General features: G+C 44.9%; 2 protein-coding genes across 5 annotated transcripts in view; both read left to right on the top strand.

Moving 5' to 3' along the window:
• The window catches only part of BNIP3L (BCL2 interacting protein 3 like), a 13,686-nt gene extending 7,608 nt beyond the window's left edge, over window positions 1–6,078 (top strand). Inside the window, exons 4-6 of the mRNA XM_056860354.1 lie at window positions 2,994–3,097; window positions 3,808–3,957; window positions 5,621–6,078. Of these exons, the coding sequence (XP_056716332.1) occupies window positions 2,994–3,097; window positions 3,808–3,957; window positions 5,621–5,669 (303 nt within the window). The 3' untranslated portion in view covers window positions 5,670–6,078. The remainder of the gene's footprint in view (window positions 1–2,993; window positions 3,098–3,807; window positions 3,958–5,620) is intronic.
• A 38,338-nt stretch (window positions 6,079–44,416) lies between these two features.
• DPYSL2 (dihydropyrimidinase like 2) lies at window positions 44,417–131,604 on the top strand. 4 transcript variants are annotated; one of them, XM_056861003.1, is made up of 14 exons: window positions 44,417–44,795; window positions 74,605–74,693; window positions 81,143–81,327; window positions 103,974–104,138; window positions 105,153–105,214; window positions 107,631–107,711; window positions 109,727–109,795; window positions 114,362–114,482; window positions 119,061–119,217; window positions 120,076–120,217; window positions 122,541–122,711; window positions 125,097–125,276; window positions 129,269–129,434; window positions 131,150–131,604. In XM_056861003.1, the coding sequence occupies exons 1-14, from the start codon at window positions 44,439–44,441 to the stop codon at window positions 131,239–131,241; spliced, it is 2,037 nt and encodes a 678-aa protein (XP_056716981.1). In that variant the 5' UTR covers window positions 44,417–44,438; the 3' UTR covers window positions 131,242–131,604. The 4 variants fall into 4 exon arrangements, with proteins under 4 accessions (XP_056716981.1, XP_056716980.1, XP_056716983.1 ...); XM_056861002.1 differs by having other exon boundaries at window positions 129,269–129,446; XM_056861005.1 differs by lacking the exon at window positions 44,417–44,795 and adding an exon at window positions 66,022–66,060.
• Window positions 131,605–144,179: the final 12,575 nt, after the last annotated feature.

Raw genomic sequence — 144,179 nt, 5'->3', positions numbered from 1 at the left:
CAGAGTGGTAAGCTGCAGTACTGCAGTCAAAGCTTTGCTCATGACCTGAGTTAGATCCCAACAGAAGTTGGTTTCAGGTAGCCAGCTCAAGATTGACTAAGCTTTCCGTCCTTCAGCAGTTGGTAAAATGAGTTCCCAGCTTGCTGGGGGTAACGTATAGACGACTGAGGAAAGCAATGGCAAACCACCCTGAAAACATACGTTGTGCTGTGACATCACCCTATGGGTCAGTAATGACCCGGTGCTTGCATAGGGGACTACCTTTACCTTTTTAATGCAAGGCCATTTTGTTTGCTGGGGCTTTTAAGGAGTTACAGGCTTCAGTCATTAGGTACGTAGGGTTTTATTGTATTCTCTATGTTTTAAAATTTGGAATTGTAAGTCACCTGGTGGCACAAAGTTGTCAAAATATTTTAATTAATAAACCTTGATTGTGGTGCCAGAAGATAAATTTTAAAAGCAACTTTTGATCACACCTGAGTCCCAGATATTCCTGTTTTCCTGGGGAGAATGCTGTGACAGTTTGCAATTGAACATGTAAGAGTTTTTTAGCATACATGTAAGATACATACAGTGCCATCCTGAGCAGAGTTACATCCTTGAAAGTCAGTGGATTTAGAATAATGTATCTGTGCTTAGGATGGCACTGTAAGAGAGCAATTCTTAAACAGATCTATTCAGATGCAAGTCCCATTTTATTTACTGGAGCTCACCCACAGGAAAGTATTCGTGGGGTTGCAGCTTTAATTATTCACACTATATTAACTGCTATCTGGGGTTTTATGGTATATTGCCGTAAAAAGCTGCCTCACAGTTTTGAGTATTGTCAGAAGTTTCAAGTAGAATAAATAACTAGGCAAAAGGTTCAGCATTAAAGCAGTTTACTGTTTTTAGCAGTAACCTATGTTTTGCACAAGTTGCAGCTTTCTTTTAATCTCTTCAGAGCTATGTAGCAAGGATTGCAGCCTTAGTTCCACTTGTGCAAACTTCAGTATTATCATTTTCTATATAATTTATAAAAGTTGGCAGTTCCCAGTTTAGTTGAATGTACTTAATTTTTCTGACCTGATCCCTTCTCTGACTGGCTGCACATTAGCTAGTGAAAATTGCTGCATTTAAGTAACCCCCGCTCAGACTGGTGGAGGCTGTGTTCTGGTGTTTGCTGCCATTGCTGTGAGGGTGAATTGTGTATTTTGGTGATTTGTCTTTCCCAATAGAGGCATCCAAGCTTCTATTTCAACTTGGCATTGGATCTGGAATATCATGGACTGTTTAATTGGGGCTGAATAAGATTGTAGGAGAAAAAATCTTGAGAAATGTTGCTAATTTGTGTATACACTTGCATTGTCTATATTTGTTAACCTTATTACATTAAGCTATATAATAGTTACAGGTTCTACCATTTTCAGTGGCTTTCAACCTGTTCAGCAGAAGGTACTGGTTTTGACCTTTAACGCCCAAAAGGCACAGGCCCACAATATTAGGAGGACCACCTACATTCCTATCCACCAATCCAAGACTTGAGGGCCTATGATGCCTTCCTTCAGGAACCAGCCTCAGCAAAGGCTTGGCTGGTGGTAACCTGGGGGAGGGCCTGTTTGTTCTGTTGCTCTCTGATTTTGAATTTCCTACCCTCAGGAGTTGAGAATCGCTACTTCTCTTAAGGCCTTCTGGTAAAATTTCAAAACCTGTCTTTCCTCAATGACCTTTGATTTAGGCCAATAAGAAAATGGTGTGGCAGGTGGAGTGTTTCTATTGGAAAACTTTGAGATTTACTATATTTTTATTCTGTTTCACTGGCTTATTATATATTATTAGAGAGCCAGCATGGTGTAGTGGTTAAGGTGTCCGACTAGGACTTGGGAAACCCAGGTTCGAATCCCCACTCGCCCATGGAAGCTTGCTGGGTGACCTTGGGTCAGTCACACACTCTCAGCCTTGACCCTGGCTAGTATTTGGATAGGAGACCTCCAAGGAATACCAGGTTTGTGATGCAGAGACAGGCAATGGCAAACCACCTCCTACAGTTTCTTGCCTTGAAAACCCTACAGGGTTGCCATAAGTCAGCTGTGACTTGACAGCAAAAAAAAATTGTATATTGTTGTGTTATAAATAATCTTGGGAAATTTATAGTTGAGGCAGTCTAAATAAATTAACTAAACTAATATTACACTGTAATATTTACACTTGTATTTATATTTATATTTGCCTGTTGGTGTTTTATTCAACCAATAAACTCTTTTAGTCTTGTAAATATTACTTTGGGCATGACTTGGTAGCAGTTTCTGCAGAAAAAATTTGGTGTACGTTTGTGGGGAGGTACCTTCTTCCCATTTCTTCAATTCCGGGCTATAGGAGTATTTGTTGTACATATTCATTACAATTTTTATATGCTGTTTTTTCATCACCAAAGTAGCTGACAAAATCCATGGGCACTAAGCAAAACCATGATAAGTTAACTAACAGTAAATACAAAATCTGCAATAGGCTAGGTAAAAACAAATATTTGAAACTGGAATATAAGTGTTCATGTTAATAATGTAAGGTTGCTCTAAAAATTAGTGTTAAGCATTTTTAAAAAATACTTTCAGTTGGATGGATTTGGGGTGTTTTGTGTGTGTTGTTGGTTTTTGTTTTTTTTGCAATTTTTAGAGGTTACACCAGTTCAATTTCATTAAAGTTTTCAGTTTGAAAAAGTGTTCATGCCTCCTTATAAATATTTCAGCGTGTTTAAGTGATGCTTCTGTTAATCCTTGACATTTAGATATGGGTTGACCTCAGTAAGCCCTGTGAATACACACTCATCCCTTCCAAATAGATGATAAAAACTATTGATGCCAGTGGAGTATATTCATTTTGATGCCCTTTCCTGTCCTTGACTTTTTTCTGATGAGTGTCAGAACCATCATCATGCTTTGCTTATCTGCCTGTCAACAAAACCACAAGGAGGGATAGAGCAAATGTTACAAATTGTGTCCCATGTATATTTTCAGTCTGAAGAGGAAGCTGTAGAAGGAGAAAAGGAGGTGGAGGTCTTGAAGAAAAGTGCTGACTGGGTATCAGACTGGTCAAGTCGTCCTGAAAACGTTCCTCCCAAGTGAGTTGAAACTTGTACTAATCAACGGGCCTTCTCTTATAAGGATTTATATCAGATGATCATAGCATGGACTGGGTCACAGCAGGCTGCACCTGGGAAGGAGAAAATAAGATCTGCCTCCCTGCACAAAGAGAAGCTCATGCCAGGCGCTCTCTGGATCCTATCAATGGGTGAAGCATCACTTACTAGGAGCACTGTTGTTGGAGAAGTGGGCTGAGAGGAAAGGCTTCTTCTGAAAACAAACTGCCTTGCTACACTGGAGTGTTTCAGGCACGGCAGTGGCTCTGCTGCAGGCAGCATAGAGAGGAAGGGTCGGTTCTGCTTGACTCAGTAGGAGTCTTTCTGCAGGGCAGTACTTGGGACCTTTGGGTAGCGTGTTTTAGCCAGACATACAGGATTGATTGTGGTTTGCTTACATAACATTGAACAAATGTATATAATCTTATCTCTAAGAGTGGTTTCGTACTTAGGGAGCTTAGCGTCCTAAAATGCCATCTGTTTGCTGATAGGAGCCATGTGAGTATTTTTGTTTTGAAAAAGAAGTGTTCTCTTCTCAGACCTGCCTGTCTTATCAGCTACAGCTCCGTTGACATCTGAATGAATGGTCTTTCCTTAATGCTTCACTTGCTCCCTAACCCTTAGATTTTGGGGTGATTTTAATTACCTGGATTCAGTACCTTTTAAGTTGCCATCCATTCTGTTTCCTTTAGGGAGTTTCACTTCAGACATCCTAAACGAGCAGTATCTTTAAGTATGCGCAAGAGTGGAGCCATGAAGAAAGGTGGCATTTTCTCAGCTGAGTTTTTAAAGGTTTTCATACCATCTCTGTTCATATCTCATGTTTTGGCTTTGGGACTAGGGTAAGTACCAGTACAAATATCAGTGGCTGTGGGTGAGTGGGAATATTTTCAGCAGCTGTTAGCAAATTAGGGACTACAAACCCCTTTTAACAGTTTCATGAAGAATCCAGTCCACTGTGCTGGAGGTTTGATGAAACAGTGTCACAGTGTACAAATTCCAGAGTGATCACCTGGAATGATGATACCACCAGAATGCTATAGGAAGGGTGAGATAAAAATGACAAAATTAGTGAAGTAGAAGAAGAAGAGTTAGTTTTTATATGCCGACTTTCTCTACCACTTAAAGCAGAATCAAACCGGCTTACAATCACCTTCCCTTCCCTGTAGGTGGGGCTGAAAGAGCAGGACTCGCCCAAGGTCACCCAGCTGGCTTCGTGTGTAGGAGGGGGGAAACAAATCCAGTTCACCAGATTAACCTTCGCCGCTCATGGGGAGGAGTGGGGAATCAAACCCGATTCTCCAGATCAGAGTCCACTTCTCCAAACCACCGCTCTTAACCACTACACCAAGCATTATGAAATCAAAGCAGAATAAAGGGAGGGGGGAAACCTGTTGCAGATAATGTTTTCAAAATATGCTGTTGTACGACAGTATTATTCATAAAACGTGTAAAGATAATCTCAAATATCCATTGCTGGTAACTGGGCAACTTGTGCACAGAATCCTGTGTGCAATTGGCTATCACTGTACATTTGGATATAATTTGGCTCCTTTGAGTTGCTTTGAAAATCAGTGGTGGTTTTATACATTTTTGTCTTCCTAATAAAATTCTCCACCTGATTCCCTTAAATACATATAGTAAATGGTGCTAACAAGGGCTTTGCATACTATATCAATCCTGAGAAACCACGAACTGCAGAAGTTAATGAGGCTTGGTTCAGACAGTAGCATACTATCGTTCGGCCCTGTGCACATGAACTATGACCAGCTTGCATAATCTCCCACACCCTTGCACACAAGACTTGTAATTAGCTGAACAGCCCATCACAGTTAGCTGTTATAACTGGCAGACTGTGGTTTGCACTTGCCCAGTGTACCAGGACTTAAAATTAAGAACTATCTGTGTTGGAAATGCTGGTTTCTGGGGCAAGGATAAACTAGTTTGGTGGATTGAATGTAATGATAAATTATAGTTTGCTGCAGATGACTAATTATACTGCAGTATGTGAGGAGAGATCCAGTGTGGTGTAGGGGTTAAAAGTGGCAGACTCTAATCTGGAGAACTGGGTTTGATTCCCCACTCTTCCACATGAAGCCGGCTGGGTAACCTTGGGCCAGTCACAGTTCTCTCAGAACTCTCTCAGCCTACGCAGAGGCAGGCAACGGCAAACCCACCTCTGAACATCTCGTGCCTTAAAAACACTACGGGGTCACCATAAGTCAGCTGTGACTTGACACGCACACGTGAGGAGAGATCGGATTGTGCGAGTGAGCATTGGGCTTGTTCTCATAATGCCAAGTCATGGTTTGGCATTGTGTCCGAACCATGCCCTAAGACATTATTTCTCAGTATCTGCTCTGTGTTAGAGATGGGTTTCATGTACTTAATACTACATTTACTAATGAATCAGATTGCTGATTGAAAAAGTAAACTAAGGATGAAAAGTTCTTGTGAACAAGGAAGCATTTCCAAGATACTGATATGCTTTGTGTTTCTTTTCAGCATCTACATTGGAAAACGACTGACCGCACCTTCAGCTAGCACATATTGAAAGAAGCTATGCACAAACCCTGGAAATCCTTGTGAGGTGTGAAGGTGTTGATGTCACACTAGTACATTTGAACGTGACAATTTTGAGCATGACCCTTCCCAGCCTCCACCTTGTCTTTACATATCCAGGTTCCAGTAACTCTTGGAATTCAGTATTGTATTGGAACTCTGTGGGGATATTTTCACTAGTTTCCGCTCTCCCTTTTCCCAGCCCATCCCCACACCCTGCAAGACACATCAGAATTGCCTAACAGAGTTTACAATTGCCTATACGTTGCAAGGGCTTCTTTCAGTGCAAAATGCCACCAGCAAATTATAATTTTATCAGTGAAGCTGTTGCCTCCTCTTTACTGCAGCAAGAAATAATCTGCACAGTGTATGAGTGAACTGTTTATAACAATCTCCTCTTAAAAAAACAAACAAACCTGAGAATTAAGAAGTTGGTTGTAAAACAAAGTCATTGGCAGTTTTTTAAAAAACGTAGCTTATTCTACTATTTTCGGCTAAATGTTTTCAGTCTTCAGGAGGCAAAAACTGCATAAAAATTAAAGCAAGATAAACATGGATTCATCAGCAACTTTTAATACTGAATAATTGTCACTATCTTGTCTTTTCTATGAAGTAGTGAGTTTCTTTCTGGTTTAAAAAAAAAACCCTTTCCAACATCTAGAAATCCTTTTTTAAAAGGACCGCATTCTTTGCATGTGAAGAAGCTTTTTAGTATTCCTTAGAATTTTATTTAATGAATGTTTTCCTTTTAAAAGTAGTTTGACTTGAAGTATTTCTTGAAGTATTTAGGCTCCATGTAAAAGGAGATTCTTCTTACTATGGAACCACTTAACATTTATGAAGAGATGGTTGTTACAGCAGCCACTGGAGGGATCATTCCGCGAAATAGTCTTAATAGTCGTGTAAAACAATTGTACAAAGATCTGAAATGTCTTCTGTGGTTGAGATTCATTATTGCCATTTTTCATGGTTCACTGTTGAATCTCCCTTGGAGATAACCTGAAACCCTAAGGTTCTTAGAGACATCTCGTGTTGCTAGATAGAAATTTCACTAATGGGAACACTCAGCTTTGCCCCACCCTTCAGAGACTTTTTTTCTTCAGAATGTGACGCTTTTTGTTCCAAAGTGTTTCAAAGCTACTGGAGGTTCCTGAGTAGATGTTACTGGATTTTGAAACATGTAGCGTGACTCTGAAGGATTAGAATGATGTTTTATATATAAATAATATACTTTAATACTGCATATTTAGAGATCCATTATTAATATTAGCAAAATGCCATTTAACTAAAACACATTAGACTTGCAGCAAAAAGTTGGCAATCTGGGGGAAACAGATAAACTAATGTTTCTGTTTTCATCAGATTTCTGAAAGCTGAAGGGGCCTGGTAGTATAAGAATAATGGCTAATGGCTAGTTGAAAAGGGTAAAGTTGGTGAAGCAGAAGTGATAAACAGGAAATCCATTTTTAATGTGTGTGTGTGCTTAATCTTTGATTACGGCAACACTTAAAGACTTTTTAGCTGAGTCTGGTAACATCTGGGGTTTCCCCCCTTCGGTTTGGAATAGTAGCATTTGTATTGCTTGCAGCTATGTATTTATTTATTTTCAGTGTGGTTATTGGAATGGTTTTGAGGTGATTAAACACAGTAAGGATTTTTTAAAAAAGAAAATCAAAATATAGCAAACCCAAGTGAAGCGAAGAATCTGATTTCTTATTCACTGCTGATTATTGTACTTCCTTTTGCAAATTAAAAAAATTGGAATGTGGAAATGTATATGAAATTGGGAACATGGTGGTTAAAAAAAATAAAGCTTCACGCCTTTCCAAATTACATGATTGACCTGCAAAATGCTGTGTGATACACTATCTACATGCTTACGACTTCACACCTTCACTAATATTTCAGATATTTGCCGGAGAAAAATGTCATTGCCCTTTGAATACCTGATCACTGTTGAACTTGTTGCCATGAAATGGTACAAAACAGAATTTCCTGAGAAATGACCATAAGCTTGGAATGAAAGACCTTGACTTTTTGTAAATGGACCAGGTTGCTGTATAAATTTGAGCAGGGCAATCTACTATAAAGCATTGTTAAGATAAACCTTGTTAAATAGCTTTATACCTGTTTACAGTTTGGGGTGGAAAGGCAAGCCTTGTTTCCTTGGGGGGGTGCAAACTGGCTTGAAATATTTATACATAGGATCAAGCAATGCATAAACTCGCACATTAAGGAAAACAGCAGACTGAATTCCTGGAAGGGGGGGGATCCTTATTTACTTCTAAAAAGTGAAAACAAAAGACTGGGCATCGCTTTTTTCTTTCTTTCAAAAAGACACATTGCTGAAATTATTGGACTTAACTGAGCCAAAGTGATTATGCATTCTTTAGTTAGCACTTTGTAACTTTATATACAGTTTACAGTACATGTATAAGTTGTAGCTATAAACATTTTGTGTCATTAAAGCTGTCACAAAAATTGGTTCTGCTGCTTGCTTCTTGCCATTTCCTTTACGGAGGATTTACAGAAGGACCCCTTCACATGTTAAATTTTTTTGATGTGTCTAAAAATGTAAGACGTTTATGTGACAAATATGTGATTTGGCAATGAATATACAATATAGATACACCTCAGGGAGCAGTCACATGCTGCTCTTTGTCGAGTGTAGCCTTAATGCTAAACCCAGGCTTGCTGCTGCATAACATAAATCCCTGGTGTTCTGGGTTAAAGGAATCTGGAATCGCCACTTTACCTGGATTCAGGTTGCATTAGAATACATTAAAACTAAGTATTTTGCACACGGATTGGGTTACATTTCTTGATACAATTGTAAAGAAAGCATCGCTAAGTAATGTTCTTAAAAATTCAGTCTCAAATAGTTTTGAGAAGACTTTGAATCTAAAATGTAAAGTCTTGCCCAGGCATTGAAAAGCAGGTTGCTTTATCAGTTTGGAGTTCAAAATGTTCATAAATCTTTGAGTTTCACATTAATAAAGTCAAAATGAAAGATTTCTGTGTGCAAAGCAGACAATACTGTGATGTTTCGTTATCCTTCCAAATGACCTAACCTGAGTGTGCCAGCTGCTTTATAAAGAGTTAGATATACGTCTAGTAAGCGCAGTGTTGTCTGCTCTGGTGAGCAGCAATTATCTATCACTTCAGATCTACTACCTGAGATTTTTAACTGGAGAAGAGGAGGAGGAGGAGGAGTTGGTTTTTATACCCCGCTTTTCTCTACCTATAAGGAGTCTCAGAGCGGCTTCAGTCAACTTCCCTTCCTCTCCCCACAACAGACACCTTGTGAGGTAGGTGGGGCTGAGAGAGTTCTGAGAGAACTGACTAGCCCAAGGTCACCCAGCAGGCTTCATGTGTAGGAGTGTGGAAAAGGTTCACCAGGTTATTGTCCTCCACTCAACCACTACACCAGCTGGAGCTGCTGGGCATTAAGCCTGAAATATTCTGTATACAAAGCCATGTGGTGTAGTGGTGAAAATGTTGGACCAGAGTCTGGTAGAGCTTCCTGCTATGTCGTGAAGTTCACTGTGGGATAAGAACATAAGAAAGGCCCTGCTGGATCAGACCAAGGCTCATCAAGTCCAGCAGTCTGTTCACACAGTGGCCAACCAGGTGCCTCTAGGAAGCCACAAACAAGACGACTGCAGCAGCACCATCCTACCTGTGTTCCACCGCACCCAAAATAATAGGCATGCTCCTCTGATACTAGAGAGAATAGGTATGCAGCATGACCAGTATCCATTCTAACTAATAGCCATGAATACCCCTCTTCTCCATGAATATGTCCACTCCCCTCTTAAAGCCCTCCAAGCTGGCAGCCATCACCACATCCTGGGGCAGGGAGTTCCACAATTTAACTATGCGTTGTGTGAAAAAATACTTCCTTTTATCTGTTTTGAATCTCTGACCCTCCAGCTTTAGCAGATGACCCCGTGTTCTAGTATTATGGGAGAGGGAGAAAAACTTCTCCCTGTCCACTCTCTCTAAACCATGCATAATTTTATAGACCTCTATCATGTCTCCCCTTAGCCGCCGCCTTTCCAAGCTAAACAGCCCTAAGCGTCCTAACCACTCCCCATAGGACAGTTGCTCTAGTCCCCTAATCATTTTGGTTGCTCTTTTCTGCACCTTCTCAAGCTCTGTAATATCCTTTTTTAGGTGTGGTGACCAGAACTGTACACAGTATTCCAAGTGTGGTCTCACCATAGATTTGTACAAGGGCAGTATGATATCAGCAGTTTTATTCTCTATTCCTCGTCTAATTATGGCCAGCATGGAATTTGCCTTTTTTACAGCAGCCGCACACTGGGTTGACATCTTCATTGAGCTATCCACTACCACCCCAAGATCCCTTTCTTGGTCTGTCACTGCCAGCACAGATCCCATCAGTGTATATGTGAAGTTGGGATTTTTTGCTCCAATATGCATCACTTTACACTTGCTCACATTGAATCTCATTTGCCATTTTAATGCCCATTCTTCCAGTACGCAGCTCCTTCTGGAGCTCTTCACAGTCCGATTTTGTTTTAACCACCCTAAATAATTTGGTGTCATCTGCAAACTTGGCTACTTCACTGTTTAACCCCAACTCCAGGTCATTGATGAACAGGTTGAAAAGCACCGGTCTTAACACAGATCCCTGAGGGACCCCACTGCTCACATCCCGCCATTGTGAGAACTGACCATTGATTCCTACTCTCTGCTTCCTATTTTTCAGCCAGCTCTCAATCCATAAGAAGATATTGAGCTAGTCTCAGCCTATCATGCTTCACGGGGTGTCTCTGAGAATAAATTAGAGGAGGGGATAGAACCATGTACACTGTTCTTGGAGAAAAGGTGGAACAAAATTATTCTCCATAAAACAGGTGCTCAGCTATTAAGCTGCAAATTCTCCTCACCTTCGCTGTGCAGTTGTGTGGGTTGTTATGAGGAAATTAAGGCTAACATAACGTTTTATTTCTCAATGGTGTTAAATATGGGGGATGACCTGGTCCTTTTGAGAGGAGATGCATATGGAGCTATCTGAGGCAGAAGAGGAAATTTCGTACATGCTGGTGACATGAAGATCTCAATATCAGTACCGTGTTGGGTTTCTCCTCATCTCATTCTGTAGGGCACTTGGCAGAGTGGTTTCCTCTTTGTGGTTGCTTCTGTAAAAAGGGAAGAGGTTGTTGTGAGGAAATTCTTGATGGTGGTGAGCAAACAATTTCGTAAAGCATCAAATAGATCACAGGCTCATTTAATTTTTAATTTAAACCACAGGTTCACCTGAAGAAGAATAGTGGAAGACACTAAAAGGCCACGCTACAAAGAGTTGTTTTCTTGTGTGTCCACAATACTGAATATGTTCAGGGTGGATTTTTTTTTTTTAAACACAGCTATTTTCTGGGCTGTGATTCAGACTTCCATCAGCTTTTTAGTCATGGGAGGAGGGAGGAGGAGAGGACCATTTGAGAAGTAGGCCAAGGCGTCCTTTGGACAGGCAAACTAGGTGCTGAATCAGGTTCTTTGGATCTTCAGTTTACATACTAAGGAGGACAAAGGTCATGGTCACAAATGACAATGTCAACATGGCCTTCAGTTAAAAAATACACCCCTGAAGAAATACCTAATTCTATTCATAGGCACTTAGAAAAGGTTGGGTGTGTTAATTGTTTGGAAGAAAAAGAAGAGGAATGTCTTCATATATGACAATCTGTAAATGCTGAGTAGGGTTGCCAGGAGATTTTCTGCAATCATTGTATCTTTTACCTGCTGCAGTGTAGCAAGGAAGTATCCCTTTCCCCCAGCCAGAGCAGGAATATTGTAAATTACCTAGATCAAGGAATCTAATCTTGTTAACTATGCCACCATATTGTTTCCCTTAGTGTAAGAGCTGGATGAAGGCTGTTTGGAATATTATGAGCAGGATATAAAGATACATCACTTTGTAAATATAATTGAGGACAGTTCAGTTTACATCAGTGACCCAGCTTGGTGTAGTGATTAAGAGCAGCGGACTCTAATCTAGAGAACCGGGTTTGATTCCCCACTCCTCCACATGAGGCCTGCTGGGTGGCCTTGGGCCAGTCACAGTTCTCTTGGAACTCTCTCAGCCCACGTGGAAGAAGGCAATGGCAAACCGCCTCAGAACATCTCTTGCCTTGATAATCCTACAGGGTTGCCATAAATCTGCTGCGACTTGACGGCATGCTCGCGTAGACACAACTTTACATCAGCACAGATGCAGATACATTAAAACTATATTTAAATGTTGTCATTTACCAGTTTACATAAAGAAGTTATACCATACTACTGGGTTTCCGAAATTTGCATATCGAGGGCTTTAAAAAAAAACTTATCTGTATAATCAGATGAGATATATCAAACTGAGAAGCACTGGGTGCTATGAAAGGGGCAAACAACCACAGTGTACATAGCCAGTGATTGATGATGATTCTGTGAATTGACCTCAGACACATTAAGCATATTTTTCTGTAATTGCAGAATAGTCTCCCTAGGAAGAGCCCCGTTGTTCTAATAAGTGAGGAATTTTCTGTTGGGGGGGGAGGCACCTTCCACTAAAGAAAGGTTTCTCAGAAAGCAAAAGGGTACCATCAAGCCCAGTATTTCTTCTGTTGTCTCCTCAGTCACATATGTGATTTGCTTTGAGTGTCGCCCAAGACCAATAACATTGCCAGTCACTGTCAGAGGGCAGGGAGAACAGAGTGAAAGGTGAAAAAGATCAGTGCTGTTAGACATACGGCCCGCGGGCTGGATCTAGCCCCTTTGTGAGCTAGACAAACCAGAGTGGGCGGAGCCAGAGAGCTGACACTCTGAGAAACTGCTGAATACCAGTTGCTATTCAAACTAAAGGCAATGCATTTACCTGGGCTGAATAAAGACCTTGCCTTCATGGCTCATGACCAATGCTGGTTTCTCCACACCCACCTCTCCCCTGGACATCACAGACGCTTCTGCATACCACACCTCATCCCATCACGCCTGCTATTCACATGTACATACTGTTAACATTTACATACCAATGCTTGTCTGAATTCACTCTCCCCTACTTAAAGACAAATGGGTTCACATTCTAGCTGTATCTGAAGAAGTGAGCTGTGGCTCACAAAAGCTCATGCCCTGCCAGAAAATATTTTTGTTAGTCTTTAAGGTGCTACTGGACTCTTGCTCTTTTCTACTCTGAGCTCTGAGAGACAGAAAAGCATTGAGAGCTGGGTGAAGGGACGAAGAAGAAGAGAGATTGTACTCTGGGAACCTGAGGGGGTTCTGTTAAAGCCAAGGCTATTGACACACACAACCTGTGGGAGTGACAGGAGTGAGAATTGGGTTAGAGAGGACCCATTCTCAGGTCACAAAGGGGAACTAGTCCCTGAGGTAGAGCTATTCCGGTAACAGGGAGGTGTGGAGGATTACAGCCACTGAAGTGGGGTAGTCAGAGCTAGGCTGGGGACAGAGACTGAGAGTCTGCATCTGAATAATGATTTCTGAGAGGTAGAACTAAGCTTGAAACTGAGAACTGAAGGAACTTGAGTGAAGAAAACATCTAAGCTATCTCTGAAGTGCCCTGACCTGGATAGCCCAGGCTAGCCTGATCTCATCAGATCTCAGAAGCTAAGCAGGGTCAGCCCTGGTTAGTATTTGAAAGGGAGACCACCAAGGAATACCAGGGTTGCTGTGCAGAGGAAGGCACTGGCAAACCACCTCTGTTAGCCTCTTGCCATGAAAACCCCCAAAAGGGGTCACCATAAGTCGGCTGCAACTTTAAGGCACTTTACACACACACACATCTCTGAAGTAATCTTGCATAAATAAACCTGACTTTGAGTTTTCCCTCCAAATTCTGCCTTTTTCTTGTAAACCAATCTCTGTGATAGTAGAAAAGGGCAAGAGTCCAGTAGCACCTTAAAGACTAACAAAAATATGTTCTGGCAGGGTATGAGCTTTCTGAAGAAGTGAGCTGTGGCTCACGAAAGCTCATACCCTACCAGAAAAATATTCTTGTTAGTCTTTAAGGTGCTACTGGACGCTTGCCCTTTTCTACTACTGCAGACAGACTAACACGGCTACCCACTGGGAACAATCTCTGTGAGTTCTCTTCAATCAACTTCCCTGTTTTGTCTGTTTTAAGTTGAAAAGCCTCTTGTCTGCTATTTCTCACTGCGGTAAATACGGGTGTGGGACTGGAGGAGAAGGAAAATAATCTCCTCACAAATATACTCAGGCCAACACTTTTTCCCTCAGCATATACGGCCGGGCTGAGTGAGTGGGATATTGAAGTGGTTGAGGGGGGGGGTGCGTTATACGGCTCAAGGTTGACTCAGCCTTCCATCCTTCCCAGGTCGGTAAAATGAGTACCCAGCTTGCTGGGGGTAAAGGGAAGATGACTGGGGAAGGCACTGGCAAACCACCCCTAGCAAATGTCGGGATGTGACGTCACCCCATAGGTCAGGAATGACCCGGTGCTTGCACAGGGGACCTTGACCTTTTAATAGTTTTATTACTGATTTCTAATTTTATTAGCAAGTTTTGTTTTTATGCATTTAGTGTTTGTTTATTTTTTAATATATTGAATGGATTTATATCCTATGTTTCTTCCAAGTTCAGGGTGTTTATAAGAAGGTCCCGTTTTGTGGCAGTATAAAATTTGGATTTGGTAAAGTTTTGAAAACTTGGTCATACTTTGTTTTTTCATACTTTCCTGAGGACTAGAACCTTAGTGCTCTCTATATGTATATAAAATTATGTAGCCTACAATTTGGGACAGATTGCATATTTTATCCACTTTTATGGCATTCTTCTAAATTCTTTGCATATGCATCTTCACATCAGTATAGTTTATTCTGTACACTCTTGTATGTATGATCAATACCTTTCAGCTCAGTCCCCTTTCATGTTAAAAATACCGAGACAGATGTAAATTCACGTACACATGAAGCAAATTTATACTGAGTCACATCTTTGGTTAGTCTAGCTCAATAATATGTGTTATGCACAGCTGTGGCACTTCAGGAATTGTTAGAGAACCTCAGGACGCAGAAAAGACCTTTCCCTAACTCCATATATCAGGCATTAAACCTGGGAACCCCTGAATGCAAAGCGTGTGCTCCTCCTCTAAACCACAGGCCCACAGCAGGCAAGGCAGAGCCAACATCTTCTGAGTACTGTATGATTGATTGATTTACATATTCATCCTGCCTGTCTTCCTCCAAGGAATGCACGGCAACATACACGGGGTTCCAGGAAGTCTGGCTCTGACCAGACCCAGGCCTGCTTAGCTTCATCATGACTGTTGTGTCATGCGCCTCTCAATCATACCCTGAAACTTGAGCAAATTATAGTTCATAAATTAAGGCGCTGAGATGGCAATTCAGAGTTTATCACCCAGAGCACATTTCGTAGATTTTTCAGAACTGGCTTTCCCTGTTCCAATGGGTCGGGTGAACAGGAAATGCCTGCCATTCTCTTTCATTAATTTCATACAATCTGGTAGGTTTGGCAAATGCAGAGGTGCTGCATCACTTAAGCACAAAAGTATATATATTTTTACCGGGATGAATTTCCAAAGAGTGTGCCCTGGCATTTACTGAGAAAGGTTGCTCCTCTTGTAGGAAGAACGTACGATAGCTGAGTGGGGAGGGAACCTTTTGGTGCAGTGTTTCTTTCTCTGGTGGGGGTGTCTTAGCCAGGAAGCTGACTCAATTGGCTGGGTTTAGGGTGGTCTGACAAGTGATGTCACCCAGCCCTTGCTTATTCACCAGATTTCCCCCCCCCCAAGCCTTGATGACTTCTTATTGAAAGAGATGAGAAAAGGGCTCTGTGCTGAAAGGCAATCAGCCTCTTTCCCACTGAGCGCCAGAGACGCTTTGCAACTGAGGACAGGACCACTTAAAAGCACCAGCCAGAACACAGCAGGAATAAAATTACAAATGAATGCCTGGGATAGACAACTGGAAATGATGTACTACTGTCTGGTTGTACAGCACAGCTGCTCCTGCAAGCTTTGCTGAATACGGTGGTGATTCGTTCAGACAAAAGTGTGGAGTTCTTCAGTTGTTGTAACAGACTGCAACAGCCTTACCAAACCCAGCATCAGTGGTGGCAAACCTATGGCATGCGTGCCAGCGGGGGGCACTCTGAGCTCTCTCTGTGGGCACGCGCGCCATCTCCCCAGCACAGAGTTCGTCTGAGTTCGTTACTAGAAAGCCAGAGGGAAGCAGGGCCGGGCTGCTCCCCTCTCCCTCTCCACGCACACCTGAGGACATTTCTCACATCACCCACCCCTCTGCCCAGCAGCCCAATGGGAGCGCTTCCTCCCTCCCCTGTCACATGCGGCAGGGCGGCTCACATGCGGTGTGAAGGTGCAGCGCGGATGGCAGCCTGTTGAGTCTGTGGCGAAGGTGATTCCCGTGGTGGGGTTGGAGAGGAGCTAGGTTGGAGGGGAGCATAGCTCACGGCGTGGCATAGCTGGAGGGGAGCAGAGCACTCGGGCCACAGCGCGGGCTTTGCGGCTCCTCCCTCCTTTCAATGAAATCCCCTACTAAAAGAAGAACACCCACTTACCCAGCATGTAATTAACCTGTGGAACTCTGTTATTGTGTTTTTCTTTTAAGACAAAAGATGTTAATGTATGAGTTGTTTTTTCTAAACTAAAACCTCAGTATTCAGGTTAAATTGCCGTTTTGTCACTTTGCGATAAATAAGTGGGTTTTGGGTTGCAGTTTGGGCACTCGGTCTCTAAAAGGTTCGCCATCACTGGTCTATGGGTTAGATCCAGACTAAATTCTCTTTTTAAGGGGAGGTTAACTGCCACCAGTTCCCCCTTCCTGCTGCAGGAATTTGCCCCTCGTGCCATTCCAGAGGAGAGCCAGCGTGGTGTAGTGGTTAAGAGCGGTGGTTTGGAGTGGTGGAGTCTGATCTGGAGAACCGGATTTGATTCCCCACTCCTCCACATGAGCGGCGGAGGCTAATCTGGTGAACTGGATTTGTTTCCCCACTCCTACACATGAAGCCAGCTGGGTGACAATGGGCAAGTTTCAGCTCTCTTATCCCCACCTACTTCACAGGGTTTCTGTTGTGGGGAGGGGGAAGGGAAGGAAATTGTAAGCCGGTTTGAGTCTCCCTTAAGTGGTAGAGAAAGTCGGCATATAAAAACCAACTCTTCTTCTTCAGTCCCCTTTCTCTTCAGGAGCAGGGTATCATGGAGACCATTGGCCTGCCTGCAGCAGGAGAGAGAAGGCACGGAAGTTCTTGTTGCTGATGGAACTGCCTTCTGTTAGTGGAAAATTTAATCTGGATCCAACCCTGTATCTACATTCTACCTGATCCAGGCGGATTGGTAGATACAAGGCTGGATCCAAAACGTGAGATTGGATCAAAAAGTACCCTTTTGCTCATGCAAAGAGTGTTTTTGGATATGGAAGTCCTTCTTCCATGAATGTATGATTCTTTTGGATCCAACTCCATGCTTTGCATCCAGCCCCGTGTTCTTAGAGAAAGTGTATAAAGTACTCTCAATCAAATCAAGCCTGAACTGTCCCTAGAAGCTAAAATGACTAAACTGAAGCTACAGTTCTTTGGTCACATTATGAGAAAACAAGAGTAACTGGAAAAAGACGATAATGCTAGGAAAAGTTAAAGGCAGCAGGAAAAGAGGAAGACCCATCATGAGATGGATTGACTCAATAAAGGAAGCCACAGCCCTCAGTATGCAAGACCCAAGCAAGACTGTTAACAATAGGGTGTTTTGGATGACATTGATTCATAGGGTTGCCATGAGTCAGAAGCGACTTGAAGGCACTTAACACACACACACATAAAATACCATTTTCTAAAAATGCTGTATGTTTATATTGTGCACTTTCTCTGGTGAGCCTTAGGGTAGAATATATGTCTTCCATGCAAGAATCCTGTGCGGTATGTATGGTAGTGAAGGGACAAGTCACTGGCCCAAAGCTACCCAGTGAATTTCATAGCTGGGGCTCTGGGCTCAAGTTTCCACAGCCCAAGTCCAGCGTTTTATCCACTTCATCTCAAATGTCTCCAAAAATAATAAATGTCTAGCTCATAGTCACCCAGAGAGCTTTATGACAGAGTGGGGATTTCGATCCAGGTTTTAGTCCAACTAACCACTATGCCATGTTGGCACTATTTTGGATTAAACAATTTAAGCACCTGTGTGTGTGTGTTTTAAGGAAGCGTTTTTGCTTGCAGTTTCTAAGCAAATGGCAATTCAAGCAGAGAACTTTTTGCAGGCACTCTTGTGGCTCCTTGACCTACCATTATCAGTTTAAGTGAGGTCAAATAAGGAAGGGGAAGTTAACAGGATGGTGCTAGAGAGTAAATGCATGACTTTCCTTAATTTTTCAGTGTGTCATGTCCCCTAATGCTGTTCATTGAAATGGAAACCCAGTGAGGTATGGGGTACACGCGGTGTAGTGGTTAAGAGTGGTGGTTTGGAGCAGTGAAGTCTGATCTGGAGAACCGGGTTTGATTCCCCACTTCTCCACATGAGCGGTGGAGGCTAATCTGTAGGGCTGCCAGGTCCCTCTTCACCACTGGCAGGAGGTTTTTTTGGGCTGAGCCTGCTGAGGGCAGGGTTTGGGGAGGGGAGGGACTTCAATGCCATAGTGTCCAATTGCCAAACCGGCCATTTTATCTAGGTGAACTGATCTCTATCGGCTGGAGATCAGTTGTAATACCTGGAGGTTGGCAACCTTACTAATCTGGCGAACTGGATTTGTTTCCCCACTCCTACACATGAAGCCAGCTGGGTGACCTTGGCACTAGTCACACTCTTTCAGCCCCACCTACCTCACAGAATGTATGTTGTGGGTGGGGAAGGGAAGGTGATAGTAAGCCGGTTTGATTCTTCCTTAAGAGGTAGAGAAAGTCGGCTTATAAACACCAACTCTTCTTCTACACATGAAACGGCTTTTGGCTAAGTCAGATGGTTGGTCTATCAAGGTCTATTTGGCCTGGCAGCAGTAACAGTAAAGGTCCCTTCCCTTACCGGCTACCTGGTCCTTTTATCAGGAGATGCCAGGGACTGATCCTGGAGCCTTCTCCATTCAAAGCAGATGTTCTGTCACGGAGTGCACGGTCCCACCCAAAGCTGTGGAGCTGGTCCAAAAAGCCAGAAATCCTGGGATCACTTCTGGATTTGGCAAATGATCTACACAAGTGTGCTCTGAAAACGTGGCCTGGGTGGAGTGCTGCATTTCCAGGAAGCTCTCTAAACTGAAAAAAAGCCTTTTTGTGATGTAGCAAAGGGTGGGAGTGAAAAAGCCAGAACTGCCAGGGTCATGTATAATCCCATGAATGTATGCCTTGTAATTAACTGGAATGCACACTTCCTCTTTCCTGTCCCCAGTTACTCCTTCCAATTCTTTTCTAGTTAGGTATTTTACTTGATGTAGCTTTAAAGGCTGCTTTCCTAGGGGCACACACTTGAAAATCAGCCTGATTGCATTCAGTGGGACTTTTTTCCTGATAAATATGGATAGGATCAGCCTGTTGGTGATTTAAATGAGTGCCAGTGAGAGGTTATTTTCATATTAGCTTTGGCTTAAAAACCAGCTTTGTACCTAATGTGGAAGGGGAAGGAGTTTTCAGAAAACCAAATCATCTCTCTCCTTGATGGAGAGAGGGGCTATTTCTTTGCTGTTTTTGCAAATGATGCTGTGAAGAACACAATGCAGTTCTGCAGCAAGGGTGGCTACAGTGTTCTTGAGGGAGGGCAATTATCAGCAGCATCCTTTTGACCTCCTGCAGAGAGTGATGAAAACATGGTTGGCAGGTCACACATAACTAATATTGAATGCAGGCAGACAGGGAGCCCCAAACCGTAATGATGGTCCCCAGAGAACCCACTGAGAGATTAGAAGGCTGTACTGACAGAATAATTCATGCTTCCAAAGGGGTCCTCTTTCACAGGCGGTGGGGTTAGTTGTACTGCCCTGCAGTTTGGAGTGAGCCGCATCAGCATCCTGTCCCAGGGATCAAGCCTGCAACCCAGGGAGACACACAGCCCCTGGTCTGCGCAACAAACAGCGACATTCTGGTAGGGTTGCCAACCTCCAGGTGGCGGCTGGAGATCTCCTGCTATTACAACTGCTCTCCAGTTGATAGCAGTTCCCCTGGAGAAAATGGCTGCTTTGGACATTGGACCCAATGGGTTGAAGTCCCTCCCCTCCCCAGGATCCGCCCCTAAAATCACCAGGTATTTCCCAGCCCGGAGCTTGCAACCCTACTCCAAGCTTAGGTACCTGAGCACTGGCAGAGGGGCAGAACCTCAGCTCTGCTTGCTGCTGGCTGGCCCATCAGGAAATTTCCCTCTAATTTCAATGGCCAGTTTGCCCATGGGCAGTGCTTCTGGGTCCAGCTGGGTGGGAGAAGGCAGTGTTTTATGCACATAATCCCTTCTCAGACCTGTGTAGGCACCAACTGAGTCCCAGGCAAGCTGCCAAAGCTTATCTTAGGTGCTGTGGAACACAGGCACGACAATGCTGCTGCAGTTGTCAAGTTTGTGGGCTTCCTAGAGGCACCTGGATGGCCACTGTGGGAACAGACTGCTGGACTTGATGGGCCTTGGTCTGATCCAGCAGGGCTTTTCTTACGTTCTTATGCTGGGGCTAATTGTCACCCTGGTGTCTCTGGCTAAGTTCAGCTGTTACCTCTCCTTCCTCCCCATTGATTATCAGCAACTTCTCACTTTTTTTTCCTGTCAAGTCACAGCTGACTTATGATGACCCTGCATAGTTTTCAAGACAAGAGACATTCAGAGGTGGTTTGCCATTGCCTGCTTCTGCATCATGACCCTGGTATTCCTTGGAGGTCTCTCATCCAAATACTACCCAGGGCCGACCTTGCTTAGCTTCTGAGATCTGGGGAGATCAGGCTAGCCTAGGGCTATCCAAGTCAGGGCTCTTCTCCAGTAGTCATGACCTTTTTTACCCTATACTCTGGCCAAAATGTTTGCCATCTTCTGCTATAACTATAATAAATGGCAGCACGTGGCTTCAAAGGTAATGTGAAATATACCAACTGGAAAAGAAAACAATATTATAGAATATAACAATTCTATTTTTTGGAAATACTGGGTATACTCTTGAGTATACATGAGCCTTTGTTAAGGCCACAGAAATAATTCTTGAATGTATGTTGTTCATGTTTTGTTGTTAAAAGCAATATGTATATATACATTTTTTGTTATTTCAGACCCAGTGAGGTTTCTGTGTGGCTTTCAACACAGTGTTTATGAATATATGTTGTCTTTTGGATTTTCCAAAAAATAGAATTATTATATTCTATAATATTGTTTTCTTTTCCAGTTGGTATATTTCACATATTATCTTTGAAGCCACGTGCTGCCATTTATTATAGTTTCTACTATTTCCAGCATAGATATTTTCTTCTTCCACCAATCTTCTGCTATAAACCTTAGCACGTATCTACACAGCAACTCCCCGTGCTTGATGTATCTCACTTACATAGATGTAAGCTCTATGAGCAGTCTACGCTACTGGTTCTTTCAGAGGAAGGATTTTCTGCAACCTCTGCCTGTGCCTTCCAATTTTTTAGTTATTGTGGGATCGGGACCAAACCAAAGGGTAGAAGCTAGGTCTGTTAGTGTCATGGGGGGCTGGGGGACTATAGGCCAAACCAACCACAGAAGTGACACGATTTGGTACAGACCAGAGTCAACAATCAGAACCTATTTGGAGAACAGAAGCAAGGCAAGCTGGATTTGGCAAGAGAACAGTCCTCCAAAGGTGAGAGGAGGGAAGGCAGAGGTCTATGGTCAGAGCAAGGTAAGTGCAGAAGTGGAAGGAGTTAATAGGTGCTGACAGCAGGCTGAAGATTCAGGCAGTGACTAAGCTACATTTAGGGAGTACACCTAGAATGAAGCATTAGTCAGGCAAAAGGCATCAGATTGCACGAGAAGTATTTATATAGCCAGCAGGGGTCAGCAAGGGCCAATCGTCTCTCTCAAAGGCGGAGCTATGCAATTTGGTAATATTACTATGTCTGAATCTTAGCTTGGAGCTTAGGCTGTTGCCAAGAGACTTCTGGTTCAAGCCCTAGCAGGGGCTAAGTAAACATCATGAAATAGGAGAGCTTTCCTATGTAGGCCTGTAGCCCCGCTGAAGCAAAAAAATAATAATAATACCAGTGAGCTGATATAGTCTGAAACCAAGGAGGATGTTAATTAGTATGAACCAACTCTTCTTCTTCTTCTAGTTGGGCCTTCAGCAGCCTGCTTAAGCAATTAAAAATACAGTTAAAATTATAAAACAATTCATCCCCTTAAGAGCTCTTATCCGGCCTGCAAGCCAGCTGAGGCAGCGACACCCCCCCACTCTTGATCTGGGCTAGCGAGGCATGTCCCAGCCTGACCAAGTGGCATTTATGTCATATCTGGCCCTCGTAACAATTGAGTTTGACATCCCTGCTCTAGTACTTAGCCCAAATAGGATGGCTTTAGGATGAGGATAAAATAGGGTTGCCAACCTCCAGGTGGTGGCAGGCAATCTCCTGCTATTACAACTGGTCTCCATCTGATAGAGATCAGTTCCCCTGGAGAAAATGGCTGCTTTGGCATTTGGACTCTATGGCACTGAAGTCCCTCCCCTACCCAAGCCCCGCCCTCCTCAAGCTCCGCCCCAAAAACCTCCCGCCGGTGGCAAAGAGGGACCTGGCACCAGTAGGATTAAAAAAATTGAACTTGACTCAAAGCAACTGGTGCGTATGACGATGGCAAGCCAGCCCCTCTGGTGGAGGCAATTGATTAATTATTCTCCTTTTATTAATGAGCATATTACATAAGGTTCAGTGCACTAAAACCTCATTAAGCAGGGCAATCAGGGACAACAAACAGTGCTCTAATTCAACCAGTTTTCGTCAGGGATGTCAACATAGGTGCCCCGGAAAGACCGTCTTGAGTCACCTGATCTGGGCGGCATATAGGGCTGCAGGAAGGGGCATCTTGGATGTTCTCTCATTGTGACCTGACCCTGACCCTGCCAGAATTAAAGCCCCATTGTTCTGTTTGTATGCGGTGTAGGGTCTGCCCTGACTTCATTAGTGCATCATTTAGACCATTACTCAATGCCAAGAGGCTGGTTGGTTAGTTCTCCCAATATGCCTTGCTGCCTTATTGGCTCCTGCTGAGCCCACGGCTTCCCAACCTCAGCAGACCTGGGCTCTGTGAGGAGATTTCCCTCCAAATCCTCTTCCTCTTTGGTCCCTTCTTTTTTCATTGTCATCTTTCATCATCATAGACCAGCACAAATCACAGCAGAATTCAAAACAAGTAAAGGAAATAATTAAAATTAACTCCCACACATAAACCGGCTTTATAATTTAAAGGAAATACAAATTAAATAAAATAATAAATACAGTTGTTACCTCGTGTAATATATAGCTAAAATTTTAAACTATCATTGTCTATCCACTAGTGAACCTAAGGGAGTTTGATTCAGAAGAAGAGACAATGAAATTTTTGCTGTGGGAAGGGGACACCTTTAGTCTTTCCCAAGTTGCTAAATTTTGCTCAGAGGCTATTAAGGTCTGTTTGAGAGAGACCACAAATGGTAATGTCAATATTGGTCACAACTAACTTTTAGGTAAATTTTAGTATAATATGTTTATTGCAACTATTTTAGCATTTTAATGTATTTATGTTAAGCTATGGAGATACTTTTGATTTGATACCCACCCTTTTAAAATCCTTTTTAAGATTGTAGTTGTATACTATGTTCTGGCAAAAGCTGTAAATAATAATAAATAAATAAACTATCATTGTCAAATTTGTCAAAATTGTCAAATTTCACAGACTGCCTCTCCAGAACTCATGGATTCAGGTTGCAAGGTCCCCCCCCCCCCACCGGCCACCAGTGGGTATGGGGGGGAGGTAGGGTTGCCAAATCCATGCTGGGAGTGGGAAACTCCTGCAGATTTGGGGATGGAGCCTAGGGAGGACAGGGACCTCAGTGGGCTACAGTGCCATAGAGTCCACCCTCCAAAGCATCCATTTTCTCCAGGGAGACTGATCTCTGTAGTCTGGAGATGAGCGGTAATCCCCAGGTCCCACCTGGAGGCTGGCATCCCGATCGCAGATGGGTGGTGGTGGATCACTACAGGGACATGTGAGTGTTCCTTTTTAGCATCAGGCAGTAAAAATAAATAAATTTGGCAACCAGCAATGTATGACTCTATTTAAACACATTACAAGTCATTATTACTGATGCCACCTTGTGGCCATTGGGTGATGCCAAAAAGAACAAAGTTCTTGTTCTGAACTGCAAGGAATCATGGGGTAGCATGGGGTAGTGGTTAAGAATGGTGGTTTGGAGCTGTGGAGTCTGATCTGGAGAACCGGGTTTGATTCCCCACTCCTCCATATGAGTGGTGGAGGCTAATCTGGTGAACTGGATTTGTTTCCCCACTCCTACACACGAAGCCAGCTGGGTGACTTTGGGCAAGTCATTCTCTCTCAGCCTCACCTACCTCACAGGGTGTCTGTTGTGGGGAGGGGAAGGTAAGGTAAGCCAGTTTGATTCTCCCTTAAGTGGCAGAGAAAGTTGGCATATAAAAACCAACTCTTCTTCTTCCTAGGTGGTGACAGCCCATGCTGGCAGGCACTCTAATGAAGATGCATGTTTGAGCAACGTCAAATAAATGTGTCAACAGCTGCAAATGTGGCTGGAACAACCTGACTGTTATCTGCACATACAGGTACATGTGGCTTGCATGAGGATAATGTCACATCTAGTTAGACCTCTCTATCTCTTTTCCTTCTCCCATGTTGACCCAGTTTCCTCTTCTTCCTCTTCTCTCTTGAAGCTTTCCCCTTTATATCCAGGCTCAGTTCTGTGAGTCCCATTCAAACACACATCCTTCTGGGTTGCCAACAGGCTTGAAGATTAAAAAAAAAAGCCCTGCCCCTTTAAAAGAAGTTCAGTGGGATGTTATTTACCAGGTGATGGTATTTACTTCCATGCTATGAAAAGCTTCAGTGGCAGTTTCCACACATCAACCTATTAAAGGGAAATAACATCCCCCCCGCCCAGGACTCTTAGCAACCCTATCTAAAATGGGTATTTCCCCACACTAAAGCATACATGCAAGCCCTGTTTGGAATGAAGGAAGGGGAAAGGCTGTGGCTCAGTGGATCTGTTTTGCATTCAAAAGGTCCCAGGTTCAGTCCCAGGCATCTCCAGGTAAAAGGATCAGGCAGTAAGTGATGTGAAAGACCTCTACCTGAGACCCTGAAAAGCCAGTCTGAGTAGACAATACTGACATTGATGGTCTGATTCAGTATAAGGCAGCTTCATGTGTGTACCCATTTCCCAAATGGAGCATCAAATACCTGTTAAAAGGAGAGGGACTGATACTCGCTTCTAGTCTTATTCAGCTGGCTCAGAGGTTGTCCTCCCCTTCCTCATTTTCCTCCCCAGGAATGCTTCCCATATCTGTAAAAATTACTGCAAATGGGAGTCTGAGGATGAAAGAGGCTTTCCTAAGGCTCCAGAGTGAATTCACAATAGAGATAAGATTTGAACCCGGGGCAGCCTTGGATCACAGTTCTTTTGCTTAGGTGCATTTGCTCAGGAAGGCTGGAAGGCTTCATTCAGTATCACACAGCAGTAGGAGTGCCCCACCCGAAATGCTTAGATGAAACTTGTAGCTGGGAAGAGTGTTAACAATTGACATTAATTACACATAATTAATTTCAGGAGCTGGGAGCATAATTCATCATGAATTATTTATGGGACAGAGCCTACCTTTTCTATCTGGGAATTCATCCTGAAAAACATATATATGGCCTCCTTTGTTCTAAGTTGTTTTGCTGAATCGTTTTGGGAAGTTTATGAGTTATGTGAAAGGGCATACAGGCTAGAGGGTTTGATTTGTTGCCTAATTAGATTGCAAAATGGGTCTTCTTAAAAAGCAGTGGGATGCAGGCCTGCTGTTTACAAGACCCCAATGCATACTTTTCATCCATTGTGATAGGTAGTGTGATGTAGTTGGTTACAATGTTGGACTAGCTGGGGAGGCCTGGGTTCAAATCCCCACTCAGTCATAATGTTCACTGAGTGGTATTGGGCTAGCCGCTAGTCATTCTCCTGGAGAACAGAGTTTGATTCACCACTCCTCCACACAAGTGGCAGACTCTAATCTGGTGAATCGGGTTGGTTTCTCAACTCCTCCACACAAAGCCTGCTGGGTGACCTTGGGCTAGTCAAAGCTCTCTTAGAGCTCTCTCAGCCCCACCTACCTCACAGGGTGTCTGTTATGGGGGGGAGGGAAGGTAACTGTAAGCTGCTTTGAAACTCCTTAGAGGTAGAGAAAAGTGGGGTATAAAAACCAACTTTTCTTCTTTTATATTACATGGTTGTTGGGAGGATAAAATGATATGAGGGAGAACCTTATATAGTGCTAGGATTACCAATCTCCAGGCAGGGCCTGGAGTTACAAGTGATCTCCAGACTATAGAGATCATTTCCCCTGGAGGGAGAAATGCAAGTTCTTGGAGGAAGGGGGGAGATGAAAACATTGTATGTTCCATCTTGCAAGGACAATTCCAGAGGCCAGTCATCCAAAAGAAATGAAACCGTCCACCACTGCCCTGTAGGGTTGCCAGGTTCCTCTTTGCCACTGGTGGGAGGTTTTTTGGGGAGGAGCCTGAGGAGGGTGGGGTTTGGGGAGGGGAGGGACTTCTGTGCCATAGAGTCCAATTGCCAAAGCAGCCATTTTCTCCAGGTGAACTGATCTCTATCAGCTGGAGATCAGTTGTAATAGCAGGAGATCCTACAATCCATTATGAAACAGTATCTCAGCAGCTGACATCTGTGAATGCCAGGCTTTTCCTTGCATTGTGCCTAAGCCCTCATGCACACATATTTATAAGGATGTCTATTAGAGGCAAGATGCCGCCTCTTTCCACTCCAGTGTTCTAGAGACCCTGGGGAAGGAATTCACTCTTGAAGAATGATGACTTGAGCAACTCAGACTAACAAAAGTGCAACAAGCCATTCCTCTGCAAGCAAAAATAAGAAGAAAATAGAAATGGAGAATTATCTGGGACAGTTTGTGAAAACAGACTGTCCTTGGTAAATAGCAAGAGTTGAATTGGGCGACTGTGGGGCTGGTGCCCTGATTTCCCAATCCTCAGTCCCTTAAGAAATCAACCTGATATTTTGTTTTAACTTGCTAAGATACCAAAAAACAAACAAAAAACACACAAATCAGTGGGTTATAGATCAAATCAAGCCTGAACTGACCCTAGAAGCTAAAATGACTAAACTGAGGCTATCGTATTTTGGTCACATCATGAGACGACAAGAGTCTCATGGAAAAGACAGTCATGCTAGGAAAAGTTGAGGGCAGCAGGAAAAGAGGAAGACCCAACAAGAGATGGATTGACTCTATAAAGGAAGACACAGCCCTCGGTTTGCAAGATCTGAGCAAGGCTGTCAAAGATAGGACATTTTGGAGGACTTTCATTCATAGGGTCGCCATGAGTCGGAAGCGACTTGACGGCACTTAACACACACACACAAGATACCAATCCTACGTTCTGTTTCAGAAGCTGACAAAATGCAGCTTTTGTGCAGCATTGTAACGGCTTTTCGTCAATATTTTCAGATTTTTCATGGAGGATTAGAATGATATACCCCTTCTGGTGCTATTTTAGGAGAGCTTTCCTTCTTTGTCTAAGACCTTGCACTTTCTGTCAGACCTTCCAGAATATGACCCACATCCTAAAGTGCTTATTCATTACTACATCATCTGGCTGCTTGCCTAAGAGCAAGAACCTTTCTCAGATGTGGAGAACAGGACAAAACCAAGTGGACGTCTGATCTTGACGGGCACTATAAAGGCCCTGGGTTGTGCTTGGTAACCAAGGCAACTGGGCCTCCCTTGAAATAATTGCTTGTTTCAGAGAACCGTTCTCTCTGTCCACCCCTCCTTTTTGTGCAGCAAAGTAGCCAGCATTTCACAGTAAGGGGGTGGGAGAGCAAACCAGAACTGCCTGCTCAGCAGCTGGCAAAATTAAGTTAGCTCCACAAATAAACAAGGATATAAGCCTGAGCAAATTGTGAATCAAGCTATTGGATATATGTTAATTCCTGAAGACCTCCAGTTATTCAAAATTGTCCATGGGCCAAGCTAAAATGTAGAAAAGCAGTCAGACGGCAAAAGCGTCTTGAAATTAACTATGGTTGTTTCTTTCATTAATTAATTCTTGTGTATGCATATTTATTTGCTTATTATTTAATAATAATAATTTAATACACACGAGTGGGGAGAAATTCTAGGGATGGAGCTTACCTCACTTGGTTCCCTTTGGAGGTCAGAGCATTGGAGAGTTAGGGTGATTTTGTAGTATTTGATTGGCTTACAAATTTATAGGTGGAACACAGGTGGCAGCAGAGAGGCACACGGAAAGGGCAGTGGATCTGCTGTTCCACATCTGATCCCCAGAGAGAGAGATTGCCCACAAGGTACTTCAGCCAACTCACAGTTTTTTTTCTGTCTCTTCCAGAATCTACATTTCAGAGACACCCATCATGGTGTCTCTCCTACAGCTAGGAGTCAACACATGAAGCTGCCCTATACTGAATCAGACCCTTGGTCCATTAAAGTCTGTATTGTCTACTCAGACCGGCAGTGGCTCTCCAGGGTCTCAGGTAGAAGTCTTTCACATCACCTACCTTCCTAGTCCCTTTAACTGGAGATGCCGGAGATTGAACCAGGGACCTTCTGCATGCCAAGCAGATACTCTACCACTGAGCCACAGCCCTTCCCCACAGCTTACCTCTTCTGAGTCCTGAAGGGCATTTGGCCTTCCTGTTTTCTGACACTTGAGGCCCATTGAGGAAATATCAACCATCATTGAGCTATAGTGCCATTCATAAGTAAGCTTTCCCTTTAACTTATCAGGAAAGTTCCTTGCGGGGGACACTGATAACCAGGAACTAGCTGAGCCAAGGGGCCCCTTTGTTGCTTGGAATATCACAGGAAGTTCTCAGCTCAGATCGGGGTTATGGCAACAAAGTCAATAGGTGTCATCAAATAGGCGAGCCAATCCTCATGGCCACTGCAGCCAGCATGGTGTAGTGGTTAAGAGTGGTGGACTGGGTTGATTTCTCCAGCTGGGTGACCTTGGGCTAGTCACAGTTCTCTTTGAGCTCTCTCAGCCTCACTTACCTCGCAAGGTGTCTGTTGTGGGGAGAAGAAAGGAAAGAGATTGTCAGCCGGTTTGATTCTCCTTAAAAGGTAGAGAAAATTGGCATATAAAAACCCACTCTTCTTCTTCTGTAGCTGCAGAACTGCCAGCTGGGCAGGTTGTGGGGTGTGCTTGGCTCAGCTGGCTCCAGGGCCATTTAAAGATCCCAATCTGCCCTTGTTGTCAAGTGGGATAGGCAAGAGAATCCAAACTCTTAACATCTCCATAACACATTTGCAGAATGAGGGGAGGGCATTCATGTTGATTCTCCTGGATCTCTCAGTGGAATTCCATACTGTGGATCATTGTGACCTTTTGGGCTGTTTGGTGGAGATAGGGATTGGGGGTCTGGCAGTCCTGTGATTCCAATCCTGTTTGGCCATTTAGGATCAGAAGATGGTGGTGGGAAATAACTGCTCAAGCACGGGTCACTTGTGTTGCGGGGTCTTGGTTAAGGTTGCCAACCTCCAGGTAGTGGCTGGAGAGCTGATCTCCAGGCAACAAGTTCTAACTGCACAACCCTACTGTACATATAATATTTCTGTAATGTTTATAACAACCCTGTAAAGCATTATTATTCCAATAAGAACATAAGAGCAACCATTCTGCATCAGGCCAATAATCTATTGAGTCACACAGTAGCCAGGCATAGCCTCAGCTTTTGAGGAAAACTGGGGGTCTCCCAAGTTTGCAGGAAAATCTGTTTAGTATCAGTGAGGCCCTGATCCATGGCTTTAGATATCCACAGATGAGGGCCAGACTTGACTATTAGATTTATAGATGGGAAACTGAATTGATTGGACACTTCTTCTTAGAAGGGGCTCCTTGCTTGTGACCTGCTTATCTTTGGATAAGATACTTTTATGGACTCATGTAATTGCTGTCCTTTAATTATCTACATAGCTGTTAGGGTATAATTTTCTGTTGAATTAGTGTTAAAGATGAAATATAGCTATGCTCCAACAAAGGATTAAAATGGAAACAAAGATTCTCTAACAGTATCACTCGTGTACTAGACCCACAATGAACCTAAAATGTGGTTGAGGTATGCCTTTTGCCAGGAATTACATGATCTGATATTGGAAAGCTAACTAAGATGCTTAGGGCTTCTTAAATTCATGCCAATAACTGAATCAGATTCAGGCCTGACCAGAATTACCCAGAACAGCCTAGACTTCAGTGGAGTCAGCAGGGTCTAATTCTGTTTAGAATTACACTGTTAACGTGCTATGACAGCGGTTCTCAATCTTTTTTGCTCCATTCCCCCCTTTTCCCATTGTTCAGAATATAATTCCTCCCTTCCCAAGATAGTCATAAAATTTATTGAATGTTGCAGATTAAATTAAAAACAAATTACAGTTTTACAGATTGTATATAATCTACAGGACATCACACTTTGCTGAATAGTGGTCCCAATCCCCCCCCCGGAACCCTACAATTCTCCCCCCGGGGGGAATTACCCCTTGTTGAGAACCCATGTGCTTTGGCAAACCCCTCTTGACACTCTAAGTATCTGGGTTTTCACCCGGATTTCATAAGAAAGGCTTTGAATTCAAGGGATCACAAATCTAACCTGCTTCCTTCCTGGTCTTTCCTTCAAATCACATTAGTGTTGCATTTGGGCTTAATGTTTTTCGTGTGCGTTGCTCCACTGGCATTGCTCTGTTGAGGACAAAGTCTTACTTCAGGGCTGGCTCGTCATGTTTTATTCATCTGCTAATATGTTGTTTCCACAGATAACCTCTGACACAAATGTATTTCTGCACGCCTTGCTTTTGTGGGAATCCAGCTTTTGAGAGTCTGAATCTGAAAGCATGCCATTTTTACCCAATTAGTAAAGCAAATAGGAAAATTGCAGAGCATATGTTCAACATTCATCCATCTCATCTGCTTCTGTTTAGCATAGAAACTGGCAAATGATTTAGCAAGCCCTCCTCCCTCTTTACTCACTACCGGCTGCAGTGCTTTGTTAATTGTCAGAGAAAAAGAAATTTGAGGTAACACGCCAAATTCTTTCATCTCTGTCTGAATAAGACGTTTACCTTTGCTGTCCTGCAATATGCTGTTTGTTTATGGGGTAACAATTTATTAAAAAGCATTATGTCTCTCCCTGCCATCCAAAAAATGTATACTCTTCTCAGCAAGAGTTGTCCTGGCAAGAAGATGGAAACAAACGACGATACCGGATGTTGATGACTGGAAAGATAAGACGTAAGAGTACGCAAATATGGCAAAAATGACTTTTATGACTTTTATGTTGATAACGATTCTGTAGACTGTTTCTATGAAAAGTGGCAATCATTCTATACCTATGTACCTAACATGTAGACTAAGCGTACTATCTTTAATTTTCTAGAACTTCAATAAGAAAGTAGAAATTATAATCAGCTATGTACGTATGACTGGAAAGATAAGATGTTAAGAGTACCCGAATATGGCAAAAATGACTTTTGTGAGGAATCTAACAGATAACGATTTTGTAGATTGTCTTTGTGAAGAGTGGCAGCCATTTTATACCTATACATGAGCGGTGGACAGTAATCCGGTGAACCGGGTTGGTTTCCCCACTCCTCCACATGAAGCCAGCTGGGTGACCTTGGGCTAGTCACAGTTCTCTTAGAGCTCTCTCAGCCCCACCTACTTCACAGGGTGTCTGTTGTGGGGAGGGGAAGGGAAGGTGATTGTAAACCAGTTTGATTCTTCCTTAAGTGGTAGAGAAAGTTGGCTTATAAAAACCAACTCCTCTTCTTCTGACAATATTCCCTTTGGTTCTAAATGAAGCATCAGTTATTCTGTGCTGTCATTCCATCAATCCTTCTGAAGTCATTCACTGGCTGGTCATGCTGTGCTGAGCAGATCTCAAAACTTCAGTTTATGATGTAAATGAAGAGTCTGGGGATTACACAGGCTGGAAAGGGTAGCCTGTAATTCAGTGTGTTCCTGAGCGGTGCTGCATGCTTTGTTTCTCCTTAAAAGGTAGAGAAAGTCAGCATATAAAAACCAACCATCCTCCTCCTCCTCCTTTGCTGTAAACTTCGCCTTCCAAAGTGGCCATTTTCTTCAGGTGAACTAATCTTTCAGTGCATTCCTAAAGAGAGTTACTCCAGTCTAAGCCCACTGAAATGAATGCCCCCCCCCCGGAGATTGGCAACCCTAAGTGTAGTATGTCTTTTGTGACCCATCAGCAGCAGGTGAAGCTACTGACTGGCATATATCTACCATAAGGCATGATCTGATAAGTGTAAACACCACACATCCCATTCTTCAGTATGGATTTTTGTTTCCGAGTGCCTGAGTCAAAGTACAGATGTTAATGTGTGTTTTCAGACCAGTGAAATTTTCCCTTCATTCCCATACACAGAATCTGTGCAAATAGTAATGACCGGCAGCCAATTATTTCTCAGTATTATTTACCGTCAATTCAGTCTTCCCTGCAAAATGTATCTAAAATACACATCACTAACACTAAACCTCTAAAATGTAAAAGTAGTATGTGTAATATATTCCAAGGAAATCTTTGTTCACCTTAAAGCCAGTGGAATACTGGAGGGGGTGATACCATCTTCCACCCTCCCCTCTCTTCTGTTCTTGGCTAACAAGATGCACTGCTGTTCTTCCAGAAACACAGCACGATTCTGCTTTTAAATGGGAATGGATGCCATCCAGCTAAGTGCGTTAGGAGATCCTGGAGTTAATCAGATTTGGGGGCTAATAAGGATTTAGAAACTTCTGATAGCTTCTTCCTTGGAGAGAGGGCAAAATTCAGAGCACACATTGTGAATGTGTTAGACAGCACCTTATTTATTATTTAAGTAATTTAGTACCCCACTTTTTCCCCCTAACCAAAAGTGGCTCACAAAAATGCCCAATTTCAATAAACAACCATTTAAACCAGCAAAATGCAATTAACCAATAAAGAACAAAACCCCGTGCAGGGGTTTAAGAGTGGATGGCTCTTTCAGTGGTCACAAGGGGCAAGCCACTGTCCAAGAACCCCTGGGCTTCCGCCAAAATGCTAACGCCTTTTTGCCGCATCCTGCAGACAGGAAGGAAGCAGAAACCCAGCTGAGATGTGCAGCCAGAAAAATGTTCCCCAGCAACTCCCCTCCCTGCGCTGTAAGGGCCTGTGGGTGTTTTCAAGCACATCTGGAGCTGGACAGTTTTGTTTCCATGCAATGAAGATGGCGGGGGAATGTGCCTCTGCTGGTTGAAGGACTCACCCCTAAGAAGCAGCAGCTGCGCCTGTGGAGATCCTGAGGCAGACAAGGCATTCCAAAGTTTGATGGTTTCCTTGACTAAGGATGATTTTCTTGGCTGCCCACAACTGGACAACCCCCCTCTTGCTCTCCACCCTCAGTACAGCAATACCGCTGCGCTTTATTTCTCACAGCCTGCACACAGAGGAGCCGGGTCAACCTTGACTGCCTCAGGGTGCTGAGCAATGTTGCCCCAAATATCCACTGTACTAACTGACTGCTGCCAAGAGGCAGAGCTGGCCTAGTTCTAACTTCTTTCTCTTCTGCTTTTAGGGTTGCCAACAGGCTGGGGGGGGGGAGCCTTGTCCTTTTAACAGAGGCATAAAGGGTGGAAATGGGCCACCAAGGCTTTTCTTGGCATGGAGATAAAGAATACCACCTGGTAGTTATGCCTCTGGTAAAGGGACAGGGTTTTTTTGGTTTTTGTTTTCTCCAGGTAGTTGGCGATGCTATCGACTTGGCTGTGGTCCCTGAGGCATCCAGGTTTGCGCCATTCCAAAAGGGGTAGGGGAAAAGCAGCCCCATTTGGATGGGGAGCAGACTTCAATTCACCATGCCTTAAAGACCTATATATGAAGTCCTTCAAGCTTGCATTTAGAAATTGCAGTGTGAACTGGCCTAATATATCTATTCTTCTCCCTAAGAATTTGGCTGTTGGTTGAAATGTGAAGGAAGTACTAAAGGGCAACTGCTTATAGTGTTCCACGTGAAAAAGCAATACACAAATCAGTATGGTCATTTATGCATAATAAGTTCTCTGAACCAAAGCAGCACATGTAGGGTTGCCAACCTCCAGGTGGCACCTGGAGATCTCCTGCTATTACAGTTGATCTCCAGACAATCACGATCTGTTCCCCTGGAGAAAATGGTTGCTTTGGAGGGTGGACTCTATGACATTATACCCCACTGAGGTCCCTCTCCTCCCCAAACCCCGCCCTCTCCAGGCACCCTCAAAATCTCTAGGTCTTTCCCAACCCAGACCTGGCAACGCTAGGTACATATCTTAAGTATTCATTTTCTCATATGTCACCTTCCAGTCTCTTTGCATCTCCAATGGAGAATTCAGGTTCCGGCTTAATTTTGTTTCACAAGTAGTCTATGAGCACAGAAGAATAAAACGTTATACATATATATTCAGTACTGGAAAACGTAATGATTCTCTGTAATAGTGAAAGTGACAGCATTCGGTAGAAACGGTTGACATCAATTCTGAATAATGTGCCTTAATAACTGAACGCTCTAGGGCAATGTTTATTTTCCAGCTCAAAATCTTTTGCATATAATTAAGTTCCCTAAAAGGTTCTTGGTAAATTAAAACCAATTCAAGGTTCCATTTTAATACTGGGTCAACATAGACCGTTGCTGCAGTGTGGATTCTAGATAATTTTTAAAAACATGTGTCTTTTTTTTTTTTAGGGGAGTCAGAAAAAAAAGATTAATAGTTCTATGCCATGCAGTAGTGATGAGTGAACCCCCATGTGTTTGAAACTGCTTGTGTTTCTATGAAGATCTGTCTTGAATACTTTAAAGGGCTTGATGGCCCTTCCTCCCCTCTCTCATAATACTAGAATGCGGGGTCATCTGCTGAAGCTGGAGGATGAGAGATTCAAAACAGATAAAAGGAAGTATTTCTTCACACAACACATAGTTAAATTGTGGAACTCCCTGCCCCAGGATGTGATGATGGCAAACAAAGAGTTAATCTTTGAGAGAAGCTCAGGAAAAAAAACTGGCAGGGAGTAGGAGGTGCTAAGGAGCTCTCTTTCTCTCTTTTTTAAAAAAGGGAGGGGGTCTCTTTTTTTGGTAACCTGTATGTTCTGTAGCTGTTTTGACTCTGCGAACCTGAGGGTTCAGATTTGCCCCTGAGGTTGTGAAACAACTCCTGTGGAATGACAGGCAGAGATTGGGAGGAAAGGGACCCTTTCTCAGGTCACTGAAAGGGAATGGGCTCTGGGAAGGAGATATTCCAGATTCGGGGTTTTGTTAAGGGATTACTGCCACAAAAGCGGGATAGATCTATAGAAAGAATTGGACGAGAGATTTGAGGAACAATCTCCATGCTTCTTTGTTCTCTGCGGGGAGAGAGATTGTATAATCTCCATACTTCCCTGTTAGCTAGGCAGCAGAGTCTGAATAGGAACATCTATAGGAAGTTCTGTGAACTGAATTTGGGAACTTAATTTAACAACTGTCATTCTGCACTAACTAAGCCATATAAGATCTATGCCTTCTCTGTAGAAAAACTTATAAACTAGCTCTGGTTGTATACTGTCTCTACCTACCGTTTTCCCTCTAGTAGGGCTGTTGATTCGGTTCGGCCCGAACTGAAAATCAGCCGAATTTCCCTTGATTCGGTGGTTTTTAGTTCGGGACGAACCGAACTCAAAAATGGCGGGCAACTGGGGAGCCGAATTCAGCGAGTTCGGGAGTTCACGAATAAATCCGGCCAATTCGGGGCCGTCAGTAAGCAGCATAACCTTCAGTAAGCAGCATTCTCCTCCCCCTGCCAATTGGTGGCCAAGCTGGGTCTTCTTCTAGCCAATCAGTCAGGATTGAGTACTGGAGGAATCAGCTGATGTGCGGCCCCACCGGGGAAAGAGAGAGAGAGGGAAATCCTCGTGTGTGTGTGCGGGGGTGCTTGTGCACATTCGCTCCTTTCTGTGGCTGCAGGGGGCGCATTTTTTTGGGTACAGACCCCAAACATTCAGGGGATATTCAGACAAGCCTTCTTAAGAGACCACCCAAGTTTTGTAAACATTGGGTCAGGGGGTCCCGAGATATGGGCTCCCCCCTTTTTCTTTCCATGGATGCAGGGGGCGCATTTTTGGGTGTGCCGACCCCAAACGTTCAGCGGAGCATCAGACAAGGCTTCTTAAGAGACTCCCCAAGTTTTGTAAACATTGGGTCAGGGGGTCCCGAGATATGGGCTCCACCCCTTTTTCCTCTCCCCCCTTTTCCATTTCCGTGGCTGCAGACGGCGCTTTTTTGGGGGTGCAGCCCCCAAACTTTTATCATAGCTTCAGACAATCCTTCTTAAGAGACCACCCAAGTTTTGTAAAGATGGGTTCAGTGGGGGCAGAAATATCGGCTCCCCCCTTTCTCTTTCCGTGGCTGCAGGGGGCGCATTTTTGGGTGTGCCGACCCCAAACTTTCAGTGGAGCTTCAGACAAGGCTTCTTAAGAGACCACCCAAGTTTTGTAAACATTGGGTCAGGGCCCCCCGAGATATGGGCTTTCCCCTTTTCCCTATTGGGATGAATGGATCACCCTCGAGAGATGCATACATATGGATCTCATATTGGATACAAATGGAATCATATTGGATTACCCAGCCTCCCAGCCCCTCCTGATGGAACAGAAGACAGCCACAGTAGTCAGTCACAGTAAAGACCCCTTTGGGGGCTTTAATCTGTAATTTTTCTTTTCTGTGTGTGTGTGTGGGGGGGAAAGCAGAGTCTGTGTGTGTATGGAGAGGGAGCAGTTTCTGTGGGTGGGTGGGGAAGCCAAAGGGGGCTTTTGCCAGTTCTGCCTGGGATGTGTGTTCCCCCTCCAGTCTCTCTCTCCCTGGTTTGAGGGGGGGGGCTTCATTTTTATGTCTTCAGGTTTTCCCTCATTCATAAGATCAGTTAGGTTATTTTGATGCTTGCTCAAAACTGGTTTTAAAATGGTGACTTAAAGAATGCATCTTTCTGGTCCCAAGTCCAATGCAAAAGAAGAAATTCCACCCCCTCCTGCTCATTATGCATAGCTAGCTGCCTCTGTCCCTTTCCATGGTTTGCAAACTCCCAGGTGTCAGGTGTTGCTTTGCACTGTTGCAAAGGTGTTGCATTGCGTGCTTGTGTTGCTTTGCAGTTGTATTGTTTTGCAAAATTCTTCACACCTGCCCCGCCCTTTGCATGTTTGCAAAGGTGTTGCTTTGCAGTTGTGTTGCTTTGCAGAGTTCTTAGCAGCTGCCCCACCCTTGCTCTCATCAGCTGTTTGTCGGGGCTGGGAGCTTTGTGCGTGGGCGGCAAGCTCTGCTCAGAGATGCACATTAAGGGTGGGGGGACCCCTTTCGGGGCCCATATCTCAGCCCCCCCTGACCCAATCTTTACAAAACTTGGGGGGTCTGGCAAGAAGGGTCCTTTGAAGCTCCTATGAAAGTTTGGGACTTCTACCCCTCAAAATGCCCCCCCAGAGCCGCGGAAAGGTGCGGTTGTGTTTTTAATGGCTTTATTCAGCCGAATTTTTTCCCCGAACTTTGAATTCCCACCGAATTACACAGACCCGAAGTGGGGGAGTTCAGACTTCAGCATATCCCGAATCTAAATGGGCCGAATTCAGCCGAATCCGAACTATACCGAATTTTTTTAAATTCAACAGCCCTACCCTCTTGGTCCATACAGTGTTCAACAAATCTCTGTTACTTGGTTGTAAAGCCTCCGGTGTCTCATTTCTACTGACGTAAATTAATTAAAGGGACTAAGGAGAAAAACTAAAACTCCTATTGAACATTTTGGAAAGCAGTCTCTCTCTCTCTCTCTCAGTATGCACGAATCGTGATGGCTACCAACTTGGAAGGCTTTAAGAGGAGAGTGGACATGTTCATGGAGGGCTATCCATGGCTACTAGTCAAAATGGATACTAATCATGATGCATACCTATTCTCTCCAGGATCAGAGGAGCATGCCTATTAGATTAGGTGCTGTGGAACCCAGGCAGGACAGTGCTGCTGCAGTTGGCTTGTTTGGGGGCTTCCTAGAGGCACCTGGTTGGCCACTGTGTGAACAGACTGCTGGACTTGATGGGCCTTGGTCTGATCCAGCAGGGCTTTTCTTATGTTCTTATGGCTGTTTTTTTTAGTGTTTCTTGAACTGTGCATAACAAATGAGTGCTTAACAAAGTGGCTTTAAACAATTAAGACTACTTTTTGTTTTTAGATGAAACCTACAGATATTGCAGCAGATATCATCTCAGTAGAGTCTCATGATGAGTGGCATTATCCCCATGGCCTCTCTGGGTCTGCTGTAAAAACGTTTGATCAGATGTGGCGGATGTGGGGAGAACAGAAGGATAACGTCATGTACAGTTAGGCCTATCGAAGAGAAGTACCTCTTCTAAGATGTGGGATGTATTTATCTTTAAAAAATTATGTGTTGCCCAACTGAGTGAATGATTAGGGGATGCCTTTTTAGTCAGTCGAAAGGGTTTTAATCCCTTTTAGTTGATTGACCAAACACTAAAGCCCCAGTGCCAACTTTGTAGTCAAAAGCCTCATCTCCTGTGTGATCTTGTATATTATTAGTCATACATCTACATGTTTGTGTCTGATGTAGACAGCAAGCAGCCAAACCCAAGCACTGTAGCCTATTGGTATGTTGACTGGACCAAACTGCTTTGTTCTTTGATCATTATGAAAGCTAGATGTAAAGTATTGAGTACTCAGATGGTGTTCATGCTACACCGGCTATCTTTTTTTCTCCTTCCCTGTCTGCCCTCAAAATAGTGCCAAAGACTATCTTCAGATATTTGCATTTGGAATCAATTGTCAAATCGTTGTTCATACTGTTCGTTTAGTATACCTGTGTGAGCAGTTTTATTAATTAAAATTGGACTTTAATCTGGAGAGCCGGGTTTGATTCCCCACTCCTCCACATGAGCGGCGGAGGCTGATCTGGTGAACTGGATTTGTTTCCCCACTCCTCCACATGAAGCCAGCTGGGTGACCATGGGCAAGTTACAGCTCTGTTAGAGCTCTCTCAGCCCCACCTACCTCACAGGGTGTCTGTGGTGGGGAGGGAAAGGAAAGGTGATTGTAAGCTGGTTTGAGTCTTGCTTAAGAGGTAGAGAAAGTTGGCACATAAAAACCAACTCTTCTTCTTCAATAATGTTTGGACATGGAAAATTCCACATGGCATGTTAATTTTGCTTGAACTGGCAGTCCAGCAGGGTTTTCCCACTGAAACCAATTTTGCTTTACAGCATTTTAATACAACAACACCACCCCTGAAGGTAGTGAGGCTCCTCTACTTTAAGGTGGCCCGGGGGGTTCAGAAAATGCTCTTTATATAGCATCCAAGAGAAATATTTATTCAGATACCTCGGTTATTAAGGAAGGAACATGAAACACTTAGTATTTGCATAGTATTTTACAGGCTCTAAAACACTTCTCAGTATACCTTAGAACATTCCTGTGGTGTGTGTATGTACATGAGTGCTGTTTAAGTCACAATCAACTTATGGCAGTCCCAACAAGGTGGTTTCAAGGCAAATGAAAAGCAGAAGTGATTTGCCATAGCCTTCCTCTGCAGAGTCTTCCTTGGTGGTCTCCCTTCCAAATCCTGACCCCCACTTAGCGAGCACCAGAAAACACTTGGTGAGTACCAGAAAAGGTGCCGTGGGCATAGTGTTGCCAATCTCCAGGTGGTAGTTCAAAGTCAAAAACCTTTAATGACATAAAAAGAGCATATAAAGAGCATATTAAATTAGTACAATACTTCTCAAATTCAATATAATACAATAGTAGAGTTCCACTATAGGCACCAATGAACATAAGTAATTGGCACAGCTATTACTTGTCAGTGTTAAAATCAGTAGCTAAAATTTTTGCCAAATATTCGGCAACTGCTTCTGTAGAGTTGGGAGACTTATCCACTAGTAATAGTTGGGTAGTCCTATTCGCTGGGCCAGGGAGATTCATGATGATTGGATCGATGAAACTATTTCTTAAACCGGAGAAAAAAGGACAAGTAAGTAAGATGTGAGTTATGGAATCGGGTTCGAGGTGGCAAAATTAACATAATCTGTCTCTAAACGGGATATTGTGGAATCTCCCGGAGAGAACTGCTGAGGGAAAGATGTTAAATCTGGTGAGCATGAAAGCCCGCCGATGAAGGGGGTTAGTGAGGTTTTGTATGTAGAGGGCACCTCCGGGCATATAAGTCATTGGTCCGTGGAAACAGGGGGAACATGTCATAGTGGGGCCTGCATTTATGATCTGTTTTTCAATGTCCCTAATTCTTTGCCGGATGGTGAAGAAAATTTGAGACTCACCACAATTATTTAGTGAGTCTAAATTAATTCCTAAGGAATTAATTTTTTGCCAAATGAATTGGTACCATGAGGAGATGTAGGAATCCCTTAGCATATCATGCAGTAATGTGGAAAGATCAAAACGGAAGTGAATACAGAGCCACAGCTTAACTGTGGCAGTCCAGGCTCTTGTAGACAGAAGGTGGAGGCCAAGCTCTTTGCAAAGAGTGTAGAGATTAATCATGTTGGGCAACCCCAATGTTCGTCGTAGGAAAGAAGCCAAACTACGGACGACATCCAAGTTAAGAGCCTAGATCCAAACAGGGATGCCGTATAGTAATTGATTAGAAACTTTCGATGAGTAGATCTGAATAGCTGCAGGGATAAACTGATGTCCTTCTTTGTAGTGGAATTGTGTCACCGCTTGAGATTGGCTTCTTGCTACAATAATAGCTGCTTTCCGGTGGTGCGACCAGTTGAGATTGTGGTGGTAGTTATATGTGTGGTGGTGGCTGGAGATCTCCTGCTGTTACAACTGATCTCCAGGCAATAGAAATCAGTTCCCCTGGAGAAATTAGCTGCTTTAGCAATTGGACTCTATTGCATTGAAGTCCCTCCCCTCTCCAAACCCCACCCTCCTCAGACTCCACCCCCAAAATCTCCAGGTATTTCCCAACCTGGAGCTGGCAACCCTATGAGGGAGCCCTGAACTATGCAATTCTAGATCATGATGTAATGACATAAGAACATAAGAAAAGCCCTGCTGGAACAGACCAAGGTCCATCAAGTCCAGCAGTCTGTTCACACAGGGGCCAACCAGGTGCCTCTAGGAAGCCCCCAAACAAGACGACTGCAGAAGCACCATCCTGCCTGTGTTCCACAGCACCTAATCTAATAGGCATGCTCCTCTGATCCTGGAGAGAATAAGTATGCATCATAACCAGTATTCATTTTAACTAGTAGCCATGAATACCCCTTTCCTCCATGAACATGTCCACTCCCCTCTTAAAGCCTTCCAAGTTGGCAGCCATCACCACATTTTGGGGCAGGGAGTTCCACAATTTAACTATGCGTTGTGTGAAAAAATATTTCCTTTTATCTGTTTTGAATCTCTCACCCTCCAGCTTCAGCAAATGACCCCGCATTCTAGTATTATGGGAGAGGGAGAAAAACTTCTCCCTGTCCACTCTCTCCAAACCATGCATAATTTTATAGACCTCTGTCATGGCTCACCTCAGCCGCCTTCTTTCCAAGCTAAACAACCGTAAGCGTTTTAACCGCTCCTCATAGGGCAGTTGCTCTAGTCCCCTAACCATTTTGGTTGCTCTTTTCTGCACCTTCTCAAGCTCTGTAATATCCTTTTTTAGGTGTGGTGACCAGAACTGTACACAGTATTCCAAGTGTGGTCTCACCATAGATTTGTACAATGGCAGTATGATATCAGCAGTTTTACTCTCAATTCCTCGTCTAATTATGGCCAGCATGGAATTTGCCTTTTTTACAGCACCCGCACACTGGGTTGACATCTTCATTGAGCTATCCACCACCACCCCAAGATCCCTTTCTTGGTCTGTCACTGCCAGCACAGATCCCATCAGTGTATATGTGAAGTTGGGATTTTTTGCCCCAATATGCATCAATTTACACTTGCTCTCATTGAATCTCATTTGCCATTTTAATGCCCATTCTTCCAGTTTGAAGAGATCCTTTTGGAGCTCTTCACAGTCCAATTTTGTTTTAACCACCCTAAATAATTTGGTGTCATCTGCAAACTTGGCTACTTTGCTGTTAAATCCCAACTCCAGGTCATTGATGAACAGGTTGAAAAGCACTGGTCCCAACACAGATCCCTGAGGGACCCCACTGCTCACATCCCTCCATTGGGAGAACTGACCATTGATTCCTACTCTCTGCTTCCTGTTTTTCAGCCAGCTCTCAATCAATAAGAGGACTTGTCCTCTTATCCCATGACAGAGAACTTGAATCTTTTCCAATTGCATGTTCTATTTCGCCCAAGTTTGTTTCAGGCTGTTGGTGAAAATCACATTATAAATCGCAGTCGGTGCTCTCAAAGCCTCTTGAATGCTCTTCTTCCCCTGGCTGCAGCCTGTATTGATGGCCTGTTCATCAGTGATTCTGCCATTAATATTGATAAACTTTAAATAATGCACTATGTAGGGTACTTGACAGACCATATGTTGCCCTGAACCTGAAGCGAGCAGGCCTGTAATTCTGGGCCGTACCTAGGTATGATATTGAGAGGGACGGAGGAAAGGGGGTGGAGCAGAGATTTTTTCTCTCTCTTGAGGACTCACATTTCTTCCCCCTCATTAGTGGCCAGAGCACATCTTTGGTCTTCAGCACAAAGCGCTGGGATTATGCCTTTCCTTTTAAAAGTTGAGAGCTTTTTTAAAAAAAATATCAAACGGTGTTCCTTTATTTTATTTAACCACGATTCCTTTTGCTTGTGACCTTGACCCATTTGGGCTTTTTTTTTTGGGGGGGGGAGTGGACTTATTGGTAACAAGGACAAGAAACAGGGAGAATGCCCATTCTTTTGTGCTTCTTGCTAAGAGAGCTGGTTTTGCTGGGGGGCACAGATGACTGTAAATTAACATTTAATAGTATGCATCTGAATGGATGAATAATGCATAGCAATAAATTGCTTGGGGAAACCAGTTAGGCTGGGAAGACACTGAATATGGATTTTAAAAAATAATAATACTTCTGAGGAACGTTTTGAATCGCATTATTTAGATGGGCGTGGGCAAACCTTTGTGTGGCACCCCAAACCTTTGGGGCTAGAAATATGTCTGTATCAGTTCTCTAGAGTAAACACTCTGTATTTTATGGCAATTGCCCAGTGGGTCTTATTATTAGTGTGTGTGTGTGTAAATATTGGAAGATCTCATTGGAAGATCTCATTCAAAGCCTGTAAAGAAGGAGTGAAAGACTGGTGCAAAGAGGAATTGGGTGGGTGGTCCGGAGGCTATTAATAACATAGGGTTTGGGTTAGTGGTCCGAGATCTCCTCTAAGGTGGTTGTGGGTCATTTTCCCTGGTGCCTACCAAGGGAGCCGGCTCTCTCCCCCAGCACAAAAGAAAGCGGCGGCGGGTCCTGCCCGGCGTGGTGCTGAAGGGACAGCGCCCCGCACTCCCGTTATGGGAAGCCCCATCTGGCTCCACAATGGAAAGGACCCAGGCTGCAGATTGTGGGTTCAGGAGGGGGACTCCCCACAATGGTTGGGGGGGGCATTCTGGGGAGGAGAGCCGAGACAATGCCCGTTCCCTAAATGCCCACTGCAAATGCAAACGGCAACACCTCCTCCCCCACGCCCGCACGCTTTGCTCTGCTCTTTGGCTCTCCCCAGCCCCCACCTCGCTAGGGGGGCGGTTTTGTCAAGGTCAGGCCATTACGACCCCCCCCAAGGCCAGTGGGTTGAATATTTCCACTGATCCTCTCCCCTGCTCGGCTGCCTCCCCATCCCCATTTCGTGGGGTGTGTTCGTGCGCCCCCAATTCTGTGACTCAGCATCCCGACCCCCCTCCCCACGCCAAACAGCTTGAACCCTCTTCCGTGCCAACGCTGGCCTTGGGGAAGGCGGGAGGTGAGGCCGAATCCCCTCCCCTGTATCACCCTTTGATCGGAAGGTGGGTGTGGCCGAAGGGAAAGTTCCCCCCCCCAGCTTCCCTCCCCAGCCTCTCCTTGCAAGGGAGGGGGGTCGTTGCACGTCGATGCCGCCCCCTCCCTCCTGCTTGCCTCCCTACCACTTGTGGCAGCTGCAGTGCCCCCCCCCGGGAGGGGGGTCTCTTTCCCCCAAGCCGATCCAGTCGATTCGCCCACTTCGCTTGTCACATCACTTCCGGATCAATCCCCAATTTCTGCTGCAGAGCGAGTGGGGTTTTTTTCTTTCCCCCCCCCTCTCTTTCTTTCCTTTCCCTCCTCCCCCTCCATCAGCTGGATGCTGGGAAACTTGAACCCACCCCTCCGGGCTGCGCTGGAACTGCCCCCCCTCCTTCCTCCATCGCCTCTCAACTTTGCCTTGCCTCCAGAGCCCCGTTCCCATCCAGCCCCGTCTCATCTATGAAGGCGAGGAGCCATACAAAGACCCTCGAGCCTGCCTGGAGCAGCCCCTGCCCGCCTCTCCGCCTCGCCCCAGGACCGGGGTGGATTCTCTGATCTGCTCTCGTTTCGCCTTTCCAGCAGAGAGACCCTCCCGGGAGACGCCGCCCGCCCGAGCTATGGCTGAGAAAAGGCAGGCGGGCAAGCCCAGCGAGGAAGAGGAGGAAGTCCCCGCCTTCTTCAAAAACCTGGGCTCGGGCAGCCCCAAGCCCCGGCAGAAATTCTGCGGCATGTTCTGCCCGGTGGAAGGCTCCCTGGAGAACAAGACCATCGACTTCGACTCCCTCTCGGTGGGACGCGGCTCCGGTGGCAAGATCGTGGCCAAGCAGAAGGACGTGGCCCACCTGGGCGCCGATGCCCAGACCCTCTACTCCTGGCAGAGCAGGAAGGGAGGGGAGCCATCTGTTGATTTCGGGAGGAAGGTGGAGATCCGGAGGGCCACCGGCAAAGAAGCGCTGCAGAACCTGAACGACAAGGTGAGTGGGGGGCCGCTGGGGGTCTCGACTGGCCTAAGAGTCGGAGCCGGGGGTCCACTGGAGCTGAGGTTCCAGCCTTCCTCTCCGGGGCTGATCAGGGCAGGCAGAAACTGCTCAGAGATCAACCCAATGGCAGATCCTCAAGGAGAGTGCAGAACCAGTCCTCCCCCCAGTGTGCTACTAGCCCCCCCCCCAGGCATTTTCCAAGCAGTGCTATAATAAGAAAGCCCCACCCATATGAGGTGGATTCCCAGACTGGGTGCAATTGCCAGACAAAGATGATGCCCGGCAAAGCCCAAACAAATAAAACAACTACTCTTCCTTTAGCGGCTGAGCCCTGATCCTCCGTCTGCTTGCTCGGGAGCAGTTTTGGGAATGCTGTGGAACTTCTCCAGAACAGGAAGCTTTGCACTCTAAGAACTTGAGTTGCAAGGACAGTCTACTACAAAATCAGATACAGAATCTCTCCCTCCCCTTCCTTTTTTCCCCCTTGAATTCAGCAGACAGCACAGCAGCGCTCCTTCGAGATTGGTCTGAGCACCACACAAAAAGTAGATTCGGAGGAGTCAATGCTGGCTACATCTCCAGTGCCAGAGGAGGGAAAAAAAGGACTCGGTTGCTAGGCAGCCAGATGCAGTCCTTGACCACCTGTGGCCCTGAAAAGGGAGGACAGATGTGAAGCTGGAGAGATGGAGAACATATGGGTTTCCTATTCGTAACATCATTACATAGCTGCCCTTGTGAAGATATTGGGGGGGGGGGATTGGCTTCTTAGATCCCATGGAGGTTTATCAGTGGAGAGCCAGTGTGATGTCATGGTTAAGAGTGTCAGACTAGTATCTGGGAGACCCGGGATCAAATTCCTACTCATGCTATGGAAGCTCGGCTCGCTGGGTGACCTTGGGCCAGTTGTAATCTCTCAACCTAACCTACCTCACAGGGTGGTTGTGAGGAGAAATGGAGTAGAGGAGAACAAAGAAAGTGGTTTTAGGTCCCCATTGGGGAGAAAGGCGGGATACAAATGAAATACATAAATACAATCTTGTGTGGATAGAATTGGCCAGGATTCTAACAAATGGCAGGCTTGAATGAGCCAGTATGGTTTAGTAGTTAGACTGTTGCACTAGGATATGGGAGACCCAGGTTCGAATCCCCACTATGCCATGGATGCTGGCCAGGTGACCTTGGGCCAGTCACACCCTCTCAGACTCAGTGTCATCGTGAGGATAAAGTGAAGGAGAGGAGAGTGATATAAGCCCCTTTGGGTCCACACTGGGGAGAAGGTGGAGCATAAATGAAGTAAATAAATAAATGATGGCTTCAGAAGTGGGGGAAACGGTACCAAGCCAGCCCTTCTGGTACCTTGAACAGAATGTACCCACAACCCCCTCCCCTATACAGCTGCCATTTGCAAAATACTAAACCCAGAAGGCAGATAAGGGGGGGCATGATAGAGGTCTATAAAATTATGCATGGTATGGAAAGAGTGGACAGGGAGAAGCTTTTTGCTCTCTCTCATAATATCAGAATGTGGGATCATCTGCTGAAGCTGGAGGGTGAGAGATTCAAAACAGATAAAAGGAAATATTTCTTTATACGAAGCATAGTTAAATTGTGGAACTCCCTGCCCCAGGATGTGGTAATGGCTGCCAACTTGGAGGGCTTTAAGAGGGGGGTGGACATGTTCATGGAGGAGAGGGCTATCCATGGCTACTAGTCAAGATGGATACTAGTCATGATGCATACCTATTCTCTCCAGGATCAGAGGAGCATGCCTATTAACTCAGGTGCTGTGGAACACGGGCAGGATGGTGCTGCTGCAGTCATCTTGTTTGGGGGCTTCCTAGAGGCACCTGGTTGGCCACTGTGTGAACAGACTGCTGGACTTGATGGACCTTGGTCTGATCCAGCAGGTCCTTTCTTATGTTCTTAAGCATCCTGTTTCTCTTTGCCTTTGGCTTTATTTCCTGTGAAATATCACAAGCTCTGCCTTCCCTACAGCACCATCCTAGGTGGTCTCCTGTAACCATCACCTGCTGAGAACAGAGTCCAACCCAACAGTTGTAGGGGAAAGAGGGCGGAAAGAAGTAAGCCCTTTTTTAACCCTTTAATTTGCGGCTGCACGTGGGGACCTCTGATGGAGTTGCAACTCTGTGTGTGTCCAAAATGATTAGTCACCAGCCTACCAGAAATGCTGGGTGGAACCCACACGGCTTATTTTGAACACAATCTTTAACCTTGTTTTCTTGGACACAGTAATGACTATGTCATGGAGCCTCTCCTTTCCTTCAGCAAATACTTTTTTTTTAATTTAAAAACCCCAGAGTTCTGTCTGACAGTGTGCAGATGCTTTCTAAGAGCAATCTAAGTGGCTTCAAAGAAGCCTGTCTGGGCTAGAAGCCAAGGAATATTGCCAGGCTCTGCACTTTCCTTTGCCATAAAAGAGCTTGTATTCATCACTTTGAAGATCAGAGGTAGCTAAGTCCAACTGACACCTGACAGACTTCAAGCAGCACAGGAGACCGTGCTTTTTAGAAAGTAATTCTGCTTGCTCAGCAGCTCAGTTTTAAAAATCACAGTCACATCCAGAGGTGAAAAGTAAATTTCTTACTAATACAGGCACTCTTGGAAGGTTTGAAGCAGGAGGTACCATTTAGAAGAAGAAGAAAAGCTGGTTTTTATCTGCTGACTTTCTCTACCACTTAAGGAAGAATCAAACTGGCTTTCAATCACCTTCCCTTCCTCTCCCCACAGCAGACACCCTGTGAGGCAGGTGGGGCTGAGAGAGCTCTAAGAGAATTGTCACTAGCCCAAGGTCACCCAGATGGCTTCATGTGGAGCAGTGGGGAAACCAAACCAGTTCACCAGATTAGCGTCCTCCATTCATGTGGAGGAGTGGGGAATCAAACCTGGTTCTCCAGATCAGAGTCCACTGCTCCAAACCACCACTCTTAACTACTACACCACGCTGGCTCTCTTTGTTACTGGAACTCTGCACCAGTCCATAGTAACTTTCACCTGTGGCCACATCTAAGAAAGTTCACCTGATGTGCTTCTGCTGCAATGTCCACCGAGATCTTCTCCAATGTTGAAAGCCACAGTTTCAACCCCAGCCAGTTGTGCTCATCTCTTCTGACCAAGTTTTCTTTCCACTCACTTTTGCAGTCCTGCTCTGTTACTACTGGCAGGCTTTTGCCATTAAAAATTGGTAGTAGTTATAGCTCTATAGTGTTATGATGCTATAGAGATACACCTACTGCTGATTAAAAACACTGGCAAATCCCTGTGAGGCAGAGATGCGGAGCAAAACCTCCATGTGAAAGCAACCCATGTCTCCCACTATTCCACTCCAGATTGATCCTGAACCCATGCCTAGGGTTTATGCATTGTATCCCAGACATTCTCCTGCTGTACTCACCCAAAGCATAGAGACACCCTGGTGTGCCTTAGCTGCCACTCAGGTTGTCATCCTGGCACCAGCATTGCTCAGTATTGCCAATATTGCCATTTGAGATGAATCTGGTCTCCATTCCCTACAGCTTGCGGGCTTCCCTGAAGCACCTGTCTGGTGGATGTTGGAAACAGGATACTGGATTAAATGGACCTTTGGTCTGATCTAGCCAAGTAATTTTTTTTTTTGCAAGTTGGTATTAAGGATCATCCTTACCTGGATGGCCTAGGCTAGCCTGATCTCATCAGATCTCAGAAGCTAAGCAAGGTTGGCAAAGGTTATAACTTGGATGGAGACCACCAAGAAAGTCCAGGATTGCTATGCAGAGACAAGCAATAGCAAACCACATCTGTTTGTCTCTTGCCTTGAAAACCCTACAGGGTCACTATAAGTCAGCTGTGACCTGATGGCACTTTTGAAGGGGAGAGTTATTAGTTATTAGCACAGGCCAGGGTCCGATCTAAGACAGCAAGCAGGATTGAGAATGCCAGTAATACAATGAAACAAGGCAAGTATCCAGTGCAGATAGCAAATAAGTTCCAGAAGCAAATGTCAGGTCCAGGTGGCAGTCAGTTGCAAGCAAGGACTCCAATCAAGAGACAATTTGCTTGGGCCAAGTTCTGAGCCTTGAGCTTTATAGGAGCTGGTAGAAAAGGGATTGTCCCTGGAGATCAGCTAAGTGGCAGACACTACAGTCTTTACAGCACCCTCAAGTCCCATGACTGGGTGACGGTGACACTGAAACCTGGATCTTACCTGCCAAGCTTTCAGTAGCTACAGATGGCCAGGGATGCTGACAGGCATTGGAGAAGCTCAACAGCTGCTGAGATCCATGGCTTGAGATCTTGATGTCTTACAGAAATGTTCTTCTCCATCCTTCTAATGTCACCTCTGGTTTGTTTGAGTAGACTTTGTATCAGACATAGAATGGAGTCCTCATCTCAGCCACGACTCTCAGGTTTGGTTCTTCATCTGTAAAACAGGAATGGAAGGAAGACCATTGTGAGGATGAGTAGGGTAAATATAGGGCAGGTTTCCACTTTTTTTGCTTTTTGCTTTTTTAAGTTAACTTCTGCATTGCACTGGTGAATGATCTCCATTTGCAGATGGATGAGGGGAAACACTTCCCTGTTGATCCTGTCGTCAGCAGCCTTTGACTTTGCCAACCAGTCTATCTTGTGTCATTTGTAGCATCAGGAGGTTATATAAGGACTGCCCCTTCACGGCTTTCAGTCCTTTCTGCATAACCAGATACAGAGAGTGGCGAGAAGCTGTCAGCAGTGTGGGACTTGACATGTGACGTGGCCCAGAATTCTGTTCTCACCCCTGTTTTGTTTCATATCTATGTGCAATCACTTAGTGAGATCACTAAGTGCTCATAAGAGATTAGGAATATACAGCAGGGTTTATGATGGGCATTTTGACTCCAAGGTGAATTGCCTGGTTGGTGTGAAGGTTGTGAACATTATGTTCTATCTAGATAGGCAGATGGCTAGTGCACGGAAGGAGTCAGAAGTCATGGTGCACGTTGGCACCAGTGACACTGGGTGATGTAGTTGTGTGGTCCTGGAAGGAAAAAAAGTATTAGGTTACTAAGCAGAAGGTTAAAGGCCAGGACCTGCAATGTAGCACACTCAGAATTGCCACATGTGACATGTGCAGGACAAACTAGAGAGGAACTCATTAGAGGTCGCAACATATGGCTGAGGAAGAGGTTGTCAGGAGGAAGATTTTAGATACGTTAGGTACTGGTGAACATTCTGGGACAAGCCAAAGTGTACAAAAGAGACCAGCTTCACTTGGATTGATGGGGAACCAAGCTGCTGGAACGTAATATCAAAAAGGTGCTGGAGCAGCTTTTAAAATGGGGGAAAGCCAGCAGTAGCTGGAGAGCCTCAAATTTGTAATGACTCATCCCAAAGTATTGGTGTGGTGTATTGATGAGAGAGTGTGGCGCTGGGGCCTGTTGGACCCAAGTGACTGGAGCAAGATGTGGGTGGTGGTGATCACCAGGAGGGCTTTCAAGCCAGGCAGTGCTGGACTTCCAGGAAGCCATGAGCAACAGACGAGGCAGAATATTCAGGAACACCCTCAGGTTGGGAGGGTTTGGCCCAACACCCATTCTATTGGCTGGGCTTGGCTCATGGTGTTGGCTACGATGGATGAGAAAGGGTTTTGAGGGGCCAATTGGGTGTGACAGCCAGCTGGGCAGAGTTGTCTATTGGGCAACACCTTAAAAGTGGTAGTGAAGCACTCATGGGGTTGGCCAGTGGAGGCCAATTGTGGAACTCCCTGCCCCAGGATGTGGTAATGGCTGCCAACTTGGAAGGCTTTAAGATGGGGGTGGACATGTTTATGGAGGATAGGGCTATCCACAGCTGCTAGTCAAAATTAATAGTAGTCATGATTCATACCTATGCTGTACAGTATCAGAGGAGCATGCCTATTATATTAGGTGCTATGGAACACAGGCAGGATGGTGCTACTGCAGTCGTCTTGTTTGTGGCTTCCTAGAGGCACCTGGTTGGCCACTGTGTGAACAGACTGCTGGACTTGATGGACCTTGGTCTGATCCAGCATGGCTTTTTTTATTTTTATGGGAGCTGAGTGGACACTGTATAATGAGGAGTGGGGTGCAGTTAACCATGGCTACCTTGGACTGTGCAACAATAAAGGAAAAAAAATTGTCACAGGTATATTTCTGGAGGTGATTATTTCTCCTCAGCGAGCTGGAGTACTTAGTGCTAGATGACAATGTAGATGAAGTGAGGATTTCAGAATGCTAGTGGAATAAGGGAAAATCCATGAGACACTGTTATCCCTGGAGTTCCGCAGGGCCTGCCAGCCAGAGCTTTTCCACGAGGCCTACAATTGAGGACAGCCGCAAATACCATCTTTGCTGGGCTCCCCCACCCCTCCCTTTCATACGTATGAAACGGCATAGTGGAGGGGCGGCTGCCTGCAGGAGCTCTTACAGCAAAGGGGAGTTTAGGTGCCATCTTCGATTTGTGGTTGTAAGTTAAATTTTAATGCTGATTTTATTATTATTGTTAGTATTATTTGTTTATATGATTGTTGGATTTTGAATTGATGCTACCTGGCCTGAACCGGCTTGCTAGAGAGGGAGGGCTACAAATGTGAAAATAAATAAATAAACTCTACAGACAGGATGGGGAAGGATGTGTTCAGGGCAGTGTAACTCTGTATATCAAAGAGGGCATACAATCAAATAAGCTGGAAAACATTTTGGGAAGAAATGCTTCCACAGAAATGTGATGGATGGAAACACCAGGCCCTAAGCATTACTTAAAAGTAGGAGTGTGCTATTGCTCCTCTGATCAAAACCGTTAGGTGGATCTCAAGACAGAGAAGGAAACAAGGAGTGATGAAAGTTGAAAATGTTGTAATATTGGGTATTTCAATTACCCTCACATTGATTGGGCCAATGTGTGTTTGTGTCATGCTATAGGAACAAATGTTTCTAGACTTCATAAATTACTGTGCATGGGAGGAGTTGGGGACAAAAGTGGGGACAACCCTGAACTTGGTTATGAGTGGGCAAGATGTAGATGTTGTTGCACTGATTGGGAACAGTGACCACAATACTATTAAGTTCAGCATTCATGTCAACAAAAATTTGCCCCCAAAGTCCATCACTTTTTATTTCAAAGGAGGGAACTTTGCTAAAATGAGGGGACAAGTCAGGAGGAAGTTAAAAGGGAAAATTACAAGTCAGATCCTTTCGGGATGTTTGGAAGCTATTTAAAATTATATTAATTGAGGCCCAGGTAGAATGCATGCCTCAAATTAGGAAAGGTATTGCCATGTCTAAAAGAATGTGACTCTTTTAAAAAGTGGAATGTTTGCCTGATTGGAACAGAAAAGAACACAGGTTCTGGAAAAAACAAACAAATGTGCATTGACAATAAGGTGAGCAAAAAGAGAATTCGAGGCTCAGATGGCCAAAAACATTAAGACCAACAATAAGCATTTCTTTAAATTTAATTGGACAAGGAAACTGTGTAGGAAGGTTGTTAGGCCTTTCGATGGCAAAGGAATAAAGGAGTTGCTAAGGAGATGGCAGAGAAACTGAATGACTTATTTGCTTCCCCCCACTGTGGTAAGTGTGGGGCAGAGGTGATGTTTTTTGAGAAGAGTGCTGTTTTTTTGGGAAGGGTGTCTGAAGAATTAAGTCAAATTGAGATAATGATAGATAAAATTCTAAGACTGCTACACAAACAGAAAATTCATCAGTCTACTGGTCTAGATGCCAATAACTCCAAGAGTTTTTAAAGAACTCAAATGTGAAATTGTTTATCTTCTATGTAACTTTGCCTTATGCCAGATGACTGGAAAGTAGAAAATGTCACACCAGTTTGTATAAAGGGTTCCAAAGGGGATCCAGGGAATTACAGGCAACTTAGTTAATAAAGTGTAGACAACTGGGGAAGGCAATGGCAAAACACCCCTTTAACACTGCCTAGTAAATGTTGGCATGTGATGTCACCCCATGGGTCAGTAATGACCCAGGGCTTGCACAGGGGACTACCTTTACCTTTTAGTTAATAAAGCTTACTGAGGAAAAATCAGCATGGATTCTGCAAAATGAAATCCTGCCTCACCAACCTTTTGGAGCAGGTAAACAAGCATATGAATAAGGGTTAACAAGCATGTGAATAAGGGTAGACATCATATACCTGGACTTCTAAAAGGCTTTTAACATGGCACCTTTCCCAAAGACTCCTGAGTAAGCTTAGCAGTCATAAGATTAAAAATTGGTCACTTGGCAGGAAGCAGAGTGGGAATAAATGAACAGTTCTCACAATGTAGAGAAATGAGCAAGGAGGTCCCACAAGGATCACTATGGGGATTGGTGCTATTTAATTTGTTCATAAATCATTTGGAATTGGGAGTGAGCAGTGTAGTAGCCAAGTTTTTGGATGATACCATAGGGATGTGTATTTGGATGTATCCAAATCCAAATATATATATATATATATATCCAGAAAATACCTTATTGGTATTTTCCAGATATATTTGGGTCTTCAGATGGTATCCAGGATTTTTCAGGATACCAGTGAATGGGTCCTGAAAAATCCCAGCAATTTTTGGAATTGACCAGAAATATTGGGAGCCAGATTTTTAAGGCTCTCAGGACTGTTTTTTATTTTTATTTTCTCCAGTGTATCTGTGTCTTCCCAGGGCTTGGTATCAGCTTGCCATGTTTATTTGGCTTGGTTTTGCAACATTGTATTTGCACCAGGTGTGCTTTTTGCAATGCATTATTGGGTTTGACATTGCCTTTGGTTCTTGAGATGTACATTGCCTCCAGTTCTATGAGTTTACATTTGTAGGGCTTGCAATAGGTTTGGCTTGGACAATTCTCTGGTTTGACATTGGGTTGGATTCTTGGGTTGTACATTTGTTGTGACATTAGGTTTGCCACATTGTCCCAAGGTTCTGCCCAGATTCCCTGCTTCTGCCCTGGTTCTTTGGGCTTGTTGGTTTTGTCTGCTTTGAGAGGCTTTTGGTCAGGAGTTGCTTTGCTTGCTCTTTTGTCTAGTTTTTCTTTGCCTTGGAGAAAGCATGGCATTGCCCCTCCCCCAGCAAACAATGGCGAATAGCTGGGGGCACCTTGTTCTTAGTCCAATTCACTTGAAATTTGGGGAAAGTTCCCCCATAGGGAATAAAGAAGCTGAATAAAAGCAGAATCCTGGGGGGTGGGGGGGAAACAAGGATCCAAATACTAAACCATTATTTGGAACCTGGAAAACTGTGAATGCCAATCCTTTTCAGCTCCTTGATGCCTGAATCAGGAAAAAAAATACTGATTTTTTTTTCAAGTGGCACATCCCTATGATACCAATTTATTTAGGATGATGAAAACCAAGACAACAGGAGGATCTCTCTAAATTGAGTGGGTGGGCAACCATTTGGCAAACGATATTCAGCATGGGTAAGTCTAAGGTGATGTATATTGGGGGGAATCACAATTTTAAATGTATACATTTTAAATGCATACTATGGGGGTCTGAAATGTCTGAGTGGTGGAAAGTGCCATCAAGTTACAGCTGACTTATGGTGACCCCATAGGGTTTTCAAGGCAAGGGAATGTTTGGAGGTGGTTTGCCATTGCCTGCCTCCCTGTGGGCTGAGGGAGTTCTGAGAGAACTGTGACTTACCTAAGGTCGCCCAGCAGGCTTTATGTGGAGGAGTGGGGAATCCGATTCGCCGGATTAGAGTCTACCGCTCTTAACCACTACACCACTCTGGCTCACTGTCTGAGACTGAGATTGAAAGAGATCTTGGGGTTGTAGTGGAAAGCTTGATGAAAATGTCGACCCATTGAGTGGCAGTGATGAAAAAGGCAAACTTCATGCCGGGGGTCATTAGGAAAGGGATTAATAACAAAATGGCCAATAGTGTAGTGTAATTCTTTTGTATAATGCTGTGGTGCTGCCTCATTTGGAATACTGCACGCAGTTCTGGTCACCATATCTAAAAAGGATATTGCAGAGCTGGGAAAAGTACAAAGGAGGGCAACTAAGACGATTAGTTGGTTGGAGCACCTTTCCTATGATAAACGGTTAAAGAGTCTGGGATTTTTTTAGTCTAGAAAGAAGATGGCTAAAGGGAGACATGATAGAAGTTTATACAATTATGCATAGGACAAAGAACATGGATAGAGAAAGATTTTTCTCCCTCTACAATAATACTAGAATTTGGGGGCACCCACTGAAGTTAATGGGAAACAGGTTCAGGACAAACGAAGGATATAGTTCTTCACTTGAGTAAATACTGTGGAGCTCACTACCTGTGGAAGTAGTGATGGCCACAAGCACAGATTGTACAAGGAAGCAGGCAGTATTGGTAAGGACAGATGTAAACATCTGGAAATTCTTCACTATGCTGCAAGTGAATGGACTTGGGATATACAAGCCGCTCTGTTATACTGCCAAACGTTCAGGTAATGATAAAATTTTAATGGCATCTTAATGGCATCTTAATTCATGACTTCCTTTTACAGAAGCCATGCCCAGATAGTATGCAGAACTCTGAAGAGGTGGATTTAAAATGGCATCCTTTCCAGCAATTCACAGATGAAAAGAGAGACAGGCTTTCAATCTTCTAATTCTTATAACAGTTACTTTATTGCCTTCCCCCACCCCCAAATTATATATTGCTGTATGTAGTATTCTGTGTGTCCTGTACCATTTTAGAAAGATGAGATGGCCCTTGTTATCTAGGGGTGGGTCCATTGTTATTTTTTTGCCATCAAGTAACACCTGACCTATGGTGACCCCCATAGGGTTTTCAAGGCAACAGAGGTTTGGAGGTGGTTTGCCATAACCTGCCTCCATGTCACGCCCCTGGTATTCCTTGGAGGTCTCCCATCCAAATATTTAGCAGAGTCGGGGCTGAGAGTGTGTGACTGGCCCAAGGTCACCCAGCAAGCTTCCATGGTATGAGTGGGGATTTAAACCTGGGTTTCCCTGGTCCTAGTTCAACACTGTAACCACTAGACTATGCTGGCTGTCATTAATTGGGTGGGAAGGTGCAAAAGAAATGTTTTAAAGAAAGTTGCACACAGAATTGTCCTACAATCTGTAGTTATCAACATTCAAAAAGAGCATCTATAAAAATGTGATAGTATGTTCATGTACATGTGTTTATATTGCATGTGTATTAAAGCATCAGCGGCTCATGGGGTGGCTCACAGAGAACATCCTGTCTGCCAGCATGGAGCCTTGCTGAAGGGGAAGAAGTGCCCTTACTGAAGAGGCCCAGAAGGTGGCCATGGAGCTTCTGGGTTGCAGCACCAAGCAGGTGTACAGCTACTGAGTGGCTAGTGGGACCCAATCTGGGTGTGGGTTATTGACATCACATGCTAGCATCAGGTTCAGCTAGCCACTTGGTAGCTGGGCAGGTGTGCAGTGTAGCAGTTGTGGTCATGGCACGTGGTCCTCTCTTGCTTCTTCATGCCCAACTCTGGTAAGGTCACTGCCTCCTCCTTCAGTGATGCTCTGTAGAAGGGATATTCCTTGTGACCCACCCCTCAAGCCACTGATGCACGACAGACAAGAAAAGTGGAGGCCAGCAGTGATTGATGGAAGTGGGAGCAATTTGGAAGTCCCATTCCTCTCCTCGAAATCTCCCCATCCAGGATTCTCTAAGGGGCTTGTGCCGGTTGATTTCCCTTCCTTACCCCACGTTTCCCCCTGTAAAGGCTTCTACAGCTTTTGACATTCTAACCCTTCTGGAGCATATTCAGTTTTCTTCGGATGGAGAGAAAATCCAGGTTTGACCCAAATTCAAATCTCCACTCTGTCACGGAATCTCCCTGGGTGACACACTCTCAATCTAACCCACCTCACAGGATTGTTGTGAGGATAAATAGAGGAGATAACAATGTAAACAGCTTTAGATCCTCGTTGGGGATAAAGGTGCAGTATAAATGAATTAAATAAATAATAATGACAAATGTTGGCTCCTACACTCTTGCTGAACTATAGCAACAGTTTGCAATTGGGTTGGCTTATTCACAAAGGAAAATCCAGTTGTGAATGACAGTTATAGTGCAAAGATTGTGTAATATCCCGTGATGTGAAGATGTAGCTCAGGGGTATGTGTTTTGTTGAATTTATTTTCATGCAAGTATATTTATATGAAAGCTAAGTCCCCAAGTATGTAGAAACTCTTCCCTTGTCTCTGGGTAGCCTATTCCATGAGTGGCACAGAGGTCATCCTCTTTACCGTCAGGTGGAATGATACTTGAAACATCTAGAGAACCACAGGAGAGAAGCTAGACTGTGAAAAATCACAGTTCTAGCAGCTCACAATAATTATTTTTTTTGTAAAAGGACTTTCCAGCATTTTCTCAGAAGGAAACAACAACAGCAACAACAACAACAAAGAAAACCAAGCAGGAACAGTGATTTACAGCAGTGATTCCCATGGTGCCCACTGATGTATTTCTTGATGCCTACTTCCTTCTCCTCTATAGTAAAGAGCTAATCATGGCCTTCCTCCACCTTATTGGAGCAGGAGTTACTTCAGGACATACCAGGAGGCATCACCTTTGTGTCTGCAGGGAGCACCCATTCGGAAACAACTGCCTCCAGCGTAGGAGGATGCTTGGCTTGGAACCTCCCCACATATTGCGATTGGCCCCAGTCCCCATGGGAGCCATTTGGTGTCCATTACCCCTTTTCAAAATTCCGGGAGTGCCCATAGATTCAACAAGGTTGGGAAGTTCTGATTTATAGCAGGGACCTCAAAATAGCGACTGACTCTGGCAAAAGAAAAGACAGTTGAAGGGCATGCATGCAATGGCACCTGTGGAATAAGGTTTATGATGCCTACTCTGGGGTGGTCTTACAGAGCAAACACAATGTAGGCATTCATTTCAAGAGGAAATCCTTCATCCATGATTATGAAGGTAAACATGATAAAATGTAAGAAGGCTGGACATCATGGGGACAGGGCAATTTGGGTTGCCGAATGCCGACTCCAGTTTGGGAAATTTCTGGAGATTTGGGGGTGGAGCTTGCAGAGGGCAGAGTTTTTTGGGGGAGGAGGCTCAGTAGGGATTTGATTCCATAGAGTTCACTCTCCAAAGCTGCCATTTTTTTCAGGGGAACGGCATTCTGTAGTCCAGGGATCAGTTGTAGCTGCAGGAGATCTCCAGGCGGGCCACCGGAAGTGCAATGCTCCTCTTCAGGTTTAGCATAGTGAGGAAATAGGATTCATACAGATCTGTTGTAAAACTGTCATTGGACCCTTGCAATTGAAGTTTTATAGCTGGCTGCTAATACTTTTATTCAAAGGCTTTTGGCCATTGGGTTTAAAAAGAAAAACACACCCATCTATTGTACTTGCCTTATATCGGAAAGTTACTGCAGCCCGAATCTAGAGGGAATCCCTTGCTTTAATGGGGATAACATTTGAGCAATGTGAATTTCAGGGCTGCTTCGCACAATCCTTTTAGCATACTGAAATAGCTGCCTGGGGGATCCTTTGGGATGGAAAGGCGAGGTCCAAATGTCTTAAGAAGAACATAAAATGTGGTTTGTAGTTGAATGTAAAACACTGGGGCTGCCACTTGATGGAAAAAAAAAACCTGTCAGCCATTGGGTTGTGTGAATTTTAATGGGTTAATTGATTTCATCTACATAAATCTAAATATTAATAACACAAAATTTCTGGAGGGAGGCAAGCATTTTTTTGTGGTTGTCAGATGATGCAGTGGGTACCATCTCAGAAGAGACATTTCTTCTGCGTTTAGAAGTTCTCTTCTCAAATGACATCTGGCGGTTATGTATTTATAAGTAATTTCGTTAAAAACAATTAACCACCTTTTTAAAATGCTGATTAATATCAGGGACACCTTTTAATCAATAAACATCTTAATTAATCTGATTAATTGTTATACTCCTAGTAAGCACTGCCTCCTGTGAGGGACTCGGCTCTGGAAACTACATGCAGCTGCTCGTGACTTGGGCCTTTATGTGTTCAGGCCTCAGAACCTTTCTTCTTCAGACAGACAGAATAATAGAATTATCCACAGGTTCCTGTGATTGGTTGGCATTATGAAGCTTGTGGATAGGCTAAGCCTGATATAAATAGTAGGAGCCTGGCTCTCTTGGTCAACACAGCAGTCGTTTCTGCTTGCAGCAGCCAAACCAGATACAAAAAAAAAAGAGAATGATGTATTCTCATGATATTGCATTCTTGGATTATTTTATAACTTCATGCAAAAAGGACTGTTTATTTTGTCTTCAAAACACCCCAGTCCATGGTGCAGTTCTGCAGCCTGACTGCGAGAAATGCATTATCTTACGAGGCCTTTATGTAAAAGGAACCGACTGTGCTGAATGAACTGACACCAAATGGAATCCGTGAAAATTCTAATTGTCAAGTAGATTTTCCATACAAATCCACCACTCGAGACTGGAAAATGGAAGAACTCTTTCAGTTAGTTTTATACATGCCAGTATATCCTTCCTTTGAAATTCAATAAGCAGCATCTGTAAAGAACAGTAGCATATGCCTACAAGAATCGTTGCACTAACTGTGCAGTCCTAAGAAGAATTACACCCTTCAAAATCCTTTGACTTAAATGGACTAAGAAGGGCATAACTCCATTTAGGATTGCATTGCAAAGCATTTTGGTAATGTTTGTGCTGGAAGTTCAGTGAGGATTAAACAGCAGCTGACGTTCTCTGCTCCATCCCATACTGAAATGAAAACTATGAGTATAGCCTATTCTTTTTTCACTGCGTGTGGAAGGAGGGAGGCTGGTGCCTTTTAAAAGATATTTTGCCATTTATTTCTGTCCATGAAGACACAAACAACAGTCTGATTCTTTTGCTTGATTGATAATTTCATTGCAAATTCGAGCAGCGCTCTTGAACAATATAAACAAGTTTGAGCACTGTAAATTGTTCTAAACTGTACTACAAATGTTTGGTTCTCACACTGCCTTCCTATGGGCAGCCTTCACCCAGTTAAGCCACACAAGAGTTCTGGGTGCGAAATGTGTGGCTTCCCTGTTATAGTCGCCAAGTTTTGGATCCAGTTTAGAGTACTCGATGACCACATTCTGGCAGCTTTCCCAATTCTGTCTCCCTCTGATTCTTACTCCTTCTCATCCAAGATTACACAGCTTAATAACAACAACGAATTAAAACCCTTCATATTATATATCTAGGAAAATGCAGCTATTTTGCAGTTCTGAAGAGCGAAGCATCTGTGACAGTTTCTTTGTATTCCATCTATTTTCTAAGTAGGCAAGACCTATTTGTCTTTGTTTTGGTTTTCGTTATGTGTTGGAAAATGGTGTATATGTGTGTGTGGAAGGGAGGGGAATGGACTGAAATCTGAATCCTGTGTATGGGGATGAGCACATGTGATCCAGTCATGAGTTGGGGGAACACCTTGTCCAGACTTTCCAAGTCCTTCTTCATTGTCCCACAGCTCTGTGCTGGTGTTTAATTGGTGAATGCATAGAGGGAGGGGATTCAGGATCAAGTCTTCAAGGCTCCCTCCTAACCTCTCCACATTTTTTTTTTGCCGTCAAGTCACAGCTGACTTCTGGCGACCCTGCATGGTTTTCAAGGCAAGAGACGTTCGGAGGTGGTTTGCCATTGCCTGCCTCCGTGACACGACCAGAATATTCCTTGGAGGTCTCCCATCCCAATAATAGCCAGAGTCAGGGCTGAGAATGTATGGCTGGCCCAAGGTCATCTGGCAAGCTTCCACTGCATGAGTGGGGATTCAAAATTGGTTTTCCCAGGTCCTAATCCGATACCTTAACCACTAGATCATGCTGACTGGCTGTCAGCCTTTATACATAATCCATCCCAGTGCTTGTATGGAAAAATGTGACCTCAATACCCATTGAACTATACACACAATCTCTTTTTTTATAGTCAAGATTATGGAGTGTGAGCTTTGTACATATGTGGAGGTCTTTGTGCAGACAGGATCATGAATGTGTGGAAATCAGGGCTGGGTCAGCAAATGTCATTTAGATCCACCTTTCCATGTCTTCACCTGTAAAGAGACGAAATGCTTGCACAAGGCTTGTGACAGCTGGTCAGGTAAACAAGATCTTAGCATTTCTCTCAATGCGCCCTATGTCATCAGAAGACAAACTGAGACAATAGCTAACAGGACACAAACTGACCTTAGTGATAGTTTCAGGTAGTTAACTGCATTGGCCTGCAGTAGAAGAGCAAGATTTTTTAAAATAAATTTTTATTGCATTTTTATAATAAATCGGAAAAAAAGTAAAAAAAGTAAAAAAAGTAAATAAAAGTAATAAAATAAAAAAAGTATACATATAAAAGGAGAAAAAACATATACATATATAGAGCGTAAGATTCTGTTATACATTGTTATTCATATAAAACTGTATTTTTACGCCCTAGATCCAAAACCCTCCCCCCACCAATGTGCCCATCACCAATGGACATCCGATGAGGTGTCATGACAAAAATTAAAAAATCACATTGTTATACATTAATTAGAATCATATTGTACTATAATTCGTTAACTAAATTTTTAAAATCCGTTTTTGCCGATTTATCCCAATATGCAGTGGCCTTTGACCATGTGATTTTAAATTCCTCCTTATCTTTACCATGTAAAGATGCTGTAATTTTGGCCATCTGCATATACATCCATAGTTTCTCTCTCCATTCTTTAATTGAAGGTTTATTTGTTTGCTTCCATTTTTTAGCAATTATAATCCTAGCAGCTGCAAAACTATATTGACAAATGACTCTGTCAGCTTTATCCAATTCTTTTTTTGAAATACCCAATAAGCAAAAGGCGGGATCTCTCTTAATTTTTATTTTAATCAAATCGTTAGTCTCATTCAAAACTAATTGCCAAAATCTCCTAATTTTTTTACAATACCACCAGATAGGCATAAATGTACCTATATCTGTACCGCATTTCCAACAAAAAGCTTTATCATCTTTTTTCATTTTACTTAATAATACTGGGGTTATGTACCATCTGTAAAACATTTTATATAAATTTTCTCTTATTTCATTCGAGATTGTAAACCTAAATTCATTTTTCCATAGCTTTCCCCAAATCTCCAAATCTATATTATACCCTAGATCTCTCATCCATTTCAACATAACTGGTTTAACCCTTTCCTGTTCTAAATTCAGTTCTATAAGTACTTTATAAATCCTTCCTATCAAACCTTTATTACCCTTTGATAATATTATCTCGAATTTAGATTTGGATCGGTTAAATCCCAATCTATTATCCTTAACGAAGATATCTTTTAATTTATGGTACATAAACCAATCTTTTATCTGAAGTTCTTCACGTGTTTTCAATACCCATATCCCGTCTCTGTAATCTATCATTTCTCTATAAATATTACAGTCCAAATTTAAATGTGCACCTCTTCTAATAAATGCTTCTATAGGATTTAACCACCCAGGCGTTTTACTTTCTAAGGCATCTTTATATTTATTCCATATCTGTAATAAATTTTTCCTTATAAATTGAGAATTAAATTCTTTATTCACTTTCTGTTTCTCATACCATAGATAAGCATGCCACCCGAATCGTAACTTGTGACCTTCTAATTCTAATAACTTTGGATTCTCTAAGAGGATCCAATTTTTGATCCAGGTAAAGCAGGCCGCATGATAGCACATTTTTAAATCTGGTAGTCCCAATCCTCCCGTTTCCTTCATTTCTATTAAATTATTATATGCTATCCTATGTTTTTCTTTAAGATCTTAGCATTTCTCTCAATGCGCCCTATGTCATCAGAAGACAAACTGAGACAATAGCTAACAGGACACAAACTGACCTTAGTGATAGTTTCAGGTAGTTAACTGCATTGGCCTGCAGTAGAAGAGCAAGATTTGAATCTAGTAGTACCACAAGAGTTCCAGGGTTTAAGCTTTTGAGAGTCAAAGCTCCCTTTGTCAAATACCTATCTGATGAAGGGAGCCTGGACTCTCAAAAGCTTCTACCCTGGAAATCATCTTGGTCTTTAAGGGGCTTCTGGACTCAGACCTGACTTTAGTGATGACATTTGATTGTTGGTATTCTCCTGCTCTTTTCCCTTGAAAATTAGGTTGTACCAATAGTCAAATATGATAACCCGTGATGCAGACAGCCCCATTGCTATCATCGAAGAGTGATGAGCATGCATGTGCAAGTGACAGTTGGTATACTCTGGTGTTCTCTTCATTTATATCCCACCCAAACAGCTTACATCATTCCCCTCCCTTGAATCCACACAACAACCCTGTGAGGTAGGTTAGGCTTAAGAGTGTGTGATTGGCTCAAGGTCAACTAGTGGGCACCATGTCTCAGTGGGGATTTGAACCTTAGTCTCCCAAATCCTACTCTGAAACTCTAACCACTACACCAAGCTGGCAAAGAGAGAGCCAGGTTGCTACCATCAATGAGTGGTGATTGTGTAAGTGTGTGAACCAGCACTGGTTATAATATGTGTAATACCGGCTTAGAAAGTGGCATACCCACTTTAAAACTGTATTTTAGTTATTTTGACAATGCGTGTGGACAAAAGCATGACTAATAGCACAAACCTAAACACAGTTGGAGTGCAAATGTGGTGTAGGTGGACTCTAATCTGGAGAACCGGGTTCGATTCCCCTCTCCTCCACATGAAGCCTGCTGGGTGACCTTAAGCCAGTCACAGTTCTCTCAGCTCACACGGAGGCAGGCAATGGCAAACCACCTCTGAACGTCTCTTGCCTTAAAAACCCTACCATGGCACTTTCCACCACCGAGCAGAGTTGCACACTTCTAAGTGCATTGACTCCCAATAGGTTTATAAGGGTGTAAGTAGCTTTGCTTAGTATTGCACTGTGAAATGGGCAGTTGAACAGGCATGTGTCCTACTGCTTTGGGAGAAAGGGGAGGTAAAAGAGAGAAAGAAGAGGAAGGAGCCAGTAGCCCTTCCATCCTGCCTGGGTGGAGTTCCAGTTGACTGCCAGCTTCTCCCACTTACCAAGTGCAGCCAGGAAGGCCACTGGGAGCCCAGAAAGCACCCAGACACCTTGGAATCACGCTTAGAGCCAGACCTGGCATACAACTTCCACCAGAGCACCTTTATTATAATGTTTTAAGCAATATTTGCGTTGGTTTCATTTATTTTTTTCTTGCATGTATAGCCCGCCCTCATTCTCAGCAAGCTGGGTTCCGAGCGGGTCGTGTGTGTGTGTGTTAAGTGCCGTCAAGTCGCTTCCAACTCATGGCGACCCTATGAATCAATGTCCTATGTTTCACCTCCTTGCTCATAACTTGCAAATTGAGGACTGTGGCTTCCTTCATTGAGTCAATCCATCTCTTGTTGGGTCCTCCTCTTTTCCTGCTGCCCTCAACTTTTCCTAGCATGATGGTCTTTTCCAGTAACTCTTGACTTCTCAGAATGTGACCAAAATACGACAGCCCAATTTAGTCATTTTAGCTTCTAGGGTCAGTTCAGGCTTGATTTGATCTAGAACCCACTGATTTGTTGTTGTTTTTTGGCGGTCCACGGTATCCGTAACACTCTCCACCAAGATAATTCACAGTGGGTAGCCGCGTTAGTCTGTCTGCAGTAGCAGAAAAGGGCAAGAGACTAGTAGCACCTTAAAGGGCAAGAGTCCAGCAGCACAACTCTCCACCAACACCACTACAACATTAAAATGCATTACAACATTATTATTATTATTATTTTTTAAAAAAACACATCCATTTTTCGATTGCCGCAAGCTCTTTTGGGAGCCAAACAATACAAAAGGCCGGCATCTATACGGAACAAATCAATCCTCAGCCAAGCAGCCGAGCCCCTTTCTTCTGTCCGCGCCGTTCCTGCTGCAAAGGCCACTCTCCCTCCTTTCCTCCGCTCCTGCATCCCGCAGCTGCCAGCCAGCCAGCCAGCCAAGCTCCCGAAGCTGAGCCTTCCCACCCGCACAATTCCCACCTGCAGAGGGGAAAATATATGGAAGTGGCTGACTCCCTTTCTGTCTGGCTGGCAAAAAAGGGCGTGGGCCGGGGCCGGGAAGCAGGCGGCGCGTTCTCTGCAAGACTGCGGGTATTCCCACTCCCCCACCCCAGCGACCGGGGAGCCCATTCAAACCGGTGCTGGTCAACCACCGACGTTGCCGCCCCGCCCGAAGCTGTGCAGAGAGAGGGGACGGGATCGGGGAGAAGGGTGGGAACGGGATGCATTTTTCTATCCGTCCCAAAGCGCAAAGTCCCCGTAGGGGAGAGGCAGGGCAGACATTTTTGCATGCCCCCCCCCACCATTGCTAACCAATTTTTGGAACCCCCCCCCCAAAAAAAAACAGATGTCTTGTAGAAAAAAAATAAAAGCACAAAATGTTTTATAAGACGTTATAATTAATTCTGTTCCATAGCACTGTTGTGGTCCTTATCTTAAAATAAAAAATACATATACATGGTCAGTTGCATTTCACCCCCCAAGAAACTAATTTGTTTAAAAACTGCGCCCCTCTATGGTCTGCGCCCTAGCCGAGCGCGCCTAATGGTAGCACTGGCCCTGGACAGAGGGATGGAGGGAAGCCCCGCCCCCCGGCCGTCCGCCGAGCCACACTGCAGCCTTCCCTCCCCGCATCCCCGACGGCGAATCTCTGCGCTTTCCGTGGACGGCGAAGCCCCGCCCCTCCCAGGGCTGCGGGCCGCGCTGAGTGGCTCCTCCATTGCGCCACTTTGCATGTTACCGCTCCGCTCGCCTCCCATTGCACGGCGGCGGGGCTAGATTTGCATACCACGGCCGGCCTCGCCCAATCGGGCTCGGAGGCGAGGCGGGCCCGGCTCGGGGGGAGGGGGGGGAGGCATGGGCGTGGCGGGGCGCGCATGCGCCGCCGGAGCTTCCTTGTGCCCGGGCTTTGATTGCTGTAGCTGCCTCCTCCCTCCCCGCTCTCGCGCCAGAAGACTGGGTTGGGTTTGGAGCGGAGGGGAGAAAAGGCAACGCACGGGGATTGCGATCTTTCCCCCAGCCCTACTCTTTTTTTTGGGTAGCCAGCACTCTTTGCTCGCTCTTTATTATTTGTGCTTCTTGCAATTAAAAATTCTACCCGCGTTTAATTGCTTAAAAAAAAAAAAAAAAAAAAAACCAACCCGCGCGGTTAGTGGTTTTGCAAACATTTTTTTTTTTTGGAAAGAAAGCCGCCTTTTCTTCATTCGTTGCAAAGAGCAGAGTCCAGCGAGCGGCTCGGGGTTTGCGTGGGAGCCGGTTCCCGAAAGCGTGCAAGAGAGAGGATGTCTTACCAGGGGAAGAAAAACATTCCGCGCATCACGGTGAGTCCCCAGGAATGCCGGCGAATAATGCGGTCGGGGGTGGGGTTGGGGAGCGGCGCATGGGGATCGAGCCCTTTGTGTGCGAAGCGGCTCGGGGTGGGTGGGGGGGGGGGGAGAGGAACGGGGAGGGGGCGAGGCGTGCAAGCTTCGGCGATCCAGAAAACAATCGCGCCAATATCGCTTTCGATAAATAAATAAAAATTAAAAAAATTAAAATTAAAAAAAATTAAAATTAAAAAAAAAGCGTTAGCGGCGTTGGAAGAGGCGGAACAATGGTCGCCTTGAAGCCGCGCCAAGCGGCTGCACGTCTGAAGCCTCCCTCTTTCTCTTTGGGGCCGTGCTGATGCTTCGCTGGCCTGGGGGCTTTATTGTTGAGTTGGGAGAATTCGGATGGGGGAGAAAAAATGTGCATCTGGAGAGCGGCAACTCCAAGGCAAACCCCCCCCCCAATGCATCAATGGCCAAAGAGGCGGCTGGCATCAGAGCCGAGAGAGCCAGCTTGTCCCACGCGGGCGGGATCTGGCGAGGATGGCCGTTGATGCATGGGAAGTCTTGCCTTGGATTTGCCGCTCTCTAGATGCACAATTTTCCTCTCCGGCTTCTCAGATCTAGAGCAGCGAATCCAAGGCAAAACCTCCCATGCATAGTAGAAAAGAGCAAGAGTCCAGTTGCACCTTAAAGACTAACAAAAATATTTTGGTTAGTCTTTCAGGTGCTACTGGACTCTTGCTCTTTTCTACTACTGCAGACAGACTAACACGGCGACCCACTGGGATTTACCTCCCATGCATAAGTGGCTATCCTAAGCCCCGGCGAATGGCTTGCAAGGGCTGCAGGACGGGCACTGCTTGCACAAACCTTCCCCTTACTTTGCAGTCCCTTCTGTTGGGTGGCGGGTGGTGTGTGTGTGTGTGTGTGTGGGGGGGAGCCCTTTGCGTGGGTGCTCTGTGCCAGGGGGGTGGCTTCTTTTGGGGGGTGGAGGGCAGGTGGGCTCGTGGGGGAATGGCCCCACGCCAAAACACCCAGGGAAAGCGGCCACACGCATCACGCGGGTGGGCAGCGTGGCCGAGCGCCCATCTCCCCATCCGTGGGGGTGTGAAGTGGGTGGGGGGAGCGGAGGCTTTGGCTGGGGTGTTGATTCCGCCCCCCCTTTCCTGGTGTGATGGCGGCTCTTTTTTTCCCCCCACCCCCTTTGCCCATACAAAGAAAGCTTTGGGGAGTGGGGCTGCAAGCGACAGGGCTGGCGGGGTGTGTGTGTGTGTTTTCTTCCAGGAGGTAATGGTGCAGACCTGGGCTCCTCCATCTTCCATCTCCTCCCCAGAAAAGCAAAAAGCAGTGATGAGAGGAAGGGCAGAAATTATTCTTTGTTGTTATACAAGAACCCTGCTTAACCCCCCCCCCCCACTTCTTTCTTCCAGCCCTGTTAAGACAAAATAGCATTTATTTCTCTTCTGGAAGGATTTGTCTTGCGATTCAGAATTTCCCCCCTCTTCCCCTGCAGGGACTCCTAAGGGAAGAGAAAGGGAACAGTTACATAAAGTCTGGCATCCATTATTGAGGGATTGGACAGTCATAGGCACATCCTCAGCCGCAGGGTTGCCCCCATTTTCCAGCATGTTGGGGCTGGCATCGTACATCTTCATAGGAAATGCTGCTTGTTGTATTAATGTTGTTTGCCGGTCAGCATCCTTGCATTCATTTTCTTTACCTATATGGCAGCGAGACACGCCCAGGGCACAGCTGTCATTGTGAGTCTCTTGTGGAGTGTTCGAAGTAGGATGCTGCTTATGATTAATAGATTTTTGGGAAGCATCGGAAATGGCTAGCATAGGAGAGCAGTCTTGATACAGCCTGGTTTGTTACATGGATTGGCGTAGTATGTAAAATAAAAGGAGGCCATTGGCACCTTAAAGATTAATGGAAGCTGATCTTTTAAGGTGCTGCTACAGGCTAACCCGACTACCCATCTGGTATCTGTAGTGTGTGGAATCTTTGTAAATCAGAATTTTCTCCTCCGATCCAGATTGGGAGACATTAAAAGATATAGGTGGCAAAGCTTTGCAAAAAGGATGGTCTGTAGCTGGTTGACAGTAATGCTGGCCTTCGGTCATATGATGTGTGGCGTAGTAATTTCTATCCTCCTTTTTAAAAAAAAAAAAAAAAAAACCCAAATACTGCATATATTCGACTAGTAGCATTCTGAGACAAAGGGGGAGGAGAGTGGAATGGACGAGAATGTTGTGGGGTTCAGTTTTGGTGTGTACTAACCGCTACAGGGTTAATGGAGTTACAACAATAGAAAGGAATAAAACACGTGATTTAGCGCCTATGCTAATTTGCCAGCAGCAGCATTACTCAGTTTAACAAATAACAGAATTGGGGGATTGTAAAGCCAGGATGGAGGCTAATGTCAGTCTTGCCCAGTAGCCTTCAGCCTATCTAGACTCACTGCCTGTAACCCAGATTTGCAGCATGTGGGTGTGCTTGTAATTTTGTATACATATTTCCCCTTGACTGTATTTTGTCTAGATCAGTCGTCCTTTCTGTCTGCCTCTCTCTCTCTCTTTTTTTACTTATCCCTTTTCCTGCCTCTTTCTTGGCTGTTTTCCAAAATATCATACTGGCGCTGTAGATGCAACCTGCTTTTTCCAAAGTCGTCATTTAGTTAGAATCATAGAGTTGGAAGGGACAACCAGGGTCATCTAGTCCAACCCCCTGCACAATGCAGGAATTTCACAACTACCTCTCCCCCCCCCCCAGCGACCCCTACTCCATGCCCAGAAGATGGCCTCCCTCTCATGAACTGCCTAAGGTCATAGAATCAGCATTGCTGAGGTTACAACCTAGCAGCTGAAGACCGATAATCTAGACCTGAAACGTGGCAAGTTTCACTGTACCAGCGCCAATTAGCAGAGCAATCCTGCATGGAGTTACATCCTTCTAAACCCATTGACTTGAATTGATTTATAAGGGTGTAACTCTGTTTAGGATTACCCTGTCGCCCTCATAATCCGGATTAGCTGCATGTGTCCAGGACACTGCAGATCTCAGAGGTGTCTGTAGAATAAGCTTCATCTTCAAAGGATTTACTTGGAAGTCAGTTCAAGGGGACTTCTGCAGAAGTATTCTGGAGATGGCAACTTCACTATAGCAGATCTAGGCAGCTCAACTGCATGAGCCGTATTTTACCCTATCTGTTTTAACCCTAACCTGTCATAAATCAAGTCCCAAATATGAGACAGTACCCATACAGACCCAATTTATAAGATAATCTTCGGCAAGCAATTCTGTCGGCCTCTGACAGCTGTGTGGCCTGCTGTACAGGTTTGTTGTGATACCCCATGAAGGGGGTATTCCAGTTTGCCTCTTCAGTACTGTGGTGTGCTGCTCCTTACTCAGTAAATTAGAATTGTGCTGAAGAGGCAGGCAGGAGTGTGGCCTGATCTTCTGGCACGGTCCTGTCCATTTAATCTTCTTGCTCCTGCCCAGGCTTGCCACATTTTTATCATATCTCCACTCTGGTATACTGACTAAGAAAATGAACTGTGATTCAAGAGTTCCCTTGTTCAAATCTCAACTTTGCCATAAACCTGCAAGGTATCCTTAGAACAACCTTATAGGGTTGCTGCAAAAAATTACAAAATAAAATGAAGGAAGCACTTGGAACACGGGCAACACTATATAAATATGAACTATTTATGATGTAATACTGATATCCTAGCTGTGTGGAAATTGCTTTTTTTGTGAGTCACTCTCATGCTGCTGGAGTAATGTTTCAATGACCCACCCATTTGGGTGGGAGCTGATCTTGTGCATCTTGGACAGGTAATCAGCATCTCATTAGGAAACTGGGTACCAGTTCCATGGTGAGGATCTGTGCATGAGTTGGGAGCTCACTTAATTTTAAGACTGTGGAGCAACCATTATATTAGTCATTAGTATTTTATGCAGGGTGGTGGTTGTGGGCTGGAATCTGTGGAGGGGCCATGGCTCAGCGATAGAGCATCGATTTTGCAAGCAGAAGGGCACAGGTTCAGGCCTGAGCATTCCAGTTAAGAGAAACAGGCAGAAGATAGAGAGCTCTGGAGAGTTGGAGACTAACAAGAGCAGAGGAACAAATGGTCTGAATCGGTATAATGCACCTTTCTGTGGAATGCCAGAAAAAAGGGTGGTCCCAGTCCTTTTTTCTGGTGGTTCTGCTACTTTTGGGTCTTCTTTAAAAATGATGACTACTTTGACGCTTTTGTATTGTGTCCAAATATACAGCATTAGATGCAGCGTGCCTTTGTTATTGCCGTTAATACCCCCCTCCCGGGTCTAGCTGCTTATATTATTGGGAGGCTGCTAGAATGCGTTCTTCACTTGCGAGCCTCTTTTAAAATGGTGCTGATATAACTAAGCCTTACAAAATTCTGACATGTTTCTGTCTGCAGCTGAAACCCATAAACGGAAGTAATAATTGCTAACCATATTGCGAGTTGGTTTTCCTGACAGGTAAAGGGAGTATCCTGGCTACCACATGTACTTCTTTCCTTATCCTTAAGGGCCTTTTCATATGTCAGGCTTAGAAAACACCTCTGGGTTTTGAGTAGTGAATGTAAAACCTGTGTTGTCCAGAATGCTAATTTGCATTTCAAATGCCTCTCTTTCGTATTTTCTTCCTTAGTAACAACAAATGTTAACACAGATAGCAGGAGGGAGGCTAGGAGATGTTTCAAGACTTAGATATGACAATATCTAAAGGTCAATACTAACTAAAAAGGGTTGTATTATGCATAAATTCAAACCAGCCACTTCCTGCCTTAGAGGCTAGTCAATAAGCATGGTATGCAATAGAACCTTTTCTGCACCAGTGCCAAGGCCAACACTACCTGTGTTTGTCACTGGTCTTTTATGGCTGTTTCCCTCGCAGTCACCCCTCCAATGACTTGGGTTCTTTGTTTTGATGATGCATGCCGTTTCCAACTGTCAGAGGTCGCCTTGCTCTCCCCCTGCGTTTGCTTGTAATTTGCCTGCGTTTTGAGGGACCTGTTTTATCTCAAATTTGAAAATGTGGGCAAAAAGCTGGGAAACGCAGGGGGAGAGCGAGGCAACCTCTGACTGCCGGAAACGGCATGCATCATCAAAACAAATACCCCAAGTTGTCAGAGGGGTGACCGCGAGGGAAACAGCCATGCATAAAGGGTCATTGACTACCACTGTCTCCGAAGGGACCACTGTCTACCATTAACAGACTGTGTAGTATAGCAGTCAGAACTTTGGAGCATCAGAGTAAGAAAACCTGGGTGAATTGGGGCTTTATTGTTGCTTGGATATTTTTTGATTTTGCATTGCAAGCAGCCTTGAGCCATGGGGAAAGGCAGGGTACAAAATGTTCTAAATGAATGAATACATTTAGCTGTGAAGTTCAGTGGGTGACCCTGGACAAGTCTCGAAGCCTAGCATACTACACAGGGCTTCTATGAGGTCAAATGGAGAAAGGGAGAGCCGTGAGTTCTTGGACCAAAGGTTGGGATAGAAATCGTCTTCAAAGATGGAGCCTAACTGGGACCAGTAACTGGGACCCTGCAGTTACTTAAATATCAAGGCCCACCCTCGTGCTAAAGATGCGAGGACTTCAGGTATATGACTTCCCTACGCTATCTTATAGATAGGGCCAAGGGTTCATCCCTGCAGGCCCCCTCCCCATGGTTTTCCGTGAGGTCTCCAGAATAGCCTCTAATCCTGAGCACACCGCATAAACCAAGCCCTGAGGCCTCTTTGAGCCTCTTCATCTAGGTCTTATTGAGGTGGTAAGCCTGTCTCTAGGCAGTACCATTTCAGGCTGTTTGATGACCTGTGTGTTTGAATGTCCTTCCTGAACCCCCTCCCTCCAAAAAGGACTGTAGCCTATTCTTCTTCCTGACTTATTACTTTTTTAAATAGAGGGATTTTTTAAAAAATGGCCTAGAGGAGCATTCATTCATTGAGTCCTTGCTTGAAGCACGCTTAGCGTCTTCCTGGGAACTAGACGCCAGCTTGAACAGTGAAGAGCCTAGTTCTCAAGGTACTGAAGACCAAACTCTGGCAAACAGGACTGAGATTTTGAGGAAAAACCTGGATGGGGATGGCATCGTGTGGACGAGTGAAAGGTTAGAGTCCTTTGCTTGTGTGGTTGAGGTGTGTAAAAGGGGGGGGGCTTCCCCAAAGCCTTTGTTGCTGCTGAGCCTGGCTGAGAAGTTAGCGTCCTCTGCCTTTGTCTCAGTCATACAGAATCAAGTCAATGGGCACAGCTGACGTTCCTGACCTTACAGGGATCATTTGGTTTGGTAGTAGGCCCCATGCAACAAAAGCAACTTACAGGCATACCTTGTTTTATTGCCCTTTGCTTTATTGCGCTCTGCAGACAAGTCTGTCGGCGCCATTTCCCCAACAGCATGTGCTCACTTTGTGTCTCTGTGTCACATTTTGGTAATACTCGCAATATTTTAAACTTTTTCATTATTATTACAGTACATTGGGTTTTTTTTTAGACATAATGCTATTTCACTCTTAATAGACTACAGTATAGTCTAAACATAACTCTATGCACTGGGTGGGAAGCCAAAAACGTGTGTGACACGCTTTATTGCGATAGTTGCTTTATTGTGGTGGTCTGGAACCAAACCTGCAATATCTCCGAGGAATGCTTGTAGTTGCTAACCAGGGTCCTGCATGTTTGAGATGTGGCGGGGATTTGAGAGCTTGGCATCTTTCATTTTAGGGATTAAAGCATTGCTGAATTTTTGGTCTGTCTCTAGGCTGAAGGTTGTGTTTGACCTGAGATTTCAGTTCTAAGGTGTTTTTTTTTTTTAATCATCCTACTGCCAGCAGCCTTATGAATGTGGATTTTAACCCATTTTGGAAGGATGTGGTCATTGAGGGATGTTCGTCCCTCTTGCACATTACTCTGCAAGAGCCACAGAGGTATAGCAGTTGGTGTGTTGGGCAGATCATGAAGACTGTTGGGTGTCCTTGGGCCAGTCACTTTCTCTCAGCCTAGCCAATGTCATAAGGTGGGTGAGTGTTGGATACATTTTACTGCTGGACCATTGGTCTAGCTAGTCCAATGTCATTTGCTCTGACTGGCAATAACTCTCCCCAGTTCAAAGAAGAGGAAGGTTATGAGTAGTGGCATAGTGGTTAAGTGCGGCAGACTCTAATCTGGAGAACTGGGTTTGATTCCCCGCTCCTCCACATGAGCGGCGGACTCCAATCAGGTGAATTGGGTTGGTTTCCTCATTCCTCCCCATGAAGCCTGCTGGGTGACCTTGGGCCAGTCACCTTTCTCTCCAGACTCACTCAGCCCCACCTACCTCGCAAGGTGTCTGTTGTGGGGAGAGGAAGGGAAGGTGACTGTAAGCCGATTTGAGTCTCCTTAAAGGTAGAGAAAATCAGGGTATAAAAAAACCCAACTCTTCTTATTCTATTGCCCGAAATTTGCGAGCTGGGAATGGACCTGGCGCCTTTTGAATGCAAAGCTTGTTCTCTATCACTGAGCCACAGCCCTTCCCTAGAAGCAGACTCCCCTCTCCCTTTCATAAATTCCTGTTCATAGCAACCTTGAAAATGGTTTAGTATGTGTGTTTTGGGTCTGGTCTGGCTTGGAGTCCTCCTAGAGTTCAGTGATAGAAGGAAAGGGTACTCTCAATGCAATGCATAACTATGCACAATCCCCATCACGAGACAGTTTACAGTAGCTGCTAAAGAAACATGTTTTCCTTTAGCCGTCCCTGTTCCAAGTATTGGCCTTAAGGCAGTTTGGTGGCTGGTTCACTGTAGAAATGTCGGTTTCTTATTCCACCTAAACATTTTCATCTGGGTGAAACATAATAGCCTAAATTTTGGCGCTTCCGCTTAACAAGTGAATGTGGATTTATTTTTGTTGGACGAGCCATAAAATAGGTGGAGGAAGTATCCACCGAATTAAGACTGTGCTAGAATTGGGCAGAAAAGGCCTTGTTTGTGTTGTGGTTCCCATGCAACCGACTTCTGGTCAGTTTCCCCGACTGCTGCAGTCGCCTCCCCATAAGCCAAGTGGTGTCTTTAACCTTCTGTGGGTGTCTTTGAGGAAGTGAGGCCCACAAAGGAGTTTAAAAATAATTCTTTATGGGAAAAGCATTAGCTTGCCTCACTGACGACGGAGTTTGCAGCTTTTCGGCGGCTGATTCTTTGAGCGGTTTTATTTTAATTGGGGACAGATATAGCTTGTTTAAAACCAGGTCAACCAATGACATAAAATTAAAAAAAAAACCCTCCTATTTTAAGAAGCAAAGAATGTGCTTTTGTTTCTACTGTATCGAAAGTTAGGATGATGAAAGGCATCTGTCTGCCTACATTTTCTGAAGTACTATTTCATCTTTTCAGTTGAAAGTACTGTGCTTGACTTGTTTATGTGGAACACCCTTTGAATAATGCAAAGGATTTTTTTTTTGCCTTCCCGCCTCCTCTTTTTAATCTGGAACTGTACACTGTCAGCTTCCTTGCACGATAATCATGTAATGTATGATGTTCTCTTTGTTTCAGAGTGATCGCCTTTTGATCAAGGGTGGTAAAATAGTTAACGATGACCAGTCTTTCTATGCAGACATTTACATGGAAGATGGGCTGATAAAGTAAGTACCCAGTGGCATTCATTTTTGTAGAGGGGTGGGATGTGGGGAATGTAAAAAAAAAATTATCAACTACACTGCAAAAGATATCTCAGCTTACATAGCAAGGATCAGAAAAAAAACCCCCAGCAACCTGGTATCTGGAGCTTATTATTTTAAGCAATGGAGAAATGAGAAAGAAAAGCAGTTTTAAGGTTTGAAATTCTATTCACGCTTATAAATTCCATAGAGTTTAGTGGAGCGGAGTAAACATGGTGTAGAGAGAGCCAGCATGGTGTACTGGTTAAGAGCAGTAGATTCTAATCTGGAGGACCATGTTTGATTCCCCACTCCTCCACATGAGCGGCAGTCTCTAATCTGGTGAACCGGGTTGGTTTCTCTCAGCCCCACCTACCTCACAAGGTGTCTGTTGTGGGGAGAGGAAGGGAAGGAGATTGTAAGCCAGTTTGATTCTCCTTTAAAGGTAAAGAAAGTTGGCATATAAAAACCAACTCTTGTTGAACACATGAAGCTGCCTTATACTGAATCAAACCCGTGGTCCATCAAAGTCAGTATTGTGTACTCAGACTGGCAGAGGCTCTCCAGGGTCTCAGGCAGAGGTCTTTCACATTACCTACTTGCCTGGTCCCTTTAATTGGAGATGCCGAGGATTGAACCTGGAACCTTCTGCATGCCAAGCAGATGTTCTACCACTGAGCCACAGCTCCTCCCCAGCCCCTTCTTCTAAATGTGCATATAATCACGCTGTAAATGCTGATGGAGATATTTAGTATTTTGCTGGAGGATTTGTTACCAGGTCCTTTCTAATGAGGCCATCTCCTTGTTTTGTGAACACTGTCATGATGCTTATTTGTTCTACTCTCAGATTTCTTCCCACAGAATGAGTGGCTGGGAATGATAATAAATGAGGCGGTGTGCTCCTTTTTCTGATTGTCTCCTCTACACTCTTGACTAAGTGCTGTTTGTAAGATATCCCTAGTCAATCAAACTGGCCAGTGAGGCTGGCAGGATGGCATCCTGATCTGCTATTAGGCATGATGAGATCTTCACATTTAAATAGATGGTGCGCTAACCAATGGGAAAACCAGAACATGAGTAAGCATTTTGAGTGAGAGCTGGTCATGATCTAAACACATTCTTTGAGAACTGCAGGCAGAAATTCTTGTAGTTTGGCTACTAATTGGATATTTTTCAGTACCTGGAAAGTCCCACCAGTGGCTGTGCCTTGCAGTGTTTTTTTCATTGTTAAACAGAGGGCTTGGGTCTCTGTCTCTCTCTCTTTTTTTTTTTTTTTAAAAAGAGCTCATCAGAGTTTTCTGCAAAACCAACCACTTGATCTGCACCATCCTGGCCTGCCTTTGTTTGTGGAGAAAAGTATTCATTCGGATACTTTCTGCACATGTTTAAAAACAATCAATTGTCTCTCCTGTTTAAAAATAAATATTGCATACACCAAAGGAAAATAATGAATCTTTATCAGAATTGCACCTGCAGAAAATACACAGAAATGAGAACAAAATATTAATTTCAGAGGAACATGAGAAAGATCTCCAATCTCACTCATAGTGGCCCTTTGCCTGTTTTCTTTTCAAGGGCCAAAGTACACATCATCATAGAGCTCCATGAATTAGAACTCCGGGTGTATGATTTGGCCATTAAAAAAAAAGAAAAAAGAAGCTATCAGGAGATCAGTACGAATTGGAACAGAGAAGGACTTTTAAATTCTTCTCTCCCCTATACTAGTCCCCAATTCAAATGCCTCCCACTGGACTGTGTTAATAAAAAGATGGCCAGTGGCCTTATCTTGATCTGGGTCAGTCTTCCCCTGTGGCTGATTCCTACCTGGCATTCTAATCCTGGAACTACAGGGTCGTGCATCACGTGGCCCCATGACTTTGGAAATTAATGGGTCCAGCTTGCTGACAGAAGAACATTTTCCATGTTGACTGTGTGCAAATATGAAACCTCTGCTCACAACCTGTGCACACATTGAAAAGGAGCAGACACTAGCACACTTGCCCCATCCTCTGCCTACATGCCAACTCATGAACATGGTGCCTATAGTTGGAGACAGTGTACTCATCTGTGCTCCCTCCTCGTGATCAGGAGTGCGATCAGGTCATGCCGGGCTTGTGTTCAGAGGGCCAGAGCCTATATGCATACTTTTCATGCATAGATACCCTGTTCATGATACTGTGATTGCATGTAGGTGGAGATTAGGTCCAGCCATTTGTTCTTGCTGCCCCTCTGTGCACTTTGTTTCAGTGCAAGTATGGGTGGTTTGTAAGAGGGCTGTGGAAATGGCTACTTGAAACATAAACTTAATGCATGGTGCAGCACGGCCTGGATGCTAATGCACTACCAGAGCCCTACTGTACATATTGACCTGAATTGGTGAGGAAATAAAGAAGGTAAAGGTAGTCCCCTATGTAAGCACCGGGCCATTACTGACCCATGGGGTGACGTCACATCCCAAAGTTTACTAGGCAGACTATGCTTACGGGGTGGTTTGCCATTGCCTTCCCCACTTGTCTACACTTTACCCCCAGCAAGCTGGGTACTCATTTTACCGGCCTCTTTACCTGTCTTCTACCTTCATCAGACTCTTTGAGCATATTAAAAATATTCTGATGAAATGAGTCATTGGGGTTCCATCACCCTGCAGCTGGTGTGAACCATCTCTTAGTGAAGCACTTACATTTTAAGATTGAGACTTTGACCCCACACCAAGTCCAGTTGAAGCCAGTTGGACAGCTTCCTCCCCCACCCCCCCACCGGTATGTGTCCACTGGGGTTAAACTTGGGAGTCCATTCCTTGTGGTATATACTTTCTGCCATATTAAAAGATATTCCAGATTTCCTAGGACTGAAATTCTTCAGGAAAGGGAAAGAACAGATGAAAATTCCACCTGGATTGTTGCCTGGCTTGGCTACACATTCAGCACATCTGCACTTTAACTCAGAATTCAAAGTTGGAGGAGCTGGCAGCAGGCTTGTAATTGATTGTAATTTGCTATGGACAGCTTCCATGTTTTAACGATGTCTTAAAATATGAGCTACCTTTGGTCCTCAGCTGTGATTTGGTAGCCAACATGTGCACAGGTTCAGTTTCGTGTAGGCAGTTTGTACAGTTCCATGCGGAACAGATCTAACCTCTAATGTTTGCCAAGCAATTGAGAGGCAATACCAGAATTATACAGAGCTCTAAAGCTTGCCTTAGAAGAAATCATGGCCATGTATGTTTTGGGTTCCTCCTCCTCTTCCTCCTCCTGTTCCAATCCCAATTGATTCCATCATAGTATCTATCAGGCCATTTTTTGGAGAACAAACCAAAGGATTCAGTGAATGATCTCTTCAGTTCAGTCATTTGGGCTTCTAGTCTAGTTCTGCGGTACTGTACCAGAGACATATGGCAAATGATACGTTAAGAAACAATAGATTCTTTCATTGTAAGTTGCCTCGAGCAGGACTCTGGAGAGGCAGCATATATGTCTCCTAAATGATTTAAAGAATCATAGAATTGGAAAGGGCCGTACAGGCCATCTAGTCCAACCCCCTGCTCCATGAAGGATCAGTCTAGAGCCGTGTTGGCGAACCTATGGCACGCGTGCCGACTCTGGCACGCGTAGCCCTCTCTGCCGGCACGCGCCCAGCCGCCTCCACTCCCCCCCCCCCCCGGGGAAGCAGCCTTCCTTCCCCTTCCCTTCCCGGGCTGGAGGCGAGGGGTCGAGGCGCGGCTTTGCCTGGCCCCGCGCCACGGGCGGTCCGCAGCGACTCCGGATTGGCTCCTCACGCCCGAGGTCGGACTGGGAGGCGCTTCAGAACGGGGGCGGGGACAGCGGGCGAGCCGGCAGCGGTCGCCCTCAGGGCCTGCCTGCCCGCCCTCCCGCTGAAAAAGGCCCCCGAAGGCCGGGCCGCCACCTGCGGCACCTCCCCTGCTCGGCCAAGAGGAGCCGCCGCCCCGGTTCTGCCCAGTGCGCAGCCCAGCCGAGCGGCCTGCGAAGCGGCGCCGGAGAGCGGGAGCGGCCCGTGCGGTGGGGGGGGGGGCGTGCTGCGGTGTCGGCCGGCAGGACTTGCGCCCAAGCAGCCCCCGGAGCCTCTGGGAGGAGGAGTAAGAAGGCTCCTGGCCCAGCCTGGGCTCCGCTGCAGCTGCCAGAGAAACGCAGCGGAGCACGGCCCTCTCAAAGCCGCAGCATGCAGGAACGCTGCGGCCCCTTTAAACCCCCTCTCGCCATCGGCAAGAGGAGGCGGGAGGGAGGAAGACGCTTCCCCCAAGCCGGGAAGGCGAAGCGTCCCTGCACGCCGAGCGGCACAGGGGTTGAAACCTCTCTCGGCCGCCGCGGAGGGAGGGAGGGAGGGAGGGGGGAAGAAGAGGAAAAAGCCAATCGCTCCCTCCCGGGGCCGGAGCATCCGGGTGGGAGCCGATCAGGTGGAGGACTTTTGTGGACTTGGGGGTGGGGGTGGGGGAGAGGTGGGAAGGCTGAAGCCTGGTCGCAGGGAGCCGGCTGTGTGTGTGTGTGAAGGCTTTTCTCTCTTTTCTTCCTTTTTCTGTCACTCTCCTATTCTTTCTCTCCTCTTTTTCTGTCTCTTCCCCCCTCTTTTTCTCTCTCCTTTTCTTTCTCTCTCTCTCTCTCTCTCTCTCTCTCTCTCCTTTCCATGCTTCCTTTCTGCCTTCTTTCTGTCCTTCCTTCTCTCCTTACTTCTTTCTGTCCTTCATTCCTTCCTTCCTTCTTTCTGTCCTTCCTTCCTTCCTTCCTTCCTTCCTTCCTTCTTTCTGTCCTTCATTTCTTCCTTCCTTCTTTCCTTGCTTCTTTCCTTCCTTCCTTCTTCCTTTTCTTTCCTTCTTTCTGTCCTTCCTTCCTTCCTTGCTACTTTCTTTCCTTCCTTCCTTTCCTTCTTTCCTTCCTTCTTTCCCTGCTTCCTTCCTTCTTTCTGTCCTTCATTCTTTCCTTCCTTCTTTCTTTCCTTCCTTCTTTCCTTCCCTGCAGATCAACCACAGGCTGCAAGCTGCGCCCCCCTGGCACCTTGGTTGCCTGGGCCCACCGCTGGCTGCCTTCCCACCTGGGAGGAGGGGGAAGACCTGGGGGAGCTGAGGCACCCTCCAAGCCTTCTCTGCATAGCCTCCCCTAAGGTTGCCAACCTCCAGGTGGTGGCTGGAGATCTCCTGCTATTACAACTGATCTCCAGCCAATAGAGATCAGTTCCCCTGGAGAAAATGGCCACTTTGGCCATTGGGCTCTATGGCTGTGCAGTCTTCCTCCCCAAACCCCGCCCTCCTCAGGCTTCACCCCCAAAACCTCCCGCCAGTGGTGAAGAGGACCTGGCAACCCTAGCTTCCCCCCCCACACACACACACACCAGGAGATCTACGCCCGGTATGGCCCCAGAATGATGTTATAAATATGCAAATGGCCCTTGGCAGAAAAAAGGTTCCCCACCCCTGTTCTAAACTAAAACCTCAGTATTCAGGTTAAATTGCCGCATTGGCACTCGGCGATAAATAAGTGGGTTTTGGGTTGCAGTTTGGGCACTCGGTCTCTAAAAGGTTCGCCATCACTGGTCTAGAGCATCCCTGACACGTGTTTGTCCAGTTGCTGCTTAAAGACTGCCAGTGAGGGGGAGTTCACCACCTCTTTAGGTAGCTGATTCCACTGTTGAACAACTCTTACTGTAAATTGTTTTTCTTAATATCCAGCCAGTACCATTCTGCGGGTAATTTAAACCCATTAGTGCAAGTCCTATCCTCTGCTGCCAACAGGAACAGCTCCCTGCCCTCCTCTTAAGTGACAGCCCTTCAAATACTTAAAGAGAGCAATCATGTCCCCCCTCAACCTCCTCTTCTCCAGAATGAACATTCCCAACTCCCTCAGCCTTTCCTCATAGGGTTTAGTCTCCATGTACTTCTAGAACAGTGGTAGGCAGTCTTTTCTGTCTAAGTAGCTGTTGCCTTCTGCTGCAGCAGTGCTGGCAGTGCCTTGGTTGTTTGGACTAAGTTTGGCCACAGGTGCCAAGCAAAATGGTCTGGTGCACCACTGCTGGCATGTGTACTGAGGGTTGCCTATCCCTGGTCTAGAGCATAGGATTCTATAACATTGCATTACATTGTAATTTTCCATAGTTCATAAGCCAGTCAAAGACCTCTCTGTTTGTGTTTATGTCGTCATGGATGCAAGCGTGGCCACTGGGTGTCTCCCATGATGAGAATAACAGTTGGTGAGACAGAGGTGGAAAAGAGTTGATTGCATGCCACTGTTCTGTCCTTTCCAAAGGGCTAAAATTACGGACTGTGTCAGTTACAGCGCATGACCACATGGTCAGCAGTGTTGCTGGAAAGTTCTAGAAATTTGGTGATAGGGAGGACCACATCTCGTGAATGTGGGTTGTGAAGAGGCATCTTTGGATGTGTCTTTGGCTCTCTGTGTTGTAACATTTACTTGACATTTCTTATTCAGGCAAATTGGAGAGAATCTCATTGTACCCGGAGGAGTGAAAACGATTGAAGCTCATGGAAGGATGGTGATCCCTGGAGGCATTGATGTCCACACTCGCTTCCAGATGCCTGACCAGGGGATGAACTCTGCAGATGACTTCTTCCAAGGAACAAAAGCCGCTTTGGCTGGAGGCACCACCATGATCAGTAAGACCTATCTATCTGATCTAAAAGCGTAGACCAAAAATATATAGGCTTGTAAATAGAAGCAGAGAGGTCCTGTGGCTCCTCAGGCTGTTGGCTTGGAGTTGCCTTTTAAAATGCTAAAGGTTCCAAGCTGAAAATGTAAGCCTCAAGGCTTTGAGATTCTGGGCTTCTTTGCACTGAGGCGGTCAGCTTGGGTGGGATGTTCCACTCCAGGTGACAGCTGGGCGCTCACTTTATGAAATGCTTACATATGAAAGATTTAAGAACAGCATTATTTCATACTGAAAGCACACTGTTTTAGAGAAGAACCTGGGCTTAGATGCTGTCCCTTGACATGCAAGTTTTTGGAAGAAGTTTCATATGGAGAAGGAGAATTCGGTTAGTTGGAACTTTATCTCCGTTTGAAGTGGAACAGTCCAGATGTGAGTCAACTACCTCAGAGAGAGTAGTCTGTGATCATTTTAAAGAGTTTCCCCCCCTGTTTCAGATTGCTATAATTTCTAGGGGAAGCCCAATGGTAGAGGAAAAGAGGCGCTCTTTAGTGAACCCGCCGTTTCCCCTCCAAAAGTCCCCTCCCAGTATTTTTTTGCCCAGTAAAAGCAACTTGTAGGTGGCATTATTTGGGGGGGGGGGGAAATGCATGGGAATATGTGGGAGATGGGAATAAGGAAAGTAGAACTGTTTTAAATCTCACTATATTTCACAAGTGTTTCAGGAGGAATGTGAATGTATTTTATTTCAGGTTTATTCGAAGACTGGGGAGGGGTTCGAGTGAGAGAAGGCAACTGAGGAGAAAGGGGAGAGGAAAAATGGGAAGGCGGGGAATGAAATTATGCCGGGTCCTGTTCCTGCTGTGTTGATAGTCCATAGGAAACTTCCCTTACTGTGAATACCTAAGGAGAGTTACTCCAGTCTAAGCCTATTGAAAATATAATACTGACTTTGATGGACCAAGAAGTCTGATTCAGTATAAGGCAGCTTCATGTGTTCATGTGTACTTCAGCTGATGTTCACACTTGTTCCAGAAGGGAAAAAGCAACCTGGTGGTGGGTTTTCAGGGAGGGGAGCAAGGGCGAAGCACCTACCCTTTCACTAATTCTGTCCTACAAATGGAACCCGTTCCCCCCACTTCATAGCTGAGAAATGGCAGCTCAGTTTCCTGACCCATATTTGTTGCTTAATGCTTAGTGGGGGGTCTTCAGACTTCAATCTTGGCTCTTTCATGATGCCTACAAATCATATCATGGGCATGGAAGTGGAGACTGAACCTGATTTCTCAAAACATGTCACTTGGAATCTCTGTTTTGGCATTGGTGCGCCATGCTTCTTTTGAAGTAAGGGCGGTAATGTGTTGTGTCAGTGGAAAGTGCGCACAGGTGCCTCCATTCTGTTTAGAATGTAGGAATGGGAGACATCTGTCCTATTTAAATGGAGCAATAGGGAGAATAAGATGAAACAGATCTGCCTGAGTTCAAAAGTTTGCCTGTGTAAGTCTGGCTGTTTGCTACTTAGCTGAATGATAGCATTCTTATAACATCAGCATCTGCAGTAGAAAACTGCCTCTTCCTTGGTGGGTTACCAGTATTTCCCAAAATAGGTGGAAGATGTTGCAGAACTAAAAAAAATACGTATTTTAAGCATTCAGGTGTTTTTTGTTTTTTTTAAAGAATTGCAGTCTACCATCAAACTCTTAGAGCTGTCAATTTTGTTACAGGCCTTCTTTTCTAAGCAGGTGGTCTAGAAATAACACTCCCCTGTACAGAATTTGTTTTTCTGAACAGTACATAAAGTCATTATAATTTCAGTTCCCTTTAGACGGGTACATTCTAAAATGTGATCATGGAATACGGAGCTGTGAATAAACTGTGTAGAAGTTCTGTGTCCTATTTTGTCTTTTTTGTTCCTGAAATGTGTAAATATTGCTAAAATTATCAGTTATTAAAAGTTGACCATTGCACACTGGCTCAGGGCTGTACATTTTGTTTAATAAAAACAAATTGTTTCAACTATCAAAAATGTTTAAATTATAACATTAGCCTGATCATATCCATCTAGTCCACATACATATTACCAGCTCTGCTATTGATTTTTGTTAAGAAAAAAATAACAAGGGTGCTTTGGTGTTTGTCTTGTACACAAATGATTATCAGTAAGGTCAGCACTGGCAAACACGATCCTGACATGCATGAAAGGGTGTAGCTTCTGACGCAGTAGAATGACAGTAATTTATTTTGTTTATTTGTTTGTTAATTTACTTTGACAGTTCGGCGATCCTGCTAAAGTGTTGTCGGCACAAACCATGGTTTGTGAACTTTCTTTAAACCATAGTTTCTGATTCTGTTTATTAGAGCTGATTGCAAACCACAGCTTGCCAGTTTAGACACCACACCAAGCCATGCTTAAGCCCCCTTTATTTTCCATGGTTTGGTGTGATGCCTGATCTGAACTCCCTCTCTAACCCAAATTATGCAATATCTCTCTAATGTGTCATCCTCTTTCCCCCTGGGTTAATAATATCAGGGGGCCCCAGTCTTTCTTAGCCTGTGGGCAACTTTGGAATTCAGATTCAGGGAACTAAACCCAGCCACAGACAGACTGCTGCAGGAGGTGGAGCCAACCACAAAAAGGCTGCCACAAAAGGTGGAGCATACCACAAAATGTCAGGTAGCGAGGTCAAGCTAACTCTGATAGTAACGTTTGAACGCTTGAGGCTCTGCTTAACAGGAGGCCTTTTAAAATGAACATATTGTTTAAAAATATTTTGTTGCATATGTACAGCTTATCTTGAGTCATGCAGTGAAGAACCTTGTGCTGTGGTGGCAGTTGTTGCCAAAAGCAATGTTTTTTAAAATCTGAAGAAGAAGAGTTGGTTTTTATATGCCGACTTTCTCTACCACTTAAGGAAGAATCAAACCGGCTTACAATCACCTTCCCTTCCCCTCCCCGCAACAGACACCCTGGGAGGTAGGTGGGGCTGAGAGAGTTCAGAGAGAACTGTGACTAGCCCAAGGTCACCCAGCTGGCTTCATGTGTAGGAGTGGAGAAACAAATCCAGTTCACCAGATTAGCGTCCACCACTCATGTGGAGGAGTGGGGAATTAAACCCAGTTCTCCAGATCAGAGTCCACCGCTCCAAACCACCACTCTAAACCACTACACCACGCTGCTGAGCCAATCAGTAGCCCTGCTGAGCAAAAGCCCTACCTGCAGCAGCCCACTTCCTAAAAACTCTCGGCAGGTATCAGGAAAGGTGTTGGTGGGCGCCATGTTGGGGACCCCTGATAATATGGTAACAGTTACCAGTTACTTGTGCTTCTGCAGATCCTGCAGTTGGGGGAAAAATCTAATGTATGAAGTCATGCAAAAAACTTCTACACAGTTGGAATTCTATCATAAAATGAGTTCATAGGTGAGATCTGTATGATAGCACATTGTAATACGCAGATATGCAAATGATTGTACCCAGGTTATTGCCAGAATGTTGCAAGTTGTGTGTGTTTTTGCAGAATGTGGGACTAATTAAGGGCATTGGGTAAACATATACTGATGTACATCACCTTGTATATTCCTCCATTGTCATAGATTTATGGAGACAGCTGCATTTAAATGCATATACAAATAATTAGGATCCTAATTATGTATTTTACTCATGTGTTAAATAAAACGTATCCTGATTTTATTGTTTTTCTGGATGCAGATTTTTGAAATAATTTTTTTAGACAGGTCTTTGAGACTAGTCCCTTGTAACACAATGCTTATAATTCCCTTTGAACTTGAAAATTCAAGCTGGAAATCTGTTCTTTCCACTGTGTCTTGCATCCTCAAGTGAAATAATCGGTTGAAGTGTGTCAAATTTCATGGCCCTCTTCTTTATTAAACTTCACAGCAATTAAAATCACTGCAAATTACAGCTCTTTCTGGTACAGCCGCTGGGGAGTTGGCTGCCTTTTGAACTTGACTGTATTAGCCCAATACCATAGTGAATACATACCAGTAATCTGCATTTTTAAACTACCTTTGTGGTGCTGTAAAATGAAGGGAGAATAATGAAGTATGAAGGAGGGAGAAAATTCTGGTGTAGAAATAGTAACTTAATATATTGTGAAAAGATCTAAACGTGAGAAGATGAATGAAATGAAAATAAACGTGAGAAGATGAATGAAAATAGAATGTGTTTATTTTTTTTGGAGAAAAATACTTCAACATTAGGTCTCATTTGTGTGTGTGTGTGTGTGTGTGTGTGTGTGTGTGTGTGTGTAAAGTGCCGTCAAGTCGCGACCCCTTATGGGGTTTTTGAGGCAAGAGACTAACAGAGGTGGTTTGCCAGTGCCTTCCTCTGCATAGCAACCCTGGTATTCCTTGGTGGTCTCCCATCCAAATACTAACCAGGGCTGACCCTGCTTAGCTTCCGAGATCTGACAAGATTGGGCTGTACCATGCTGCATCTAGCAGTTATTTAATTGGGTATTGGGTATTGTTCATGTAGCTATTCATGTATTTTGGTTACATTATGAGTCACTAGAAAAGACAGTCATGCTAGGAAAAGTTGAGGGCAGCAGAAAAAGAGGAAGTCCCAACAAGAGATGGATTGACTCAATAAAGGAAGCCTCAGCCCTCAGTTTGCAAGACCTGAGCAAGGCTGTCAAAGACAGGACATTTTGGAGGACATTGATTCATAGGGTCGGCCTGAGTTGGAAGCGACTTGACGGCACTTAACACAGACATTGTTCATGTGGACATCAACAAATGGAGCTACATGTCAGGCAAGGTACTGCAGTGGTTACAGTGTCAGATTAGGATCTGGAAGATGCGATTTCAAATTCCCACCCAGTCATGACTCTTACTGGGTGACCTTGAGCTTATAATAGTCCCTCTCAGCCTGATCTACCTCATCAGGTTGTCATGAAGATGTAATGTGAAAGGGAGATCCATGTATACCTCTCTATCTTGGAGGATTGTTAGGGTAAAAATATATTCGCTTGATACATGTTACCCACAGTTCTGTGATTGATTTTTGGGAAGGTGTTATTTTTTCTTTCCCACAATGTTCAGTTTCAAAATGTGTTTTTAAATGGAACACTATGAGGTGTAGTGGTTGGAGTGTTGGGCTAGGAGACCTGGTTTCAAATCCCCGCAATGTCACTGGATGACTTTGGCCCAGCTACATTGTCTAAGCCTAACCTACCGCACAGTGTTGTTGGAAAGCTACAATAAGGACCAGAGGAGGCAATCATGAGCACCTCCTTGAGCTCCGTGGAGGATGGGCTGGGTAGAGCTATAAAAAATGAGAGTGGTGCAGGAGGAAGACGGGTGTATCGTCCCTTTCCCATTGCACTGTTTATTCTGCATGGGTACTTGTGGTCCACGCCCCTGCAAAGGAAACAGAACATAAGAAAGGCCCTGCTGGATCAGACCAAGGCCCATCAAGTTCAGCAGTCTGCTCACACAGTGGCCAACCAGGTGCCTCTAGGAAGCCCACAAACAAGACGACTGCAGCAGCACCATCCTGCCTGTGTTCCACAGCACCTAATATATAATAGGAGCCTTGGGGAAGAGCACAAGGGCTGAAATTGTAAAAAATTGTGTGTGTGGGTAAAACCCCTCTCACTGCGGTCACAATCCAAATTACTTCCCTCCCTCGGTGCTTCTATCTGTAGCTTATAAAGCACTGGACAATTTGATCACCATGATTCTTCCTTCATGGTGTCAAGTGTGACTGTTAGGGGCTAACAGCAGTGAACGTTTGTTCACTGCCATGTTTGTTTCTGTCGTGGTCCCTGCCTTACCCAACTACTTTCGGTGTTGTTTTTTTCTAGCCGGTGTAATTTTTTGTATCGCATTAATACAGGGATTTTGTTGGGGGCTCTTCCTAGATGAGAGCCTGTAGAAGGCTTGCCAGTTAGCACAGAAGGAAGCAGCTGTCCTCTGTGCATTACATCAAGATTGGTTTTTCTTTTTGCATCTGGCTAAGGACGATAAGATATTGCTGTCTTCCTCCTCCATTCCTGGGGAGGAAGCATTAAGAAGAATGCCTTTTGAAGAGGGGAGGACAGTATTTTTTAAAAAAGGTTATAGTGTCATGTCTGGGCAGACAACAGATAGTTTGTCTTATTTTAACGGGTTGTAATAGAGTCTTGTGCTTGTTTGCAGCATATCTTAGCAGGTATATTCTAAGGAACTTATGGTCTGTTGCTAGGATTGCCAACTTCCAGGTGGGGCCAGGAGATCTCCCAGAGTTACAACTGATCTGCAGACTTCTGACATCTCCAGCTCCCCTGGAGAAAATGGCTTCTTTGGAGGGTGGACTCTGGTATTATACTCTACTGAGGTCCCTCCCCAGGCTCCACCCCCAAATCTCCAGGAATTTCCTAATCTGGAGTTGGCAGCAGTATCTGTTGCTGTATCCTGTAACAGCCAGCGTGGACTTGGCGGAAAGCAATTGGGTACCCTTGAGACTTGATTCAAAATTAAAAAGATCTGAGCTTCAAAGCACAGCTCCTTTTGAAATGAGAGCTGTGCAACAACAAGCCAGGACTGGAAAAATCCGTGATTTATGGCACCTAGAAGTTGAAGCATTTCTTTCAGGCCTTACGAGAGGCTCTTTCCTCTGTCTCTGTTATATTCCTTCTGTGTCCCCGCCCTGGTTCCTGGCACTCGCTCTCAAATTCTCAACCTCTCTTTTTACTACCTTTCTCATACCTGGCCCCAAATCTGGGGATTCTGCGCATGGAACCCCCTTACTGGCTTCTCTTAATCCAGTTATCTGGTTGGGAGGGAAGTAACTGAATCTCCCTTAAGCCTGTAGTATTCCTGGTCTTTATCTACACATCATCAGTTGAGCAATCATTTATCTTCCTGGATTGCCTTGTTCACATAGGCCTGCCCATTTGTGCATATTGCTGTAATGCAATGCTGATGCAATATTTATTTATTTTATTTAAAATTTATTATTTTATTACATTTTTACCCCGCCCTCCCTGGCCCAAAGGCAAGGCTCAGGGTGGCCTTTCTATTCTGCTTTCCCACCCAGATAGGGTACCCAAGGCAGCAGACATCAAAACCTTTCAACGTTAAAACATTTGAGACATTAAAACAGCATTTAAAATAATTTGCCTCATGGGTCAGTAATGACCTGGTGCTTGCATTACTGACCCATGAGGTCACATCGCAACATTTACTTGGCAGACTATGTTTATGGGGTGGTTTGCCATAGCCTTCCCTGGTTGTCTACGCTTTACCCCCAGCAAGCTAGGTACTCATTTTACAGACCTCGGAAGGATGGAAGGCTGAGTGGACCTTGAGCCGGCTACCTGAAACTGACTTTCATCGGGATCGAATTCAGGTCGTGAGCAGAGCTTTTGACTGCAGTATTGCAGATTACCATGCACCACAAGCTCCTTAAAATAAACTGTATATTAAATATTTAAACAATTCAAGAAAGCAATTGAGCTGTAAGGAGGTGGAGCTAAAGCAGCCTGGCAACAGATATAGTACCAGTTGTCTTTTCCTACTCCCTGCTGGCTTTCTGTCAACACCAAAATGGCTGCTTCTTCCTGCCCAAGGAGAGCAGGGCTATCTCCTTGCCCCATTCCCAGTCTTCCTGTCATACCCATGGGCTTTATTAATAAACGAGAACACTTACGATCATTGGACATGCTGAGGTGGCTGAGAACAAAGGGGTCACGGGTGAGGAAAACCTCAAGGTGTTAAGTGAAAAGTGGCACAAAGTTATAAATGAAGGGTCCTAATGAGAGTAATGGCCATAAAATCTGGTTTTTGTTTTTTTTATGGCGGGATTTCTGAGCTGGGTGTATTTGTGGATCAGATTCTAAAGGGATGTGGTGAATTCAGCATACATTCTTGAACGTTAATCATTAATACAGGGGAGCGAGTGCGAAGGAAGTCTGCCTTGTGGACAGCAGTGGAATGCTGTGTTTAGCTGAGAAATAATGAGTGTTGAAATGGCATCATTACTATCAGCTTCTTCCCCCCCCCCACCCCAACAGAGGCATCTGGATGGCTGACCTAGATATTTCTCTCCCCCCCCCCCGTTCCTGAATATGACGAGAAGGATTTGGCATCCTTTCAGAAGAAGCAACTGCTGTTACGCGCTTTGCACAATAACATCTAAATCCCCGCATTCCATAAAATGGCCCCGATCATGACGTTTTTGTTCATAGCAGAAGACAAGCAAGGACTGTAGACGTCCTGCGTTTAAGGGGAACTGCTTGAGTCTCTTTGGTGCCATATCTTTGCCATAGACATACTGAGGAATATGGGTCCCCCTGGAAAATGAAGGCACTTCCCTTTTGGCTCATGAACCGTTCCCGACACAATCCCAGTTCTTCCTTTTCAGAATTTCACTTGTTTTTGCTTTATGTCTGCCTTTCTTTTCTTAGTCTTTATATAACACTTTAAGAGTTCCAAGCACTTCACATAGGTCAGCCTTGTAAGGTAGGCCAGCATTTTAATTCCCATGTTGTAGATCAATAGCGGAGGTCAAAAGAAGAAGCAGAGTTGGTTTTTGTATGCTGACTTCCTCTACCACTTAAGAATCAAACTGGCTTACAATCACCTTCCCTTCCCCTCCCCACAACAGGCACCCTGTGAGGTAGGTGGGGCTGAGAGAGTGTGACTAGCTCAGGGTCACCCAGCTGGCTTCATGTGTAGGAGTAGGGAATCAAACCTGTTTCTCCAGATTAGAGTCCACCATTCCAAACCACTACACCTCGCTGGGTTGCCTAAGGTCATCTAATAGGTTTATGGCTGAGATCTGATTTGAACTGGAGACCTCAGGAGTCACAGCTTATTCTCTTAGCCACTATGCTATACTAGTTTATGTGCCTTCATTGGGAGGTTCTTGGTGCCCATTCCCGTTTTCCCTTCCCATCACCTGCCATCATCCTACCTGACCCATCCCATTCCTCCATGAAGCTTGATTTGAAGTGTGTGCTCTTTCCTCTTTTGGGCCGAGGGCCATAGGCTGTTTTGCATTGCACAGGCTCCCTGATGCCTAGCAACCATCTTGAGCCCAGGAGATAATCTGGGAACATATTGCATGGTTGCTAGGTAACAGCCCAGGGCTTCCTTTCTGTTCCCACAGGCCTGGTAATGAGCCCAATAAATCCAAAATCTTGTAATTCTTTTGTTTGATAAGACACCATCCCCACCCCTTCACCTTACACGGGAGGTGCCGGAAGAGTTACGGGAGCTGCAGAGAAAGATCTGTCTTTTGGCATCATGGGGTCATCTTGATCAAATTGGTAAGAATTGCTATTGTACTGCTGGTGTTACCTAGTAACTACAAGATTGAGCTATAAATTGGGAAGCCCCTCCATTTAAATTTTGCCCCTGCCATGGCCTTAGGCAAGCCTTTACATCCCCCCCCCCCCAAGAAGATCTGTAATAATGAAGTTGGCAATATTGACCTTCTCAGAAGATGCTGTACATCAAGCCAGACACTGGTCCATCAAATTTCTGAGTGGTGGTGGTTCTTCAGGGGCTTCGGCAGAGAAGGGTCTTCCCCATCTCCTGAGATCCTAGCATATGCTTTAGTACCGAGCTACAGCCTTTCAGAAAGGGTGCGTCTATAGTTTCAGACAGTGTATTTAAAATGCTTTGAACATTCATGAAGTATGTCTTTATCTGTACGCTACGGACCATCCAGGCTACTAGCTGAGCCCATTGCTGAAGAAGGAAAAGGTGTATCTGCTTGAGACCCTGGAGAGCTCCTGCCAGAAAGACTAATACTGAGCTAGATCGACCAAGTGGTCTGATTCTTGCGTAAGGCAGCTTCATATGTTTCATCGAATCCGAATGTAGGGGAAGTGCTGCGGCTCAGAGGTAGAGTGCTTGGTTTGCACAAAGAGAACCTCAGGTTCAATCCTTGGCGCCTCTACTTAAATGGTTCTGGGTAGCCGATATTGGAAAAGCCCTTTCTCTGTTGGAGGCCCTGAAGAACAACTGCCAGTCAGAGTATTGGGATAGATGGGGCCAGGGCTGCCAAGGTGGGGGGCCTGAGGGGGGGGGACAAAATTCTGGGGAGGGGGCAAGTCAGCTCGAGAGCCCCTGAAGCCAGCCTCATATGGCATCCAGCCAAATGTCTTTCCATTTATTTTTTGTGCAGTTCTGGCTGCAGCCACTAGGGGCGCAGGGAAGTCTGAGCACGGTAAAAGGCACTCTATCAGCTAGACCACTGGTTCCCAACCGGGGGGTCCGTGGACCCCCAGGGGTCCACGAGAACTAAATTAAGGTCCATGAAACAAAGTTATAAACCCATAATAAATTAATATTTTCAATTAAAAGTTCTCTATTATAAAAATATATTCAAATATTCTAAGTTTAATGTTTAACTAACAGTTATGATTAAAGTTTATTTTCAAATTCTCGGAATTTTTATTTTGAACCTTGGGTTCTCTGCACCGAACAAAAAAGTCCTAGTGGTCCCTGGTCAAAAAAAGGTTGGGAACCACTGAGCTAGACTCACCTTTCTGCGAGACTGAAGCATACTTGCCCAACAGATCATGCTAAGCCCAGCAACCAATCCAGCACTGGAGCAAGACAAGACAGCAAGCTGAAGTAATTGGCAGCCTGGTGACAAGGTCATTTTCTCCAATAGTTTAGCCTTTCTCGCTTCCTTTCCTTGCACCCTGCTCAGCCAGATGTTACAAAGTGGTAATTAGTATGCTGCAGCTAAATAAAACAACCTTTCCTTCTATTGTCTTTAATTTCTCTCCCTCTTTTCCCCACTTTTCTCATTCATTTCTCTCTCCCTCCACCTAATATTTTCTGTGCCCCCCCCCCACGTTGATTTTCAAGTCTTGGTCTCAATGCCTATCCTGCTTGGCAATAGAATGTAGTTAATTCCAGTATAGCAGTAAACCTTTGTTAATATTATGAACAGAAGGGGAGGAATAAATATTTCCTCATGATCGAACAAAGTAGTAAAAGGATGCTTCTCCCCTCTTCTACTTACATGCATGGTGATGGAACATTAATCTGTTTTAGTGGATATACACGTGAAACAAAAGTTAGAAATCCCAGTTCAGACACAGGGCTGTTATCATTATTATTGAGTTGGCGGAAGATCTGTTAGACCTTTGTAAATACTACTTTTCTCTATGACAGATGACATAATTTTAATGTCACTAGAATTAGATTTATAACAGATGTCATACCCAGTCTTCCCAATGGGGAACCGAAGCTGCATTGTTCTCCTGTTCTTCATTTTATCCTCACAACAACCGTGTAAGGTAGGTCTGACTGAGAGTGTATCACCCAGTAATGTTCCATGGCAGATTGGAGATCTGAGTGTTGTTAGCGACACATTAAAGGTAAAGGTCCCCTGTGCAAGGACCAGGTCATTCCTGACCCATGAGGTGACGTCACATCCCTACATTTACTAGGTTTGTTTTGTAATTTTATGCTGGCCATTGGCCGTAACAAACAAACATTTACTAGGCAGTCTTTGTTTACTGGGTGGTTTGTCATTGCCTTCCCCAGTCATCTTCCCTTTACCCCCAGCAAGCTGGGTACTCATTTGACTGACCTCGGAAGGATGGAAGGCTGAGTCAACCTTGAGCCGGCTACCTGAAACCGACTTCCGTCGGGATCGAACTCAGGTCGAGAGCAGAGCTTGGACTGCAGTACTGGAGCTTACCACTCTGCACCACGGGGCTCCTCAGTGACACATTACAGGCTGATTAAAAGCTCTCTTATGACTCGTTGCTTATCATGAAGATAGCCTGGTCCAGGATTTTCCGATTCCCTTCATTTTTGGCACTGCAAGTTCCATCATCATTCTAGGATGGGTGGCTGGTTTTCAAACATGTACCTTTATTTTCTGATGTGTCATGCCTGCCACAAATAGAGATCCTTAGCTTCCATTTCGGATAGCACGGAGGGGGGGGGAGGGTTGGTTTAATCTTAACTGAGCCAGGATATTCCCATGCCTTTCAGTTTTGGCCCTAGAACTCCCACAACCATCCTGAGCCGGTGGCCAGTTTTGAGTCTCCTAGCTTTATTCTCTGATTAGTTATGGCTGCCATAAATAGACAAATGGAAAGACAGATGATTCTTTTATTACTAAAGATTCATGGTAGCAGGAAGCAAATGGTTTGTTTTGTTATGATATTTGTTTTGGATCAGGATCATATGGGAGGGAGACCCAGGTGGACTATTTGTCTGGGGGCCCATGGTGGCTCTCGGTAGCCCTAAATGGACCACTTGTCTGGATCTGTTCTACATAAGAACATAAGAAAGGCCCTGCTGGATCAGACCAAGGCCCATCAAGTCCAGCAGTCTGTTCACACAGTGGCCAACCAGGTGCCTCTAGGAAGCCCACAAACAGGACGACTGCAGCAGCATTATCCTGCCTGTGTTCCACAGCACCTTCTCTGATACTAGAGAGAATAGGTATGCATCATGGCTAGTACCCATTTTTACTAGTAGCCATAGCCCTCTTCTCCATGAACATGTCCACTCCCCTCTTAAAGCCTTCCAAGTTGGCAGCCATCACCACATCCTGGGGCAGAGAGTTCCACAATTTAACTCTGCGTTGTATGAAGAGGATGACTGGGAGATAGTTGAGGAGCACATTCTGCAGCTGCTGAGCAGTCTCCCAAAGCATTTTGTTCTAGAACCAGGGAAATAGTAGTTTTGGTCTCTGGCTTGAGCTAAGGCACGGTGATGCTTAGTGCTTTCACTCCTAGCAGCTCCTGTGTACCAAGCACTCTAGCACAGAGGCTGGCCTTTTGCATCTTTCCTTGCATTCAAGCCTGTTAACTCTGCCTGTGAGTTGAATCGCCAGTCCCTTCTCCGAAGCATTCTCTTCTGTTTTTAGATGACTTTTATCTGTTTACAATGCTACATTCTTTAATGGACCTCAACTACTGGGCTGGCCTGAAAAATATTGCGTAACCCCCTTGATAGTTTGTTCTTTCCCCCCTCCATTTGGCTTTATTTTTATCCTAGTAGCACCCTGAGATGTAAAACTTAATTGAAAGCATAGGAAAGAGAATCAATCTGTGCTCTTCTCTGCAGAGTGGCTATTTTTACAACGCTGGCAGTTGTAAAGGGCAACAAAGCATTGTTTTGGAGATACAGTCCCCTTATTGTCTAATGTGTTCGGATCCACTTTTTATTATCTGTTTTGTATTTTGGAACTCATCAGGCAAACAAAATATCAGTGGCTCCCAAAGAGCAGCGTGGGCCCACAAGATCCCTGGGGTACCATGCTCACATTCTCAGACTTGGGATGCATTGTCTGTTTTTCTCCTCCCTTCTGTCTCCTGAATCTCCTCCAGTTTCTTTTTAAAAAGTTGGTGGTGGGGGGGAGACCATGCATTGAATCTAGTGGATAGAAAATGAAATGTAACATTATTTGTCCCATTGTATGCAAGTACAAGGGAGAGGTAAACAACAGCCTGCAAATCGTTTTGCGGCTGTCAGTGTGTGTACTGTTTTCCTAATCTGCTTCTAATTCCAGTCATTATAGATGATTTAAATCAAGAATCAGAAAGAAAACTTTTATGCTTTGTTTGGCAGGAACAGCTGAACTTACAAACAGCTCCGAAGTGGAAAACATACATCCTTGTTTATGTTTCACGGTTGGTAGAGACATAACCCTGGTGCTCTTAATTTAGGTAGGAGGTTGGGATGAGTCACATGTGCACAATGTGACTTCATGCTCCCTGGCCCAGCTTCTTCTCTCCCCTCCCCCACCCCAGCCTTCACCAGGGCCAAGGATGATGTTGGCATCGAGCTACCCTTCTTTCATGTTAACCATGGTTCCCTCTTAACCTGGATTTGAAGTGGATTAGCAAGCCTTAGTTAAAAGAGAAGCTGGTAACACAGGTCACGTTGGTGCTGATGACACACTGAACCATGGTTAATGCTGGTGGAGGAGGGAGTTCTCAGGAATGCAGCTGGCTTCCAATAGTAACCATGGTTAAGGAAGAGCTGGTGTTTTGCCTATGAAGTCCGTATTCGGTTGGCAAGAGGTTACCCAGGTAATAGCATGCCATCCACTTCGATAGATACTTATTGCAATCACTCAGAGGCTTCTGTACACATGAGCCTCATTTACAAGCTTCAGAATGCATCCAGGCCAATATTCTTTTCTCATCCCCCACTGGAAGCTTCCTATTCTAGATTTAAGCATGTGGCGTAGTTTAAAAGATCCCACAAATGTTGGTCCAGCACAGTTAAAAATTTAGCCTCCCCTTATTTAATCCTGAGGTATATAAGTTGTAATAACAACTCCAAAGTTGTAAGCGGGGAGTCAGCCAGCAGCACCCACTGCTGACTGTAATTACATTTTTAAATGAAAGGGTGTGCAAAAAGCAATTCACTTCTGTTGAGTCCCCACAGTTTGTCAGATGCTAGCGGTTCTAAAGGAGTTGAGATCAAGCCACATTAAAACCCAGATGTCTGAGAACATGCAAAAGTTCTTTCATGCTTCTCTGGGGGTGAGGAAGAGAGGTCTGCTTAGAGTTTAGCATGTCCCCGTTACGGATTTCCACACTAATAAATGTGTTTTAACTAGCAGGCCTCTGTAATATTGGCTGGCTCTTTGATCTGGCTCGGTTGATTTGTGTGCCAAAGAGCATGCATTTTACTATGTGCCGAAAGTCTGACACAGCCCCTAAGCAAAAGTTCTAATTAAAACTAATGCCCTTTAACATAAAACAGTTTCCCTGCTGTCAGTGCTGTTTGCTAACTGGAGTAATGAAGGGGATTTCCCATAAGCTTTTAATGATTTTTACTGGGGGGGGGGTGAGTGGGGGGGGGGAATCGGGAAGCCTCCAATGTGCAGATATTTTCTCTGAGGTCTATGAATAGTGTCAGGAAAAGGTAAGGCACAAACGGTTTATATGCACAGCCCGGATGCAATATATTTATTTATTCAATGCAGCATAACAGCAGGAAGCTATAAAATGATTGTTCCTGGCCTGTTCTGTCATCTGCCCATGTTGATTTCCACAGATTGGGAGGAGCCTCCATGCCTCTCAAAAGAAGGTTGAGCTGTTTCATCTAACAAAACTATAGTAGTAACGTCTTTACTACTCCGGAGATAGCTCTTTGGCCTCATGTGAGGATAGAGTCATAATTTAAATATATGGGGACCGTAAGTGATTACATCATCCTTCCTTCTGATTCACACACTGCAGAACAGACAGGTCTGTAGTCCCCACCCTGTGTAGCAGATGTGAGTTGTGTGTTTTCCTCAAGTTTCCATGGATGGGGTACCCAGTTTGGATTGGGACCACAACAGACATAAAAAGTAGGGGTTAAGCCTTCCTCTCCCATGCATTCTGTTTCCCTGACCTGAAACAACTGAGGATGTCACTATTTGGCCTGATGGGGAAATCCACATATATCTCGTGTGTGTTTCCGCAACAGGCCAAATAGCAATCCCCTGGACCATTTCAGTCAGTTTGGGAAATCAGTGGGAGAAAGTCCATGTGTGCTGCGGTCCCAATCCAAATAGGGCATTTTGTGTGTGTGGGAATTGGAGACAGCATGAAACTCGTGTCTGATTGTTACATCAGGTGGGGACTCCAGATGCTACCTGGGTACTTGGTAATGTGTGAATCTGCTTTGAACCCGTTGCCTCTTTAACTTTGATGCTGGGGAGTTCTTTGCACAAGATGTTGGTCCATTTGATAGATAGACTCCCTTTTCATTCCTTCTAGTTCAGCTTGGCAATATCGTTGTCCTTGCATAATGTCCTCGAAAGCCAGTCTCTCCGTCCCCACCAAACAAAGTAAGCTCAGCTTTAACTGTAGACTGTCCAGGTCAATTAGGTCAACGCTGTACCAGGAACAAATTCAACCAGTACTTTGCAGTGAGTACTGCGTACAGTACAGTTTTTTGTCTTAATTTAGGGAACAGTTAAGTCTGTTGAACAAGTGAGTGATTTAACGCTTGGGTACCCTTCTCTTTCAACTGGCTGTCAGAACAGGGCTCATCAGTCCTCAGAGCCTTGGCACACTGGCTCTCTTGGTGCCGATGAACTCTTTTACTCCTTATATATTGATACTTCTGCATTGTGTGTCCTTTGGTCTAAGAGCCTGCTGTTCCTTAAGAATGTACCCATGCTCACTAATGTCGCAAACTAGGTGTGACCTTTCTTCATGCTCTTACTAAAATCGTGCCTTTGGTTTTATTTTCTCCCTTATGAATGGGTGATGCTTTTTGAAAGACTTCTTTCAAATCTGCTATTTTTCCTTGGTACTTACAGCCCATTCCTGAGCCCCGGGTCTGGAAGTCCATAGGAGGGAACGCAAGTGACCGTGCTGGCTTCCATGCCGCTTGTGCCACCAAGACTGGCACGGACGCTGGCGTAGGGGCGCTCATGCTGACTTCTGTAGACTGGCATGGCAGCGCGGCCCTGGGACACCGATTCAGCCTCCCGCCAGCGTCCGAATGGCGCATGTGCTCATGCCGTTGTCCCGGGGGGCGTTACTGGGGTATTTTTTTGGGTGGTGGAGCTGATGGTAGGCAGCTTCCTGACTCTTTCCAGCCTGGGAACACCCACCTCTGCCTCAGCAGTGCTGCGCCAGGTTTTTTGCTGGCGCAGCATTGCTTTAGTCTATGGGGCTGTTCCCCCCAATTTTTATATTTTTTTGCATTAAATAGCCCTTTTTCCTGCTCGCGGCAGCCTCCAAACCCTTTTGGAGACGCTGAGGTGGCGCCCTGGCCACGCCTTCCCCGGCTGCTGCTGGGCTCAGGAATGGGCTTCCCGTCTCTTTTTAAAAAAAAACTAAACACAGCTGAGCATTTTGCTGTTCTATGCCGGATGTATTTTATAATGCTTATCTCCCTGCATGTTTTTTTTTAAGCCATTTGCTCTCTCAAGACACGCAGTGTTTCATTGTGGCTCGGTGCCAGCTCTGGCACATTAAAACTACTCCGATAAGCTAACAGTGGCCTGCTTTGTTGTCTCTCGTTGGCTTATTGTCTTTTTTAATCTTGAGCTGATTAATTTGGCTCAGGGAAGGAGGAAAAAGAGCAGAAGAGACAGCAAGGTGGAAATCGATAGGGGGGCAGGGACAGAGGGAGAAAGGCTAGGATTTGTAATAAGGTATGCTTTGGGAGTGGAGAGTGAAAGAGGCATGGAATGAGGTCAAACGTGGGGGGAAAAAGGTTGCACCGATTTTTATTCTTGAGAAGATCAATAAGGACAGAAATGTTTTTAAATAGAATAAATAATGTTGAGAAAAATCCAAAGGATGTGTTGAACACTGAGAATCATCATGGTGTAATGATTAAGAGCGGTGGTTTGGAACAGTGGGCTCTAATCTGGAGAACCGAGTTTGATTCCCCACTCCTACACATGAAGCCAGCTGGATGACCTTGGGCTAGTCACAGTTCTCTTAGAGCTCTCTCAGCCCCACCTACCTCACAGGGTGTCTGTTGTGGGGAGGGAAAGGGAAAGTGATTGTAAGACTGCTTGATTCTTCCTTAAGTTATGAAGAAAGTTAGCATATAAAAACCAACTCTTCTTCTTCTGCTTCTGCTTCTTCTGTAGTGGGTCAGAGAAGGAGCTGATGGTCACAGATACCTACCCTTGTTCCTCTCCCCCAAACAGTCCCTTCTGATTTTCAGGAAAGTGGATTCCCCGGGGGTCATGGGACCCATGTGGATTAATAGCCATTGGAGGTAGAAGGGGGCAAAATCACCTTCCCTAACAGTTGAATCATCTGAGCTGCTGCTTGTAGAAGAGGGAGGAGGGGGCAGTATTGACCCTTCCTCAGTCTAGGCCCCTGATTTATGTGGATCATTTTTCTTGCAATGCCGGTATTGAGACAAAATAGTACAAAGTTTGGGAATTTGAGCCCATGATGTCAAGTTGTGTTGATTTCCAACACGTTAAGAAGAAGAGTTGGTTTTTATATGCCGACTTCCTCTACCTTTTAAGGAGAATCAAACTGGCTTACAATCTCTTTCCCTTCCCCACAACAGACACCTTGTGAGGTAGGTGGGCTGAGAGAGTTCAGAGAGAACTGTGACTAGGCCAAGGTCACCCAGCTGGCTTCATGTGTAGAAGTGGGGAAACAAATCCAGTTCACCAGATTAGCCTCCGCTGCTCATGTGGAGGAGTGGGGAATCCGCCACTCTTAACCACTACACCATGCTGGCTCTTCAGGTGGCTGTGTTAAGGTGGTTATGTTAAAGTTGGCATACATCTGTCCCTGGAATAAGGATTCCCTGTTGCTGTGTTTTTCAAGCAGTAATCACACTTGTGTGATCACTTAAATGCTGGAAACATTTGATACTCTGGTGGGCCCATGTGTTCCCATCGTAGGTGAGCAGTGTCTATTAATATGGAAGAGAAATCACACTGATTTCTCTTTTAAATTTTAATGGGTTCCCTAAGTAAACCATAAAGCTACTAGAACATGGGATCATCTTGCCATCTTACTAGATCTGAACGGGCTATATACAACTTGTGATACACCCAGCTGTGTGTGGTGGTCCCTCAAGGGCTCTATAAATTGAGCTAGTTTAAACTGTGACCACTTTATGGGTGCTTGTGGTAGGAAAAACCAGCAAACTCAAACCATCTGGGTCATATCTTCGCATCTGGCAAGTCCAGATAGAATTAAGAGGAAGCCAAATGTTTGTAAATTTGCTTTGTGCTTGGAGCTCTGATCTCAGGCGAACAGTTTGCTGCTCCCTGGCCTGAGAAGCAGAAGATTCTCTTGTGGGGAAGAAAAGTAGACAAGAAGTACCTGTGAGTTGACATTTCCCGCGTGCTTGCCGTGGGATGTCTTGGCGTCTGCAGGAAAGAGCTAGGTGCTCTCTGACTTCATTAAGCACCCTCCGTTGTCAGAAGCAGCTCAAAGATTTTTTTTTTTTTTACCAGGTTCTTATGCCATGATGGCTAAATGCAGCCTCCAGATTCAGAGGCGGTATGTAGTTGCCGAGGTTTTTGCTTGCGTGACAGGGGAGGATAGGCTTCAAGCCTTGTTTTTTGGGCTTCAAAGAAACATTTGGCTGGCCACTGTGAGTCACAGGAGGTTAGACTGTGTTGCCCTTTGAGATGATCCAGCTGGGCTGTTCTTGTGCTCTTCTTAGGACTAGGCCTTCTTGGTAGGATTGGATTTCCCCTTCTGAGGAATTCCCAACTTTTTTGAATGCAGATCGGGCTGGAAGATAGATGCTGAGCCGAAAGCTCTGTGGTTCTGTCTCATATCACCTGACTCTTTCAGAGAACAAAAAAATTTTCTCTTGATGCTGGGAAGGTAATAGAGAAGGGACTGGAGATGGAGATTAGGGTTGCATCGCATATTTTCCTTTCTGCTTGGAAAGCCGAGTGACGGTGCATGAATTTCAAGCTTTCTGTTTCCTGGCAGAGCCTTGAATTTTTTCTGTCTGCAATGTGCAGCTGTGAACGGCACTGCAGCCTTGCAAATGTGAACCTTATATATGCATAGACAGAGAGCCAAGATGGCATAACTGCTAGAGTGTTGGGTTAGGATCTAGGAGGGCTGGGTTCAGATCCCCACTGTGACGTGGAAGTTTGATGGTGACCTTGAGCCAATCACTCTCGATGTAATCTAACTCACAGGGTCATTGTAAGGATAAGAGGGAGGAGAACAATGTTGTAAGCTGCTTTGAGTCTCCACTGGGGAGAAAAGCAGGGTATAAATAAGTAAAAAATAATCTTAGAATCAAAAAGTTAGAAGGGGCCATACAGGCCATCTAGTCCAATCCCCTGCTCAATGCAGGATCAGCCTAGAGCAGAGGTTCCCCAACTGTGCTCCAAGGAGCCCTTGGTGCTCCACGAAACATCTAGTGCTCCAGGAAGAGATTGGAACGAAAAATACTACTGTTGTTCGGTTTAGTATATAGGTGCTAGGTGAAAGTTAGTGCTCTGTGACGAATTTATCTCTTGAAAAGTGCTCCATGACGCGAAAAGTTTGGGAAGCTCTGGCCTAGAGCATCCCTGACAAGTGTTCATCCAGCCGCTGCTTGAAGACGGCCAGCGAGGGGGCGCTCACCACCTCCCTAGGCATCTGATTCCACTGTCGAACAACACATACATGTAATATCTTTTGGGATCGGTGGGTGATATGCCCAAATGTGGCCCTGCAGAGATTTCCACAACGCTTGTGGCTTTTCGGCTTCAGATGAGCGGTAAAAAAAAGGCCATGGGGACATCTACACAAGAAGCTAGAATGCTCTCTTTCAAACCAGCTTCAATTACGGTCTGTCTGTAGCCTCAGAGAGAGTCCGTTCTGGGCTAATGAGCAACACACGATCATTTGTTTTAAAAAAGAGCTGGAATTTATTGCACCGGTTCAAGAGGCCCTACCTGTGGGCAGGCTTCTGTTGCCTGGCTGTGCAATGTGGGTCTGCCTACTGAAAACAGAGGCAATGCCATGCAGGAGTGGGGATCATAGGTAGGGCTCATTTCTGGGACTTCGTTTGCTCCTCTGTTGCATTATTATGGAGTAAAAGGCTAGCTTGCAGTCACCGAATGGCTGTTGTCATGTGCAGGCTGTTCACTGAGTATTATTCTGAGCTGCCTTGCAAAGGGAGTATTCTTTATTGTCAAGAGATCTCAGATTTGAGGATCAGAGCTAATAAATGCTTCCAGTCCTGGCTTAAAGTAGCCGTGAACCATATAAAAGCTCAAAGGGAATTGCGGAAGCTGCTGTCGGCAGCCTGGCTTTCATGCATCCCAGTCCTAATCCTGAAACTGACTTTCTTGTACATTTTGGCCACAATCTATCCGCTTTCTTTTCCTACTTGTTTCCCACTGTGGTGTGATAGTGGGAGAACAGAGTGAAACAGTCTCCAGCTACTTCTACAAGTAATGCAAAGAATGTTTTTTCGGGGGTGGGGAGGGGTGTGTGGTTCCTTGATGTGGCTTTTTTGGTTTGGAATCTGGGATCTTGTATTGTAATCTGACATTTTAATTGAAACGAGAGTTTCGGTTGAAAAATGGAGCTGGAATTTATGCATGCGCGCACACACAGATATATACGTGCATTCCTTTCTTCCCAGCAGGAACCCAAAGCAGCTGCATTGTTTCCTCTCCTCCAGCATGGTGTAGTGGTTAAAAGCAGGTGGACTCTAATCTGGAGAACCGGGTTTGATTCCCCACTTCTCCACATGAAGCCTGCTGGGTGAACTTGGGATAGTCACAGTTCTCTCAGAGCTCCCTCAGCCCCACCTACCTCACAAGGCGTCTGTTTTGGGTGGGTGAGAGGAAAGGAATTTGTAAGCCAGTTTGAGACTCCTTAACAAGGTAGAGAAAATCGGATTATAAAAACCAACCCTTCTTCTTCTTCTTTATCTTCACACCAACCCTGTAAGGAAAGTTAGGCTGAGGGTATGTGACTGGCCCAAGGTCACCCTGGAAGCTTCCATGCCAATGTGGGCATTAAAACCCGGGTCTCTTCCCAGATTCTGGTCTCTAACCTCTATACCACATTGGCTCTTTCATGAATGTTGGTATTCTCGTGGCCTTGAATGGTCCTAAAGTATAGTCACCTTTCCTTTTTTTGTTTGTCTAAGCTGTTGGCAAGTGCACAATCCTCATGCTGCTACTGCATGTGGCTTTTGCACATGCCTCTGTATTGATGTACTTACCATGGTATTTTCCCCACAGTGATATCTTTTTGCTGCTGGCCAGTGGGTTGGCCGTCAGCAGAGCTGGTTCCAGATTGTCAGAAGGCCTGGCAAGGTGATACCTATGGCCTCAAATTTAAGCATACCATGAGCCAGCATGGTGTAGTGGTTAAGAGTGGTGGTTTGGAGCGGTGGACTCTGATCTGGAGAACCGGGTTTGATTCCCCACTCCTCCACATGAGCGGCGGAGGCTAATCTGGTGAGCTGGATTTGTTTCCCCACTGCTACACACGAAGCCAGCTGGGTGATCTTGGTCTAGTCATATTCTCTCAGCCCCACCTACTTCACAGGGTGTCTGTTGTGGGCAGGGGAAGGTAAGGTTTGTAAGCCGACTTGAGTCTCCCTTAAGTGGTAGAGAAAGTCGGCATATAAAAACCAACTCTTCTTCTTCTTCATCATCGTCTTCTTTGTCTTCTTTTTCTTCCTAGTCTTCTTCTTCCTCGTTTTCTTCGTTTGTTGTGAGAAGAGGGAGCAGAGCTTGACTCTTTTTGTGCTCCTTAACATGTTGTAGTAATAGGAGTCTCCCAGTTGAGGACATCCAGGTTCAAATCTCTACTCTGTCCAAAACTCTCTGACTGACCTTGGCCAAGTCAGGCTCTTGGCATCCACCTACTTTGCAGGGTTGTTGTGAGGATAAAATAGGGAAGGGAGAATGATACACACTGCCCTGAGCTGCTTAGAAGAAGGGTGGGATAAAAATGCACTATATAAGTAGAAGAACAAGCCGTGTTCTGCTGCTTCCAGGCGGCCCCGGCCACAGGAAACCGGAGATTGTCCCAGAGGCCTGTGCAACATCGTTTTAGATTAGAATGTTGCTTTCCAGCTGCAAGCAATCTCTACAATGAGAAGCGAATCTGTGTTGCTAAAGTTTGTGAAAATGCAATCTGTATGACAAATGTGAGTTTAGAGACCTTGTGGGCATATTTTAAATGCTGCTAATGTACACTTATTATTTATTTATTTATTTATTTGTCTGTTTGTCTGTCTGTTTATTTCTTCAGTTGATCACGTTCTTCCAGAGCCAGGGACCAGCTTGCTCTCTGCATTTGACCAGTGGCGCGAATGGGCTGACAGCAAGTCCTGCTGTGATTACTCTTTGCATTTGGATATCACAGAGTGGCATAAAGGAGTTCAGGAGGAGATGGAAGCCTTGGTTAAAGATCATGGTAAGCTGTTTGGACACTCCATTATTTTTCAGGCTAATCTGAGCTCTAAGGAACATCTACACCCTAGCCATAGTTATGAATTCTGGGTTTTTTTACCTTCTTCTGAAGTGGGCACATGGCCTGGCTGTGCAAACTTCAGATATAGTTCTCCTTACAACCTTCTTAGGGCTCAGGCAGATTGGGTGAAGGTCAGACATCTCTGTCCATCTGTAACATGCAAATGTTAGGCTTGTGCAGCCTCAATTTGCCTTGCAGTCATACAGGAAAAGGGGAGGGTTTAACCCTTCAACCTCCGCTTAGTTTCACCAATCAGGGTCAGGTTCCCAGCATTGTCGTTAACATTTTAAAGAGGGAAAAAAAGATGCGCTTGTAATGGGGATGTCTTTTTCTGCCCCTTAAAAACTCTAATATTAGACTGGAGGGGGCTGTTTGAGTTACTAGAAGTTGAAGGGTTAAACCATCTTTCTTCCCCACACAGCCCTGAGGCAAATGGAAATTGCACACTTTGTAGATGGGTAGAGATGCATGGTCTTAACATCTCATCTGTTAAAGTTCTTCTTGGTGGATGTGGGAGGCATTCATGTGCCTGCATTCATAGATAAAGGTAATTGTGAATTGGCAGTTCAGATCCATGAATTGCTAACAGACATGGTTGCAAGGCAAAATTTTCTTCTGTATTACAGGGGCCAGTGGTTACAAGCGAACAAATGATACCAACAGAATGCCCAGTCTGGAATCCACAAATAAGCCTAGAATAAATATCTGTTGGCACAGATGAATTGTTGTGCGCCTTGCTGAGGGTGCAGTGGGCCTTTTGTGTTCTGGATTAATGCAGCGTCTGGAATTGGCAGATGAAAGACATGATCGTTGTGTGGCCCAGTGGGACTATTCTTACATCCTTGTAGATTTGATGCACCTTAAACATTTCTCTCTCCCTCTCTCTCTTTCTCTCTCTCTCTCTCTCTCTCTCTCTCCCTCTCTCTCTCCCCCCCCTTCCTCCTATGTTTCTGATAGGAGTGAATTCCTTCTTGGTTTATATGGCTTTCAAGGATCACTTTCAGCTAACAGATTCTCAGGTATGGGGCCTTCTTGGTTAGCACATGGGTTTTATAGTGTCCCAGCTTGGTGGAGTGGTTAAGAGTGGTGGACTCTAATCTGGTGAACCAGGTTTGATTCCCTGCTCCTCCACATGAGCGGTGGGCTCTAATCTGGTGAACTGTGTTAGTTTCCCCACTCCTACACATGAGTGGCAGAGTCTAATCTGGTGAACTGCATTGGTTTCCCCACTCCTACACATGAAGCCAGCTGGGTGACCTTGAGGTGGTCACAGTTCTCTGAACTCTCTCAGACCCGCTTACCTCGCAGGGTGTCTTTTGTTGGGTGAGGAGGGGAAGGAGATTGTAAGCTGGTTTGATTCTCCTTAAAAGGTAGAGAAAGTCAGCATATAAAAACCAACTCTTCTTCCTGGTGGGGATCCATGAGCTCCAAAGGTTGGAGCACTTAAAAATAGACTAGATCAGTGAGGCTGCTGCTTCAGTTAATCTGTTTGAATGGGTATGGCAAATTTCTACTGTAGAATGGGCAAGCAGTATTGGGTGGCAGAAACGACCCTTTCTGTATTTGCTTATAAAATGCACCTCCTGGGTCCTTTTGAGCGTCATGAGATTTTTGGATGATGGGGTGGACTTTAGAAGTAGAATGTAAAGTTTTTCTGGGTCCCATTGTTTGGAAGGAGTAAAGGGTACGATTACATAGGTATTGGAACTCATGTCCAACTGTTCATCAAACTACAAATTGCATTTCTCTAGGCCACCAATGTGTGTGTGTGTGTGCAAAGTGCCGTCAAGTTGCAGCTGACTTATGGCGACCCCTTTTGGGGTTTTCATGGCAAGAGACTAACAGAGGTGGTTTGCCAGTGCCTTCCTCTGCATAGCAACCCTGCACTTCCTTGGTGGTCTCTCATCCAAATACTAACCAGGGCTGACCCTGCTTAGCTTCTGCTTAGCTTCTGAGATCTGACGAGATCAGCCACCAATGCTGGCTGGCAATTGTGATTCTCTCTCTTCCTACTCATAGTTGTTAGTTGACAGCCAGTGTGGTATAGCGGACAGAGTGTAGAAGGCCACGGTGTGAACCCTCACTTAGCTGCAACGCTTATTGGGTGATCTTGGGTAGCTTATTTGACTCCCCCCCCCCCCCGCAGAGCTGTCATAAAGATAAAATGGGTTAACTTTCATGTATCTCGTACTGAACTAAAGGCATTGAAATGGATAATCCCCCATGTAAACTTCACTGAGGAACCCCGTGGTGCAGAGTGGTAAGCTGCAGTACTGCAGTCCAAGCTCTGCTTGTGACCTGAGCTCGATCCCGACGGAAGTCGGTTTCAGGTAGCTGGTTCAAGGTTGACTCAGCCTTCCATCCTTCCGAGGTCGGTAAAATGAGTACCCAGCTTAATTGGGGTAAATTGTAGGTGACTGGGGAAGGCAATGGCAAACCACCCCATAAACATGGTCTGCTGTTGTGATATGACGTCCCCTCGTGGGTCAGTATTGACCTGGTGCTTGCACCTTTAAACTTCATTGAGCTGATGGCTGGAATACTTATGAGATAAAGGGCTACTAAGTTTTGACCCAGCGGTTGCAGCTCTCCCCTGAGCAGCTGTTTGACTTGCTGCAGTTATCACGTGATGGTAGCATTGAGCTCCATGCTGTAGAAAAGTTTCACCAGATTTCTGTATAGCAAACCTCTGTTAAAGGAGAAGATTGTAGCAACTCCACCCCCTGCCACCAATTGGTAACCCTGGCTGCTTAAGAGGGGACAAAGTATTGTTCTGTAGCAGACATTGCTCGCCTGCTTTGCATGCAGAAGGTCCCAAATCCAGTTCCTGGCAACTCCAGTTAAAAGGCTCTTAGGAAAGCAGGTGTCAGAAAAACTTTTCTCTGCTTGAGATCCTGGCGATGAACACATGAACGCATGAAGCTGCCTTATACTGAATCAGACCCTTGGTCCATGAAAGTCAGTATTATCTACTCAGACCGGCAGCGGCTCTCCAGGGTCTCAGGCAGAGGTCTTTCACATCACTTTCTTGCCCAGTCCCTTTAACTGGAGATGCCGGGGATTGAACCTGGGACCTTCTGCATGCCAAGCAGATGCTCTACCACTGAGCCATGGCCGCTCCCCAATCTACTGCTCGTCGGAGCAGATGAAACTACGCTAGAGGGACCAGTGTTCCTGTATGGTGTAAGAGAGCTTCCTGTAAATAGTTCTAAGAATTCCAAGACCAAGAGAACCACGGAACGAGTGTTTTGAGCCACAGTGGGCTTGAGACTTGGGATTCATTCTACAAATCCTGAGAAGGCAGGAGCCTGGATGGGAGACCTCCAGAGGGACAGTGGGCAAGCCACCCCCAAGTCCAGAACGACAGAAAGGTGGGGTAGAAATGTAATAATAACAAACTGGGAGCATTAAAATGTCATCCTTTCTGTCTCTTAGATATACGAGGTCTTGAGTGTGATCCGTGACATCGGCGCCATCGCCCAAGTGCACGCTGAGAATGGCGACATTATTGCTGAGGTAGCTTTTGATGCTTGCTGGTATGGGTAGTGATGTGCGGCACAAAAGGGAAAGGATCTCGTCTTTACACCGTGGAGCCTACAATTGAAACATTGGCAACTGGAGGTGACAAAGAGGAAGAGGAGGAATGGAATGGGCAGGGGCAACAACTGAATAAATATTCTACAGATGCAATCCCTGTATGTTCAGGCTTCAGTTGTAGAGGGTCTGAATACCTCTGATACTATTCGTACAGTGTGCTGTACTCAGGCAGGGCGTGGCTAAGCTCACAACGTTGTTGCCTTCTCTGCCTGGCTAGAGAGGTTAGCCCCTAGGCACGTAAAAAGTTCTTCTCGTTGGTTTCCCCCAGCCTTTTCTAATACAGAGATGGTATCATGTAGTGGTCAGAATGTCCGACTAGCACAGGGGAGACCCCGGCTCAGACATTTCTGTTGATTGCTGCTGTTCCCTGGGGAGCTCAGCACATTGTATGCGGTTCCCCCTTCCTCTCTTTTATCCTTGCAACAATCCTGCGGGTTAGACAAAGGATGGCCGATGCAATGTCATCCAGCGAGCTTCATGACAGCGAAGGATTTGAGCCCCACTCTCCCTGGTCAGACGTGTCAATGGCTATCCTTGTCCTCTTTAGCCATGAGGCTCGCAGGGGTTAGTTGTGCTTTCTCTCCCAGGGCCAAAGCGTGGTGTACCGGTTAGGAATGGTGGTTTGGAGCGGTGGACTCTAATCTGGAGAACCGGGTTTGATTCCCTACTCCTCCACATGAGTGGCGGAGGCTAGTTTGGTGAACTGGATTTGCTTCCCTGCTCCTCCACATGAAGCCAGCTCGGTGACCTTGGGCTAGTCACAGCTCTCTTAGAGCTCTCTCAGCTTCACGCACCTCACAGGGTGTCTGTTGTGGGGAGGGAAAGGGAAGATGATTGTAAGCTGGTTTGATTCTTCCTTAAGTAGCAGAGAAAGTCGGCATATAAAAACCAACTCTTCTGCTTCTTCAAACTAGACATTACGGTCGCCGTGGGTCCAACCTGTGGCTGCCGATGCCATTTTAGAGAAAAAATTGGCCATTTAAAACTGCAGTGAGGATGCAATCCTGGTTGGGCGTATAGCGCAACGGAACCAGGTGACATTTCCCCCCACCGTGCCTTTTCAAGTGCCAAAACAGCCTGTTTCAGTAGTTGAGAAGGTGCTTATGAGGCGGTGGGGATGGCTACTCACACACAAGATTACCGGGTCCCACTGGGCCCCTTGTGGCATTTTTAGATGGGCAAATTCTTTTCTAAAACAGCATTGGCAGCCACAGGTTAGCCACAGGACCCTCGGAAAGGTTTACAACAGATTTTATCAAACAGTATAAATAAATCAAACAGTAAGGCCAAGGAAAGGCACGTGCGTCCTCAGCACAAAACAGCTGAGAAGCACTCGTAACTCAAGCCAACCATTGGGCAAAACCAAACTGCTGCAGTTTAAACTCTGAAAGCCCCTCCCTCCCTTTTAAAAAAGAACCAGCTTCAGGAATGTCTAATCTTTTTTATTCTTTAAAAAAAAAACCAAAAAAAAAACCACCTGGGAAGGTCCCATAGCTCAGCAACAGAGCAAATTCCCAGCATCTCCAGTTACAGGATCTCAGTTTTCAGGGTCAGTATGTCCATGACCCTGAGTACTGCTGCCAGTAGAAAATATTGGACCAATAATCTGACTAAGAATCATAGAATCGGAAGGGGCCATACATGCCATCTAGTCCAACACCCTGCTTAATGCAGGATCAGCCTAGAGCATCCCTGACAAGTGTCTGTCCAGCCTCTGCTTGAAGACACTTTTTTTTATATATAAATTTTTATTATATTTTTTCCCAAGAAAAACATAAAAACAAACAAATACAACAAGCAGTTCAATATCCATTCATTAGAAGTTGGGCAGGTTGTCAGCATATGGGGGCATGTAGAGTGTGCATGGATCAGGACGCATAAGTTTCTCTTGTATAAAATATTTCTAAGCTCTGCTCCTTTTTTTTCTTTTGCAGGAACAGCAAAGGATCTTGGAACTGGGAATCACTGGGCCTGAGGGGCATGTTCTGAGTAGGCCTGAAGAGGTCAGTGTGATTGCTTATCTCTGAGCCTTGAATGAATCCCACCAATCCAGTCAATACTACAGATCTAAAAAAGTGCAATCGTAATGGCTGCCTTAATTTGCACACATATTGGGAATAGAGAAGGAGATTTCACTACATAGGAAGTGAACTCTCGGGCCATCTAGACCAGCGGTTCCCTTGCTTTTTGAGTTATGGAGCAATTTTCAGAGGAGAAATTCATCACGGAGCACTAATTTTCACCTAGCATCTATATACTAAACCAAATGACAGTAGTATTTTTCTTTCTTCATGGAGCACTAGGAGATGTTTCGCGGAGCACCAAGTGCTCCGTGAAGCACAGTTTGGGAACTGCTGATCTAGACCAAACCCTTTGGACAGTTGGATTCCACAAGCGTCCCTATGTAGGCCTGAGAGTCTTCAACTCTGTGGACTGTTTGTCCCATTTCCCAGCTGTTTTCACAGAATATATTTCCTAATTCCCAACCTATAATGGGAGGGGGCAGTAAGCGAGGGGAGGAGAAGCCTCTGAAGGAACAGGTGAGCTACCGAGTTGGTGCTGGAAGGAGGGAAGTGAGGCGAAGGAGCTGGATGAAGCAAGAGCTCAGGTGGGTACCTACTTGAGTGAGAGAGTTTCAATTCTGGAGGAGCAGTAGATGGGAAGGGAAGGGGGAGGCTTACGGGGATAGATGGGACACCATCTCTGCAGCACAGTAGATGAAGATGGAGGGGAAGGTGCATTGCTATAGGAGAAGGCAAGGACAGATGGAGCCAACGTGGCGTAGTGGTTAAAAGAGGTGGATTCTAATCTGGAGAACCGGGTTTGATTCCCACTTCTCCACATGAGCGGTGGACTCTAATCTGGAGAACCGGGTTGGTTTCCCCACTCCTCCACATGCAGCCTGCTGGGTGACCTTGGGCCAGTCACAGTTCTCTCCGAACTCTCAGCCCCACCTACCTCACAAGATGTCTGTTGTGGAGAAAGGAAGGCAAGACAATTGTAAGCCAGTTTGGGACTCTTTAAAGAAAGAAAGCATTGGGGTATAAAACCAACTCTTTTTCTTCTAAATCCAAATGGAAGATATGTTCTGCACCCTTATGTCTTTGATGGGAAGGGGGGATGGTCATATCTCAGACTAAAATCCTAGGAGTTCTGCTGCAGAGTGAGTTAACGTTTCCTGGCACTGTCTGTGAGTGGTGACTAAGTCCATCCGCGCCGTGACTGCCCTGTACAGAGACTTGAAAGGCGACATTTCATAGCCGTGTCTCCCCACCCACATGGAAAAGACTGCAGCGATGCTTTATGTGGTTTCATTAATGGTATTTTGCCTCATGCAAGGGCCAGGGACGTTTGTAACAGCTTCATGCATTACAGCTTCTTCCCCATGTGCAAGTTTTTAAAGAGACAGAAATCCTCTGGGTTTTCATGGCACCTTTAAAATGTTGATTTGTGCCCCAAGGCAACCTGAATTCTGAAATATATAAATTATACAAATTAGGGATCTCTGCATAATGGTGTTTCTGCTATTCCTAGCAGGAGAGGAAGGCACTGTATGGTGTGCTATAATCCCCCCTCACTGGGAAACTTATCCAGCAATTGGTTCTCTCCACAACCTGCCACCCCCCCGGATTTGCCTGGATGCTTCAAATCATATTTCCAAAATCATATGACTGCCAAGTTTCCTGCCTGCCTTACTACCTATCCATACCAAAAAAGTAATCTTGTGTGTGTGTGTGTGTGTGTTAAGTGCTGTCAAGTCGCTTCCGACTCATGGCGACCTTATGAATCAACGTCCTCCAAAATGTCCTATCTTTGACAGCCTTGCTCAGATCTTGCAAATTGAGGGCTGTGGCTTCCTTTATTGAGTCAATCCATCTCTTGTTGGGTCTTCCTCTTTTCCTGCTGCCCTCAACTTTTCCTAGCATGACAGTCTTTTCCAGTGACTCTTGTCTTCTCGTAATGTGACCAAAATATGATAGCCTCAATTTAGTCATTTTAGCTTCTAGGGTTGGTTCAGGCTTGATTTGATCTATAACCCACTGATTTGTTTTTTTGGCAGTCCATGGTATCCGGAACATCCTTCTCCAGCACCACATTTCAAAGGCGTCTACTTTCTTCTTATCAGCTTTCTTCAATGTCCAGCTTTCACACCCATACATAGTAATAGGGAATCTTAGACTCTGGGAAATACATTTTGTTAAAGAGCTAACAGTGAAGTTTCCAATGTCACTGGAAGGTTAGTCTGGATCCAACCCAGTTGGTTTAGAATGGTGTAATTCTGTTTAGGATTTCACTGTTTAGGATTTCACTTTCAATCTGAAAGTATTGTCACAACTGCTATACGCTGTGCCAATTAGGATTCATTCCTACTCAGATGAAGTGGAACAGATCCAAGGCTGTTTTCTCAGATATCTTGTAGGGCTCCCAAGTTGTGTTTCTTATCTCATTGTCTGCTCCAAAACAAATCAAAAATTAGTAACAACTAGGGCCTGGTCATCTGCCATAAAATTTTGGCTACGGATCCATTATCATGCGGGGGAATCAACCCTGTTAAAATACCTAATAGAAGACCCCTACTGGACTGAACGTTCTGAATGGACAATCAAGATAAAAAAGAAAATTGCCCAGATAGGCATTGACCTGGACTCCCTGCTTCTGTCCAGCGAGAGTTATATCCTGAGTCTAATAAAACAAAGACTAGCCGATCACTAGTTCCAGCGCAAATTTCCTTTAACGCTGCCAATTTGCTCACCTCAATACTTTGGACTTCCACCTAATTTCCATCGAAACTACCTGGACCGTCTTGACAATCCTAAGCTCAGGAAAGTCTTTATGCAAGCTGGGACTAATTCACTGCCTTCAGCGATTCTCCGTGGCAGATTCCTGAAAACACCTTATGCTGAAAGTGTCTGCAGATGTGGCACAGGATGTCCTGACTCCCTGTCTCATATTCTTTTGGACTGCCATCTTTATGATTCCCCAAGAGAAAACCTCATAAAATCTATAGTTTTGAACTTCTCCTCAAATAATACGAAAATACTTTACAAACTATTAGCTGATAAGGATCCTGAGATAACCGAAAACGTGGCAAAATTTATGACGATAGTAGTCAGCCAATGGGAATCTAGTCGAAAGTAGAATCACAACATTGAGGATTGATTTATATTAATTTTATTTTACTCTAACTTTTATCCTTTTATATACTGCAGATTGTACTATGCCAATAAAGGTATTTGAAATTTGATTTCACTGTAAGGGTACCGTTATAAGCATAAATAGCTGACAGCAAGTTCCATTGAACTCGGTGCCAGCTTCTGAATAAATGTCCTTAAGAGCTGCATCATTTCAAGACCGCATCTTTCAACTTATTCAAGGTCAAACCAGAAATGAACTGGGACTTTTCTGGTCAGATATCCTGTATTTTGTAGTTGTTACTGTTGCTTGCTTTAAGGCAGCTGCTGGAGTGCGGATGGGGCGGCTTCAGTATTGACTGGAGCAGCAATACAGGAGTTTAAGGCTTGCCCTCAGTACTGATCTAAATCCCCTTTCAAAGCTGCTGTTTGCTTCACCATTAGGAGAAAACACAGATAACCCCATCATGTCTGCATCTTTTTCTTGGGGTGGGGATCAGAGACTGCATCCCTATTTTTTTTTCCATTGTAGCTTTTTGGGTGGGAGAGAGCTGTGGCTTTGGGGAGCAGCCACAACATTTTCGTTTGCTTATGCATCAAACTGTTTGTGTCTCTGTGCATCCTTATAGACAGTTATGACCTTGTTATTTGTTGAAGTTATTTATGTCCTGACTTTCTAAAAAGAAGCTGCGCACAGATAGCATAGACAAACCATGGTTTGTTTTTGATGAGTACAAGCCAGGAAATCTTCTGTCATGTATGCTCCTTTCCATCCTCCCCTTGCACACCACAGAGAGATTAAAGACTTGTTGGTTTAGAATGAACCACAATTTGTCATGATGTCTGAGCTGGGGATTCTTAACAACCTGGCCTCTCCCTCTCTTTCCCTTTCTCTCTCCCCAATGTGCCAGAAATTCAAGCTATAATTTAATCCTAGTTTGTTGGTAAGAAAGAAATTGATTTGTCGGATACTTTGTTATCTGCTGCCAAGTAGACCAGTCAATTGTGTGAGAGATGTGGCAACTTTTCCCTTTATAGTGTCAAGGAAAAATTTAATTTAATTTCTCCCTTTTTTAAACTGAAATGGTACATGAATAGCCAATGTCTGTTAAATCTAGGGAAAGGAAGGAAACAGATTTGTTAAGTGTCTGATTGGGACGTTGCGATGAAATCAGACTTGGCCTGAGGGAAGGAGGGGAGTGTAGAAGCATCCTGGCTTCTTTTTCAGACGTGGTTTGATTGACTTGTGAACATAGCCAGGTTCTGTTCCGCAAATGTCTCCTGTTCATTGTTTCTATCAACTTGTTTATGGCTGCTTTCAAAAGGGAAGTGCCGAAGAAGTCATTGGGGGATTGTGGGAAATTCTTCCCTTAGTACCTTTTATGAAGACAGATCTTTCTTTTTATTCCCCCCTCCCCACTTCCCCCCCCTTTTCAGGTTGAGGCTGAAGCTGTGAACCGGTCCATCACCATTGCTAACCAGACCAACTGCCCCTTGTATGTCACTAAGGTGATGAGCAAAAGTGCGGCTGAAGTGATAGCCCAGGCCAGGAAAAAGGGTATGTTTCTATTAATAGATGAAAAATCTTGTTAATTCTTCCCATCTTCCTTTGCCAGTGGAGCTTTGCAACTCTCTTTTGGGCATGTTTAGTGTCCACTCTGGATTTTATAACTTTCCTAAACTTCTCATGAGGGACTATTCTACAGGCCGAACAGCTTCTTGGGTTGTTGCCTTTCCAGGCCAGGTTTCTTCTTTTGTTCTACCGCCCAGTGCAGTTGCCTTGGTAATGCCTGTTTGCAAATACTGAAGTTACTGAGTGCTTGTTCATCTTTCCTCCTAAATTGGCCCCTTCCTGTTCTCTCAAATCTCTTCAGACTTTCATTTGCCCAGAATCAAACTCATTTTCCAGATGCAACTACAGAAGACTCACTCAGTCAGTAACAAGATCAAAGATGGAGATCGATCGTTGGCCCAGTTCAACTCCAAATAGGCCTCTTTGGAGTCTCAGACTACCAAACAGAGCAGGGCTGTTGGCTTAGTAGAGCCAGCGTGGTATAATGGTTAAGAGCGGTGGTTAGGAGCAGTTGACTCTTAATCTGGAGAACCAAGTTTGATTCCCCACTCTTCCACATGAGCTGCCGACTCTAATCTGGAGAACCGGGTTGGTTTCCCCACTCCGCCACATGAGACCATCTGAGTGACCTTGGGCTAGTCACAGTTCTCTGTGAACCCTCTCAGCCCCACCTACCTCACAGAGTGTCTGTTGTGGGGAGAGGAAGGGAAGGTGATTGTAAGCCGGTTTGATTCTTCCTTAAGTGGTAGAGAAAGTCGTCATATAAAAACCAACTCTCCTTCTTCTTAGCCAATGTGGTTTAGCTGCTAGCATATTGGACTTGGGAGACCAGATTCAAATCCCCATTTGGCTCCCTGGGTGACTTGGGGCTAATCATCCTCTCAGCATGAAATGGAAACATTTCATCTCCACCCACCCCCAGAGAATGGCAGGGTAATAGCCAGGGATGTCTGAAGGCAATACTCTCTTTTATGGAATGAGGCAGTTCTCATAAACCACAGTCTATGGCGGAAGGAATCATACACCATTGGAGCAATTTTGTGAAGCAGTTGGCGTGCAGGTCTGGGAACTGCAGCAAGTGAGCAGGTGTGGACAGGGGACCACTGAACAGAGGTACCTGTTTATCACAAGAAACTGCAAGGAGGAAGCAGGAAGCTTGGAAGCGGCAAGAGTGGGATTAAGGCAATCTGGTGAACAGGAAGGGAGCCAAGAAGAGAGGGTAATGTAATGGTAATGCTGAGATGAGAGACTACATCTCCCAGCAGCCCCGATTCTGATTCTGACTTAAGAAACAAAAAAGCAAGTGCTTCTTCGGTCAAAGTTGGAGTCAGAATCGGGCTGCTGGGAAATGTAGTCTGTAATTTTGAATGACCATTAGAGTAAGGAAATTACAGGTTCTGTTCTTTCCTGACCCAACTGGGAAGGCCCCTCATTCACAATTCCTTCAGTTCCACACCAGGCCACGCTGAGCCTCATACTCATGCCCAAGAATTGACATCAGGGAGGAGTTGTTGACTTTGATGGACCGAGGGTCTGATTCAGTATAAGGCAGCTTCATGTGTTCATGCACATTCTATAACTTTCACCCAGGTTTACCACCAAATGGCTGTCCATCTGAGAGCTGCAGCCAGTCTTAGAGAAGCACCATATGTGATGGATCTGGTTTGCAAATGTATTCTGCTGCAAGCACTCTTCATTATTTTGAGCCATGCACTTACACTTTATTTTATTCTATTTACTTCATTTATACCCCACAGTTCTCCCCAATGGGGACCCAGAGTAGCGTAAGCTGTTCTCCTCTCCTCAAGGTTATCCTCACAATTACCCCCGGAAGCAGGTTAGGCTGAGAGTACGGGATTGGCCCAGGGTCACTCAGAAAACTTCCATGCCAGAACGGGGATTCGAACCATCATCTGTGAATCGGCCTGGTGTTTATCTCTGCCAGTTGTCCTGTTTGTAGGACCCAGGGGGCCAAAATGAAGCACCCTCTGCTGTAACAAAGCATTCCTTTTTCTGAATGTTAGCCTTCGGGGAATTGCCGTTCATGCATCAAGAGCTCCTATTTCCTCTCTTTCAGTAGTAAAGCCTGATTAGTTTCTATTTAAGGCATCCCCGAGTGTGGGTGGTTTTAAGCTGAAAGGTTTTGTTTCCTCCCTCCCTGCGGACGGAGGAATTGGACTCAGTGTGATGCGGTCTAAAGAAACCCAAATTAATGAGATTGCTTTTCCGTCTCAGGGCGGGTGTTGGGGGACGAGCCGTCCCCCAACACCCGCCCTGAGACGGAAAAGCAGTCTCATTAATGGAGCCCATTGTCATGCTGGAAATATTTATTTCTGTTTCAGCGGTGTTTGATTTCTCAATTGTGATCTGCCGGGGAAACAAATTTCCCACGAACCCAGTGACACTCCACGAAGCTGTAGCTTCATGATGAACTTCATGTAGCAGATGGAATTTGCAGCTACAGGATGTAGTTTTTGACAATTTGATTCCCCACTCTTCCACATGAGCTGCCGACTCTAATTTACCTCACAAAACCCTCTGGGATAGGTTAGGCTGAGAGAGAGAGAATGTGTGACTGACCCAAGGTCAGCCAGTGAACATTATGGCTGGTTGTAAGATTTGAACCCAGGTCTTCCCAGTCCTAGTGCACCTTTCTAACCATAACTCCACACTAGACCGATGGAGAATTGGAAGCAACAGAAGCAGCAGCAGCAGCTGTGAAAACATGCAAGGGGGGGAGTAATTGGGCCAGCTGGGTAGAAAAAACAGTATCTTTAATATCCAACATGCTTTGAATACCAGCTTTCTCAAGGGAAATGTTGTTCTGAGAATGAACAGTTAATTTATTTAAAACATCTCTATTCTGCTTTTCTCAGCATGCAATCAAAGTGGCTTACAACAACAGAATTGGAGCAGAGTAGCAATAAACCTGCACTCCTATATAAATAAAAATGGAATGTGTAATGTAGAGTTGTATCCAAAGACCATGAGCAGAAGCAAGCAGCAGCTACTAGTTTAGTAAACTCTGGCATGAGAACTTGTGCGGGTCATGCAGTGTTAGAATTTGTAGGCTGTGTAACAGTTCTAGTGCCCCCCCCCCCACCCCCAGGAACAAAACCTTGCTCTCTCTAACAAGAGGAAGAGTATCTTTGGATTTTAGTTTCGTTTTTTTTTCTTGTGCAGCATTCTAGGACCAGGTGTAATATGGCCATTCCATGAACAAAAGACACCTTCTGCATGGACTTTTACCAGCTTGCTAAATTGTTATAATACAAGCCATACATCTTGATTAATTTGCCCATGTACGCAACCTAAGCACATTTTTTCCTAGTAAATGTATTGCATCACTAATTTTAAAAGTTACTCCAGGGAGAGTTCACTAAGGCCCAGTTGAACAAAGGAAGGTTTTGCATCCCTTCCAGAATGCACACAAAGAGGAACAATTTCTCCGTTCCAGAGGGAGATTGTTCCATAGCTTGGAGCCGTGGCTGTAGACTCCCTGCTTGCAACAGTAGCTGTTTGGGTACATAAATAGATGGTAACTGAAATGTGGCATTTTGGTGCGTCTCATTCAACCATCTCCTGTCTCAAAATATATTTCTCTAACCTAGTTAAGACCGTGTAACCAAATAGGTTCAAAATTATGTTTGAGTAGGGTTGGACCCTGTCAGCTGTGACACATCCATTCTTTTCAATGTATGTTTTCCTCTTTTTCTGCCTCCCTTTTTACACTGCCTGTCATGGCAGCTGCAATCCTGGCTTCCTTTCGCTGCTAGTTCCAAAGAGTTAAGGAGGCAGTAGGGAGTTGCTAGGCCGCTGCCGTATTCACTTGGGACATACACAGTGACTAGCAAAAATTTGCCTTTTAGGGGAGGGGCTGTGGCCTAGTTTGTAGAGCATCTGCTTGGCTTGCAGAAGGTCCCAGGTTCAATCCCCGGCATCTCCAGTTAAAGGGACTAGGCAAGTAGGTGATGTGAAAGACCTCTACCTGAGACCCTGGAGAGCCGCTGAGTAGACAATACTGACTTTGATGGACCGAAGGTCTGATTCAGTATAAGGCAGCTTCATGTGTCATGGCAGAGAACTTTGGAGTGATCCATTTGGAGGTGAGCTGACCACTGGACCTCATTTTGTCATTGGTCTGAGCAGTTTCACTGTCTTGAGTTTGAGGACTACATTAGACACAACATTGTTCTCTGTTGATTGAGTGAGAGATATACAGCTGCTATACATCTTTGTGAAGAGTGGTGCCCAGTTACAAAAGCAGTATGCTGACATGGTCTCAGGCTGACCAGCCAGTATTGTTATAATGGTTAGATTGCTGGACTAGGACATGGGATATCCAGGTACGAATCTCTGCTTTGCCGTGGAAACTTGCTGGGTGACCTTGGGCCAGTCACATGCTCTCAACCTAACCTACCTCCCAGGATTGTTGTCAGGATAAAACGGAGGAGATGGGAATGATGGGGTATAAATGAAACAAGGAACTGTGTAATGATGTAGGAGTATGTCTAGTGTCACAATGGCTAACATCAACCCTGTTGGTATCCTCTTGAATCATAGGCACTGTGGTGTATGGGGAGCCCATCACGGCGAGCTTGGGCACGGATGGTTCACACTATTGGAGCAAAAACTGGGCCAAAGCAGCAGCTTTCGTCACCTCTCCACCCCTGAGCCCTGACCCCACCACTCCCGACTTCCTCAATTCTCTGCTGTCTTGGTGAGTCAGAGGGGCTCTTCCTGAGCTGGATGCTTGTGCTTACCTCTAAAGTCTCTATCAAGAAAAGCTTTTTAAAAAACATATATAAATTGTTAGGACTGGGCTGAAATGAATAGGGGTTCACAAAACTGGGGTGAAATGAATAGGGGTTCACAAAACATTTAGATCTACCCCCTTCCAACACACAAAGTGCTTCCTCTGTTTTGGTGATAGTGGGGTGGGGAGATTGCAAAACAAGAGGTGATCTGCATGAGAACAAAGAAATATTACCCTTGGTTTGCTTTCATGATGTCATCGGGCAGCCAAATCTGATGGGTTTCATAGTGCTGTGCATGATGTTATCATGCTGAGAGCCAGCGTGATATAGTGGTTAAGAGTGGTGGACTCTAATCTGGAGAACCGGGTTTGATTCCCCACTCGTCCACATGAGATTGTAAACCGGTTTGATTCTCCTAAAAAGGTAGAGAAAGTCGGCATATAAAAACCAACTCTTCTTCTTCCTCCTCTTCTGCCTCTTCTTCCTCTACTACTACTACTACAAGGCTGCCTAGTGATCCTTGATTGGATGGATCACATGTTCAGAAAGAATGGCCCTCTTTTAAAAAGTGGGGGAGGGGGGACACTTTAAGCAACTTCCAAGAAGGTAGTATCCTGGCATGAAATCTGGGAAGGCTTGAAAGGATAGCCCGCTGGCATAAAATTACTGGAAATTTGACCTCCCTCCTCCCCAAATAAAAAGCAAATGTGTTTTTTGAATGTTTCATATAAACAACTAAACAAGGGAGGTGGTGGTCTATAGAGGGGAATCGCTGTGGATGGAACGTCTGTCAAGTGCACACCTTTTGTCTTTGGTTTTAGTGGTGATCTTCAGGTCACTGGCAGTGCCCATTGTACTTTCAACACGGCCCAGAAAGCTGTTGGAAAGGACAACTTTACTCTGATCCCTGAAGGAACCAACGGAACTGAGGAAAGGATGTCCATCATCTGGGACAAGGCTGTGGTGTGTTGCTTTGACAGGATGTGGGAGGGAAGAACTTGGTTCTTTTGGACAATTCTTAAGTGACAATACTTGATATCCTCGGTCTGTTCTGGCTCCTATTGAATGTGGTCGGTTGGTCAGTGGCATAAATCCACCATGTCTGGTGAATAAATTCAACTCGGGTCAGTCAGAAGCCTCTGGGTATCCAGACAACGAGGGCTTTGAGATTTCCAGTGCGTTCCTAAATGGAGTTACTTCAGTCTAAGCCTATTGAAATGCATGGGCTCAGACTGGAGTAACTCTCCTTAGGAATGCGCTGTTTCTGTCCTTAACCGGCCCTTGTTAAGTCACCTTGAGCAGACCAAGTAGCCATCTGTCTTGTGATTTTGTATGCTTTAGCATGTTGCTGAGCCATAATTCAGAGGAGCCTCAGGTCTTGGATCGAGCCGTTTATCTGGGATGCTCAAGGGGGTGGGGGACCGTTCCTTACTGAAATGTTGAAAAGGGAATAATGACGCCTTGAATTCCAATGTAACGTTTTTCTCAAAGCTCAGGGTGTCTTGCACACACATAGCAGTATTCCTTAACACCCCTGTATTGTACACCAGTGATGATAGTCCCACATTATGTGTGGGGATGGGGCCGAGATTGAGGGAGGCTTGCCAGAGGACCCCCAATGAGGTGGCTGGGCTGGAGAGAGGCCCTTACCTCCTGCTCTGAATGGCTGTGCTTCACGAACTCTCAAAAGAAGAAGGCACAGTTGCAAGCCAAGAGCTGCAGCTGTGTAATGGGTGGAAGGCCTTGGGGATTAGCAGAGAGGAAGAGCCTGATTTTGCTGTTGATCTGGGCACTGACTGTCCCAAATTGTGACAAGAATTTCAGGGAAGGGCTGGGCACTCTTGAGCCCTATTTGATTATTCAGCGAAGAGCTAGCATGTGCTTATATTGCTGTTGAAATTAATTGGCCTTAAGTGTGCTTAACTTCATTTGGATCCGTTCCCTTGGAGAAATTGACCCCAGCTAGGTATGGTCAGTCATAGTCAGTGACCACAAGGTCATGTAAGGCCATCTGCAAGGGCAGAATTTCTGTTGAGAAGGCAGCAACATGCAATAGATGTGTTTTTCTGCAAGATTCTTGGCTCGCTTTGTGCTGTCTGATTTGGGTGGAGTCATTTGGTATTTTGTTAAAAAAGATTTTTTTTGGGGGGGAATTCAGGATTTGAAGATATTTTGTTCAGTTGGGATCTTATATAACTTGAACCCAACCCTTTTTCATTAAGATATAGAGAGGTTTTCAATCAAAACCTTTAAAAACAAAACAACAGGACTGTGCCAGTGAAATCCTTCCCTCTGCCTGCCAATTTTGGAGTTCTGAGTTCCCTGATCTGGTTTGTAGAAAATTACCAGTGCATTAGTAATGCTATTGCTGTGGCTTTGACTTCTGGACCCGGCTCAGGTCACTGTACTTCTAGAATTTGCAGTGTTTTTCAATTTGCATCTTTCTTGTTCCTCATAGATTCCCATTGAATGTAAGCACACATGGGCATTGATTAAAACGCCAAGCACAAAGAAGTCAAGACGCAATTGCTTGGCCACATCAAGGTTCTTTTCTGTGCAATATGTGCAATTCTCTGGTACATTTCCATCCTGATCTCCCTCCAGGGAGTTCAGAGTGACATACATAATTCTCCCCTCTCCATTTCACCCTCACAACAACCTTGCGATTGTAGGAAGCTGTGAGAGTAACTGGCTCAAAGTCATCCACTGATCTTCTTGCCAGGGTGAAAATCTGAACACAAGTCTAGTTGATGCTCCAGCTATGGCACAACACTGATTCTCCTGTGCACTGTGCACTTTAAGGGTGGGGGAAGGCAGTGTGTGTGTATAAAGTGCCTTCAAGTCCCAGCCGACTTATGGCGACCCCTTTTGGGGTTTTCATGGCAAGATACTAACAGAGGTGGTTTGCCAGTGCCTTCCTCTGCATAGCAACGCTGGCATTCCTTGGTCAGTTCTCCCATCCAAATACTAACCAGGGCTGACCCTGCTTAGCTTCTGAGACCTGACGAGATCAGGCTAGCCTGGGCCATCCAGGTCAGGGCGGGGGAAGGCAGAGACCCCATGAAACAGTATGAGCACTAATTAATTAGAGACAGTTTTTTTCAAATTAAACTGGAAGGCAGGCAGAGAAGAATGTAACCTTAATGGAACTGAGTCGGGTCGTCTGGGACCTGCTATTAGAATGTTCCCAGTCAAACCTATCGACACCTGCCATGTGAAAAGGCCTTTAAATATTGATTTGCTGTTTCTTTGCTGTCCTGATTGGACCGTGATCCTTTCTTGATAGGTTACTGGTAAGATGGATGAGAACCAGTTTGTGGCTGTGACCAGTACCACTGCGGCAAAGATCTTCAACCTGTATCCACGGAAGGGACGTATCGCGGTGGGCTCTGATGCCGACCTGGTGATCTGGGACCCCGACAGTGTCAAGACGATCTCTGCCAAGACTCATAACATAGTAAGAGAGTGCTTTTGGTAGAACAGTCTCCTATCTCTACTCCAATCTTGCTGTGGTTTTGTAAAAGAGCGGGGGGGGGGGGAAGAAATACAAAGGGAGCTTTTAAGTAAGGGAGAATTTCTGCTCAGCATTTTGTATTTGGTAATCTGGAAAGAGGTTATGCAACATACGTAGCTGCTTTTATACCAGCTGGATTATCCTATGTGGACAAGCCAATCCAGTTATGACTGACTTCCGTGTGCAACATCCAGCAATAACGTGGACTTGAGCTATGGCCGACCGTTGGTCAATGTAGCCTAACATTGTCCTTATGTGACTGACAACCAACTGGAAAGGGACTGTGAAACTGATACTTAGGCAGCACGGACAGCATGAATGTCCTCTGATCTTGTGATCCTGAAAGAGAGCGGGAACAGCCACTGCGTGGGCCTGTTTACATCTCTTACAAATACTGGAAGCAAGCCATGTGAATTTTTTCGGGAGGGGGGGGGAAGCCTCCTTGAGCTATTTTCCATTTCTTCATGAATACTGTTATTCAGTGCAGTCCTAAGCAGAATTGCAGCCTTCTCCGCCCACTGACTTCAGTGGACTTTTAAAGGGTGTGACTCTGCTTAGGATGGCACTGGATTTGGACTGAAAAGGAGCAGGGATTTCCTGCAGGCAAAGGCCAATGAGTGTTTTTGAGAAGCAAGATGGAAAGCCTCTTTCACTGGTAGAGGGCGCTTAAAAGTGTGGCTTATCACCAAACAGTGATGGAGATACTGTTGAAAAACTATGTGAAGAAAATAAAACGGATGCAGCACTGTAAGGATGAAAGGCATGGGTAACAAACAAGGGAGAGTAAAAAATAAATAAATCACAGCATCTGATTCTAAAGTGGCTCCTCCCCCCCCCCCCCCGTCATGAAAGCAGTAAAACTAGGCAAGTGATGATTTTAGGCTTCAAATATGGACCTGCATGGGAAAGAATGAGTTGTTTGTGAGATGGGATGGCATTTGAAGGACCACAGAGCAAGGTCAGCTTCAGTGTTCCCAAGCATCGGATGATCATTTGATGTCTGAGAATATTGTAGAATTCTCATAACAATTTTTTTACTGATTCTCAAAGCAATTTTCATTGGTTCTCAAAATAATTGACTTCTGGAAGGGTATATAAAGGGACGTAAGATTGTAAGAGGTTAGATATTCTTTGCCAGGCATGCTTGCATGCTGTCTGTCTGAGAATTATCTGTGGGTAAGAGATATCTCTGGGTATCTCTGGGTACCCATTGATGGGTATGTAATTCTATTGTATTTTTCATTGTAATGTTTTTTTACTGTATTTCAGATCTGTAGTAATTTGTTAGTCTGTTAGATTTGTACATGTAATCTAATTTTCATATATTTCATATACATTAGAGGTTTTTTTTAACTTTTTCATTAATAGTATTGAAGCATTAACAATAAAAAGGAATTCTAACACAATTCAAAGTTGTGTCATTGCTTGAAGTGGCTGGTTAAGTAAGATAACATATTTTTTAGTGAAATACAAGATCTAGAAACATAGCCACTTATCACAGCAATTGATCTGCTTCAATAATGAGTCCTGGAAGGGTTTTCGAACTGTGTATGGGGGAGAGTGCCGATAAATTTCATCACTGGTTGATGTTACACACATCCGGAGCTGCGGAACTGCAAGAATGGTTTTTATTTTGGGCCAGCTTGTGGTCCACTTTGACTGGCTTTTGAGAATACCACTTGAAGGCCTTTCCAGGCTTATGATCCACAGGGCTGGATCCTGCAATCCATCAGCGCAAAGTCATGATGGTCATGGATCCTTCCCACATTCCCCTCTTCTCCGCCATCCCTTTTGACCAGAAAAGTTGATAGGATCTGTGTGGACCAGTGGTTCTCAATCTGTTTCCTTCCTGTGGCCCCCTTCCAACCTTGTTTCCTTCCTGTGGCCCCCTGTCCTACCGGTAGAAAGGTAGCTATTCAAATGTTTTGTTTGTAAATAGCCAAGGAAAAAAGAAGCATAAAGGGCCACACAAAATGCACTCAGCAATTTTCACCCTTGGAATATCTTGCCCCCCCCCCGGGGGGCCATATGGCCCCAGGTTGAGAACCACTGGTGTAGACTAATGCCCACATGGGTCAGGAGGCTGGATCAAGGAGGGGGAAGGGGGGAGAAATCACTCTCCTGCAATTTGGGTCAGTGGAGGGGCAGTTTCACCGCTAAGTGGCTGTTAGTCCATGTCAGTTCTGTGACCTGGGGATCAACTTTCCTTGGGTCAGAAAGGGCTGTTTTGGGGAGGAGGAAGTGGGAAAGACCCCAGATTTTTTTTAAGTGGAGATGGCTGGTGTTTCTACACGGTGAGTCTTAACTCCTCTTTTTCACCCCTCGTAGTCTGTGGAATACAATATCTTTGAGGGCATGGAGTGCCGTGGGTCACCATTGGTTGTCATCAGCCAAGGGAAGATTGTGCTGGAGGACGGTAACCTCCATGCCACTGAAGGTTCCGGACGATACATCCCCAGAAAACCCTTCCCGGATTTTGTTTACAAGCGGATCAAGGCAAGGAGCAGGGTAAGTGTTCGTGTGAATGTGTGTTTTTGTGTGCTTTCGGGTCCCACAGATTTGCAAAATGGCTAGGTCTCAGGTTCTGAATGTTGAGAGAAATTGGGCCAGAGCATTTTGCGTCTTGGCAAAAAGGTATTGCACCTGCCAGTCTATTCCTTTGCAGTGGTTTTGATGTCAAGAAGGAGGCAGATTGCAAAGATGAAAAGGTTGTCTGGGCCTGGAGACACCACCATTTCCATGGGGGCTGAATTAACTAATACACTTTCCTCGGGTACATTCCCAGGTCAGATTGACAGATGTGCTCTGGAAGTTTCCCAGGTGCTTGCAGGCCCAACTCAGAGTGGTACCAAGACACATGGGGGGAGGAGAAGCTGAAACCTTCCCCTGGTGGCATTTCCCCAACCAGAAATGGCTCCAGGGAGCCACTACTTGCCCCTTGGGGAAAACTTAGTGTGTAGCTCATCAGTACACATTAAGTTTCCCCGGCAGCACACTTAGGAGCTCTCTGAGGCTGTTTCGGATCTGGAAGATGGTGCAGAGGGTAATAAGTTCCCTTTCTCCTTGTGCTGCAGACCTGATCTGTATTGGGCCTGTGAACACCTCAGAAGCACGGAACTCCATGAACTCATCTGTTGACTCGACAGGGACGTACTGAGGAATAGTGTGTTGTGTAGTTACAACTCTGCATTTTGGGGGCAGATTCGGGGCCAGGCAAGACACCAAAAGTACTATGAATGGACCTCCTAGTGTATTTTCACCTAGGGGGGTTTTGACATCCCTTTCAAACTCTGCTTGTAGGGGGTCCAGTTCTAATTGGGACTGTTGCACGAGGGAAGGGGATTTAAGCCTTTCCTCTGATTTCCTGGCTGGAAGTGGTCCCACAGGGCTTCTCTGTTCCTCATTGGAATCAAGCTTATGGGCATCGATATGCACACCCAGAAGGGTGAATAGTAGCTCCCCAGGGCCCTTTTGGGACAGGAAAAGGGTACAGGAAGTACACATATCCCCCCCCTTGTGCCAATTCTGATCTGAATTGGTGTTCTGCAGTCCTGTTGTTTTTGAAGTGAAAAAACCCACTGGTAGCTTAATTCAGCTTCCGGTATCAGATATGGTTTGCCCCCATCATACATGCTTATTCAGCACTTGACGACCTGCCCCCTTGCACCGATCTAATATTGCAACTGCAGTGTTCGTATTGGCTGACGCTGAATGTAATGAACTGGAGTCGGTTCATGCACATACACGTGCCAAATGTAGAGCAACCAAGTGATGAAAAGCCAGTGGTGTGTATGATGTTCAAACTGATCCCAAACCTAAGCCCTGCTCAGACGTTCGATTTTTCTGCTCAAACCACCCATAGTGGGAATGTATTACGGTACAATCCTCCTGATAATACATGGTTGCCATTTTGTGTGAACAGGCATATCTTCATGCATGTACAGCTTCAGTGTGTGCATATCATGGAATCATAGAGTTGGAAGGGACCACCAGGGTCATCTAATCCAACCCCCTGCACAATGCAGGAAATTCCAAACTATCTCTCTCTCTCACACACACACACAGTGACCCCTACTCCATGCCCAGAAGATGGCCAAGGTGCCCTCCCTCTCATGATCTGCCTAAGGTCATAGAATCAGCATTGCTGACAGATGGCCACCCAGCCTCCTCTTAAAAACCTCCAGGGAAGGAGAGCTTACCACCTCCCGAGGAAGCCTGTTCCACTGAGGAACCGCTCTAACTGTTAGAGAATTCTTCCTAATGTCTAGACGGAAACTCTTTTGATTTAATTTCAACCCATTGGTTCTGGTCCGACCTTCTGGAGCAACAGAAAACAACTTGGCACCCTCCTCTATATGACTGCCCTTCAAGTACTTGAAGATGGTTATTATATCACCTCTCAGTCTTCTCTTCAGGCTGAACATGGGTAACACATGTGCCCATTACACATGGTTGGAAAACCAAAATTCAATGTCTTATCCAGCATTCTTTTTTTTGGCGGGGGGCGGGGTTCAGATCATTCACTGGGTATAGGAGTGAAGGGGATCTTACACACATGAATGTGCTCCTGTCCATCATATGATATGTGTGTCATGAGCCATATATGCTAATGCAAACTCCTTCCTGTATCATATTAGCAGAACATACATATATACAGCCTACATTGCATGTTGTGTCACCAGTGTGTGACGCGAGAGCTGGCGGATTGTGCCAACGTCCAGGAATGACCACCAGAACCACTAGAGCTTATAGAAATGCAGTTGTTTATTTACAGTGCTAAATACACACTCTATCCACCATATCTCCCGACACAGACTCATGGAGTCTAACACTTATATACATAATGCCACCATCAGGCATCAATTAGCAGTTCAGGCTGAGTCACCCTACAGGTGCAACACATCACCTCAGCCTCTGGCCTCAACTGGTTCTGGCCAGTGTAATCAGGCCTCCTGGGGGCTTTCCAGGCCATGACATCAGCCCAGGTTGACAGTTAGATCCCCTACATCTAACTCTGCCTGCCAGCTAATATGACAGCCTTGCATATTCCAACAGTGTGCTGGTGAGGGATTGTGTGTCCACATTCCTGATCTTCCACTATGTACGTGTGATCTTTGGGCCATGAGCATATAGAACTAGCTCTAATTCTGGATGGACAAAATGCATTATTGAGAAAGAGGTAATGCACTAGAAAACCCTTATTTTAAAAGTCATTCTCTTTACCAAAAAATAAAAGAACTTGAAATGAAGTTACAGCCTGATCTGAAACAAAAAGCTAGGGCTACCTTTTTTTGCTAAAGGTCTCCATTCAGCCAGCTAGCCGAAGCCAGAAACAAAAAGGAAACGCGGATAGAATTCACAATGAAGCATGGCTTGGTTTTCTTCTTCGAGCCAGATCCAGTTGTAAATCAACAGCCCTCTGGTGAAATCAATGGGGTGTCAACAAAGTACAATCGTGTAATTGTGCTTCTTGGCTAACATGCTGCATGCGCTCTCAGAAGTGGAGCCAGATGGACGTTGCAAACACTGCCCTCTGCTGGCCAATATAGCCTGGTTGATATTTAGCTGCTAAATAGAGCAGAGTCAGATTTGGAATGCTGATTTTCAGCACTATCAGAAAATTTGGTCTATGCTATTCCATTTGGGAGAGGTTCACATACAGCCAGGACAGCGTCTGCCAATAGAAGTTCCAGTTAGCTTTTTGAATATATCCATTTGAACTGTAGCAGTTTTATGCTTGGAACCATATTAAGGATTGAGGGTACAAAGGCATCCTGCTTCCCTGAATGTTGGGAGGAATGGGGTCGCCCCTGTGCCACGGCTGAACATGTACACGGGAGCCTAGTAGCCAAGTAGGGTGTATGTGCATACAGGTCATATAGTCAATTCCCGGATACTGTTGAGTAGTCAGCCATGCGATCTAGAACGTCTGTGCTCAACTTTAAGCCTTTGCAAAGATGTTCAGCAGTGGGACAGGCTTGCTGAGTGGGAGAAACAGGTAGGCATTACCTTACTCCCCACCATGTTATGGGGAGTGGGCTACTGTTTTATCTCCCAAGAGAGCCAGTGTGGTGTAGTGGTGTAGTGGTTAAGAGCAGCGGACTCTAATCTGGAGAACTGGATTTGATTCCCCTCTCCACATGAGCAGCGGATTCTAATGTGGTGAACCGGGTTTGATTCCCCACTCCTCCACATGAAGCCTTCTGGGTGACCTTGGGCTAGTCACAGTTCTCTCTAGAACTCTCCCAGCCCCACCTTACCTCACAAGATGTCTGTTTTGGGGGAGGGAAGGCGATTGTAAGGCACTTTGAGACTCCTTAAAGGTAGAGAAAAGCGGGATACAAAAACCAACTCTTCTTCTCTTCTTCCAATCAGTTTCCAAACAGGTCTCAGTCCTGGTAGTGGATTGGAAGGTATATAATCCACTCTATAACGTGGGTTGAAGTTTGATGCTGTGTAGGTTTTCTCTCATCTCTCTTATGTGCTTTTCCTTGCTCCAGCTGGCTGAGCTGAGGGGTGTGCCCCGAGGCCTGTATGATGGGCCTGTCTGTGAAGTCTCGGTGACCCCAAAAACAGTCACACCAGCATCTTCGGCCAAGACCTCTCCAGCAAAGCAGCAGGCCCCGCCTGTTCGGAACCTGCACCAGTCTGGATTTAGCTTGTCTGGTACATACTTATGTGAGGCTAAATTATTATGGTGAAATCTTCCATTGTTTTGTTGACTTGTCTTGAATTCCTCCTCTAGCTGCATTCACTCCCACCCCAGTACTGTCATATGCCAGTACAGTTTTTTTTTTTTTAGAGGATTGTTGTAAGGGAGGAGAAGAATTTTAACTTGGGACTGAAACAGGCATGATCCAGGAAACTGATGATCAAACCTGTTTTTGTGTTACGTATCTCCCCACAGAACACAATAGGATATTTTGCTGAATCACAGTAGGGAGTAATAGCTAATCTGTGCTCGAGATTCAGAGAGGCTCTGTTTTCCCTCCCAGTACACTGTAACTTATGCTGTCACCGTGTGACAAGATCAATTTGGAATCTTATTTTCCTGAAGAGGAATGTCTGTTTTGCTTAAGGTTTGGAACTAGGACCTTTTAGCAAAGGAGCTTTGTGCATTTTTATCACGTGCAAAGAGCCAGCATGGTGTAGTGGTTAAGAGCAGCAGACTCTAATCTGGAGAACTGGGTTGGTTTCCCCACTCCTACACATGAAACCAGCTGTTCTCCAAAATTGCCCAGTTTTCCCACTGGAAAATTGAAAGATCCTCAGACTTTTTATACTATACGTTTTGTGTATGAAAAACTTTGCCTTAAGAAGCACTTCACTCATTCCAAAAGAGAAGAATTTCGTAAGAATCTTTTAGTGCTACCCCAAATTTCCCAATTCTTCAATCAAAATTTTAAAGTAATTAGAAAAAAATGGAGGGGATGTGCGTTCCCCAATTTTCCCCCAATCCCTCCACCCCCAGTGTTCACATCTCTACATGTAACAAACTTCTACGCTTTGGCATGGTTCAATTGCAGAATATATGTGGAGCAAGCACAAACCCAACAAAGAATGGTCTGTAGTGGCTGACAACAGCATATGCCTTCACAACATCCTGAGATTTTAGGGCCACTAACTTATCCACGCAGCTTTTCAACCATAATTAGTCCCACAGTGGTTCACACTCATAGTGAAATCACAGTGAATTTGGAGCTGCAATCAGCAATTACAAAACAAGCAAGCAAAATGAAGCATTTATTGACAATGAAATTAATTTTGAACTGTCTGAAAGGAAGGGAGGGCAAGGTGGCTCCCTGACAATAAGGAATGGAATTCCATTACTCAGGACCACCACCAAGAAGGCTCTGTTCCTCATCAATGGTAGTTTTAACTCCTTTGTAGACCATAGAGTGGGGATTAATAAACAGTACTGAATACCCATTGGAGATCACAGAAGGAGGGTGTTCCCTCAGACGTTAAGGATGTTCACACATTCACAAGACACTGTGTCATCCTTAATGATGTAAATGATACTTGAGCTATATTTTTAGACAGGACACATATCTCCATAGTAGAATTTAACTTCACTTCCTGTAGGGAACATTTTTGGAAAAGGGTGGCTTCTTTAACCTAGAAACACTCTTAATCAACTACATTTCCCAGGATTTCTCCTGGTGGAAGTACAATCACGGTTGCGTGGGCTTAAAATTGATGTAGGTTTTTTTTGTTTGTTCAGGTAGAGTATGCCAGATTGCACTCTCCATTGGCTGGAAGCCTGATAAGGTTGAACAGTCTTGGAGTGCATTTAGACAAACTGATTAATGTGATTACCATCTGTGTGTGATCTCGGTGTCTTCTTACGCCTCTTTCTCTCTTTCTCTCCCCCTTCCTAGGTGCCCAGATTGATGATAATATTCCACGCCGTACTACGCAGCGCATAGTGGCGCCACCTGGTGGACGTGCCAACATCACCAGCTTGGGTTAAAACAAAATTGGCCGCTTAGCGGATCATGGGTGTGGGTGGGGCACTTGAAGACCCTTTTGATTCTTTTAGAGCCTGTGATGGTTACTGTGGGCAACCAGTGGGTAAGGCCTAGTTGAGGCGTCAGTATCCCCCCCCCAGTCACTTCGTTGTCAATCTCTTTCCCCCAACATCTTCACAGAACCTCTTCACTTTCCTCTTTCTACACATTTGGGAACAAACCCTGTTTTTAACATGAAGATGCAAAAAAGGAAAACGTTAAAGAGTAGAACTTGTGGCTTATGTTACCATTAACATATTTTCTTTCTTTTCTTTCTTAAAAAAAAAGGAAGGATAAAGTGAATTTCCTGGGAGCTGCCATTTTTTTTAAATGAAGGTATGGGTTTAATTGTTGAAAAGAACAGCAAAGCAATTCGAGGGTTTAAACTGGATATCCCTTAAACTGGATTTTGCAGTAGTGCAATGTAAAAGGGAACATGGAAATGATCAAAGACCAAATCTCTTCACACTTTCCTTTCTCTAACTGGGAAGGTAACATTTGTGCTGCTACGGTCGGCCCCTCAGTAATTGGATTGGGGCAGAGGGAACATCTCCCATCCCATTCTTCTGTTTTTATACTTTTATTTCATTCCGGAGTTGAAGGGTCGTTTTTTGTTTTTTTTTAAAAGGTGTATGTGTGAGTTTGCTTGCTCCCGTATGTTGTATTGTTGTGTTTTGAAATGCCTTATTTTGGAATGGAGCTCTTTCTTCATCTTTCCTAGTGCAAAGTTGAGCTGTAGGGTCCCCGTGGCACCACCACTGTGGATTCTGCTGTCACAGAAATCTGGGAGTCTTCAGTGCGATTAGCCAAGAACTCAATACTGTATCAGCTCAGTCTTTATTTTATATTCTTCATCTGGTCCTCTGCTGTGCTGATGTGCCAGATCCTGAACTTCAATAATCTTTGCCCCCTCTGTATCTCACTGGGAACCAAGCTGATCTCTATTGGTTGACATCAACCTCTACTGAGATCCTTCCAAACAATTGACTCTTCGTTTGGTGGCTTGATTCTGAAAACCTGAGGATCCAGCTTGCTGCCAAAATGAACCTCCTTTTCATTCTTAATGCTTGCTGGTTTCCCTCTACTGAGAAACCTGGTCACTATATAAAGCATGGTGGTCCTGCTAGTCTCAGCACTTGTCGATAGAGGGATTTCTTTAGGTTTTCCCTTTTTGGTATTTGTGGATGAGGATATCTGCAGGGATTTATAGCAGGGAAGTCTGGGGCATGGAAGACTTGTATATCCTTTCCGTGTCCCCCTCCAGCCTTCCTCTCCCTTTTCCCGTCCTTGGTCAGTGAGCACAATCTGCAAGCTAGTATTCCTTGAGTGGAGGGTGGTTTGGGGAACACTGGCCAAAGATCCTTCTCCTTCTTTGGAGGTTGTTAAGCAGAGGCTAGATGACCATCTGACAGCAATTGCTGGTTGTGTGAACTTAGGCACTTCATGAGAGGGAGGGCAGGAAGGGTTGTGTCAGCGTTCGGTGTAGAAGTTGCTTTTCGACTCGGATCCCTTGCAGCTGTGTCTGATGCGGACGGAGCCAGCTGCATGTGACTTTGCCATGGGATCTAAATGTATGTCGGTTATTACATTCAGATGTCCCAAGTATAGTCCCCTCTGATCTTCTACTGTTGGATGTTAATGTGATCAGTCCTCATGAAAGAGCATTCAGGGGGGTTTTGTGGCTCGCCATAAATTTAATTTCATTCACTGCCAAGACCACGTCATCTCCTTGCTTGGTCCATCGCTCTTGGTTAAATTGGTGTATCGCCACATGCATTTCCTTTATGTTTCCATTTATTAAAAAAAAAAATCCTGAGACCCAGACACATATTTGCAGGACTTTTTGAAAGGGGGAAAAAAGTGATCCAGGCCAATTCCTTTTGTCTCCAGAGTCGAGTTTCAAGGTGCGGTCTGCATAGGTGGTTCCACAGCCCAAGTAATGGGACAAGTGCAGACCAGACTTGGTTGGGCAGAGGCAGGATAGAAATCGAATAAATGAAATAGAAATCGAATAAATGAAATAAAAGTTCCACGGTAGCTAAAGGGGAGGGGGATGGTGTATGAGAGGCGGCAGTGTTGAGGGTGTCGAAGGAGATGAGACATTGGGATTTCCATGCAAGCTCCCCACCCCATGTTTTTTCCTTGTAAATTGCTGCCTCGTGGGGTCCCGGTTCAGATTGGAACAGCGTAGGAGGAGAATGTAACTTTTTCTCAACCTGAGTCAACTGTTCCATGAGGCTTTTGCAGGTCGAAAAAGGTTCCTAGGAGAAAGTCCTGATGGGACTACAGTCCTGATCCAGTTCTCCCCACCTTCCCCGTGGCTTCTGTTTGCAACGAGAACCACTTGGGGAAGTCCTGGCTTTGGAGCCTTCCTCACGGCCGCCCCAGCACTTTAATCGTTCTGGCCCACACCTGCACCATGGCTGATACAAACTGACCTGGATCCCTGTGGCTGCGGACCATCCACAGTTGAGCCACCGTTACAAGCAAAGGTTCCTTCTGAGAGAGAACGCTTCCCGTACTCCCGGCTGTTTGCTGAGCTCAGGGGTATAGAAAGCTGCGAGTTTGAATCCTCCCTGAGTTGCTGAGATCCCGTGAATTGTCTTTGCTCCTTTTCACGCTCCCCTTTTAGCGCTAATGGCGGCAGATCCCCATTCCTGGCAATTCCACGTAGTGTTGGGAGTCTTTTGTTTGCTTAAGAGATTGCACTTTTTTTAAATTAAGATAAGTATTTAGTAAGCGTAATATATATATTTGCAGCTTTTAAAAATATTATTTGTTTTTCCATCTGTGCTTTAATATAAATTTAAGCAAGGAGTTTTGGTTTTTTTGGGGGGGAAAATTAAGAAAATAATACTCACCTGTGTTTCAGTTCTACGAAACATTTGCAGCTCATTGCTATTCACTTGAGTCTTCCTTCCCCCCACCCTGTGCTCATGATGATCATTTTTAAAAAAATCATTTTGGGTTTTTTTTTTTAGGGGAAAAAAAAGAGAAAAGTGTTTTAAATTTTTTTTGCAGGCTGTGTAAGCATGTTTTTTCCTGTGGGAGCTCGCTCCGCTTGTGTGTGTGTGTGTCTGTTTTAATGAATGTCATATGTAAATGCTTCAAAGAAATGACATTGAACATGGAATTAACTTACCGCAGTGACTTGATGCTCTAAAGGGAAAAAAATATTTAATAAACAAACAACCATGTAGAATTTACTACTAGCTGGATTTTAACCCTTGGATTTGTGCTTGTGAAGGAGCTGTAAGTGCTAAGCTGATCATGTGTGTAGGCAAAAAAAGTCCAGAGATTGGACCATTCTCCCAATGGTGCAAATAATGGCATAAAATGAGTCTTTGTGTTTTTTCTTCCTTACAAACTCTGTGTTACATTACTATGGGAGCTCCTAATAAAGACAAAATGTTGTTGTTTCAGCTTGAGCGTCTTGTGTGCCTCGGCAATTGGTGTGGTGTGCCAGTCTGTAATCTCTTGATATGTGGCTGCCTTATACTGGTTCCTAACATTGGTCTGTCTGGCTCACCGTTGTCTTCTGTGGAAGGGCCTCAGAAAGAAAGGTCTTTCCTAATTTGAAATGCCAGGGAGTGAACCTGCAGCCTTCAGAATGCAAAGGCACTCAGCCACACACCCCATCTTCAGGGAAATCCTTTTTTTTTTTTTTGCATTATCTTGGCTTTTATCTCCCCCTCCCCCCAACCTGGCCCAGTCCCCAACACACACCTTATTAAATGAAAGTACAATAAAATCATTCATGTTTAGTGGTGGAGAATGGAGCTCAGTGCCGATACTTTGGTTCCCTGGATTTTTCAGTTTCGATGTGAAAAAAAATATAAGAACATAAGAAAAAGCCATGCTGCATCAGACCAGGGCCCATCAAGTCCAGCAGGTTGTTCACACAGTGGCCAACCAGGTGCCTCTGGGCAGCCCACAAACAAGACAACTGCAGCAGCACCATCTTGCCTGTGTTCACCAGCACCTAATACATTCGGCATGCTCCTCTGATCCTGGAGAGAATAGGTATGCATCATGACTAGTATCTATTTTAACTAGTAGCCATGAATACCCCTCTCCTCCATGAACATGTCCACTCCCCTCTTAAAGCCTTCCAAGTTGGTAGCCATCACCACATCTTGGGGCAGGGAGTTCCACAATTTAACTGCGTTGCTTGAAGAAATACTTTTTATCAGTTTTGAATCTCTTCCTCCAGCTTCAGCAGATGACCCCGCGTTCTAGTATTATGAGAGAGGGAGAATGCCCAATCCTTGACTTTTTCTGATGAACCAGGTGTCAAAACCTTCAGGCCGAGACTTTCTTATTATCTATCTGACAGCCTTTGAGATGCCGGTGATTGAAACTGGCACCTTACGCGGGCTAATACTACTGTCCCTGGCATTACTCCTAACCATTGAGCCTGCCCCCTCCCAACACACTGATGTATGGCAATTGAGTATCCATGGCACAATATTGGAAAATATGGCAATGGACCCAGTTAGGCTTCCTCTGGGCTGACGCAATGGATGAGTTTCCTTGGAAGGAAGTGGGATTTGAAACTTTACAAGACCGTTACCGTAAGGCAGAAGAAGAAAAGCTTAAGCGGAATTACATAGTGCACATTATGGCACTTCCATCAAAACTAGGGTTCCCCTTTAAGTTTTCTCCTGTTCTAGGAGGACCTCTTGCTACACATTGCAGTTCCACTGTGTCATGCGTCTCCTTGCCCCTCCCCACCAGTGTCAGCCAATGATGTGGAATGGGATGAAGAAATCTCAAAACAGGCTGGTTGTGAGGGATAAAATGAGTTAATCCGTTATACAGCATGGTGAGCTCTTTGGAGAAAAAGTGGGATATAAATGTGTGCAATTCTATGAATTTATGGGGAGAAGCCTATGGTGGGCAACCTAAAAGCCAAATGTAACATGAAGTTGTGCCGGAGCATTGGAACGAAACCTTGCAATGCATTGTTTTAACATCTTGGTTTAGAGTGTGCATAAGTTGTCCCATGGTATCCAGAGGTTGGAATCCTGAGGATTGCAAAGTTCCACTATTGCAGAAGTCTCTACGGGTTGAGTATCCCTTATCCGGACTGCTTGGGACCAGAAGTGGTCCGTATTTCAGATCTTATTGTATTTTGGAATATTTGCACATACCTAATGACGTATCTTGGGGATGCGACCCGAGTCTCAACACGAAATTCATTTATGTTTTATATATGTTTTATAAATACTTTATACACAAAGCCTGAATGCCATTTTAAACAATATTTTTAATAATTTTGTGTGCACTGAACCATCAATGGCACTGCTGAGGGTCTGTGAGTATTGCCTGCATGCCGCCTCAAAAGGTCGGTGTTCGGATCAGTCCAGATATCGGATGTCCGGATAAGGGACGCTCAACCTGTAGTAAACATAAACTCCCATTTTGTGAGTCTTGTTATAAGTGCAGCTTGCAAGAATATTTTTACACCCCTTTTTTGGGTGACATAGATGATCATATATGAGAGCCCGATCTATTTCTATGGTATCAGGCTCTGAAAGACAGTTTTCCCCTGGCTACAGAGCCATCTGAGGTCAAGGTGGGGCTGGTGTGTGAATCACCCTTGATTCCATCCCCTCAAATAATTTACAGAAATTAACTTTTTAATTTGCGACATGAAAACTTTGCCCTACAGCGTGAGTTTGTTTTTAGACTATCTGAAAAAATAACGGTGCCCAATGGAAATGTTGCACTCCAAGGTCCACCTTCTTAACCCACCAACCTCTGTACCACTGACGTTGGTTGATTTTGTTCCCCCAAGATCTGAATTTCTATTTTGTATTGTTTCATCATAAGGTTTTCAAGGTAAAGGTTGGTCAGAAGTGGTTTACCAGTGCTGCCTTCTGCGCAGTGCTAACCAGGGTTAGCTGTAGTGGCACTGCCATTGTCTACGAAAGATCCTCCGCCAATGTCACCTTTCGCTACTGCTGCTGCCCAGTAGCTAACCTTCAAGGATTCCTCTGCCCCCATCAGCTTTGGAACTGCCTGTTCTCTTCTGCGGATGTGGCCATGGATGATGCATCTTCGTCTGGTGTCTCAGCTGAGACCATTCCGTCTTGAGTGACTCTGCTAGGAGTTTAGTCTCTTGATAAGAGTCTAGACCAGTGATGGTGAACCTTTTAGAGACCGAGTGCCCAAACTGCAACCCAAAACCCACTTATTTATCGCAAAGTGCCAACATGGCAATTTAACCTGAATACATCTGCAGTCTGGAGATGAGCTGTAATTCCGGGGTGGGGGGGTGTCACCAGGTCCCACCTGGAGGCTGGCATCCCTACTGTCGGGTGCTCAGACCCCGAAAGCGTTGCAGGTCTGGAAAGGGACCCCGGGCTTGGATCTGCCTATCCAACTGCAGGTCAGCGCGGCTCCTGGGAGGCTGGCAACCCTCGGCGCCACCCTGCCCGCCGTCCCTGTTCCCTCGCCTGAGGTGAGAGGGGGGCATCGGGGGGCTCCCCCTCGCCCCTCCATCTAATTATTAAAGCACCATTACACGCCGGAGTCGGGCAGCCACGGCAGGGCTAATCCCATTAAGTGGCCTGAGAACGCTGACGGCTCCTGTCGTGGCTCCGCTCCAGCTGTGGCGGGCCCATTGTCCGCCCCTTGGCCCCCGCCACCCGGGGGGGGCCCAATCCCTCACGTGACGGCCGGGAGGTACAGGGGGTACTCGCGTGCCGTAACAAACTCAGGCAAACTCTGTGCTGGGGCGATGGCTCGCATGCCCACAGAGAGGGCTCTGAGTGCTCCCTCTGGCACGTGTGCCATAGGTTCGCCACCACTGGTCTAGACCCCTTACGGTATTGCTCTCAGCTTCCCTGACACACACAAACCCCCCTCACCACGTTAAGGTGTGCATCCAAATTTGCAAGACCTGAGCAAGGCTGTCAAAGATAGGACATTTTGGAGGACATTGATTCATAGGGTCCCCATGAGTCGGAAGCGACTTGATGGCACTTAACACACACACACAAGATCTGAATGGCAGGGTACCATTGGCTACTGATCTTGTACACTTTTTGGGAGATCACTGTAAGACTTACAGATTCTGCTGAAGAAGCCTGTTGGCAAAACACATAGGGAATTTTAACTGAGTAATAAAATACATGTTTACTTCATTTTGCACCATCGGCCTTGGCCTTTTTTTTTTTTTAATCTCTTAATACACAGTTCATCATACATAACATTGGTGATGAGGATTACTTTATAGAGGCTCAAAGCATTTCAGGTACATGATCTTAATAGACCTCTATAGACCTGCCTTTAATATCATCCTGTCCTATCAGAAGAAGAGTTGGTTTTTATACCATGCTTTTCTCTACCGTAAGGAGTCTCAAACTGTCTTACAATCACCTCCCCTTCCTCTCCTAACAGACACCTTGTGAGACAGGTGGGGCTGAGAGAGTTTGGAGAGAACTGTGACCAGCCCAAGGTCACCCAGCAGGCTTCATGTGGAGGAGTGGGGAATCAAACCTGGTCCTCCAGATAAGAGTCTGCCGCTCATGTGGAGGAGTGGGGAATTGAACCCAGCTCTCCAGATTAGAGTCTGCCACTTGACTACTACACCATGCTGGCTTTCAATCAGATGATGTATCTAATTCTCAACTTGGTCCCACCATGCTGATCAAAAAATCTACACAATGGGGCCCACCTAGGGATAAGGAAGATGTTTTTGCAAACCTGTAAGAACCCCTAGTTTCCTCTCCCAGGTTTGCAGAAAAATCTGAAAATGGTGGTGGTGGTGGGAGTTAAATTGAAAAGAAAAAAGAGTATAAACTGATGTCCGTGGATGCAAAGGCACAAAGGGGGGAAAGGATGTTTGGGGAGGTATTTTGCCTTGCTTGGCCCCCTACTAGGTGACAATGTGGACCAAACTAGCAAATGGGGAGGGAGAAGACATGGTGACCAAATGGGGTGGGAGAAAAGATATGAGAGACATGAGGGAAAATGTATGTGGGGGGATTCTTGGTCTGCATTGGGGTAGGTTTTCCCACAAGCTATTGCAGATCCCTTGCACTCAGGGCAGGGCACATGAGTCTTCCTCCATTTTGTCCTCACAACAACCCTGGGAGGTATGTTAGGCGGAAAAAAGTGACTTGTCCAAGGTCACCTAGCAAGCTTCATGGCACTGTCAGCATTCAAACCCAGGTCTCCCAGATCCTAGTCTGACACTATAACCGTTTATCAGTTCCAGTGGAAGGGAGAGCTTAAGTGTCACCTTCCACCCAGTAGCTTGCCATGGTCACTGCTCATATTTTTTAAAAAGTATTTTAATTGGAAGAGTGCAATAATAAATTATCAAAATATTATTTAAAAATAGTGGTTTTGGCAAACTACAAACAATAAAGTCATGCCTTCCCTGAGGAACCAGCTCTTATAATTTCCAATTGATTTATGAATACCACAAGAACTAGACAGCCTCTGAGGACAGGAAGTAATTTATCAAGCTGGAAAAAGAAGGAAGTACTGAAAACTTTAAAAGGCATTTCTTGGAAATATCCGGTGCACATTGTCTATATCAGACAGCCTCACAATTGCAGTCCTTTTTGAAAGTTTAAAAACCAGGTCTGAAAACTTTCAAAAAATAACTCAGGTTATTGGACTTCTTGGGTTGTCTCCCATCCAAGTACTGACCAGATCTGATCCTGCTTAGCAACCAAGAGCTCATGAGATCAGTCTAACCCACCCAGCTTAGTTTTAGTTGAGAAATTTCTCCTTTTCAAAGCAATAGATGGTTTTTGACATCTCCCAGAATTACAGCTGGGATCAGTTCCCCTGGAGAAAACGGCCACTTTGGAGGATAGCCTCTATGGCAGAGGCATCAAACATATGGTCTGCAGGCCGGCCCCTTGAGAGCCCTTCTCTGGCCCCCAAGCCAGCTGAGGCAGCCACTTCCCCCAGTCTAGATCTGGGCTGGCGAAACATTAGGATTGCCAACTTCCGGTTGGAAAATACCTGGATATTTTTGGGGCTGAGCCTGAGAAGGGCGGGGTTTGGGGGAGGGGAGGGACTTCAATGCCATAGAGTCCAATTGCCAAAGTGGCCATTTTCTCCTGGTGAACTGACCTCTATTGGCTAGAGATCAGTTGTAATAGCAGGAGACCTCCAGCTAGCACCTGGAGGTTACTATAAGTGGAAACACCTGTGCCACAATTAATATAAATTGAAGAAAATGGCGGCACGAAGGCTCAAAGAAAACAACTGTGTTGAATAAAGCAATTTAGTAGAAAGGTATACAGGCATTAATCTCATGCCCATAAAAATTATACAATAATACAATTACAGACCAATATATAGTCACAAGTATCAATCACTATAACAAACCAAAACACCCATAATGGTAACTCCCGCCCGGGAGAAAACTATAGTCCAAAGTAAAACCACCGAGGTGGGAACCTCCAGACGAGGAGTCGTGGTTCATAAACTGAGGAAACCTCCCGTGCGAGGGAGTGCAATAGTCCAACTGTGACCAAAATAAGGAATTTCCCAACCTGGCAATGGCAGCCCTGGCCAAACTAGATATGCTTTCTTAAAAAATGTTGGCCTTGAGAAACTTGATGTGGAGCACCCAAGATGTGGAAGTAACTGTACCCCCCGAGGTTGCCAACCTCCAGGTACTGCAAGAAAGTAACAGCAAATCGTTTTGCTGTTACTTTCTTGCAATCCCCTTGTACAGCAAGCTAACTTGTTTTGTAATAACCTGCAGGTACTAGCTGGAGATCTCCTGCTATTACAACTGATCTGCAGCCGACAGAGATCAGTTCACCTGAAGAAAATGGCCGCTTTGTCAATTGGACTCTATGGCATTGAAGTCCCTCCCCTCCCCAAACCCCATCCTCTTCAGGCTCCACCCCAAAAACCTTTCGCCAGTGGCAAAGTTATACCTGGCATCCCTACCCCCCCATGCTGGTTTGGCATAGGAAAACTGCTGGGGGAGGGAAGGCAGGAGCCCAGTCAAGCTGTCCTTTATTTTTTTTTAACAGCCATTCCCCAGAGCACGTCTAGTTTGGCCCTCAGAGATGGGCTCGGTTCAGCCTTTCTCTCTGCCTACCCTACCTCAGGTATGGGCTTTACATCCCAAGGTCACTCCCTCCTTCGGCATCTCCCAGTAAGCTCTTGGATAGATGCAACAATTAACAACTGTATTGGAAACCACAAATGAGTAAAGACATAAAATAGGAGAATCTTGGGACGCTAGGTGGCAGCAAGAGCTGCAGAATGAAAAATGAAAACCGGCTTCGCTGTAAAAAGTAATGTGCACGCATGTCAGAAATCAGTGTGTGTATTTCCAGCCGGAAATTGCTGGAAATGCTCAGAAATCGAGGGGACTTTCTTTCATCAATGGTGGACTTGCAAAAAAAAAAATAAAAAGTCAACAATTTTGGAAGATGATACATAAAAGAACCCAAGACATCTTGCAAATACAATTTGAGCTAAATCCTAAATTTATGCTGTTGGGAACTGTCTCCTCACAAGTGATCCCAATTCATAAACTACTCTTTCAATATGCAACTACTGTACGCCTCATATTGGAAAGACTCTAAGATACCCACAATGAACAAATGGATTTACAAACTACTTGATTTTGCTTCGATGGCAAAACTAACATGTTTGAAAAAACAACAACAACAACCATTAGACGACTTTAAGCGCAAATGGCAACCACTATATGACAAATATGCTTCAACAATGAATCTTGCTAATTACATTTAATATACCAACTTGTTATGTATATTCTAATGCTGATCTAAATAGTGCTAGCTGTTAACAAAATTATTGATAGTATTAGTAGAAAAGATATTAACAGCTGATTAAGTTAGGTTTATAAAAGAACGTTGTATATTTCGTTAGATACTAAAGGGTGTATCCAAAATCCAACTAATTCATGAGACATGTTTAAAATGATTGGGACAGCTTGGACACAGAAATCTTAATGCTTTTCCCCTTTCTCCTCCCTACCCCTCTTTTATTTTTGTACCCTTAAAAACCTTCAATAAAATATTCTTTAAAAAGAAAGAAAGAAATCAGTGTGTGTAGATTGTACATAGCTACAGGTGAACAGAATTGTCTACTCATTTGGCCTGTGCAATCGCCGTGTGTTTTCCCTTTCTCTCATCACTGCTATCACCGAAACTACAATCCTTTTCTCTCCTACAGATTTAGATCATTGGCCTTTGGACTGATGGTTTGGGATCCAGTTTTATTGCTTTCTTGTATTTATCATGCTGGTCTTTACTGCACTGTTTTCTAATCCCGTAATCCTCCTCGAGTCTCAACGACAACAACAACAAAAAGGCAGAGTCAGACTATACTTGAAGTAAGTAAATACTATGTCCATCCTACTCCACAGGGTTGTTGTGAGCATAAACTAAAATAAGTGGAAACCATGAATGCTGCCTCAAGCTCCTTGGAGGAAGGGTGGGATAAAAAAGGGATCAATACCTTACAAGTTATTGGTGTTCATCAGTAGGGTTGCCAGGTCCCTCTTTGCCACCAGCGGGAGGATTTGGGGGGGGAAGCCTGAGGAGGGCGGGGTTTGGGGAGGGGAGGGACCTCAATCCCATAGAGTCCAATTGCCAAAGCGGCCATTTTCTCCAGGTGAACTAATCTCTATCAGCTGGAGATCAGTTGTAATAGCAGGAGATCTCCAGCTAGTACCTGGAGGTTGGCAACCCCATTAATCAGTGGAATGGTTGTTTTTTGTTACTGGCCACTTTGAGCATGACAAAAACAGTCTGGTGATATTTTAAAGAAACACACTTTCCTAGGATCAAGCAGGAGTGCTGGAATTAAGGTGTGAACCTTCTCCTAAAAGAGAAGTCCTTGCTCCTATTCTTTCATTAATTTTACATTTCCCATTTGTCAGGGTGGACAAGTTAACTGTGCTGAGGACTTAAAAAAAGCATTTGTTACCCCCAAAACAGCAGTTTACCTGAGCAGAGCCTGAATAGACTCTGCCATTGCAAATTAGCTTTTTCAGCATGCATGCACACAAAAGCAGCGTTATTGATTTGACTGGAGGCCTTTGGAGTTAGTGGGCTTTGCAACTAGAATGGCATTGAATATTTATGAATGGAAGTGCTCAGGGCCAGGACTCCTTGTCCTGCCTGACCACAGGTTGTTCATGTCTTTGAATTATGCTGATGCCTGGTGTGGTCAATGAAGTGATACTGAGCTGATATCAGAAGACTGGCAGAAGCCACAGAGATGGGTTTCCAAACTGACAATTCACTAGAAGCTAGCAGTCACTCCTGATGGAGTAAATGCTAAAGCTTCAACGAGGGATTCAGGATTGTTCGTACGCAGCTCATCTCTAGAGGATGAATGGTTCATAGTAATTGTAATTATCAGAGTATTTTCAGTGGACGGACTGTGAGTTTAATGACTTCATGGACTGAGCATTGGAGTTCACCGAAGGGTGCCCATTGGGGTGAGTGTGTAATTGAGTTGCCTGTCAGTTTTTATTATCCATGAATTTGTAGTTCTCCAAGATGGGAGTAGAGAATTGTGTATTAATAAGGGGCCAGAGCTCAGATCTGAATGAGCTGGAATGTAATTTAATGTGGTGAGTGTGTATATATTTAAGCGTTATTGTATTTTTGCGATGGTAGAACAGATTCTTTTCCAGTCAAGACATCCACTGTTGGGTCCTTCTTCTCATTCCTGCGTTAACAGGGGGGAGGTGGCTGGAAGCATAGGTCAGGGCTGCTGAGATGGTTGGCTAGTCTGACCAAAGGAACAGTGGAGTAACCTGTCGTAGTGGTGAACGGCAGTGTGAACTAATGGGTAGGTGAAACTGGATGAAGTTAATCAGGAATGAAGAGTGAACCAAGAAAATGCATTCAATGGTGCAATTCTGAGTATGCTT

Source organism: Euleptes europaea, chromosome 14 (assembly GCF_029931775.1).
Source record: "Euleptes europaea isolate rEulEur1 chromosome 14, rEulEur1.hap1, whole genome shotgun sequence".
Lineage (NCBI taxonomy): Eukaryota > Metazoa > Chordata > Lepidosauria > Squamata > Sphaerodactylidae > Euleptes > Euleptes europaea.
The sequence above is the reverse complement of the archived record's forward strand: the minus strand, read 5'-3'. Positions and strand labels throughout refer to the sequence as shown.

Coding starts and splice junctions, on each gene's coding strand:
- DPYSL2 (XM_056861002.1), top strand. CDS start 44,439: ATGGCTGAGAAAAGGCAGGCGGGCAAGCCCAGCGAGGAAGAGGAGGAA. Junction 44,796..74,604: donor TGCAGAACCTGAACGACAAG/GTGAGTGGGGGG, acceptor TCTTTGTTTCAG/AGTGATCGCCTTTTGATCAA. Junction 109,796..114,361: donor TTCTGAGTAGGCCTGAAGAG/GTCAGTGTGATT, acceptor CCCCCTTTTCAG/GTTGAGGCTGAAGCTGTGAA.